The following is a 140,161-nucleotide window of genomic DNA, read 5'->3' on the forward strand; positions in this document are numbered from 1 at the left end:
ACCGGTTCTCGAACCTTTTCAGGTCATCTTCAGATGTTGTCCCGGAAGTTACATACCTATTTCTAGCAAATACTTCTTGTCACAGAGCCAGCACCCAGCATTATGCTATGAACAGATATGTAACTTCTGGAAAACCATCTGAAGATGAACCTGAAAAGGTTCGAAAACCGGTTCATGGAATAATTAACTATTCAAAAAACCGACTGGTTACAGTGTTATGTATTTACATTTGTATCAAGCCTCACTATGTTTCACATTTCATTTAGATGTTGTTTATTTTGTGTTAACTCTATTTACACCATTGAACTAAAGGAACAGAACCTTACTATGAAATAAGGGTGACAGATGACACAAGTCACAGAAACACGCACGCGACTTGCCTAAATATGCTGAACACTTGGATAAAATTTTGGCATTTTATTTCTCTCTATAGAGGATTGAAACATTGTGAATGCTTGGGTAGCAGTAACAAAATCTACAAAGTCTATGAGGCAGAAAATGTTCAATACTCAACGATATTGTATTGTGGTTAGGAAAGCCAGTAATCTCTGAGATCAGCTTCGGTGTGAATGGGTTACTTAAATGTCTGCATGATCTTTTCACCGTTCGCTTATTGCACTTACATTCAGATGTTTATGTCAATAACCTGAGGGTCCACAGGAACAATTCTAACATCCAGAAAAATCACGTAACTTTTGCAGGCATGCAGCAGTACACACTGTGTATGACCCCTGGTTGAATGAGGTCAAGACATGGTGTGGTATTTTTGGTTAGCAAGACTGTTATGGTCCAGCATGTCATTCTCGAAGACCCAGTTAAAGTGTTATAATTTCTTCTGCTCCGTGTCACACTAACCTTTTTATTGAAGTATGACGCTCCCCATGCAGAAATTGTTGGGTAACGGTGACGTAGCGAGAAGAGGCACACTACTCTCTCATTTTAACAATACTGTCAGTCAGATTAACTTTCATATTTTAGAGTGTGATCTCAGTGTTCCCCAACCCAACATTTCCTGCATATGGTTAATGACTTTTTCTGCGTGAGGAAATTGTGGGTAGAATGTTCTTGTGACTGCATGTGTAAGCTGTAGAGAGTTTGTACCCAGGTGAGACCAGGAAGAGGAATTGTGGCAACAAATGCTGAGCACAGTGACCTAGCTGTGCAAGTCATTCTTGGAAACAGTGTTCATTGGTTCTTACCTGCAGAGGGCTTCTGGCCAAAGCTCTCTTCTCCTTCTGCTTAGGATCGGACACAAGGGCGGCAGTTTACAAAACATTTTACCTGGGCCAGGCGCCAGTCTGTCGTGGAAGACAGCTGGGTGGAGGATATCATTTCAAAGAAACTGCTGTAAACTGAGCTGTTGTGTAAATGACAGGAAGGCCATACAGCTCTGTACATTCTCATGTTAGAAGATGGGATGATACTAAAAGAGTAGCTGGTGTACACTGGAGGTAGCACTGCAATCCCTGTTCCCCTGACGCCAGGAAGTAGTCAGGTTCTTTTAGTGACCGGCAAATATGTATATTTCAGGGAACGACTGTCTGGGAAGCTTAACAGTTTTCTTTCAGAAACTGGATATGGTAGGTCTGGAAAAATTGGATCATTTCCTAAACGAGGGACGTTGTCCCATGTACGTAGATGTTTTATGCCAAAACGTGGCCATGGTTACCCTGAGAACGATGTCTCTATAGTCTACAATCTTCTTTCTACAGACAAGACAGATTTGGAGACGCTGATTGGCTTCTGTCAGGATATGAAAAGTAGAGGATTATTCCCCCAGTGCGGGAACCCCGGTCATGTGTCTAGATTGGCTACCAAGCCAACAGAACCGTCAAGGGAGGAGATTCATTCAGAAAAAGACAGTTCGATTGGTTTGTGCAATGTGGGGACGGTTTTCGTTTTCCTATTACGGCTCCCATACCGAGGCTTAGTGGAAAGTGTTGGTGATTCTTCGGGGTCTTCATCTTCTGGAACTCCCCTGCTGGAGATTAGGTCTTTCCTTAGTAGGTGAGATTTGTGGTCTGTATCTTGTGATGGACTAAGAGCCTGTGGTAGTTTCCAGCTGTACAGTGGAACATCATAGATTAAGGGTCGACCTGCGACAGCAATCGTACAAGTTGCGTACGGGCCGCTAGACGCCGTCGCGAGCGCCAAGAGTGCATTGCGATCGCAGGCGCGCGTGTTGCGTGCGGGCCGCGAGGTGCCGCCACGAGCGCAACCGTATATAAGTGCCGACGGAGTTCGGCCAGCTCTCATTTTGTTGGCATCTCATTTTTGCCTATTCTCTTATTTGCTTAGTTGCTTAGCTCTTATTCGTTTATGGCTCGTGTTATTGTGCTCTCTTTCAACCATTCTGATTGTTTTGATTTACTCCCAATTGAGAAGTGCTCATTTTGGCATTTCACTTTAGCGTATTTCTCATTTTGCTAATTATATGCTCGTTAGCTTTTTACAGTTGAATTGATTAACATAGTCTCATGTACTGTTTGTTCATTTCAGCCTGTTCGTATTTTGATGTTCTTTAAATACTGTAATAATTGTCGGAAGGCCGGCCGAGGTGGCCGTGCGGCTCTAGGCGCTACAGTCTGGAACCGCGTGACCGCTATGGTCGCAGGTTCGAATCCTGCTTCGGGCATGGATGTGTGTGATATCCTTAGGTTAGTTAGGTTTAAGTAGTTCTAAGTTCTAGTGGACTGATGACCTCAGATGTTAAGTCCCATAGTGCTCAGAGCCAATTATCGGAAGCATTTCTTCCCTTAAACTTGTGTAAAGTATTCTCGATGTAGGATTTGTTCTGTGATACAGGTGTAAGGTTTTGAATATAAGTTATATACGAAACTGTGCTTTAAAAGGAATTTATTTTTTCTGTTGTACTACCTCGTTGTTGTTGTTGTGGTCTTCACTCCTGAGACTGGTTTGATGCAGCTCTCCATGCTACTCTATCCTGTGCAAGCTTCTTCATCTCCCAGTACCTACTGCAACCTACATCCTTCTGAATCTGCTTAGTGTATTCATCTCTTGGTCTCCCTCTACGATTTTTACCCTCCATGCTGCCCTCCAATGCTAAATATGTGATCCCTTGATGCCTCAAAACATGTCCTACCAACCGATCCCTTCTTCTAGTCAAGTTGTGCCACAAACTTCTCTTCTCCTCAATCCTATTCAATACCTCCTCATTAGTTACGTGATCTACCCACCTTATCTTCAGCATTCTTCTGTAGCACCACATTTCGAAAGCTTCTATTCTCTTCTTGTCCAAACTGGTTATCGTCCATGTTTCACTTCCATACATGGCTACACTCCATAGAAATACTTTCAGAAACGACCTCCTGACATTTAAATCTATACTCGGTGTTAACAAATTTCTCTTCTTCAGAAACGCTTTCCTTGCCATTGACAGTCTACATTTTATATCCTCTCTACTTCGACCATCATCAGTTATTTTGCTCCCTAAATAGCAAAACTCCTTTACTACTTTAAGTGTCTCATTTCCTAATCTAATTCCCTCAGCATCACCCGATTTAATTTGACTACATTCCATTATCCTCGTTTTGCTTTTGTTGATGTTCATCTTATATCCTCCTTTCAAGACACTGTCCATTCCGTTCAACTGCTCTTCCAAGTCCTTTGCTGTCTCTGACAGAATTACAATGTCATCGGCGAACCTCAAAGTTTTTACTTCTGCTCCATGAATTTTAATACCTACTCCGAATTTTTCTTTTGTTTCCTTTACTGCTTGCTCAATATACAGATTGAATAACATCGGGGAGAGGCTACAACCCTGTCTCACTCCTTTCCCAACCACTACTTACCTTTCATGCCCCTCGACTCTTATAATTGCCATCTGGTTTCTGTACAAATTGTAAATAACCTTACGCTCCCTGTATTTTACCCCTGCCACCTTCAGAATTTGAAAGAGAGTACTCCAGTTAACGTTGTCAAAAGCTTTCTCTAAGTCTACAAATGCTAGAAACGTAGGTTTGCCTTTTCTTAATCTTTCTTCTAAGATAAGTCGTAAGGTTAGTATTGCCTCACGTGTTCCAACATTTCTACGGAATCCAAACTGATCTTCCCCGAGGTCCGCTTCTACCAGTTTTTCCATTCGTCTGTAAAGAATTCGCGTTAGTATTTTGTAGCTGTGACTTATTAAACTGATAGTTCGGTAATTTTCACATCTGTCGACACCTGCTTTCTTTGGGATTGGAATTATTATATTCTTCTTGAAGTCTGTGGGTATCTCGCCTGTCTCATACATCTTGCTCACCAAATGGTAGAGTTTTGTCATGACTGGTTCTCCCAAGGCCATCAGTAGTTCTAATGGAATTTTGTCTAATCCCGGGGCCTTGTTTCGACTCAGGTCTTTCAGTGCTCTGTTAAACTCTTCACGCAGTATCTTATCTCCCATTTCATCTTCATCTACATCCTCTTCCATTTCCATAATATTGTCCTCAAGTACATCGCCCTAGTATAAACCGTCTATATACTCCTTCCACCTTTCTGCCTTCCCTTCTTTGCTTAGAACTGGGTTGCCATCTGAGCTCTTGATATTCATACAAGTGGTTCTCTTCTCTCCAAAGGTCTCTTTAATTTTCCTGTAGGCAGTATCTATCTTACCCCCAGTGAGACAAGCCTCTACATCCTTACATTTGTCCTCTAGCCATCCCTGCTTAGCCATTTTGCACTTCCTGTCGATCTCATTTTTGAGACGTTTGTATTCCCTTTTGCCTGCTTCATTTACTGCATTTTTATATTTTCTCCTTTCATCAATTAAATTCAATATTTCTTCTGTTACCCAAGGATTTCTACTAGCCCTCGTCTTTTTACCTACTTGATCCTCTGCTGCCTTCACTACTTCATCCCTCAGAGCTACCCATTCTTCTTCTACTGTATTTCTTTCCCCCATTCCTGTCAATTGTTCCCTTATGCTCTCCCTGAAACTCTGTACAACCTCTGGTTCTTTCAGTTTATCCAGGTCCCATCTCCTTAAATTCCAACCTTTTTGCAGTTTCTTCAGTTTCAATCTGCAGTTCATAACCAATAGATTGTGGTCAGAATCCACATCTGCCCCTGGAAATGTCTTACAATTTAAAACCTGGTTCCTAAATCTCTGTCTTACCATTATATAATCTATCTGATACCTTTTAGTATCTCCAGGATTCTTCCAGGTATACAACCTTCTTTTATGATTCTTGAACCAAGTGTTAGCTATGATTAAGTTATGCTCTGTGCAAAATTCTACAAGGCGGCTTCCTCTTTCATTTCTTCCCCCCAATCTATATTCACCTACTATGTTTCCTTCTCTCCCTTTTCCAGTCACCCATGACTATTAAATTTTCGTCTCCCTTCACTACCTGAATAATTTCTTTTATCTCGTCATACATTTCATCAATTTCTTCATCATCTGCAGAGCTAGTTGGCATATAAACTTGTACTACTGTAGTAGGCATGGGCTTTGTGTCTATCTTGGCCACAATAATGCGTTCACTATGCTGTTTGTACGAGGCCTGTTCAGAAAGTAAGCTCCGATTGATTGCCAAATTGAAACCACAGTAAACGTCAGAAATGTTTTACTTGTAACAATTAGCTACACCTTTCAGCTACTTCTCTACATAGTCGCCGTTCTGACTTAGACTTTTTTCATAGCGTTGTGCCAACTTTTCAATAGCCTCATCATAGAAGGCAGCCGCCAGTGCTTTCCGCCAATTCTCCACGCTGGCCTACACCTCGTTGTCTGTGTCAAAATGTTGTCTTCAAAGACAGCGGTTCATGTGACCAGAGATGAAACTCAGGGGGAGACAATTGCGGACTGTATTGTGGGTAATCTCACATTTCCATTTGAAAACGATGCAGGAGCATCTTCATTGCCCCTGCAGAATGCGGCTGAGAATTGTCTTGAAGAAGAAACAGCACGACAGTTATGTAATGTTAGCTGCATAGCTTCAGGCGAAATTTCTCACCAGGCCCTCGTACTTGGCGGCAGACACTATTTTCTAGACATCTTTACGCACTCACTGCGAGCTCAGAAATGAGAAGAGCGACGTGATGCTAACTGGGGTTATACTAGAGACACTACCCAACACATCTGTGCAAAGCTTTATCGGATTTTCATAGTCGTTTCCATTTCGCGACCGATCGGAGCTTACTTTCTGAACGCCCCTCGTAGTAGCTAACCCGCACTACTATTTTTTTATTCATTATTAAACCTACTCCTGCATTACCCCTCTTTGATTTTGTATTTATAACCCTGTAATCACCTGACCAAAAGTCTTGTTCCTCCTGCCACCGCACTTCACTAATTCCCACTATATCTAACTTTAACCTATCCATTTCCCTTTTTAAATTTTCTAACCTACCTGCCCGATTAAGGTATCTGACATTCCACGCTCCGATCCGTAGAACGCCAGTTTTCTTTCTCCTGATAACGACGTCCTCTTGAGTAGTCCCCGCCCGGAGATCCAAATGGGGGACTATTTTACCTCCGGAATATTTTACCCAAGAGGACGCCATCATCATTTAATCATACAGTATAGCTGCATGTCCTCGGGAAAATTTACGATTGTAGTTTCCCCTTGCTTTCAGACGTTCGCAGTACCAGCACAGCAAGGCCGTTTCGGTTAATGTTACAAGGCCAGATCAGTCAATCATCCAGACTGTTGCCCCTGCAACTACTGAAAAGGCTGCTGCCCCTCTTCAGGAACCACGTGTTTGTCTGGCCTCTCAACAGATACCCCTCCGTTGTGGTTGCACCTACGGTACGGCCATCTGTATCGCTGAGGCACGCAAGCTTCCCCACCAACGGCAAGGTCCATGGTTCATGGGGGTGTGTACTACCTCAGACGACAATTTTGTGATATGGGGGAGAAATTTGAGGGGCGAACCCATGGAAATAGTCTTAAGTGATCCCCTTTAAAAATAAAACTTTGTGTGTCACTGAAGGACGTGACACTAGGCACCGAATATATATATATATATATATATATATATATATATATATATATATATATATATATATATATATATATATATGTCACAACAGACAGTGGATTTGCATATTATCTTGGACATATCGTGTGCCACGAGTTTGAACTTATTTGTCCTGCATCGGCCAACTGACATTTCACAATTGCAGCTTGCACCATCGTGCCTCTGAGTCAAAATCGTTTGGCCAGATCAGCGATTGGGTACACCTCACACTGAAATCTGTCGGGATTTCAGGGCTCTGATAGGGAAGTTTCCTATGTTCTGATAATCAGAACGCCAGACCGTGTAGATCGCATACTTTCGTGGACTCGTTAGAACATTACAGATGCCGCAGCCAGGGTTTCTCGCCCACAGCGCGCCGTTTTCTGCTGCTACCTGAATCAACGTGAAAGGTTAAAGTACTGCTTCACCAGTGTAGGGTTGTTATATGATATTCACAGTTCCCTGTTCTCAGGTAAACCGTAGAGTGTAGTACAGTTGATACCATTTAAGTGGAGTTAGGCCTCACAGTGGATTCATATAAACAGAGTCAGATTTCGTTTTAAAAGGAATTAATTCATGGGAGAGTTTGTACAACTTCCACTCCAATATATACTTTGCCTATCGAACACTATTCCTTATCTGATTTTTGTTTTTCATTTTTGTGTAGGATTTATCAGCTAGTTGTAGTTACTAATGGCTTAATAAAACTTGTCATTATTTTGTAAACTTCAATATGCCACTGTTCTCATTCCCACTCCCTCTACTATTCACTGTTTTCATTTTATTGTGGTGGTGCATGAGTAGCATCACTCAGACATACATTTATGATTTAAGTGCGCGATGGCCCGCAATTGCGAAGCACAGGTAGTCATACAGAAATTTGTTAAATTACGTTTCCAGCCGCATTTTCTTCCGGATCTTGATCTTTTTCTTGATTTTTTTTATAACTATGGCACAAATGTAGGTACTCAAAGGATATGTAATGTTTACAGCTAACAGCTAATTTTATTGCTATAGTAAATTTCGTTACAAGTATTTCATTGCTATAAATAACTTGTGTCATAAATTACCATGTAAGTAAATTCCTTTTTTGTGTCCGTACTGTTGGTCAGCTTTAACTTGTTACTTGATCAGGCATTCCTAAATAACATAAGCAATCTTGAAATTCCGGATTTATCTCACTGACTAACTTGAAATGTAGCTTGTAAGCGACTCTGCAATATTTAAGAGTCAGAATTCACAAATCTCACTAGCGTTTACTTGTCAGTGGGTAGATTTAGTACACAATTTGTGAGCTATTATAGGTATTTGTCACTATTACTATGAAATTAACATATGATTTTGCAGACATTAACTGTATCGAGTGAGTGATACATACACCAATCTTGGCCCAGAAATAATTTCCCACCACTCCTTATGTTTCACGATCTTTAGCGGTATAACACGTTCAGTCGCTTTTTCTTGTGCTATACTTCCAAACATACTATGGGGTGACAGAAGAATGTAACAACTTTATAATATCGTTCTCCACAGGACCAATGGTTTTTCTACAACCATGGTTTTGATCACTACGAATCCTATTTTCTTTGCACATTAAAACGAATAACACGTGCCTGTGTCTAATCAGGCAGGCAATTTGCTTTCAGTAATGTTTTTACACTAAGGATGCAAATTTCGAACGAAACCTATTATACAATGTAACTTTTAATCCGTCTTGATTGCAAAATGTTTATTCATATGACCGGTTTCTGTTCTTCTAGAACCATCTTCAGATCTGTAAAGATAATGATACTAATTTACTATTTCACGAATAGGAGCCTTTTTCATCTTATCTAATCAACATCAAATGTACCAGAACGTACCTCATATTTCGGTTACTGGAGTAACCCGTCCAAATACAGCAACTTTCACATGCTGCGTTACATAAAATTGGTTGGCAGAATGCATGTCATTTATATTAATTATAACACTTTTACCGACAGGTGGCGTCTGGTACATTTGTTACGCTATAAATGACGTGCACTCTGCCAACAAATTTTATGTGACGCAGCACGTGTAAGTTGCTGTATTTGGACGGGTTACTCCTGTAACCGAAATATCAGGTACGTTCTGGTACATTTGATGTTGATTAGATAAGATGAAAAAGGCTCACATTCGTGAAATAGTAAATTAGTATCATTCGCCCGGTTGGCCGTGCGGTCCATCGCACTGCTTTCCGGCAGGAAGGAGCGCCGGTCCCCGGCACGAATCCGCCCGGGGGATTTGTGTCGAGGTCCGGTGAGCCGGGCAGTCTGTGGATGGTTTTTAGGCCGTTTTCCATCTGCCTCGGCGAATGCGGGCTGGTTCCCCTCATTCCGCCTCAGCTACACTATGTCGGCGATTGCTGCGCAAACAAGTTCTCTATGACGCAAACATAGTGGTTACACTCGTCTGGTGTGAGACGTTCCCTGGGGGGGGGGGGGGAGGGGGGGCGGTCCACCGGGCGCAGAACCGCACAATAACCCTCGGTTCGGTGTGGGGCGGCGGAGGGGTGAAGTGGACTGCGGTAGTCGTCGTGGGGTTGCGGACCACTGCGGCTGCAGCGGGGACGGAGCCTCCCCGTCGTTTCTCGGTCCCCGATAACATAACCTAACATAACATCATTATCTTTACAGATCTGAAGATGGTTATAGAGGAACCGAAACTGCTCATACGAATAAACATTTTGCAATCAGGACGGATTAAAAGTTACATTGTAAATCACTGATTGCGTCTATCCTATCAGACATTATGTCTGTTTTTGCGAAAGTTATTTTGTTGTAATTACTCAATGCCACAATGGGATGTGAGAATTGCAACAAAGGAACTTTTAGAACGAAGACGCATCAAACCGCGCCAACGCGGCCAGACGGTAAACTACTGACAGGGATTTTCGGGACGTTCGCGTGGCAGCAGCTCATTGGGAACACGAGATGTCAACAGTCGTACGTAATTAATAAATATTTCATGCAGGACATACAAAAGTTAAACCATAAATACATCGTACATTGCGAAATGAATACTGCTTCGCGTGTATGTAGAAAAAGTGGTGTCAGCTTCAGACGCTGAACAATTTGAGGTGAGTCGCAGCGATGACGTCCTTGCAGTCGACGTCGGGGCTGTGCCTGGCGAGCGCCAGGACGAGGCCGATGAGGAGCCCCACGACGAGCAGACCCAGCGCCGCCACCACCAGCACCAGCCTGCGCTCCAGTTTGGTGCGCGGCCGGCACATGCAGTACTGCTCCTGTACCACCGTCCTGCAACACACCACTCCACTCAGCACACCTGCTCTGCTTCCACTATCACGTAATAAACTCTAAATACACTATTGGCCATTAAAATTGCTACACCACGAATATGACGTGCTACAGACGCGAAATTTAACCGACAGGAAGAAGATGCTGTGATATGCAAATGATTAGCCTTTCAGAGCATTCACACAAGCCTGACGCCGGTGGTGACACCTACAACGTGCTGACACGAGCCAACTTTCCAGCCGATTTCTCATACACAAACAGCAGTTCACCGGCGTTGCCTGGTGAAACGTTGTGATGCCTCGTCTAAGGAGGAGAAATGCGTAACACCACCTTTCCGGCTTTGATAAAGATCGGATTGTAGCCTATCGCGATTGCGGTTTATCGTATCGCGACATTGCTGCTCGCGTTGGTCGAGATCCAATGACTGTTAGCAGAATATGGAATCGGTGGGTTCAGGAGGGTAATACGAAACGCCATGCTGGACCCCAACGGCCTCGTATCACGAGCAGTCGAGATCACAGGCATCTTATCCGCATGGCTGTAGCGGATCGTGCAGCCACGTCAGGATCCCAGAGTCAACAGATGGGGACGTTTGCAAGATAACAACCATCTCCACGAACAGTTCGACGACGTTTGCAGCCGTATGGACTATCAGCTCGGAGACTATGGCTGCGGTTACCCTTGACGCTGCATCACAGACAGGACCGCCAGCGATGGTGTACTCAACGACGAACCTGGTGCACAAATGGCAAAACTTCATTTTTATCCGAAGAATCCAGATTCTGTTTACAGCATCATGATGGTCGTATCCGTGTTTGCCGACATGGAGGCGAACGCACATTGGAAGCGTGTATCCGTCATCGCCATACTGTCGTATCACCCGGCGTGGTAGTATGGGGTGTCATTGGTTACACGTCTCGGTCCACTCTTGTTCGCATTGACGGCACTTTGAACAGTGGACGTTACATTTCAGATGTGTTACGACCCCCGGCTCTACCCTCCATTCGTTCCCTGCGAAAGCCTACATTTCAGCAGGATATGCACGAGCGCATGTTGCAGGTCCTGTACGGGCCTTTCTGGATACATTTCATGTTCGACTGCTGCCCTCGCCAGCACATTCTCCAGATCTCTCACCAATTGAAAACGCGTGGTCAATGGTGGTCGAGCAACTCGCTCATCACAATACGCCAGTCACTACTCTTGATGAACTGTGGTATCGCGTTGAAGCTGAATGGCCAGCTGTACCCGTGCACGCCATCCGAGCTCTGTATGACACAATGCCCAGGCGTTCAAGGCCGTTATTACGGCCAGAGGCGGATGTTCTGGGTAGTGATTTCTCAGGATCTATGCACCCAAATTACGTGAAAATGTAATCTCATGTCAGTTCTAGTATACTATATTTGTCCAATGAATACCCGTTTATCATCTGCATTTCTTCTTGGTGAAGCAATTTTAATGGCCAATAGTGTAGTATTCTCATCCGGTAGCGACGAAGACGCAGGTGGCCCGACAACGGCGACCGTCTACTGTGTTGGCCGCCTACTGTGTTGTCGTCAGTCTGCCTCAGTGTGCGCCAGAGCAAACCGTTCAGCCGTCGCCACACGGACTGTGCTGTCGAACGTTAACGTTGAACGTCCAAGTTCAACGAGTTGCTGAACGCTCAATAACGATGCGACTTGTGCATACCGTACGTGGGCCCCAACGTGGTATTCGCGATCGCAACGCACTCCAGCGGCAGTTGACGGATGTATCTAAACTACTGGCCATTAAAATTGCTACACCAAGAAGAAATGCAGATGATAAACGGGTATTCATTGGACAAATATATTATACTAGAACTGACATGTGCTTGCATTTTCTCACAGTTTGGGTGCATAGATCCGGAGAAATCAGTACCCAGAACAACCACCTCTGGCCGTAATAACGGCCTTCATACGCCTGGGCATTGAGTGAAACAGAGCTCGGATGGCGAGTACAGGTACAGCTGCTCATGCAGCTTCAACACGATACCATAGTTCTTCAAGACTAGTGACTGGCGTATTGTGACGAGCCAGTTGCTCGGCCACCATTGACCAGACGTTTTCAGTTGGTGAGAGATCTGGAGAATGTGCTGGCCAGGGCAGCAGTCGAACATGAAATGTATCCAGAAAGGCCCGTACAGGACCTGCGACATGCGGTCGTGCATTATCCTGCTGAAACTTAGGGTTACGCGGGGATCGAATGGAGGGTAGAGCCATGGGTCGTAAAACATCTGAAATGTAACGTCCACCGTTCAAAGTGCCGTCAATGCGAACAAGAGGTGACCGAGACGCGTAACCAATGGCACCCCATACAATCACGCCGGATGATACGCCAGTATGGCGATGACGAATACACGCTTCCAATGTGCGTTTACCGCGATGTCGCCAAACACGGATGTGACCATCATGATGCTGTAAACAGAACCTGGATTTATCCGAAAATATGACGTCTTGCTATTGGTGCACCCAGGTTCGTCTTTGAGTACACCATCGCAGGCCCTCCTGTCTGTGGTGCAGCGACAAGGGTAACCGCAGCCATGGTCTCCGAGCTGATAGTCCATGCTGCAGAAAACGTCGTCGAACTGTTCGTGCCGATGGTTGTTGTCTTGCAAACGTCCCCATCTGTTGACTCAGGGATCGAGACATGTCTGCGCGATCTGTTACAGCTATGCGAATAAGATGCCTGTCATCTCGACTGCTAGTGATACGAGGCCGTTGGGATCCAGCACGGCGTTCCATATTACCCTCCTGAACCCACCGATTCCATATTCTGCTAAAAGTCATTGGATCTCGACTAAGGCAAGCAGCACTGTCGCGATATGATAAACCGCAATCGCGATAGGCTACAATCTGACCTTTATCAAAGTCGAAAACGTGATGGTACGCATTTCTCCTCCTTACACGAGGCATCGCAACAACGTTTCACCAGGCAACGCCAGTCATCTGCTGTTTGTGTATGAGAAATCGGTTGGAAACTTTCCTCACGTCAGCACGTTGCAGGTGTCGGCACCGGCGCCAACCTTGTGTGAATGCTCTGAAATGCTAATCATTTTTCATATAACAGCATCTTCTTCCTGTCGGTTAACTTTCGCGTCTGTAGCACGTCATCTTCGTGGTGTAGCAATTTTAATGGTCAGTTGTATAGTTCGTAAATCGCACTGTTTGCTCAACGGGCGCGTGTAAAATTCCCACGTTAGCTCTATTAAAACGCACATTTCCTCCATCGTCCACGAAAATTCATGTACCATGTCCAATCAATAAAGACACAAGGTTATTAAAGTTCTATTACAAATAGTGCGGGACAAATTTGGAATACTTCTCCGCATAAAATAAACATTCTTTCATCATTCCCACATTTTAGTAAAACCCCAAGGTCAGTCTTACTTGATCACAGTTTCTACGCAGTAGCAGAATCTTTGCAACATGTGAATTACGAAGCGTAAAAGAAAAAGGAGCAAAATATCTTTACCCAAGTAGCGCAAGCTGTCATGTAGATTCACCCGATCGAACAAAGTCACCCCTCAAAAAAAGGTGAACTTATATTTACATAACATCAAATATTATAGTATATACTTATATTAAACTAATAATAAAGTATCAGAACCTAATAAAAACGCGAACGCTTGGTAAAGAAGATTTGGAAGTGTCCACACGCCAACCACTGCCCCAACAATAACGCTACCCATTACGCTAATGGAACAACATACACGTCTTTTCTTATCATATTATCTTACTCCTTGCTGAAAACCTTACTCTTAGATATATTACTAATTGAAATTTAATTATAACAAATTGTACCAAGAACAATGAGTTTTCGGTGGATCTTCAGTGTGTCGCTGCCCTCAAATAGTCTACTCTGATAATACGCAAGTTACAGTAATTCTTTTGCCATGAATATGATGTTTCTCATTATTTTATTGGAACGAATCACATAGTAAACAATGGGTTTTCCAGTGATTATCAATTTGCTGATGCTCAGAAACGGCATATATACATATAGACTTGAAATGAATGCCAATACGGCGCCTCACAACTCTGTACTGAAGGGAGTTGGCGGCGTGTGACGTAGGTGGCTTTATGGAATCTCATTGGTCAACGCACAGACGCACGCGCAGGATAACTGACATGCCATATATTGCTCTGCACGTTCGGAAAGAATCCCGAACGTGCTATTCCACGCTATGACGTCAGACATTCGCCACGATCAACGCTCAACGTTCGGATGCACGGTCCGGGTGCCGACGGCTTTACGCTACATCGTGTTGTTCGGAAGGCGCCGTACAATACCAGTTTTGAGACCTTGCTGTGCGTGTGGATTTTGTGTCGCATGTCTCCTCGGACGGTCAGAACTTTACTGTTGAGGGGCTTTCTTGTGTTTATGGAAGAAGTGTCTCCTAACGTCTCCTGTGGACGCACGTATCTCTTGGCGGGGCATTACAGCTGTTTTCACTTACAAATTCCGGGCTGATAGGCCATGTTCGATGCATAAAACTGTCTCCTGACGTTTCGTGTCCGACAGCGAGAGATATCCTCCGAGATAAAGCGGCGACCTACAAAGAGAACTCTAGGAAGCGCTGATTATACAGGGTGGTCCATTGATCGTGACCGGGCCAAATATCTCACGAAATAAGCGTCAAACGAATAAACTACAAGGAACGAAACTTGTACAGCTTGAAGGGGGAAACCAGATGGCGCTATGGTGGGCCCGCTAGATGGCGATGCCATAGGTTAAACGGATATCAACTCCGTTTTTTTTAAATAGGAACCCCCATTTTTTATTACATATTCGTGTAGTACGTAAAGAAATATGAATTTTTTAGTTGGACCACTTTTTTCGCTTTGTGATAGATGGCGCTGTAATAGTCACCAACATATTGCTCACAATTTTAGATGAACAGTTGGTAACAGGTCCGTTTCTCAAAATTAAAATACAGAACGTGGGTATTTTGAACATTTTATTTCGGTTGTTCCAATGTGATACATGTAACTTTGTGAACTTATCATTTCTGAGAACACATGCTGTTACAGCGTGATTACCTGTAAATACCACATTGATGCAATAATTGCTTAAATTGATGTTCAAATGGTTCAAATGGTTCAAATGGCTCTGAGCACTATGGGACTCAACTTCTGAGGTCATTAGTCCCCTAGAACGTAGAACTAGTTAAACCTAACTAACCTAAGGACATCACACACATCCATGCCCGAGACAGGATTCGAACCTGCGACCGTAGCGGTCTCGCGGTTCCAGACTGCAGCGCCTAGAACCGCACGGCCACTTCGGCCGGCCAAAATGATGTCCGTCAACCTCAATGCATTTGGCAATACACTGTATCACTTTTCAACATAGTCTCCCCCACGCTCAGTGCAAGTCCTCCAGCTCTTACAAAGTGAATAAATTCCTTTAGAAAAAAAAATTCTTTTGGTAGTCCGCGCAAGTACTCATGCACCACGTGGCGTACTTCTTCATCAGAACGGAACTTCTTTCCTCTCATTGAGTCTTTGAGTGGTCCAAACATATGGAAATCACTTGGGGCAAGGTCTGGTGAGTATGGTGGATGAGGAAGACACTCAAAATGCAGGTCTTTGATTGTTGCAACTGTTGTACGGGCAGTGTGGGGCCTTGCATTGTCATGTTGCAAAAGGACACCTGCTGACAGCAATCCACGTCGCTTTGATTTGATTGCAGGCCGCAGATGATTTTTTAGGAGATATGTGTATGATGCAGTGGTGACAGTAGTCATTCTAGACATGTAATGACGCCTTTTTCGTCCCAAAAGAGTGTCAGCATAACATTCCCTGCTGATAGTTCTGTTCGAAACTTCTTTGGTTTTGGTGATGAGGAATGACGTCATTCCTTTCTCGCTCTCTTCGTTTCCGGTTGGTGGAAGTGAACCCAGGTTTCGTCCCCAGTAACGATTCCTGAAAAGGAAGCCATCACCTTCTCGTTGAAAGCGCCGAAGAAGTTCTTCACAAGCATCAACACGTCGTTCTCTCATTTCAGGAGTCAGCTGCCGTGGCACCCATCTTGCAGACACTTTGTGAAACTGGAGCACATCATGCACAGTGTGGTGTGCTGACCCATGACTAATCTGTAAGAATGCTGCAGTGTCATTCAGTGTCACTCAGCGGTTTTCCTTCACTATGGCTTCAACTGCTGCAATGTTCTGTAGCGTCACAACTCGTTGTGCCTGACCTGGACGAGGAGCATCTTCCACTGAAGTCACACCATTTGCGAACTTCCTACTCCATTCGTAGACTTGCTGCTGTGACAAATATGTACCACCATACTGAACCTTCATCCATCGATGAATTTCAATAGGTTTCACACCTCCACTACGCAAAAACCGAATAACAGAACGCTGTTCTTCCCTGGTGCAAGTCGCAAGTGGGGCGGCCATCTTTATACTGATACTGCGACGTTATGTGTGCATCTGCACTATGCTGCCACCTACAGGCTATTCTGCACGCTGTTTGTAGCGCGCTTACCAACTTACAGGATAACGGCGTGAAATTTCCATTTGTTATTACAAATTAAAGGTTTTCATTTGATTCACCCTCGTATTATTCAGATGATGTCTCCCAGTCTTGTTTATCTTCATCTGCATTTTGAGCTTAAGGGACCTGTATAATCAGTTCTTTGCTTGAGAGCAGTAAACATAATGTTCCTTTTAAGAAATCTCTGCCTCGTGATGGCTGGGTGTTGTGTGCTGTCCTTAGGTTAGTTACGTTTAAGTAGTTCTAAGTTCTAGGGGACTGATGACCATAGATGTTAAGTCCCATAGTGCTCAGAGCCATTTGAACCTTTTAAGAAAGGTTCGCTGGTTTTCTTTGGCTTCGGTCTCATACCTATTATTTATGGATGAGGTATCAGTAGTAGCCTGTTTATTATGTCCAGATTGCATTCTTCTCATGAGAATTTCCTGGCAAACGTTTGTCTGAACAGACGAAAGTGCTTATTGCAAGCCTCGCTTGCTTCTTCCGATAAACTGCATATGAGTAAGAGGGCATGTTCATTGACAGTTGACTCATCTACTAAAATCTTTTGTACAATGGGAGACATAGGAGGTCATGTATATAAAGCTATGTATAGTCTTGCTGTTTAAACAATATAAGCAGAAAATTAATTACATATAGCCTACAGCTTACCACCCAGAATCTAATGGCGCACTGGAAAGAAGTCATACTACACTAGTTGAATATTTTACGTATTTTGTCGCAGACGATCTAAGTTCTTGCGAAAAGTGGGTACAATATGAGTACGCAATTTTTGTGTTTAGTAACACATCATACAGCTGAACGGGGTTCACATTATTCGAACTAGTCTATGCTAGAACAGTAAACGAACCAGGAATATTGCAACAAGAGTCAACACAGGTAACTTACGATAATGAATCATATGTGAAAAGACTAAGAGCAAGAGACCACAGAGAATAGTAAGAGAGTTCATAGTAAAGATTAAAAAAGACGTTAAGGAACAATATGATGAGACACGGAGCCATATGAAGCAGAACACATAGAAACCCCGAAAGTAGTAATAAAGAAACAAAAGTACCTGTCAACAGATTAACACAGTAGTTTCAATTTCAGGTATGGCACATGTAGAGAGAATGTTCCTAATACTAGCAATCACAGCGCTACATACAAGTTCCGAAGCAGAACAAACGACAACGGCAAAAGTAGGACTCTCTTATGATAATTTAAGAGAAGTTGAGACTTAAAATACCGCTTGGAGATTTGTACCGTATTTAAAATTAGATGCTATACCTGAACATTGTCAGAAGGCTAAAAGACAAGAAACGTTAGCAGTCCAGAGATGTCGGAATACACTGAAAGAACTGGCTAAATGGTTCAAATGGCTCTGAGCACTATGGGACTTAACATCTATGGTCATCAGTCTCCTAGAACTTTGAACTACTTAAACCTAACTAACCTAAGGACAGCTCACAACACCCAGTCATCACGAGGCAGAGAAAATCCCTGATCCCGCCGGGAATCGAACCCGGAACCCGGGCGCGGGAAGCGAGAACGCTACCGCACGACCACGAGCTGCGGACTGAAAGAACTGCATGCGCAATTAATAGAGTGTTGCCTGTTTCAGAAAGAAAGGGAAAGAAAATTAGCATTTAAGAACTCGGCGATTGCAAAGTCATTAGAGACGAAGCACAAGCTCTTCGAAGGAACCATCCCGGTATTTGCCTGATAAAATCTGGATGTCAGCGTTGCACTGGAAACGTAACGATCGATTACTTTCAATCGAGAATGTTGGCATTACCACAGACGACCTCATAGCCGACGCTACGCGTAGGACAGTGGCGCCCTCTGCACTGGCTATACAGGGTGGTCGATTGATACTGACCGGGCCAAATATCTCACCGTTTTACACGCAAAAATGAGAACATGGATTTTCTTGAATTACAGCACCAACTACCAAGAATCAAAACAAATGTTTAAGACAAAATGTACGTAGTTTTTTATGTAGAATCTGATTCTGCAAAAAAAAAAAAAATGGGGGTTCCCATTTGAAATTTTAGAGTTGCCTCCCGCCCCACCTCCAGAGGGCTGGGGTGGCGGGCTGATTTCAGCACCAGCAGATGTCCCCCTCGAAAATAATCGACTTTGGATTCTACACATTTTTGCGTGTGAAGCTTATTTATCGAGATATTCTGGTTTGTCACGTATATATATATATATATATATATATATATATATATATATGTGTGTGTGTGTGTGTGTGTGTGTGTGTGTGCTGAGATACACTTGCTTAATGTCGTGTGCGACCACCGCGAGCACGTGAAAGTGCCGGCTGCAACACAACGTGGCATGGACTCGACTAATGTCTCAAGTAGTCCTGGAGGGAATTGACACCATGTATCCTGCAGAGCTGTCCATAAATCCATAGGAGCACGAAGGGGCGGAGGTCTCTTCTTAACAGCACGTTGCAAGGCACCCCAGATATGCTCTATAACGTTCATCTCTGACAGCCGCGATGGCCGAGGGGTTCTAGGCGCTTCAGTCCGGAACCACGAGGCTGCTACGGTCGCAGGTTCGAATCCTGCATGGATGTGTGTGATGTCCTTAGGTTAGTTAGGTTTGCTTAGCTCTAAGTCTAGGGGACTGATGATCTCAGATGTTAAGACCCATAGTGCTTAGAGCCATTTGAACCATTTTTGAACGTTCCTCTCTGGGGAGTTTGGTGGCTAGCGAAAGTGTTTAAAACTCAGAAGAGTGTTCCTGGAGCCACTCTGCAGCAATTATGGACGTATGAGGTGTCGCATTGTCCTGCTGGAACTGCCTACGTCCGTCGGAATGCACAATCGACATGAATGGATGCAGGTGATCAGAGAGGATGTTTACGAACGTGTCATCTGTCAGAGTCGTATCTAGAAGTATAAGGGGTCCTCTATCACTCCAACTGCACACGCCCCACACCATTACATGTTGACATGTAGGGTCCATAGATTCATGAGGCAGTCTCCATACCCGTACACGTCTATCCGCTCGATAGAATTTGAAACCAGACTCATCCGACCAGGCAACATCAACAGTCGAATGTCGGTGTTGACGGGCCCAGGCGAGGTGTAAAGCTTTGTGTCATCAAGGGTACACGAGCGGGCCTTGGGTTCCGAAAGCCCATATCGATGATGTTTCGATGAATGGTTCACACACTGACACCTGTTGATGAATCTGCAACAGTTTGTGGAAGGGTTGCACTTGTGTCACGCTGAACGATTCTCTTCAGTCGTCGTTGGTCTCGTTCATGCAGTATCTTTTTCCAGCCGCAGCGATGTCGGAGACTTGATATTTTTCCGGATTCCTGATAGTCACGGTACTCTGGTGAAATGCTCGTACGGGAAAATCCCCACATCATCGCTACCTCGGAGATGCTGTGTCCTATCACTTGTGCGCCGACTGTAACATCACGTTCAAACTCACTTATATCTTGATATCCCGCCATTATAGCAGCACTAAGCGATCTAACTTGTGCGCCAGAGACTTGCTGCCTTATATAGGCGTTGCTGACCGCAGCGAGCGCCGTATTCTATCTGTTTACATACCTCTCTACTTGAGTGCGTATGGATATATCAGTTTTCTTTGGTGCTTTCGTGTGTGTGTGTGTGTGTGTGTGTGTGTGTGTGTGAAAGCAGCAGTGGTTTGTTTCTTTTTTTTTTCTCCTGCAATGACTCTAGAAAAAACTAACAGTTTTGGTTCAAAAATGGCTCTGAGCACTATGGGAGTTAACATCTGAGGTCATCAGTCCCCTAGAACTTAGAACTACTTAAACCTAACTAACCTAAGGACATCACACACATCCATGCCCGAGGCTGGATTCGAACCTGCGACCTGTTGGTCATGCGGTTCCAGCCTGTAGCGCCTAGAACCGCTCGGCCACCCCGGCCGGCTAACAGTTTTGCGTTGCTAAATGAGAGCGAGCTATGTTTGCTTGGCGAAACGAGTCTAGCTAAGGTATGTTATAGGACGTTGTGATAGAATGGCGATAACGAATATGTTTCAGTTGTCTAGTTTCCATTCTGTTTATTAATCGCATGTAACTTGCAATCGGCTTTAGCAAGTGTGTATTTCATTTACCAGACCGTCTGAGTCTTACATATCTTCCAATATACGTTGAAGAACTGATCATTTTATGGGTGTGCCAAATAAAGCACACGTTCTGGTTTGAATGACCCAGTTACATTGATGGAAAGAAAAATTGTAAAGCCAAAAAATTATTAATCTAGAGTAATGAAATTTCGGTAAAACACTCGTCTAGGTAACATAAAGCTAACATAAACATTGCGAGACCTCAGGTTAATGTAAGCGCGAGATAAGCCATCGCAAATGTGAAATTCTGGTGCATTAATACTCGGTGTAACCACGAGGCACTCGAATGCATTAATTCACGCTTGCAAACGTGCATTCAGATGACGTATGACAGTTTGTGGAATGCACTTCCATGCCAGTTGCACTTGCTTGGTTGGTTGGTTGATTTGGGGGAAGACAATATGTCGACACTGTGGAGAGCATGTTGCGTTACAACAGCGGTATGTGGGTGAGTGTTATCCTGCTGGAAAACATCCGCTGAGATGCTGTTCATGAATGGCAACATAACAGATCGAAGCACTTGATTGACATACAGATTTCCAGTCAAGATGTGTGGGATAACTACGAGAGTACTCTCACTGGCTTACGAAATCACAAACCAGTATTTCTAGCACACAGAGATGTCGGTTGCAGGCCCTCAACTGGCCACATTCTAACCAACACGCGGTCATTACTGACACGGAGACAGAACCAGCTTTCATCAGAAATCACAACGGACCTTCAACTGGCCTCCAATGAGCTCACGGTTGACACCACGGAAGTGGCAAACGGAAGTAGTTTGAGGTCAGGGCTGGTGAGGAAGGCTACCATGGAGCTGTCCTTGAAGTAACCGATTTATAAGAGTTCGTTGTGTCACTGCTGTGCCAACTGCTGCTAGGATTGCTGCGGCAGATAGATGCAGTACGATGTGCCAAAGCCATACGCCGAACATGATGGTCTTTGCTTTCGGGAGTGCCAAGTGGCGGCCCGGAGTTCGATTTTCTTGTGACTATATTTCCTCGTGACCACCGCTGCCAGCAATCGTCTACAGTGGCTACAGTCCTGCCAAGTCTTTCTCCAGTACTGCAGGATGAACATCAAGCTTCTCGTAGCGCTATTACATGGCTCAGTGTGATGTTCGTAATGGCGTCTCTGTCGTCTTACAGGCATTCTTGACTACATCAACTCACCACGCCAAATCTCAAAGACTCTAACGCTCACGACCTCTACTGCGTGTATTGAAACCAAACCTAATTTGCATCCTCATAGTGGCGCACCTAACAACCCGCCAGGGTAGCCGAGAGCGGTAACGCGCTACTTCCTGGACTCGGGTAGGCGCGCCGGCCCCGGATCGAATCCGCCTGGAGGACTAACGACGAGGACCGGTGTGCCAGCCAGCCTGGATGTGGTTTTTAGGCGGTTTTCCACATGCTGCTAGATGAATACCGGGTTGGTACCCACGTTCCGTCTCAGTTACACAACTCACAGACATCTGCTACACGTTCGCACTATTCCATGGATTACACTAACCGCAGACAATTAGGGTACACACATTCCATCCTGGGGGGTACGGGGTGGCGACAGGAAGGGCATCCGGCCACCCCTCAAAATTAACACGCCAAATCCGGTTAACCATAGCAGCAGACCCCGCCAGTCGGGATAAATGCTTGGAAAGAGAGAGTGGCGCATCTAGCATCACTCTTATGCTACTGGCACAAAATTTGAAGAGATATCATCTTTCATATCTAGAAGTTCTTCTTCGAACTTTGTGTCACACAGCTCCTTCTTGACGTTCCGATTTTTTTGCGTCAGTGTATAGTGACCGTTGTACTAATTATCGGTGTGTTACTCGAGAAAGGGCAATCTTTATGTGGGACTTTATCAACACCCAGTGCTCTCGTTTAAAATACAAGCAAAAGTCTTCACTATGCAGACACAGTACATTATCAAGAACCAGTTACAAGAGTTGTGGGTTACATTGCCTCAGAAGAGGCTCTACAACACCTGTCCCAGGGAATCAGTGAACGCATCCAGGCCAGAGAGAGGGCAGCTCCTAATGATAACTGAGATCATACTGCCAAGCTCTTTTTAAATTTGATTCGATATTGTAATTACCGAAATAGCATGACATACCATCCCACCCCGCGAAGTTTCATTTCGTTTCCACCTCCATTTCTGGGTTCTTCAGTTTCTTTGTCGGTCAGAGTAAATTCCGCATGTCACTATACAGTGTATAGCAGACGAAATTTCGTACGAATATTAGCGATTGTCAGTCCTACTCCACTATTGCATTGAGCGAGGTCATGCCCTGAACTTTCTCAGCTTTCTTGGCCACCAGTTCTCTATAATTTACCCAATTTATGTTCTTGGACATTTGTGTTGCATTTCCGCAAGACTTGTATCAACTTGTTACGACCTTAGCGACGTGCTTCGTAATTCGTTCCATGTTTGTTGTAATGCCTATTAGAAAAGTGCAAAATGCTGAAGATATAATTTAGAAATTGTAAATCTGTGGTAAGGTCTTATGGAACCGAACTGCTGAGGTCATCGGTCCCTAAGCTTACACCCTACTTAATCTAACTTAAACTAACTTACGCTATGGACAACACACACACCCATGCCCGAGGGAGGACTCGAACCTCCAACGTGTGGAGCCGCACAGACCGTGACAAGGCGCCCCAGACTGCATGGCTACCCCGCGCGGTCGATATAATTTAGACTTGGGCGCATTACAACCTTCTATTTAGTTTTCATAACAGATGCATACCGTTTCCCAAGAACCGCTCCAACCAATCTAAGTCTTTCCTAGTACGGATGTCATATCGCTTTATAATATTCTTCTCCGTATGTGAGAGGCTAACAATCTGTATACCTAATCGGATATTTGGGGTTCTTTCTCTTTGTTACGAGCGCTATCTTGTAATTATCGACACTTACAGAGAGCTTCCTCTCCTTACGCCAAGTGTAAATATTGCCTTCGTCCTTCTACATTTCATAGACTTGGTCACGGAAAATTTATCGATATTTAAATGCTAACTTTACTCATGTCCGTACTCAAAATCGTCGTAGAGATTTTTCTCCATTTAACCACATATGGAGGAATATGATTCGAATGCCGGTCATGAAAGTAATCATAATTTCTAAAACGTTTTCTAATGTAATGTTGTTAGTCACCAGAACACATTGAACTGATTATCCCAATTATCCTCCGAAAGCTCTCTTTAGTGTCACAGGGACACATGGAACAGTGCATTCAATGAGATGGGTACTTTAATAATTTCAAATACTTCTATCCATTCTAACCAATACCCACCGTCAACATCTAGCTTCAGAAGACTTCTGGTGTATCGTTCAGTAACACGAGATTAATCATATGACGAAACCCCTATCACGTAAACAACCGATGAGCTCAGTTACAGCCCTTACAATTATCATAACACAGGCACAAAGCTATGGTTTTGAAAAATACGTCTCTATAGTAACCAACATATGTGTTCCGTTCCACATGACAAGGAACGTGCTTTAGTACCAATGGTATTCAAGATTTTTCTTTTTTTTCTGTTTGAGACGATAAAACAACAATGGAAATAAGCATTTTAATAGCATACTTAACTGCAATTGTGGCTTACAGTTGTAAGGAAGCTACGATGTCTCCAGTCATGTTGATTACTTTTTCCGCTTTTATGCTAGCATTCTTTCAGCAAAAAACACTACTGGCCATTAAAATTGCTACACCAAGAAGAAATGCAGCTGATAAACGGGTATTCATTGGACAAATATATTCTACTAGAACTGACATGTGATTACATTTTCACGCAATTTGGGTGCATATATCCTGAGAAATCAGTACCCAGAACAACCACCTCTGGCCGTAATAACGGCCTTGATAAGCCTGGGCATTGAGTCAAACAGAGCTTGGATGGCGTGTACAGGTACAGCTGCCCATGCAGCTTCAACACGATACCACAGTTCATCAAGAGTAGTGACTGGCGTATTGTGACGAGCCAGTTGCTCGGCCACCATTGACCAGGCGTTTTCAGTTGGTGAGAAATCTGGAGAACGTCCTGGCGAGGGCAGCAGTCGAACATGAAATGTATCCAGAAAGGCCCGTACAGGACCTGCAACATGCGGTCGTGCGTTATCCTGATGAAATGTAGGGTTTCGCAGGGATCGAATGAAGGGTAGAGCCACGGGTCGTAACACATCTGAAATGTAACGTCCACTGTTCAAAGTGCCGTCAATGAGAACAAGAGGTGACCGAGACGTGTAACCAATGGCATCCCATACCATCACGCTGGGTGATACGCCAGTATGGCGATGACGAATACACGCTTCCAATGTGCGTTCACCGCGATGTCGCCGAACACGGATGCGACCATCATGACGCTGTAAACATAACCTGGATTCATACGAAAAAATGACGTTTTGACATTCGTGCACCCAGGTTCGTCGTCGAGTACACCATCGCAGGCGCTCCTGCCTGTGACGCAGCGTCAAGGGTAACTGGACCCATGGTCTCCGAGCTGATAGTCCATGCTGCTGCGAACGTCGTCGAACTGTTCGTGCAGATGGTTGTTGTCTTGCAAACGTCCGCATCTGTTGACTCAGGGATCGAGACGTGGCTGCACGATCCGTTACAGCCATGGGGATAAGATGCCTGTCATCTGGACTGCTAGTGATACAAGGCCGTTGGGATCCAGCACGGCGTTCCGTATTGCCCTCCTGAACCCACCGATTCTATATTGTGCTAACAGTCATTGGATCTCGACCAACGCGAGCAGCAATGTCGCCACACTATAAACCGCCGTCGCCATAGTCTACAATCCGACCTTTATCAAAGTCGGAAACGTGATGGTACGTATTTCTGCTCCTTACACGAGGCATCACAACAACGTCTCACCAGGCAATGCCGGTCAACTGCTGTTTGTGTATGAGAAATCGGTTGGAAACTTTCCTCATGTCAGCACGTTGTAGGTGTCACCACTGGCGCCATCCTTGTGTGAATGCGCTGAAAAGCTAATCATTTACATATAACAGCATCTTCTTCCTGTCGGTTAAATTTCGCGTCTCTAGCACGTCATCTTCGTCGTGTAGCAATTTTAATGATCAGTAGTGTAGTATAAAACCTATGTGAGTTAATTAAATAACAATGACTAAAATGAACCACGTCCCACAGTATCTTAGAAACAGCCTGTCCCAAGCTAGACATTTGTCATGGAAACTTAAAGGCATGAAAGAGAAGAGCTGTGAACGTTGCCTTGATCGATAGCATACGCTAAGGGGAGTCCCCCAAATTGAGTCCCGTCACTATTTCTGTTTGCGAAAGTCGGTTCGAGCAGCTGCAATGTCATCTTCATTTGCTTCTATTTCTCGTGGTTAAAACTCTCAATAAATTTTTTTCTAAGCAGTGCTTCTCTTACAGGTCAGTTTCTTCATTCAGTACCTCGTTCGTGAATTGTGTGTATATCTGTAATTCATTCACATTGTTCATGGTATATATTTTAGATATTTTCTGTAAAAAATTTTACACTGTTTTCAATGCGTTGTGCTTTGTCATTTTCATTTTTAAGATGTAGGTACAGAGTACGATGATAATGGAATGCAGTCGAATTAAGTAGGGTGATGCTGAGGGAATTAGATAGGGAAATGAGACACTTAAAGTAGTAAAGGTATTTTGCTGTTTGGGGAGCAAAATAACTGATGATGGTCGAAGTAGAGCGGATATAAAATGTAGACTGGCAATGGCAAGGAAATCGTTTCTGAAGAAGAGAAATTTGTTAACATCGAGTATAGATTTAAGTGTCAGGAAGTCGTTTCTGAAAGTATTTGTATGGAGTGTAGCCATGTATGAAAGTGAAACATGGACGATAACCAGTTTGGACAAGAAGAGAATAGAAGCTTTCGAAATGTGGTGCTACAGAAGAATGCTGAAGATAAGGTGGGTAGATCACGTAACTAATGAGGAGGTATTGAATAGGATTGGGGAGAAGTTTGTGGCACAGCTTGACTAGAAGAAGGGATCGGTTGGTAGGACATGTTTTGAGGCATCAAGGGATCACAAATTTAGCATTGGAGGGCAGCGTGGAGGGTAAAAATCGTAGAGGGAGACCAAGAGATGAATACACTAAACAGATTCAGAAGAATGTAGGCTGCAGAAGGTACTGGGAGATGAAGAAGCTTGCACAGGATAGAGTAGCATGGAGAGCTGCATCAAACCAGTCACAGGACTGAAGACCACAACAACAACAACAGGTACAGAGTTGACTGATTGCTTTCGCGTGATCTCGTATGTTCATTGAATCTAATGTTGATGTTTGTGCGATGTAGAATTTAATGATAAATTTTTGGACACACGCTGATGCGGTTGCAATGGGCAACTGTTTAGCAATAATAATTGCAAACATATTCATAAATACACTATGTGATCAAAAGTATCCGGACACCCCTAAAACATACGGTTTTCATATAAGGTGCATTGTGCTGCCATCTACTACAAGGTACTCCATATCAAAGACCTCAGTTGTCATCAGACATCGTGAGAGAGCAGAATGGGGCGGTCTGCGGAACTCACGGACTTCGAACGTGGGCAGGTGATTGGGTGTCACTTGTGTCATTCGTCTGTTCGCGAGATTTCCACACTCGTAAACATCCCTAGGTCCACTGCTTCCGATGTGATAGTGAGGTGGAGACGTGAAGGGACACGTGCAGCACAAAAGCGTACAGGCCGACCTCGTCTATTGACTGACAGAGACCGCCGACAGTTGAAGAGGGTCGTAACGTGTAATAGGCAGACATCTATCCAGAACGTCACACAGGAATTCCAAACTGCATCAGGATCCACTGCAAGGTATAGTACCCATAATTTACAACCAAGAAAAGTATGTGCAAAAAAATTATTTGGGCCACAAAATGAATAAAATGAACAAACTTTTAGGTAACACAAACGTAAAATTAGCATTCCACCCGACCAATTACTTGAAAATATTAATACGATCAGGAAAAGCCAAAATCTCAGAATTTCGGAACCCAGGACTCTCCAAAAGTCTTGTGAAAACTTAAAGAAATTCTAAATCAGACAGACAAGAAGAAACATCAACATTAGATTTAAAGAATATGCGAGATCGTGAGAAAGCAATTGTTCAACTTAAGACCAACACTTTAAAAATGGAAATGACAAAGCAGAACACATTGAAAACACTTTACAAATTTTACACAGAATATCTAAATGACGTTCCATGAACATTTTGGAAGAGTTAGAGATATACACACATACGAGAAATTTCACGAACGGCCTGGTCAGTGAACAAACTGACCTGCAACTCAAGCCATACTTAGAAAATTTTATTGAAATTGCCTGCCACGAGAAAGGTTAAAGAGATGAAATCACAAATTACAAATATATAAAAATTTTAACCAAATAATAGCTATGCTAAAAACACTCCATGCCTGGTACTCAAAGATAAAAAAATCTGTAAGCATCTAAGATTGTAGTTGTCAAACAATTACCACAAAAAATTTCGTGTTATAAAAATTACGTGATTCTAACAATATTATTTCGTAACAGACAACTCACAGTTGGCCCCTGGGTGCCATGTGATCGTCAACTCTACGTCGACATAAGTAAAAATTTAAATTATAAAAATGACATTATTGATCATAAATTAGCCGAAAATAAGGTTTACTGTTCACAATATCCACAGGTGCACTTCAAAATGGCATTGTAATCCGAAACAGGCAAGCATGTTTTGCAGAAATCTCGAAATGCAAGTAAATTGCCTCATTACAAAATGTCATATTTCGACTTAGCTCGTGCTGTAGGCCCTACTGACAAGCAACTTTCGTTTATAACAAAACGTTGTTGTCATTAGGAAATAGCCTCAAATGGGAGCCGAAGGAGAAGTCTATAAACGCCATAGATACACGCCTGTTACAAAGTAAATACTATCAGAAATCTAATTCATAAACTAAAAGGTGACATTCGTTAAATAATGACGTCAAAATGCATCCGCAGGCAGGCGAGTTCGGCCATCAATACACGATAAACTAAGACTACTGGCACTGAAGTAGTTCATTGAGTGTTGAAGACTCATAAACGCACTTCTTAATATTTTTTTTAATGATAGCCGATTGCAGTATTACTTCTGATCTCCTACGCCGTAGACAGTGAGAGAATATTAATTTTTTGTGAAATATTCAACGCCAAAAACGAGTGTAACAATGTGCGTCGATGCTAATTTTAGTTTAGAAAGTTGTCAAAGATGTCCCGAAGAACATTACCTACCACGATGTAGATCCTACTGAAGAGTGTTGATAGGTGCTGTTACTGCTAGGACAACTGAAGAAACAATTACCCAAGGAACGTTTGAACTGAACTTAGCGTTTATACAAGAAAATTACATTATATGCACTTCTACCAGGTCTCTGTGATGTGCTGCCATGTGACGTACTTTAAGAGGATTACTTACAATCTGAAGATAGAGAACGATGAATTACCAAGATAGCTTGTAAAGCCTGTTCAGTACCTCGCTGTGAGGAAGTACAGCGCTTGCGCCTAGTGCTGTGAAAAGTAGCAAGTCACCTTACGGTTGAGTTTACTCGCCCAATCCAGGAGCATTTTATTCAATCCGATATGAACATGCCGATGGCATGCATTCAACTGCTAAATGCAGCTGTAAATGTGGTTATAAGTCTGCACAATTTGGTTGAATTCTAGAAGTAACGTCGAGAAATGTTATCCTCTGGTAGAAATGCTACTGTCACAACAATTACGAGTGTGTTTTTCAAGTAAGTACCGTTTTGAAATCAAAAAAAGACGTGCTAAGATATCTCAATAATTTTTACATGAAAGCATGTACCTTAATCTACGCGCTGACGTCATTACAGTCTGATTCTTCCACGTTTACGTTGTGTACTGAGTGTTTAAGATGCCCCCGATAATCATGAGTCCCGCCGACTGTGAAGTACGAGCTGTTATAAGATTTCTTAGTGCTAAAGCCCTAGAAGCGGTCGATATTCATCGTGAGATCTGTGCAGTTTACGGAGAAAACATTATGAGTGATGGAATGGTAAGAAAGTGGGTGAGAGCATTTAAAGGTGGCCGCACAAATGTGCATGATGAACAACGGAGTTGGCGTCCTACGGTCGTTAATGAAAGTTTGGTGCAGGAAGTAGACAATCATGTGAGAGAAAACAGACGCTTTACGATTTCCTCCTTGCGGGACGACTTTCCTACTGTTTCTCGTAGTGTTTTGTATGGCATTGTGACCGAGCACTTGAATTACCGAAAATTGTGCGCACGTTGGGTAACGAAAATGTTGACGGATGTACACAAAACCAAACGTTTAGCCAGTGCATTGACTGTATCACAACGCCGGTGATGATTTCTTAAGCCACATTGTTACGGGCGATGAAACATGGGTGGCCTACGTCACACCAAAATCAAAGGAACAGTCCATGGAAGTTGAGCAAGGGCATCGTTTTGCTGCAAGACAATGCCCGTCCGCAAGTGGTGAATCAGACCAAAGATCTCATCACATCTTTTCGATGGGAAACTCTAGATCATCCTCCGAACAGCCCCGATCTTGCGCCCAGTGACTACCATCTGTTCCTGCACTTGAAGAAACACCTGGGCGGTCAGCGTCTTCAAGACGATGACGAAGTCAAAACAGTGGTGAGACAGTGGTTAACAAGTCAGGCGGCGGACTTCTATGAGGAGGGTATTCAAAAACTGCTACAACGTTATGAAAAGTGCCTCAATATTGACGGAAATTATGTAGAAAAGTAGATTAAGGTACAGGCTTTCATGTAAAAATAAAATTATTGAGATATCTTAGCACGTCTTTTTTTTTAATTTACTTACTTAAAAAACACGCCTCGTATATCACTGTAGCAGTCTGGAACCGCGAGACCGCTACGGTCGCAGGTTCGAATCCTGCCTCGGGCATGGATGTGTGTGATGTCCTTAGGTTAGTTAGGTTTAACTAGTTCTAAGTTCCTGGGGACTAATGACCTCAGCAGTTGAGTCCCATAGTGCTCAGAGCCATTTGAACCATTTTATATCACTGTAATAGAGTTCCAAAATTTCATCTAGCTTCAATATCCTTTGCGAAATAAGACCATGATCCCGATAGCTAAGGATATTATACCGTTTGACAGATCCTACAGTAAAATTTGCCGGAAATTTTTACTATAGTTTTGAGAACCGGCCTGAAAATATAGGATATAAAGTTATCAGCAATGGAGCCTAATTTAAAGGTAGAAGTCATTTGCTTTAAATTTAATATATAACGTTCTTCGCTAGAGCATGTGGCAATGATTTGTAAAACACGCCATTCCGTTGAATACTCATATCAAAATCCAAATAGAAACATACTTCCTATGTCATTTATTACGCATTACTAGAAAACTTACAAAAAATGTCTTAGCTTTCTGTGAAGTTACTTTGTGAGGAAATCATTCATAAAGATATATAAAAAATATTTCTTAATAAACGTGCTATTAGACTCGAGTAGATGGAAATATGGTGTACGTAAAATAGGCTCTAAAAGGAAATTACGTCCCAAAAAACTTAGAACTACTGAAAATTAAATGTAGTTGCTATTAAAATCTTTACAAGATCGCGTATTTGATTGTCATTCTTAAAGTAAGGTAACACCTGCAAGAATAGTGAGGGAATGAAAGAGCATAATAAGAGGAATGAGTCAGATGTTACATATTTTGGTTGTAGATTTGGTATTAACATTCCAATGACATGGTATGCTACCGTTACGTGATGCTGAAGATGCAGACGAGACCCCGTGCATCTGCAATTTCTTCAGGCTAACCAAATCTGACCGGAATGAAATCCGGATCTAAATCTCCCGGTTACGAACACATCATTTTATCTTTTTGTAAACACTTTCTGTGTTCTGTTGGAAAAAATAAGAATGCGTTAAGCATTCAATGAACACGATACATTACAGAAAGTATGTCCACCAAGATTATATTTCCTATAAATATAATTTTTGTGTCTTATCGAGAGGTATTTGATACTTACGAAACTTGAGAGATATTCCCTGCACTACCCATCTGCATAGACCCGAATGTGGACGGGGTAGACGTCAAAGTATGTATGTTAAGGGTACGGGGTGCATCTTCGATGCGATCATTGGTCCTTTTCATGGTGACTCCCTCTGAAATAAAATTAAAGTTCTTAATTTCTTTCTACCAGAAGTCATACATAATACAATTATTTGCATTACACTTACTCTACACATATTTAAACTATATAACGCTTACTGCTGTAAAGCAAGAAAAACGCAGATGAATTTATGTACCTCCACCTCCATTATCTTTAATTGAACTCGCCACTGTTTTACAGGAAGAATGGTATACGGAGCACTCGAAAACCATGCAGGACGTGTATTTATCCATTCAAAGATGACTGGAGGTTGTTTTGAATGCCAACGGTCTTCCTAAATCTTGTTATGTAGCGTAATGTACTGTGTTTGTGGTGTTTCCATATTTCTGTCCAACCCCTGTAGAAATATGCTGACTTTTTCCTTATTGTAAACTAGGCCAAAACGCCTCAGAGGAAGCCAGAATGTTAATACATATCCTGCTACCACTCGTGAAAAGAGTGAGCAACGTATTTTCGAGTTCAACTATTGATGTTGTGTAGACATGTCCACCTACCGAGTTACAGCAACTACGCGAAATCTTCTGCAACAAAGGCTACTTGAAGGCACAGATATGACTCGTTCTCCAACCAAGCAAGAAGAAGAAAGAAAACTATACAGAAGAAGAAACTAATCGCCTGCCGTTCCTTCCGTACGCAGATAGCCCACAGCCAAGATTGCCAAGATAATGGGGAAGCATAGCATAAAAACCATTTTCCGGTCAACAGTTGTAACTAAGAACATTATAAGGTCAATCAGAGACCACTAGTGCAACGGACACCTGGCGCTTGTAGCATCAGTGGCGAGTATGGCAGGTAGTACACGCAGCACTGTTCAGAGATTGTGAGGACTATTCGCCTCGCCCGAACTTACAAGTCTCGGATGGCAGAGCACAGCATCAACGAAGGACATATGTTTGTTTTCGAACAAAGGTACTGCGCTACATCACCGGTGTGGTGTCACCGCCAGACACCACACTTGCTAGGTGGTAGCCTTTTAAATCGGCCGCGGTCCGCTAGTATACGACGGACCCGCGTGTCGCCACTGTCAGTAATTGCAGACCGAGCGCCGCCACACGGCAGGTCTAGAGAGACTTACTAGCACTCGCCCTAGTTGTACAGCCGACGTTGCTAGGAAAGGTTCACTGAGAATTACGCTCTCATTAGCCGAGACGATAGTTGGCATAGCCTTCAGCTTAGTCAATTGCTACGACCTAGCAAGGCGCCATTTATCCTTTGCTATGTATCTAATGAAGCATGTACAGTAACAAGACCAATGTTCACCAATTGTGGATTAAAGTTAAGTATTCCAGCAGCTACGTACTTTTCTTTATAGCATTCATTAAGTATCCTGTTTCAGACCTCACGCCATCCTGCGTGAGCTTATAGCGTGCATTTCGGCTTCCTCAAACAACACGGTGTTGGCACTTCTGCCGACACATGAACCGGTTTCTGGGATTCAGTCATAAAAGAACATGACGACCTTGTAAGTCGGGACAACGGTTTCCATCTGGGATGTGACGTCAGCAAAAACACCTCAGGAACGCTTTGATATGGAAGCTGTTGGGGGAGGAGGTGTAATGGGTGTAATGCCCCAACCCGCCTTGGAGCCCCCACCATAGTCACGTGTCTCTTCCGGAAAAACGTGACTAGCGCACACGTTGGGCCCTAAATAGGCGAGTCTGCGGTCCAACGGTTATAAACAAACGAGGTGGACATGAACCCGACTTTTCCCGGAAGATCACAAGTTGCGACAACACTACTCGGCTGAAAATCCGGGAAGATTTCATCAGTAACACTATCTCCTTACAAAGAACCGTGATTTCTGTGTAAGATACCCACTGCGCAGTCTTTTCCTATATACACGTTGTTTCAAGAATGACCGGTATGTTTGAAACGGCAATAAAAACTAAACGAGCAGCGATAGAAATACACCGTTTGTTGCAATATGCTTTGGACAACAGTACATTTTCAGGCAGACAAACTTTCGAAATTACAGTAGTTACAATTTTCAACAACAGATGGCGCTGCAAGTGATGTGAAAGATATAGAAGACAACGCAGTCTGTGGGTGCGCCATTCTGTACGTCGTCTTTCTGCTGTAAGCGTCTGCTGTTCACAACGTGCAAGTGTGCTGTAGACAACATGGTTTATTCCTTAGAACAGAGGATTTTTCTGGTGTTGGAATTCCACCGCCTAGAACACACTGTTGTTGCAACAAGACGAAGTTTTCAACGGAGGTTTAATGTAACCAAAGGACCGAAAAGCGATACAATAAAGGATCTGTTTGCAAAATTTCAACGGACTGGGAACGTGACCGATGAACGTGCTGGAAAGGTAGGGCGACCGCGTACGGCAACCACAGAGGGCAACGCGCAGCTAGTGCAGCAGGTGACCCAACAGCGGCCTCGGGTTTCCGTTCGCCGTGTTGCAGCTGCGGTCCAAATGACGCCAACGTCCACGTATCGTCTCATGCGCCAGAGTTTACACCTCTATCCATACAAAATTCAAACGCGGCAACCCCTCAGCGCCGCTACCATTGCTGCACGAGAGACATTCGCTAACGATATAGTGCACAGGATTGATGACGGCGATATGCATGTGGGCAGCATTTGGTTTACAGACGAAGCTTATTTTTACCTGGACGGCTTCGTCAATAAACAGAACTGGCGCATATGGGGAACCGAAAAGCCACATGTTGCAGTCCCATCGTCCCTGCATCCTCAAAAAGTACTGGTCTGGGCCGCCATGTCTTCCAATGGAATCATTGGCCCATTTTTCAGATCCGAAACGATTACTGCATCGCGCTATCTGGACATTCTTCGTGAATTTGTGGCGGTACAAACTGCCTTAGACGACACTGCGAACACCTCGTGGTTTATGCAAGATGGTGCCCGGCCACATCGCACGGCCGACGTCTTTAATTTCCTGAATGAATATTTCGATGATCGTGTGATTGCTTTGGGCTATCCGAAACATACAGGAGGCGGCGTGGATTGGCCTTCCTATTCGCCAGACATCAACCCCTGTGACTTCTTTCTGTGGGGACACTTGAAAGACCAGGTGTACCGCCAGAATCTAGAAATAATTGAACAGCTGAAGCAGTACATCTCATCTGCATGTGAAGCCATTCCGCCAGACACGTTGTCAAAGGTTTCGGGTAATTTCATTCAGAGACTACGCCATATTATTGCTATGCATGGTGGATATGTGGAAAATATCGTACTATAGAGTTTCCCAGACCGCAGCGCCATCTGTTGTTGACAACTGTAACTACTGTAATCTCGAAAGTTTGTCTGCCTGAAAATGTACTGTTGTCCCAAGCATATTGCAACAAACGGTGTATTTCTATCGCTGCTCGTTTAGTTTTTATTGCCGTTTCAAATATACCGGACATTTTTGAAACACCCTGTAAATGGCTTTACATCTACCTATTCGTGCTGTTACGCTGGGGTGATTATCATGTGCATATCTAAGTATGCAGTACACATTATGCGAACTTGACTTGATATTTTGTTGCATGCTGCCTTCATGGTGTTGCAGCTTTAATGCCAGTAAGCGTACATGGTGTGGGAGATATGGAAAGCAGTCGCTAGACCTACATCAGATACGTTTTTGAATCCGACGTACTGAACCTGTTCCACGGAATTTCATTTTTCACTAAACCAGTGCTGAGCCACTATTCCGAGAAATGATTAAACATTTTTCAAGGTACGTCATGCACAACTGCTGCCTAGATTCGGTCGTTTCTCTTGTTTGTTGTTTGTTCGGATGTCAGGATTAGCCAAAAGCTAGAGAGTTTGTGGTTGAAGAAGTGGACTCTTATTTGGAAATGCTAGGTGCAGATCCCAGTCCGAGTAATGTTTATTGTAGATTGCTGGCCTTAGTACACTTTTCTCCATCCTAGAATGTGCTTTGTCCCGAATAAGTTCGACGTCGATGGTATGGCCGACCGTTACATCAGTAGTGACCTGTAAACATTTAAGGGTTTCACAAAAGCATCAAGACGAGAATACCAATAAAGACGGCTTTCACTGCTGAACACATCTTCTCATACCCGTTGTCAACTGGTCACGAATGTTTAGATTTGACCACTTATTTGTGATGATACGCACGATCAAAGCTTCATGTCAGGAAATGGCGTGGTTCTGTTCGAACTCTATACTTGAATGACAAGTGATAAGGACGGAAGATCGCAGTTAATCGTCCCGTCGACGCTGAGGTCATTTGAGACGGAGCAGAAACGACGACAGGGCAAATGTGGGGAAAGATTTATGTCCCGTCGTTTTCAAGGGGTAAGACAAAACCCCGCATTTTCTTTTAACAATTTAGGGAATCGAAGGAAATATCTGGAAGGTCAGAAGTGTTTCTTAACCGTCATTCTCCCGAATGGGATTTCAGTGTCTTATCATTGCGACACGTTGCTCAGCGAAAATATTGTATGTGTACCCAGTATGCCGCTTTGAGAAGCATGTTACAACCAGCGGCGCTTATTTTGAGCTATGGAATTATCTTCTTAACGATTTCCTTCTATTGGACACATAATAATTAATTTCTGTAGATCTACGTAAAAATTGATAATAATTACAAATATAGTATTTGATACGTACAATGAAAATATGCAAATTATTTCAACTGAATCCTACTTCTAGCTAAACTCTACGGTTATTGGTCACATCAAAAAATTCTAGATGTATCTGTTAGAACTAGAAGAAACGTAAGTATTATGAGGGAGATTGAACTATTAAACAGTAGTCAATGTCCCACTCGGAATATTACAGAGTCTCTGAAACGCTAGAGTATTTGTCAGATATCTGAAACAAGTGAACACCGCTACAAAATACAACTATTTCCTCCGGTTCTGGCCAGTTGTTATAATTAACTGATCTGTACATAGAGACGACTTATGTGTATCGTGATCACCACTGACTTTCAATCAATATTCGAAGACGTAATGGCTACAAAAATGCTCCAGTTACCCTATTGTGACAGACGCTTGGATTTTTCGCGATATCAAGAGACAAACCAGTAATTCCTTATCTAAGGCTTGTCAGCACTGCCCCGTTATGTGAATAATCCACTCTAATCTCGGTGCGTTGCGAGTTATTGAAACTCGTTACTTATGTAAAACTAGAATATTGTGGATTATGTGTCAAAATGTATAAATAACATGTACTCTCATAATAATGAGGTAAACAGGCGACATTCTTCCCACCAGTTATGTACTACCAAAGCAATTTCATAAACTATTTTATACGTGAACGGATCACCTCAGACTTGAAAGTTACAGATATACGGGACATAAAAACCATTGGCTAAGGTATGAGAAAACTACCAAAATAATAATTCTACTGTCGAATAAAGTTTCACCAGGACATGAATATTAGTGTCAGTACGTGGCAAAAGAAAGACGATATACCCCTCATTTTTCATTGTATGTTGAATTACAAGTCCTTTCTGGATTACAGTGACACGAAAGGAACAGAAGAAATATTCTAAACCGCTCTTTTCATTTTCAGCTGTCAAAGAGAAGCTGTAACTCTTGAATAATATTGTAACTTCGTTTCAACAAAGACGAAGTATTACCTCAACCATTATATATCTACTTACAAATACACTACTGGCCATTAAAATTACTACACCAAGAAGAAATGCAGATGATAAACGGGTATTCATTGGACAAATACACTACTGGCCATTAAAATTGCTACACCAAGAAGAAATGCAGATGATAAACGGGCATTCATTGGACAAATATATTATACTAGAACTGACATGTGATTACATTTTCGCCCGCATCTCGTGGTCGTGCGGTAGCGTTCTCGCTTCCCACGCCCGGGTTCCCGGGTTCGATTCCCGGCGGGGTCAGGGATTTTCTCTGCCTCGTGATGGCTGGGTGTTGTGTGCTGTCCTTAGGTTAGTTAGGTTTAAGTAGTTCTAAGTTCTAGGGCACTGATGACCATAGTTGTTAAGTCCCATAGTGCTCAGAGCCATTTGATTACATTTTCACGCAATTTGGGTGCATACATCCTGAGAAATCAGTACCCAGAACAACCACCTCAGGCCGTAATAACGGCCTTGATACGTCTGGACCTTGAGTCAAACGGAGCTTGGATGGGTTTACAGGTACAGCTGCCCATTCAGTTTCAACACGATACCACAGTTCATCAAGAGTAGTCATTGGCGTATTGTGACGAGCCAGTTGCTCGGCCACCACTGACAAGACGTTTTCAATTGGTCAGAGATCTGGAGAATGTGCTGGCCAGGGCAGCTGTCGAACATGAAAAGTATCCAGGAAGGCCCGTACACGACCTGCAACATGAGCTCGTGCATTATCCTGCTGAAATGTAGGATCTCGCAGGGATCGAATGAAGGGTAGAGCCACGGGTCGTAACACATCTGAAATGTAACGTCCACTGTTCAAAGTGTCGTCAATGCGAACAAGAGGGGACCGACACGTGTAACCAATGGCACCCCATACCATCACGCCGGGTTATACTTCAGTATGGCGATGACGAATACACGCTTCCAATGTGTGTTCACCGCGATGTCACCGAACACGGATGCGACCATCGTGATGCTGTAAACAGAACCTAGATTTATCCGAAAAAAATGACGTTTTGCCATTCGTGCACCCAGGTTCGTCGTTGAGTACACCATCGCAGGCGCTCCTGTCTGTGACTAAGCGTCAAGGGTAACCGCAGCCATGGTCTCCGAGCTGATACTCCATGCTGCTGTAAACGTCGTCGAACTGTTCGTGCAGATGGTTGTTGTCTTGCAAACGTCCCCATTTGTTGACTCAGGGATCGTGACGTGGCTGCACGATCCGTTACAGCCATGCGGATAAGATGCCTGTCATCTCGACTGCTAGTGATACGAGGCCGTTGGTATCGAGCACGGCGTTCCGTATTACCCTACTGCAGCCACCGATTCCATATTCTGCTAACAGTCATTGGATCTTGACCAACGCGAGTAGCGATACGATAAACCGCAATAGCGATATGCTACAATCGGACCTTTATCAAAGTTGGAAACGTGATGGTACGCATTGCTCCTCCTCCGAGCGGTTCTAGTCGCCACAGTCTGGAACCGCGCGACCGCTACGGTCGCATGTTCGAATCCTGTCTCGGGCATGGATGTATGTGATGTCCTTAGGTTAGTTAGGTTTAAGTAGTTCTAACTTCTAGGGGACTGATGACCTCATAAGTTAAGTTCCATAGTGCTCAGAGCCATTTGAACAATTTTTTTTCTCCTCCTTACACGAGGCATCACGACACCGTTTTACCAGGCAACGCCGGTCAACTGCTGTTTCTGCATGAGAAATCGGTTGGAACCTTTCCTCATGTCAGCGCATTGTAGGTGTCGCCACTGGCGCCAACCTTGTGTGAATGCTCTGAAAAGCCAATCATTTGCATATCACAGCATCTTCTTCCTGTCGGTTAAATTTCGCGTCTGTAGCACGTCATCTTCGTGGTGTAGCAATTTTAATGGCCAGTAGTGTACATCATCTGTCATATGCTTCCACTGGATTAGGAGAAAGCCACATAGCGCATCCAGAAGCTACGAAGCTGTTTGTCACGTTTTTAAAAACCGGTCAAATAATTGCATTTAACAACTATTCGTTTGTTATACTGGTTAACTTACATGAAAGGCTATGTGGAACTCGATTATAAAGATTTCGACACTATTTAGACTCTATAATCAACTTGATCAATTTATGAATTGCTTGGGTAAATAAGGAGATATCATTATACCGCAATTTGTAACTGGTTGTTTGCCTCTGCACGAACAAACGTTAACAGAGTCGTAATACAAATCCTACGAGGAACTGACGAGAGATCATACACCGGACCTGTAGGATTCATGGAGAGGCGCTTCCTAGCACGGTTGTCTGATGGAGCTTTCTGCACTGCTGTGGCTGCGGGCCTATCGTGATGTGACCGTGGTCTGCTTGCAGGGAATGCTCTACTATGAAAGCTGTATCAGACTCCTATATGTTAGGGCTGACTTGAGTTTCGTGTCTCCTGCAAGTCAATGCGGTACTGTTCTAATGATTTGACTATAACATATGGACCTAACGACTGTGGACGGCGCTAAAATCATAATCAACATGTTTGCTCCTGGAAGGCAGTACCATAAGAAATGCGCTGCATATGTTGGATGCCCTATGTGCAACGTAATACACTCACAGTTTTCGTGAGGTTCTGTCAGCTCTGTGCATATGTTACTCTAGCACTTTTCTTGATAGTTACTGTTTGTGTGTGTGTGTGTGTGTGTATGTGTGTGTGTGTGTGTGTGTCCGTATAAGAGAGAGAGATTGTGGTGCTCCATTGTTACGTATCCCACCACACACACACACACACACACACACACACACACACACACACGCATATGGTAAAACAAATGTTGCTGTGATGCGGGGCTTTGCAGCGGCAAGGGTAGGTGGTGTACTGATCTCGACATGCAGTATTTGTTTAGATAAATAAACGTTCCTGCCCTTTTCTAGCCTACAACGTACAGAGCTATGCACGTAGGTCACGTGCCTCCTCGTAGTTCAGTCGGTGTCTGACATCGTTGTGTTATTACACTTTGTGTAAAACCATATTACACCATCAACTTGTAGCGAATGGATGTATATGTGATGGGTTTTCCTATCTCTTTGTGTATCACACAAGCGGCTCGTAGTGATATTGCGTGCTTATGGAAATATCGTCTCAGTTATGTGACTGGATTTGTGATTTCCTGTCAGAGAGGTCACACAGTTCGTAGCAATTGACGATAAGTCATCGAGTACAAGAGAAGTGATTTCTGGCGTTCCCCAAGGTAGTGTTATAGGCCCTTTGCTGATCCTTATCTATATAAACGATTTTGGAGACAATCTGAGCAAACGTCTTCGGTTGTTTGCAGATGATATCTGAATGGTGCGAAAAGTGGCAGTTGACTCTAAATAACGAAAAGTGTGAAGTCATCTACATGAGTGATAAAAGGAACTCGTTAAACTTCGGTTACAAGATAAATCAGTGTAATCTAAAAGCCGTAAATTCAACTAAATACCTAGGTATTACAATTACAAACAACTTAAAATGGAAGGAACACATTGAAAATGTTATGTCAGTGTTCATGACATTATATCTCCTAAAATAAGTGTCGTACAATGAAGCAATATTTCTGGAATGTTGAGACGTATATGTGACTACTCTCAACGAAATGTGTCACGAGTTCAGTTATTAGTAAAGAAGTAATAAATTAAAACGTCATACTTCATGTGGCACTTTCACTGAATGAACAACGAAACTGTAATAAGTTTTAAACTTTTTTCCTTTCATCATTTTGTGGGGGTCTTCAACGAGAAAAAGCTTCGTAAAAGTTTGAAGCTATGTGTAAAGTTTGTTGCAAGAATCTAAATGCCCTCATTCTCAATTACTGGATGTTTCATGGTTTCTATAAGGTTTTTGGCATTAATATTCACATCTATCAACATCTTTTGAAAATCACATTTCCTTTCGCTAGAAGTTTCGTTACTAGTTCTCTTAGTTGTACTGGTTCGTGTCATGATTTTATGTTTTGAAATAAATATCATCTGAAACAATTTCCATTTCTCTCATGATTCTGGTGTTCTTGATTTCTTGAAAATTATGTCTGGAGATGGCGATATCATCATTTTCAGACTCTTTCAAATCGGGGTTTGGTTATATCCAGGCTTTCTAGGTAGTTTTTTGAATTGTGTTTTCATGATATTAAGATCCAATGAGTTGCATATATCTTCCAATCTTGAGCAATTTGTGTTAGACATTGTGAGCTGGATAGTTTCGAATTACTTTTCGGAACGATTTCTTCTTACCTAGTTTGCCATTTAAGTCCCCCGTCGTGATTATTATGCTCTTTTTGTGAGTTTTTCACAGTCTGTTTTCCACATTTTCCTAGAAGTTTTCTACTTTGTCTCTGTTCTCCTTGTTTCCTTCATTTGTTGATGCATGGCAGTTGAGTATTGAGAAAAATTTATTATTTCATTTAATCACTGAAACAGACTCGTTCAATAAAGGACTGAAAATCAAAACCATTTCTGATTATATTTTTGTGAATTTCTATGGTCGTTACTAGAATTCTGAGGTTTGAGTTGGAAAGTCTAACTGCACGTTTATCTTTCAAAATTCGATAGTTTGCCTTATCCATTGTTAGGTTATCAGCATAACGGGTTTCTTGGATGGCTGCTATCAAGGTGGAAGTTGAAGTTCAATAAGTTTACAGTTTGGTTTGGTTTTCCGTATTTGCAGAGTGTGTTAATATTTGTGGGTGCAAATTTATATTTCCTCTTAAACTTTAGTTTGAAATTACAAAGGTTTTCAGGGTCCCCAAACGTTCCTTTTGTGATGGTGCAGACACTCAAGAATCCGAACGTCTGCTTGCACTCCTTTCACGACTGGATTGGCAACCTGGAGTAATACAGTTTCTTTTTCATCACACACCATGATTATCGAGTTTTTGCAATGTGGATAGACATTTGTCTAGCAACGTTATAACTTAGATTCTTAGACCTAGTGTGTTCTTTTCCCGTAGGTTGTCTACACTATGTTTGTCCGTCCTCTTCTGAAGTATTACTGCGCTGTGTGCAATCCGCATCAGATGGGACTGACGGAGAACATTGTAAAAGTTCAGAGAAAAACAGTTCGTTTTGTATTATGGCGAAACATGTGAGAGAATGCCACAGATACTATAAGCGAAATGGGGTGGCAGTCATTAAGGGGAGCCGGAGGTGCCTATGCTGCCCATGTTAAAATCACTAAGTTTGAGGAACATTTATGAATAAACTACCAAATAGAAAAATTTGAATTTTTTTTTACATATAGATTGGTTTGTTATTGCAGTTATGACAGAGGGATTTTGGAGTATCTTTTCTAGTTTCCTTCCAATTATTTTTTTGTTAATGACCCAAATTTTTTTACAAATAATTGCTTTATAATTAAACTGAAATGAAACTACTGAACATATTGCCAAATGGCTGTGTTACAATGTAAGTTTGACCACTAGGAGTGCTGTATAAAAAAATTTCATCTCTCTAGCCTGAGTGGATTTTGAGAAAATGTTCCTTATATTCGAAAACTTCCCCCATGAACCATAGACCTTGCCGTTGGTGGGGAGGCTTGCGTGCCTCAGCGATACAGATGGCCGTACCGTAGGTGCAACCACAAAGGAGGGGTATCTGTTGAGAGGCCAGACAAACATGTGGCTCCTGAAGAGGGGCAGCAGCCTTTTCAGTAGTCGCAGGGGCAACAGTCTGGATGATTGACTGATCTGGCCTTGTAACATTAACCAAAACGGCCTTGCTGTGCTGGTACTGCGAACGGCTGAAAGCAAGGGGAAACTACAGCCGTAATTTTTCCCGAGGACATGCAGCTTTACTGTATGATTAAATGATGATGGCGTCCTCTTGGGTAAAATATTCCGGAGGTAAAATAGTTCCCCATTCGGAGCTCCGGGCGGGGACTACTCAAGAGGACGTCGTTATCAGAAGAAAGAAAACTGGCATTCTACGGATCGGAGCGTGGAATGTCAGATCCCTTAATCGGGCAGGTAGGTTAGAAAATTTAAAAAGGGAAATGGATAGGTTAAAGTTAGATATAGTGGGAATTAGTGAAGTTCGGTGGCAGGAGGAACAAGACTTTTGGTCAGGTGATTACAGGGTTATAAATACAAAATCAAATAGGGGTAATGCAGGAGTAGGTTTAATAATGAATAAAAAAATAGGAGTGCGGGTTAGCTACTACAAACAGCATAGTGAACGCATTATTGTGGCCAAGATAGACACAAAGCCCATGCCTACTACAGTAGTACAAGTTTATATGCCAACTAGCGCTGCAGATGATGAAGAAATTGATGAAATGTATGACGAGATAAAAGCAATTATTCAGGTAGTGAAGGGAGACGAAAATTTAATAGTCATGGGTGACTGGAATTCGTCAGTAGGAAAAGGGAGAGAAGGAAACATAGTAGGTGAATATGGATTGGGGGGAAGAAATGAAAGAGGAAGCCGCCTTGTAGAATTTTGCACAGAGCATAACTTAATCATAGCTAACACTTGGTTCAAGAATCATAAAAGAAGGTTGTATACCTGGAACAATCCTGGAGATACTAATAGGTATCAGATAGATTATATAATGGTAAGACAGAGATTTAGGAACCAGGTTTTAAATTGTAAGACATTTCCAGGGGCAGATGTGGATTCTGACCACAATCTATTGGTTATGAATTGCAGATTGAAACTGAAGAAACTGCAAAAAGGTGGGAATTTAAGGAGATGGGAACTGGATAAACTGAAAGAACCAGAGGTTGTAGAGAGTTTCAGGGAGAGCATAAGGGAACAATTGACAGGAATGGGGGAAAGAAATACAGTAGAAGAAGAATGGGTAGCTCTGAGGGATGAAGTGGTGAAGGCAGCAGAGGAACAAGTAGGTAAAAAGACGAGGGCTAATAGAAATCCTTGGGTAACAGAAGAAATATTAAATTTAATTGATGAAAGGAGAAAATATAAAAATGCAGTAAATGAAGCAGGCAAAAGGGAATACAAACGTCTCAAAAATGGCTAAGCAGGGATGGCTAGAGGACAAATGTAAGGATGTAGAGGCTTTTCTCACTAGGGGTAAGATAGATACTGCCTACAGGAAAATTAAAGAGACCTTTGGAGAGAAGAGAACCACTTGTATGAATATCAAGAGCTCAGATGGCTACCCAGTTCTAAGCAAAGAAGGGAAGGCAGAAAGGTGGAAGGAGTATATTGAGGGTTTATACAAGGGCGATGTACTTGAGGACAATATTATGGAAATGGAAGAGAGAATGGAGAGAGAAATGACAGAGCACTGAAAGACCTGAGTCGAAACAAGGCCCCGGGAGTAGACAACATTCCATTAGAACTACTGATGGCCTTGGGAGAGCCAGTCATGACAAAACTCTACCATCTGGTGAGCAAGATGTATGAGACAGGCGAAATACCCACAGACTTCAAGAAGAATATAATAATTCCAATCCCAAAGAAAGCAGGTGTTGACAGATGTGAAAATTACCGAACTATCAGTTTAATAAGTCACAGCTGCAAAATACTAACGCGAATTCTTTACAGACGAATGGAAAAACTGGTAGAAGCGGACCTCGGGGAAGATCAGTTTGGATTCCGTAGAAATGTTGGAACACGTGAGGCAATACTAACCTTACGACTTATCTTAGAAGAAAGATTAAGAAAAGGCAAACCTACGTTTCCAGCATTTGTAGACTTAGAGAAAGCTTTTGACAACGTTAACTGGAATACTCTCTTTCAAATTCTGAAGGTGGCAGGGGTAAAATATAGGGAGCGAAAGGCTATTTACAATTTGTACAGAAACCAGATGGCAGTTATAAGAGTCGAGGGGCATGAAAGGGAAGCAGTGGTTGGGAAAGGAGTGAGACAGGGTTGTAGCCTCTCCCCGATGTTATTCAATCTGTATATTGAGCAAGCAGTAAAGGAAACAAAAGAAAAATTCGGAGTAGGTATTAAAATTCATGGAGAAGAAGTAAAAACTTTGAGGTTCGCCGATGACATTGTAATTCTGTCAGAGACAGCAAAGGGCTTGGAAGAGCAGTTGAACGGAATGGACAGTGTCTTGAAAGGAGGATATAAGATGAACATCAACAAAAGCAAAACGAGGATAATGGAATGTAGTCAAATTAAATCGGGTGATGCTGAGGGGATTAGATTAGGAAATGAGACACTTAAAGTAGTACAGGAGTTTTGCTATTTAGGGAGTAAAATAACTGATGATGGTCGAAGTAGAGAGGATATAAAATGTAGACTGGCAATGGCAAAGAGAGCGTTTCTGAAGAAGAGAAATTTGTTAACATCGAGTATAGATTTAAGTGTCAGGAAGTCGTTTCTGAAAGTATTTGTATGGAGTGTAGCCATGTATGGAAGTGAAACATGGACGATAACCAATTTGGACAAGAAGAGAATAGAAGCTTTCGAAATGTGGTGCTACAGAAAAATGCTGAAAATAAGGTGGGTAGATCACGTAACTAATGAGGAGGTATTGAATAGGATTGGGGAGAAGAGAAGTTTGTGGCACAACTTGACTAGAAGAAGGGATCGGTTGGTAGGACATGTTTTGAGGCATCAAGGGATCACAAATTTAGCATTGAAGGGCAGCTTGGAGGGTAAAAATCGTAGAGGGAGACCAAGAGATGAATACAGTAAGCAGATTCAGAAGGATGTAGGTTGCAGTAGGTACTGGGAGATGAAGAAGCTTGCACAGGATAGAGTAGCATGGAGAGCTGCATCAAACCAGTCTCAGGACTGAAGACCACAACAACAACATATTCGAAAAATTCTAATTTACGGGAAATGGCTATCAAAGTTTCTCAGTACATTCCTGCACTATAGGATGGATTATCAGGGTCTTCTTCTTCATCCTCCAAAAGCTTCCTCTTCTGTCTTCTTTTCTGGCCTGTTGTTCTATCATACTACATATGCCTTTCTCTTCTTTCTGCTCCTCTTATCCTTTCTCTATCAATATTTCTTAGTGCTCGTACAGTGTTCACCCCAGCTGTAAATCCTGATGCCTTCAGAACTTCACACTTCACACTGTTCCCTTGGTCGTAGGTTGCTATTGCATCATAAATGCCAAATTGAGGTGTTTTTATGCTTACAAACACCCCTTTAGGAATCACTTTCCAAATCAAATTGTTTACGCCCTCATTAGGATTCTGCGTCTTTCCGTGTAGACATTTGTGTAAAAATTCTGGCTATGCTAAGTCATTAAAAATTGGTTTTATTGTTCCCTCCTGATTCTTGTACATACTGCATATTACCCGCTTTACACAAGAAGTATAATACTACCAACAACAGGCGCAACACTGAACTAATTCGAAACGGTAAACAGCAAAGAGACGATGTTCCGCGCTCTTATTCATTGTAGTATCGCAACTTGGTATTAGTGTTAATTTTCTTTTCCCTACGTTCTTCCTCTACTTATATACACGGTTACTAAAACGTGGCATTTAACCAGAACAAAAGTGTACGACAATATTAAATGGAGCAAGATGTTCGAAATTCTGAGGAAAATAGGAGTAAGCTGTAAGGAAATACGGGTAATATTTGTCACAGAAAACAATGCAGCCAACCCTTGCACACTCGCTGTATGCGTAACATAAGGTGCTGAATGCGTAACAGGCCGAGAAAATCCCAAGCAGTTCGCCAGGAAGTCACGAGAGGGTGTTAGATGCATTCAGCGGCCGCCCATTTCCTCTGCAGGCGTGCGGGAAAATGGTAATAACTCCACTTCTAGGGCGAGTAGACCAATAGTTCAAAGTTTACATTAAAGAGGAATGTTCCAATTAATTTTCGGTAGCAAAAAAAATCGTAATTTTTTGGATTTGACCACCTCCGGCTCCCCTTAAGACAACGGCGTTTTCGTGGCGGCAGGATCTCCTCATGAAATTTCAGTTACCAACTTTCTCCCCCGAATGCGAAAATATTTTGCTGGCACCCATTTACATAGGTAGAAACGATCATTGAAATAAAACAAGGGAAATCAGAGCTCGCACGAAAAGGTTTAAGTGTTCGTTTTTCCCACATACTGTTCGAGAGTGCAACGATAGAGATATACCTTGATGGTTGTTTGACTAACCCTCTGTCACACACTTGTTAACGAATTGCAGAGTAGTCATGTAGATGTAGACGCAAACAATATGGCAGATTCCATAAGTGAATAGGACCCATTTCACGTTAAAATTAAAAAAGAAGCAGTCAGTTCATATCATGTTAAAATAAAAACCAAAGCAGTAGATTATGAATTTGAAACTGAAGAAATGAATCAGTGTATTGTTGTTGAACAGTTGTTAGATACTTCTAAAATCACGGAAATATTAAATAATATCTGTGTTAATACGAATACTATGAACAGTAATATATGTATTCTGCAACGTGGTCTTACTAGCAAGGCTGAAGAAACTATACTACTGGCCATTAAAATTGCTACACCACGAAGATGACGTGCCACAGACGCTAAATTTAACCGACAGGCAGAAGATGCTGTGATATGCAAATGATTAGCCTTTCAGAGCATTCACATAAGGTTGGCGGCGTGGCGACACCTACAGCGTGCCGACATGAGGAAAGTTACCAACCGATTTCTCATACACAAACAGCAGTTGACCGGCATTGCCTGATGAAACGTTGTTGTGATGCCTCGTGCAAGGAGAAGAAATCCGTACCATCACGTTTCCGACTTTGATAAAGATCGGATTTAGCCTATCGCGATTGTGGTTTATGGTATCGCGACATTGCTACTCGCATTGGTCGAGATCCAATGACTGTTAGCAGAATATGGAATCGGTGGGTTCAGGAGGGTAATACGGAACGCCGTGCTCGATACCAACGGCCTCGTATCACTAGCAGTCGACTTGACAGGCATCTTATCCGCATGGCGGTAACGGATCGTGCAGCCACGTCTCGATCCCTGAGTCAACAGATGGGGACGTTTGCAAGACAACAACCATCTGCACGAACAGTTCGACGGAATTTTCAGCAGCATGGACTATCAGCTCGGAGACCATGGCTGCGGTTACCCTTGACGCTGCATCACAGACAGGAGCGCCTGCGATGGTGTACTCAACAACGAACCTGGGTGCACGAATGGCAAAACGTCATTTTTTCGGATGAATCCAGGTTCTGTTTATAGCATCATGATGGTTGCTTCCGTGTTTCGCGACATCGCGGTGAACGCACATTGGAAGCGTGTATTCGTCATCGCCATACTGGCGTATCACCCGGCGTGATGGTATGGGGTGCCAATGGTTACACGTCTCGGTCACGTCTTGTTCGCATTGACGGCACTTTGAACAGTGGACGTTACATTTCAGATGTGTTACAACCAGTGGCTCTACCCTTCATTTGATCCCTGCGAAACCCTACATTTCAGCAGGATTATGCACGACCGCATGTTGCAGGTCTTGTACGGGCCTTTATGGATACAGAAAATGTTCGACTGCTGCCCTGGCCAGCACATTCTGCAGATCTCTCACCAATCGAAAACGTCTGGTGGCCGAGCAACTGGCTCGTCACAATATGCCAGTCACTACTCTTGATGAACTGTGGTATAGTGTTGAAGCTGCATTGGGCAGCAATACCTGTACACACCATCGAAGCTGTGTTCGACTCAATGCCCAGGCGTATCAAGGCCGTTATTACGGCCAAAGGTGGTTGTTCTGGGTACTGATTTCTCAGGATCTATGCACCTAAATTGCATGAAAATGTAATCACATGTCAGTTCTAGTATAATATATTTGTCCAATGAATACCAGTTTATCATCTGCATTTCTTGTTGGTGTAGCAATTTTAATGGCCAGTAGTGTAGTAAGATAGAAATTAATATTTGTAAAACGCAACATAATAATAGCAAGATTGAATATAATATTAGTAAACAGTAGACGAATCGTAGTAATATGAAGAAAGAGAAGATTACTGAATTAGATAAGAGTCTTACAGTTTAGATGATGCATTCCGCAAGCACGAGCTCTCCAGCCATACCCGCACCTAGCCCTCCCGAGTTTTGCTGAGCGGGAAGGAGGAAGAGAAAAATAAAGGTTGCAGCCAGACGCCACTAGAACAAACCATTCGCCATCTCAGGCGTCAAGCAGTTTGCTGACAATACTACCTGCATTAAATTAGATTTTCATTCTGCATTAGGAATACTGTGGCGTATCGTCCTTGTCTAAAAGAGAAAAAGTAGAGAAGCCAGATCTTTCTATGCTGAATGGGGTCTTACTTTCGTATCGTTTAAAGGCCCTGCAAAGTGCTTAGTGTTGCATCACACGATCGTGCGCTGGAAAATCAGTTACTGGAAAGCCATTACGACGTCAGCCAGAAAGATGGTACGACGCACTTGTTTTCTGACAAGCCACAGTAAGTGCTGGCTGAACTGTAGGCGGCCATTAGGACAGAAACTCAGTTGATGGTAAGTATAGTAGTGATAAAATCTTCTGTGGTCGACATCAGCAATTATTTGAATTCATTAAGCGTGTTAATGCAAGGTGTCAACCATTTAGTAACAGATATGGCGGACAAGACTAACGCTGTCAAACAAACAGAAACCATATGGAAAAATAAACTTCAAGTTCATGATAGAACATTTCCCGTATCTCAAGACAATCATCTGTAGAATAGACATGACTGACTTTCTTTTAGTAATCGAAACATTTCATCACGAGTTCTCAAAGAGACTCCAGGACAATGAACGAATGAAGACGGATTTCGATTTATTTGTCAGACTGTTCCCGCTTTTCGCTGATAACGTATCTCTTTACTATCAACTTGAAGCGATAGACATACAGTGTGTTACCCAGCTAAACGACTGTTTGTTCAGTCCATGAACTTAAAAAACTTTGATAAATGTTATCGCAAAAGCAATATCCTCGACTGCACACACAAGCTTCTAAAGTTATTTCAGTTTATGACCTTCTGGAAGTCCCGTTTTAAAACATTCGTGCGCACCGGTTGTTTGTCACTCACTCCGCCCCACTGCAGCCGCCTATTGTTCGAGTTGCAGAGCACTGTATACCGGAGTAATAACCAGAGCGCGATGTTGAAGGAGAGAGAAGAGGGGGGAGATAGACACATTTGTCCAATGTGTTTTGAAATCTTGGAGAATACGTGCTGTTTAACCCAGCTGTATAGTCCGCACCTAAGATCTCCGCCGGTGGGCTGTGATCATGCGGGGGAGGGGGGGGGGAGCCGTTAAGAAGTCTGTTTTTATGTTTTTCTTGAATAAGTCGAAAACTATTGCTTCCAGCGAAAATATTTCTCAGTACAAAATTAAATTACATTAAATTTCCTACAAAAAAGGTACTATCCATTTTTTCTCTTCAACTATTGGTTTCTGCCATACATGGGATGGAAAAATCGCAGGCTGGAGGGAAGATAGGTCGTGGGAATTTGGTCATGCATTACCCTACATCATAGGTCTGCAAAGTGAAGAAGGAGCTGTTGATTTCCCACTCTATCTACCCCACCACGACACAACAAACAATTAAAGGGGTGTTTCACAAAGATACACCGACCCACCACAGCGTGCCTTACGAATCACTGGCGACGCAGTGTGCAGATATGCCAGGGGAAGTTTATTTTCCAGAAAGCGCGTTAACATTACATGGTATACAGATATACACTACTCGCCATTAAAATTGCTACACCACGAAGATGACGTGCTACAGACGCGAAATTTAACCGACAGGAAGAAGATGCTGTGATAAACAAATTATTACCTTTTCAGAGCATTCACATAAGGTTGGCGCCGGTAGCGACACCTACAACGTGCTGACATGAGGAAAGTTTCCAACCGACTTCTCATACACAAACAGCAGTTGACCGGCGTTGCCTGGTGAAACGTTGTTGTGATGCCTCGTGTAAGGAGCAGAAATGCGTACCATCACGTTTACGACTTTGATAAAGGTCGGATTGTAGCCTATCGCGATTGCGGTTATTAGTATCGCCACATTGCTGCTCGCTTTGCTCGAGGACCAATGAGTGTTAACAGAATATGGAATCGGTGGGTTCAGGAGCGTAATACGGAACGCCGTGCTGGATCCCAACGACCTCGTGTGCAACCACGTCTCGATCCCTGAGTCAACACATGGGGACGTTTGCAAGACAACAACCATCACGAACAGTTCGAAGATGTTTGCAGCAGCATGGACTATCAGCTCGGAGACCATGGCTGCGGTTACTCTTGACGCTGTATCACAGACAGGAGCACCTGCGATGGTGTACTCAACGACGAACCTGGGTGCACGAATGGCAAAATGTCATTTTTTCGGATAAATCCAGGTTCTGTTTACAGCATCATGATGGTCGCATTCGTGTTTGGTGACATCGCGGTGAACGCACATTGGAAGCGTGTATTCGTCATCGCCATACTGGCCTATCACCCGGCGCGATGGTATGGGATGCCATTGGTTACACGTCTCGGTCACCTCTTGTTCGCATTGACGGCACTTTGAACAGTGGACGTTACATTTCAGATGTGTTACGACCCGTGGCTCTACCCTTCGATCGATCCCTGCGAAACCCTACATTTCAGCAGGATAATGCACGACCGCATGTTGCAGGTCCTGTACGGGCCTTTCTGGATACAGAAAATGTTCGACTGCTGCCCTGGCCAGCACATTCTCCAGATCTCTGACCAACTGAAAACGTCTGGTCAATGGTGGCCGAGCAACTGGCTCGTCACAATACACCTGTCACTACTCTTGATGAACTGCGGTATCGTGTTGAAGCTGCATGGGCAGCTGTACCTGTACACGCCATTCAAGCTCTGTTTGACTCAATGCCCAGGGGTATCAAGGCCGTTATTACGGTCAGAGGTGGCTGTTCTGGCTATTGATTCCTCAGGGAAATTGCATGAAAATGTAATCACATGTCAGTTCTAGTATAATATATTTGTCCAATGAATACCTGTTTATCGTCTGCATTTCTTCTTGGTGTTGCAATTTTAATGGCCAGTAGTGTAAGTTACTAACAACGCAAGAAACGCATATTGACTCAATCTATGTAAATCTCTGTACATTGTATTGTATTGTATTGTATGGAACTGGGGACCCAGAAACGACGGAGAGGCTTCGTCCCCGCCGTAGCCTGCAGTCGTACACAACCCCACAACAGGCTACAGCAGTCCACTCACCCCACCGCCGCCCCACACCGAACCCAGGGTCGTTGTGCGGTTCGGCTCCCAGTGGACCCCCCCCCCCCCCCCCAGGAACGTCTCACACCAGACAGGTGTTATCGCAATGGTTGCGTAGTAGAGTACGTGGATAAAGTGTTTTCGCAGCAATCGCCGACATAGTGTAACTGAGGCGGAAGAAGGGGAACCAGCCCGCATTCGCCGAGGCAGATGGAAAACCGCCTTAAAAACCATCCACAGGCTGGCCGGCACACCGGATCTCGACACTAATCCGCCGGGATCCGGCACGCTTTCCTCGTTAGACCGCACGGCTAACCGGGGGACTAATCTCTGTACACTGTTGTACACCGCTAGAGGCGAAATTGATTCGTAGTCAGCCTGAAAGGCAGCTGTTGTGTTCTTCCGGGAAACACTGCCTTCCTTTCCTTCGCGAAGAATGAGAGCTATGTGTTTATCTCTTAAGTGAAGATGACTGTAACGGTGTCTGTATAATGTAGTGTCGTTTCCGTGTTGGAGCTTATAAGAGACACTTGGGACAGACCCTTCAGTGTGGTAGACAACTGACTGCTCCAGCTTTGCACGCAACATCTCACTTAACATCTTCAAATAAGTTCTCTATTACGAAGGTCACTCCAAAAGAAATGCACACTATTTTTGTAAAAATACAGTTTTCATTCTGCATCTGTGAAAGTTTCACAGTGTAGAGATACGTCCTTCCCACTTATTTTCAAACTTAGTTCAACCTGTTCCCGTGAGTGGCGCCGTCACAGCATATCTTCAAGATGGCTGCTACGGTTGACGTTCTTCAGAAGCAACGTGCTGTCGTAGAATTCCTGTGCTGTGAAAACGAAACAGTGGGAAACATCCACAAGAAGTTCAAAAAGGTGTGTGGAGATGCTGCTGTCGATCGCAGTACAGTTAGTCGGTGGGCGAGCAGGTTACGTGATGAAAGCGGGCACGGCAATATTGAGGATTGTCCTCGCAGTGGAAGGCCTCGTACTGCACACGCTCCAGACAACGTGCAGAGAGGTAACGAATTGGTGACTGCTGACAGACGCATATGTGACGACACCGAAGAAACTTCAAGCTCGACTGAGTCGTGTTCGACCAGATCGGCAAAAGCAGGATGTTTTACTGTTGCACGACAATGCACGGCCATATGCCGGTCAAAAAACCATGGAAGTGATCAGAAAACTCGGATGGACAACACTGAAACACCCGCCTTACAGTCCTGACCTGGCTCCATGTGACTATCATCTATTTGGAAAACTGGAAGACTCTGTTCATGGAACAAGGTTGAAGATGATGACTCCCTTGTGCATGCTGCCAAACAGTGGCTCCAACAGGTGGGTCCAGAATTTTACCGTGCGGGCATACAGGCGCTGGTTCCAAGATGGCGTAATGCAGTTGAGAGGGATGGAAATTATGCGGAGAAATGAAAATATTGTTCCTATAGGATGTATCTACACACTATAAAACTTTCAAACATGTAGAATAAAAGATAGATTTAAAAAAAAATAGTGTGCTTTGCTTTGGAGTGACCCTCGTAATAAAGTGAAAGTAGCACCACTATATAAACACGAGCTCAGTTACTTTGTTATTTTATCTACTCACATAAGCGAGCTGGACACGCAGTGCTGTAGGAAGTCACTTCCCTTGGAAGAACACTATAGCTGCCGTCCAGGATGACTAAAATTCAATTTCCCCTCTAGCAGCGTAGACCAGTGTGCAGAGATTTACGTAGATTCTGTCCATATGCATTTCTTGCATTACTATTATTGGTAACTCATACCCGTATTCCATGTAGTATTCATGTACTTTGTGGGGAATAAACGCTTCCGGGAATGTCTGTGCACTGCGTCACCGGTCATTCATAAAGCGCGCTGTGGAGGGAGGGTAAATCTTTGTGAAACACCCTGTAGTTGCTTCTTATGGCGCAGTGGGGTAGTCAGAGTGTATAATCACACGCTCGCTCTTCAGTCAGCAGACTTACGAAGGAGAGAAATGCATGACCACAATCTGGCGCCCTACCTTCCCTCGCGCTTATACTCTCCACCCTATTACAACCACATATCAAAATTTATCTCCTACTAAGGATTTAATGCGCCTGGACGTGGAACACATATGTGCTTCACCCATTTCATTTAACAGTAAATAATAATTTGATACTAGTAAAACACTATTTTTAATAACCTGTGATGATTTCATCCTCCGCCAGGCGGCAACAGTTAATCCTAGAGTAAAAGTGAATAAAACCTTTTTTTAGGAAATTCAAAACCTTTTTTTAGGAAATTTAATTTCACTTCATTTTGTACTACGAAACGTTTTCGCTGGAAGCCGCGGTTTTTCAAGAATAACATGAAAAGAGACCTTTAAAGCTCTCCTGCCCCACCCCCACTCTCACAGCATACCGCTGAGGATTTTTAGTACGTTGTTCATTACCCCCCCTCCTTCCACTGCACAAAAATTTGCAACTACACTATATTTCCCTTAATTTTCCATCGTTCTCGGAACTAATGTTACACAAAATATGTCAGTCTCACACATATATACGTTCAACGTTACTTTAACAGTATTCTTGTATCGACATTCTGCACCTGTATACTCGTATATGCATTAAAATCAAACCGAATAAATCCAAGTCAGTGAAGAATTGTTAAGAAATGAAGTTAATGATTTTCAGTGTACAATTTAAGCATGCTAATGACGTAGAAGAATAGTTCATCTCCTGCAAATTAACTACACTTCAACACTGCCAGCTTTAAAATCCAAAGAAAATAAGAGCAACGGTAATCATTCAAGAGCTACTTCTTTAATGTCACACTCATTCATTTCGTTTATTTACACTGCATTCGTAAATCACCACATAAAAACATTCAAAACACTAAGGTCTGTGGCTTCCGCTACAGGTTAGAATCCGTTCACTTTAACACAATGACTAGTTCTGATGCCGAAAGATTATTTCACAAAGGTTTTACTCACTCCACTCTGTACCACTTTGCGCTTTGGCAAAATGGTTCAAATGGCTCTGAGCACTATGGGACTTAACATCTATGGTCATCAGTCCCCTAGAACTTAGAACTACTTAAACCTAACTAACCTAAGGACAGCACACAACACCCAGCCATCACGAGGCAGAGAAAATCCCTGACCCCGCCGGGAATCGAACCCGGGAACCCGGGCGTGGGAAGCGAGAACGCTACCGCACGACCACGAGATGCGGGCTTGCGCTTTGGCACTAAACTGTTGCAGTGGGGTGGGCGAGTGGCAACGGGTTCGCTCGTCTGTTTAAAAGCTATGCTTTCCGAAGGCCGTAAGTGCATACTATCGGAATTATAACCCAAATTTTTGAGAATTGCTGGGGCTGATATCTTTTTTTCGTTAAAATATGATGTCGAACTGGTGATGTTTCCTTGTCAGACAAATCATTGCAGTCACCAGAACAAACAACTAGAAAAGCAGTTGAAAAAGATCTAGATCCTAAGATCAAGAATATCTCCCGTCTGAAGTTTTGCGAACAGTGACATACCATCATGTGGAGTAAACGTTACACGTGACTAATACGAGGATGAGTCAAGTGAAAATCTTAAATTTTTTTAAAAATATTATTTATTGCGCAGAAGTGGTACAAAGATGTATCACTTTTCAACATAATCTCCCCCACGCTCAATGCAAGTCCAACAGCGCTTAAAAAGTGCATAAATTCCTTTAGAAAAAACTTCTTTTCGTAGTCCGTGCAGCCACTCATGCACCGCGTGGCGTACCTCTTCATCAGAACGGAACTTCTTTTCTCCCATTGCGTCTTTGAGTGGTCCAAATGTGGTGTCACCGCCGGACACCACACTTGCTAGGTGGTAGCTTAAATCGGCCGCGGTCCATTAGTACATGTCGGACCCGCGTGTCGCCACTGTGTGATCGCAGACCGAGTGCCACCACACGGCAGCTCTCGAGAGACGTACTAGCACTCAACCCAGTTGTACGACGACGTTGCTAGCGACTACACTGACGAAGCCTTTCTCTCATTTGCCGAGAGACAGAATAGCCTTCAGCTAAGTTAATGGCTACGACCTAGCAAGGCGCCATTTGTACCATTGCATGTATCTCAAGATAGTCTCACTTCTATCATCAAGAATGCTGTATACCAAAGGACGATATAAAAGTTAAGTGTTCTAGTAGCTACGTTCTTTTCTTTATCACATTCATTACGAATCCTGTTCCAGACTTCGCGCCAGTCGGCGTGTGTGTACGTGTGCCCTTTCGGCTACCCGTCACTGTGGACTGGCTGCCTTGTCAGTCCACTACACCAAACATATGGAAATCACTTGGGGCAAGGTCTGGTGAGTATGGTGGATGAGGAAGTCACTCAAAATGCAGGTCTGTGATTGTTGCAACTGTTGTACGGGCTGTGTGGGGCCTTACATTGTCATGTTGCAAAAGGACACCTGCTGACAGCAATACAAGTCGTTTTGATTCGATTGCAGGCCGCAGATGATTTTTTTATGAGATCTGTCTATGATGAACTGCAGATAGTGGTCCCTCTAGGCATGTAATGCTCCAAAATGTCGCCTTTTTTGTCCCAAAAGAGTGTCAGCATAAAATTCCCTGCTGATAGTTCTGTTCGAAAGTTCTTTGGTTTTGGTGATGAGGAATGGCGCTATTCACTGCTCGCTCTCTTCGTTTCCGGTTGGTGGAAGTGAACCCAGGTTTCGTCCCCAGTAACGATTCTTGAAAAGGAAGCCATCACCTTCTCGTTCAAAGCGCCGAAGAATTTCTTCACAAGCATCAACACGTCGTTCTCTCATTTCAGGAGTCAGCTGCCGTGGCACCCATCTTGCAGACACTTTGTGAAACTGGAGCACATCGTGCACAATGTGGTGTGCTGACCCATGACTAATCTGTAAACATGCTGCAATGTCATTCAGTGTCACTCGGCGGTTTTCCTTCACTGTGTCTTCAACTGCTGCAGTGTTCTGTGGAATCATAACTCGTTGTGCCTGACCTGGACGAGGAGCATCTTCCGATGAAGTCACACCATTTGCATACTTCCTACTCCATTCGTAGACTTGCTGCTGTGACAAACATGCATCACCGTACTGAACCTTCATTCGTCGATGAATTTCAAAAGGTTTCACACCTTCACTACGCAAAAACCGAATGACAGAACGCTGTTCTTCCCTGGTACAAGTCGCAAGTGGGGCGGCCATCTTTATACTGATACTGCGACGGTATGTGTGCGTCTGCACTATGCTGCCACCTACAGGCTATTCTGCACGCTGTTTGTAGCACGCTTACCAACTTACAGGATAACGCCGCGAAATTTCGATTTGTTATTACAAATTTAAGGTTTTTATTTGACTCACCCTCGTATAAGGAGTGAACAAAAAGTTTCCGTTGGAAGGCCTTACTGTCCAGTACCGGTATAAAAAACAGACAAAACCCCCGTGAGCAATAATGTTACCGATATATCAATTTGAAGATACGGGTTTGGTAAAACACCATGTTCTGCTGCATAAAGTAGTCGGTAACTGCTTGCTGCATATCCTCGTCCCACATGAATCATCGACTCTTCATGGCTCTTTCTAAGGGAATGAAGGCGTGATAACAACACGGGGAGAGATCAGTACTGTAGGACGGATGTTCGAGTGTCTCCCATCCGTCTGTAACAGATGAGACTGATCTCTCAGATCGACTGGTGTCTTTTGCCGAACCCCGACCAGCACGAAACTTTGCGCACCATTCCACAACACTGTTTTCCGAAAGACCTTCATCATTCTCCTATAGATGTCAACCGGTGTTTGTCCAGTGGCAGCCAAAAACAGTATTAGGACGTTGGTCCTGTCTGAAAGCATTATATAATAACGTTGTCATAGTTTACATTCCTGCATTAACTGCGGAAGTGTCAGAACACACGAAAGGCACACTAATCCTTTGCCTGTATAGCTTGGTTGATGTAACAAAAGTCACTGGATAGCTATACGCACAAATACAGATGGCGGTAGTAACACGTACACAATGTACACTACTGGCCATTAAAATTGCTACACCAAGAAGAAATGCAGATAATAAACGGGTATTCATTGGACAAATACACTCCTGGAAATTGAAATAAGAACACCGTGAATTCATTGTCCCAGGAAGGGGAAACTTTATTGACACATTCCTGGGGTCAGATACATCACATGATCACACTGACAGAACCACAGGCACATAGACACAGGCAACAGAGCATGCACAATGTCGGCACTAGTACAGTGTATATCCACCTTTCGCAGCAATGCAGGCTGCTATTCTCCCATGGAGACGATCGTAGAGATGCTGGATGTAGTCCTGTGGAACGGCTTGCCATGCCATTTCCACCTGGCGCCTCAGTTCTACCAGCGTTCGTGCTGGACGTGCAGACCGCGTGAGACGACGCTTCATCCAGTCCCAAACATGCTCAATGGGGGACAGATCCGGAGATCTTGCTGGCCAGGGTAGTTGACTTACACCTTCTAGAGCACGTTGGGTGGCACGGGATACATGCGGACGTGCATTGTCCTGTTGGAACAGCAAGTTCCCTTGCCGGTCTAGGAATGGTAGAACGATGGGTTCGATGACGGTTTGGATGTACCGTGCACTATTCAGTGTCCCCTCGACGATCACCAGTGGTGTACGGCCAGTGTAGGAGATCGCTCCCCACACCATGATGCCGGGTGTTGGCCCTGTGTGCCTCGGTCGTATGCAGTCCTGATTGTGGCGCTCACCTGCACGGCGCCAAACACGCATACGACCATCATTGGCACCAAGGCAGAAGCGACTCTCATCGCTGAAGACGACACGTCTCCATTCGTCCCTCCATTCACGCCTGTCGCGACACCACTGGAGGCGGGCTGCACGATGTTGGGGCGTGAGCGGAAGACGGCCTAACGGTGTGCGCGACCGTAGCCCAGCTTCATGGAGACGGTTGCGAATGGTCCTCGCCGATACCCCAGGAGCAACAGTGTCCCTAATTTGCTGGGAAGTGGCGGTGCGGTCCCCTACGGCACTGCGTAGGATCCTACGGTCTTGGCGTGCATCCGTGCGTCGCTGCGGTCCGGTCCCAGGTCGACGGGCACGTGCACCTTCCGCCGACCACTGGCGACAACATCGATGTACTGTGGAGACCTCACGCCCCACGTGTTGAGCAATTCGGCGGTATGTCCACCCGACCTCCCGCATGCCCACTATACGCCCTCGCTCAAAGTCCGTCAACTGCACATGCGGTTCACGTCCACGCTGTCGCGGCATGCTACCAGTGTTAAAGACTGCGATGGAGCTCCGTATGCCACGGCAAACTGGCTGACACTGACGGCGGCGGTGCACAAATGCTGCGCAGCTAGCGCCATTCGACGGCCAACACCGCGGTTCCTGGTGTGTCCGCTGTGCCGTGCGTGTGATCATTGCTTGTACAGCCCTCTCGCAGTGTCCGGAGCAAGTATGGTGGGTCTGACACACCGGTGTCAATGTGTTCTTTTTTCCATTTCCAGGAGTGTATATTATACTATAACTGACATGTGATTACATTTTCACGCAATTTGGGTGCATAGATCCTGAGAAATCAATACACAGAACAACCACCTCCGGCCGTAATAACGGCCTTGATACGCCTGGGCAGTGAGTCAAACAGAACTTGGATGTCGTGTACATGTACAGCTGCCCATGCAGCTTCAACACGATACCACAGTTCATCAAGAGTAGTGACTGGCGTATTGTGATGAGCCAGTTGCTCCACCGCAATTGAACAGACGTTTTCAATTGGTGAGGGATCTGGAGAGTGTGCTGGCCAGGGCAGCAGTCGAACATTTTCTGTATCCAGAAAGGCCCGTACAGGACCTCCAACATGTGGTCGTGCATTATCCTGCTGAAATGTAGGGTTTCGTAGGGATCGAATGAAGGGTAGAACCACGGGTCCTAACACATCTGAAATGTAACTTCCACTGTTCAAAGTGTCGTCAATGCGAACAAGAGGTGACCGACACGTGTAACCAATGGCACCCCATACCATCACGCCGGGTGATACGCGAGTATGGCGATGAGAAATAGACGCTTCCAATGTGCGTTCACCGATATGTCGCCAAACACGAATGCGACCATTATGATGCTGTAAACAGAACCTGGATTCATCCGAAAAAATAGAGTTTTCCCATTCTTGCACCCTGCTTCGTCGTTGAGTACACCATCTCAGGCCCTCCTGTCTGCGATGCTGTGTGAAGGGTAACCGCAGCCATGGTCTCCGAGCTGATAGTCCGTGCTGCTGGAAACGTCGTCGAACTGTTCGTGCAGATGGTTGTTGTCTTGCAAACGTCCCCATCTGTTGACTCAGGGATCGAGACGTGGCTGCACGATCCGTTACAGCCATGCGGATCAGATGCCTGTCATCTCGACTGCTAGTGATACGAGGCCGTTGGGATCCAGCACGGCGTTCCGTATTACCCTCCTGAACCCACTGATTCCATATTGTGCTAACAGTCATTGGATCTCGGCAAACGCATAATTCGCTATACGATAAACCGCAATCGCGATAGGCTACAATCCGACCTTTATCAAAGTCGGAAACGTGATGGTACGCATTTCTACTTCTTACACGAGGCATCACAACAACGTGTCAACAGGCAACGCCGGTCAACTGCTGTTTGTGTATGAGAAATCGGTTGGAAACTTTCCTCATGTCAGCACGTTGTAGGTGTCGCCACCGGTGCCAACCTTGTGTGAATGCTCTGAAAAGCTAATCATTTGCATATCACAGCATCTTCTTCCTGTCGGTTAAAATTCCCGTCTGTAGCACGTCATCTTCGTGGTGCAGCAATTTTAATGGCCAGTAGTGTATAAAAGGATAGTGACCTGGTGGAGCTGTCACTTGTACTCAAGTGATACATGTGAAATGATTTCCGACACGAGTATGGAAACACGTCGTGAATTAACAGATTGAACAGAAAGGTAGTTGGAACTAGATGCATGGAAAATTTCACTTCGGAAATGGTTAGAGAATTCAATATTCCGAGATGCACAGTGTCAAGAGCGTGCCGAGATTACGAAATTTCAGGCATTACCTCTCACCACGGACAACGCAGTGGGATAAGACCTTCAGTTAACGCTCGAGAACAGTGGCTTTGCGTAGAGTTGTCAATGCTAGCAGACAAGCAACACTATGTGAAATAACCACAGAAATCGACGTGGGACGAACGACGAACGTATCCGTTAGGATAATGTGGTGAAATTTGGCGTTAATTGGCTACAGCAGTGGAATATCGACATTAATGCCTCTGCTGACAGTACGGCATCGCCTGCAGCGCCTCCCATGGGCTCGTGACCCTATCGGTTATACCCGAGACGACCGGAAACTATGGCCTGGCCCGATGAGACCCGATTTCGTTTGGTAACAGCTGATGGTAGACCATATAAGCGTCAGCCACTGTGGCCGAACGGTTCTAGGTGGTTCAGTCCGGAACCGCGCTGCTGCTACGGTCGCAGGTTCGAATCCTGCCGCGGGCATGGAAGTTAGGTTTAAGTAGTTCTAAGTCTAGGGGACTGATGACCTCAGTGTTAAGTCCCATAGTGCTTGGAGTCATTTGAACCATTTGAACTACATAATCCATAGACCCAAGTGTCAATAAGGTACTGTGCAAACTGTGCAAGTTGGTGGTGGCTCTATACTGGTGTGGGTTGTGTTTTGATGGAATGGAGTGGTTTTCTGGTCCAACTAAACCATTCATTGACTGGAAATGGTTACGTTTGGCTACTTGGCTACTTTTCATTTATTCGTGGACTTATTGTTGCCAGACAACGATGGAAATTTTTTGGATGACAATACGCAATCTCACCGGACAACACTTGTTCGCGATTGGTTTGAAAAACATTCTGGACAATTTGAACGAATGATCTGGTCACCCAAATCGCTAGCCATGAATCCCATGGAGCCTTTATGGGAGAAAACCGAGAGATCAGTTCGTGCACAAAATCCTGAACCGGCACAGTTGAGCTATTATGGATTGCTGTAGAGGCAGTATGACTCAGTATTTCTGCAGGGGGCTTCGAAAAACTTGGTGAGTCCATGCCACGTGGTGTTGCATCACTACGCCGGGCAAAAGGAGGGCCCACACGATATTAAGAGGTATCCCATAACTTCTGTCACCTGGGTGTATACCAGCATCGGAGTCGAGCTGCTTTGCATACACGCTGCAGCGACACCCTCAAACGAAAACCATTTCATCGCTCCTTATACACACATCAAAATAAGTTTTGCATCACCTAGGTTCCGAGAGTTCTGGAAATCGGAATAGAGATCAACATAAACATCATTTCCGCCCTTTTTATTGCTCATGAAAACCATACATTGCATGTTGTACCACCATACAGCGAGACCTTCAGAGGTGGTGGTCCACAATGCTGTATACACCGGGACGTCTAATACCCGGTAGCACGTCCTCTTGCATTGATGCATGCCTGTATTCGTCGTGGCATACTATCCACAACTTCATCAAAGCACTGTTGGTCCAGATTTCCCCACTCCTCGACGGCGATTCGGCGTAGATCCCTCAGAGTGGTTGTTGGTTCACGTCGTCCGTAAACAGCCCTTTTCAATCAATCCCAGCCATGTTCGATAGGGTTCATGTCTGGAGAACATGCTGGTCACTCTAGTCGAGCGATGTCGTTATCCTGAAGTAAGTCATTCACACGATGTGCACGATGGGGGCGCAAATTGTCGTCCATGAAGAGGAATGCCTCGCCAATACACTGCCGATATGGTTGCATTATCGGTCGTAGGATGGTATTCACGTATCGTACAGCCGTTACGGCGACTTCCATGATCACCAGCGGCGTACGTCGGCCCGACATAATGTCACCTCAAAACAGCAGGGAACCTCCACCTTGCTGCACTAGCTGGACAGTGTGTCTAAGACGTTCAGCCTGACTGGGTTGCCACCAAACATGTCGCCGACGATTGTCTTAATGGTTCAAATGGCTCTCAGCACTATGGGGCTTAACATCTGAGGTCATCAGTTCCCTAGAACTTAGAACTACTTAAACCTAACTAACCTAAGAACATCACACACATCCATGCCCGAGGCAGGATTCGAACCTGCGACCGTAGCAGTCGCGCGGTTCCGGACTGAAGCGCCTAGAACCACTCGGCCACCGCGGCCGACGACGATTGTCTGGTGGAAGGCATATGCGACACTCATCGGTGAAGAGAACGTGATGCCAATACTGAGCGGGCCATTCGGCATGTTGTTGGGCCCATCTGTACCGCGCTGCATGGTGTCGTGGTTACAAAGATGGGCCTCGCCATGGATGTCGGGAGTGAAGTTGCGCACCATGCAGCCTATTGCGCACAGTTTCAGTGGTAACACGACGTTCTGTGGCTGCACGAAAAGTAATATTCAACACGGTGGAGTTGCTGTCAGGGTTCCTCCGAGCCATAATCCGTAGGGAGCGGGGACATCGACTGCAGTATTAGCCCTTTGGCGGCCTGAGCGAGGCATGTCATCGGGAGTTCCTGTCTGTCTGTGTCTTCTCCTTGTCCAAACAACAACACTTTGGTTCACTCCGAGACGCCTGGACACTTCCCTTGTTGAGAGTCCTTCCTGGCACAAAGTAACAATGCGGACGCGATCGAGTCGCTACATTGGCCGTCTAAGAATGGTTGAACTACAGACAACACGAGCCGTGTACCTTTTTCCTGGTGGAATGACGAACTGATCGGCTGTCGGACCTTCTCCGTCTAATAGGCGCTGCTCATGCATGGTTCTTTACATCTTTCAGCGGGTTTAGTGACATCTCTGAACAGTGAAATGGACTGTGTTTGTGATACTATATCCACATTCAACGTCTATCTTCAGGAGTTCTGGGAACAAGGTGGTGCAAAACATTTTTTGATGTGTGTATATATCGTGTTCATAACGCCGCATGCATTTTGTTGTTATGTGAAGCTGCTGAGACTTTACTGTCTGTGGGCAGATATGGATCAGAGATGTCACACGTTAATATTAGCAGTGATCAAATTTGTCGACAGTTCACATACCGCGCTATAAAGCTCGTATATACGATCGTCGGATGGATAATGAACACATGAAGTGTATGTTGGACCCCACTGAATAGTGAAGCAGGCGACTGTGCTATGCTAGAGCTGACTTCGGAGCAACAATGCTTCGCACTGCCATAGTTGGTAAACCACCAGAATGAAGAACTGGAACATTTGGTTTGCACAATCATGGTAGTAAATGCGATATTTTACTCCTGATACACACTCAATAACCTATAAAGATGACTGCATGTCCCCTGATAAACACCTCGCGACAGCTAGAAACGTTCACTTTTTCGATGGAAGTATGCGATTAGCCGTGACAGCATCTTTTAAGAGCAATACAATGATATTATCCACTATGGTGGATATCATCTATTTACGGTTAGACGTTGAAATTCGACTAGGAATAGGGTTGTTCATATCCTCGTAGTGCAATTTTCATAGCTGTGGCTGTATTGAGAATTAAATTACAGACCTATCCTCTGTAGCTGATAACATAAGCTAGTAGACGACTTAAGGTTGCGGATAGAAACACGTCCCCGTTTGAGACGCTACATATCAGGTGTAAGTAGTCGGCCTGCCATCCAGCTCATATTCATCCATAAGATCAAAAATAGTCGCTCATGCAAACAGGATCATCAGCAGACACACATTTACAGTTCTTAGTTATAAGGTAACCAATAGGTTTTCGTAGGGATGTGAAGCACAAATGTTACTATTAGAATCCTCATTGTAAAATAAGTTTCGTGCTGATCCTTTCATTTTATATATTACTTTCCTTCAAAATGTGTGTTGAACGCTAGAAACTTGAGGGTTAAGTATGCCGTTCCATTTTCCGATATGGGATAGGATCATGGTTAAGTAGTAAGTCCACAGTAATGGTAACAGTGGCACGGCAAACAACGTGTATTTCTAAAAATGGTTCAAATGGCTCTGAGCACTATGGGACTTAACATCTTAGGTGATCAGTCCCCTAGAACTTAGAACTAGTTAAACCTAACTAACCTAAGGACATCACACACATCCATGCCCGAGGCAGGATTCGAACCTGCGACCGTAGCAGCCGCGCGGTTCCGGACTGCGCGCCTAGAACCGCGAGACCACCGCGGCCGGCCGTGTATTTCTGTTGCGCTCTAGGATCATTGCTCATCAGACTGTCGACGGAATGATCTGAATATCACACGAGTCCAGCAGAAAACCATCTGCACTAAACGAGGCAGTATTCACTACCAAGCTGCAAATACAAAACACGCATACGGCAATTTCCACCTATAACAAAATACATAGATGAAAGCGGCACGTGTTCTCCACTCAGTTTTAGTTACTAGACGTGTGAAACCTCATGAGATACACTGAATAGAGTGCGCAGGCAGCTCACACACCTCTCGAAGAAATAAATCTATTATAAGACGGATGTAAAGAGTGTTCTGAACATTTATCACAAAATGAAGCAAAGTAATATGAATAATATCTTAAGATAAAACAATACGTTTATTTTACTTCGAAATTAATCTCCACTGAGCACCTGTAGCAGTGGTTAGCCCATTGGAGTCGCATTCGTGAGGACGACGGTTCAAACCTGCGTTCGGCCATCCATATTTAGGTTTTCCATGATTTCTATAAATCGCTCCAGACCAATTCCGGGATGGTTACTTTGAAATGTCACGGCAAATTTCCTCCCCATCCTTAACACAGTGCGAGCTTGTGCTCCGTCTCTAATGACCTCAATGTCGACGGGACGTTAAACCCAATCTTCTTTCCATCCTTCCATTGAAAATGGTACACCTTCTACCTTATATGCAAGCCTGATGAAATTTAAGCATAGGATTATTTCCCAACTATCGAAGCATCTCAACTCTCTTTCTTTCTTTTGCTTGTGCCTTTTCCCCGCAGTGACGCAAGGTCGGCATGGTTAATGGTATTTGGTAAGGTTAATGTAAGGGGTGGCCGGATGCCCTTCCTGCCGCCACCCCGTACCCTCCGGCATGGAATTAGTTTACCCCAACTGTCTGCGTCTAGTGTAATCCATGGAATAGTGTGAATGTATCCAGATGTCTGCGAGCTGTGTAACTGAGGTGGTACGTGGGGACCAGCCCGGTATTAACCTAGTGGGATGTGGAAAACCGCCTAAAAACCACATCCAGGCTGGCCGGTACACCGGCCTCCGTCGTTAATCCGCCGGGCAGATTCGATCCAGGGCCGGCGCTCCTACCCGAGTCCAGGAAGCGGCGCATTATCGCTCTCGGCTGACCTGGCGGGTTTTATCGAAGCATCTACACTGATGAGCCAAAATATTTTTTTTATGACAGCCTGTTTAATAACGTCGTAGCGGGTCGTGGGTGGCCGCCTCTGGGTGTTGGGAGCCTTCTCCCCATGGATCAGCATGGACTCGACACCCGATTGCTACTTGGGGCGTCTTGGAATTTTTTTATGGCTTGGTAGACAGGAGTGGTGTTGTAGGCAGCTGTAGAGAAACGAACTGTGAACAAAAATAGTTATGTACTAATTGATTCGACTTGAACAGTCATCTGAGTGCGCCCTCGTCTCTGGCACAGTTTAGTGTCTGCTCATAATATCCACACATGTAGCGGCAGTGTGCGTTATACACACACTACCAGGAAGGCGGCGCGCAGAGCTGGCTTAGCTGGCACGCATGGAGCTGAAGCACCCGGGGCGGCAAAGCACAGGTTGCAGTGGACAAGATGGGCGCACAGATGACAAAATGGTAGATATCGAAATAGACGACGAATAGAGAAACAAAATCGCTTAAAAGAGGAAAGGCCGCTGGATCTGATGGGATACCAGTTCTATTTTACACAGAGTACGCGAAGGAACTTGCCCCCCTTCTTGCAGCGGTGTACCGTACGTCTCTAGAAGAGCGTAGCGTTCCAAAGGATCGGAAAAGGGCACAGGTCATCCCCGTTTTCAAGAAGGGACGTCGACAGATGTGCAGAACTATAGACCTATATCTCTAACGTCTATCAGTTGTAGAAATTTGGAACACGTATTATGTTCGAGTATAATGACTTTTCTGGAGACTAGAAATCTACTCTGTAGGAATCAGCATGGGTTTCGAAAAAGACGGTCGTGTGAAACCCAGCTCGCGCTATTCGTCCACGAGACTCAGAGGGCCATAGACACGGGTTCACAGGTAGATGCCGTGTTTCTTGACTTCCGCAAGGCGTTCGATACAGTTCCCCACAGTCGTTTAATGAACAAAGTAAGAGCATATGGACTATCAGACCAATTGTGTGTTTGGATTGAAGAGTTCCTAAATAACAGAACGCAGCATGTCATTCTCAATGGAGAGAAGTCTTCAGAAGTAAGAGTGATTTCAGGTGTGCCACAGGGGAGTGTCATGGGACCGTTGCTGTTCACAATATGCATAAATGACCTCGTGGATGACATCGGAAGTTCACTGAGGCTTTTTGCAGATGATGCTGTGGTGTATAGAGAGGTTGTAACAATGGAAAATTGTACTGAAATCAGGAGGATCTGCAGCGAATTGACGCATGGTGCAGGGAATGCCAATTGAATCTCAATGTAGACAAGTGTAATGTGATGCGAATACATGGAAAGATAGATCCCTTATCATTTAGCTACAAAATAGCAGGTCAGCAACTGGAAGCAGTTAATTCCATAAATTATCTTGGAGTACACATTAGGAGTGATTTAAAATGGAATGATCATATAAAGTTGATCGTCAGTAAAGCAGATGCCAGACTGAGATTCGTTCGAAGAATCCTAAGGAAATGCAATCCGAAAACAAAGGAAATAGGTTACAGTACGCTTGTTCGCCCACTGGTTGAATACTGCTCAGCGGTGTGGGGTCCGCACCAGATAGGGTTGATAGAAGAGATAGAGAAGATCCAACGGAGATCAGTGCGCTTCGTTACAGGATCATTTAGTAATCGCGAAAGCGTTACGGAGATGATAGATAAACTCCAGTGGAAGGCACTGCAGGAGAGATGCTCAGTAACTCGGTACGGGCTTTTCTTGAAGTTTCGAGAACATACCTTCACCGAGGAGTCAAGCAGTATATTGCTTCTTCGTACGTACATCTCGCGAAGAGACCATGAGGATAAAATCAGAGAGATTAGAGCCCACACAGAAGCATACCGACAATCCTTCTTTCCACGAACAATACGAGACTGGAATAGAAGGGAGAACCGATAGAGGTACTCAGGGTACCCTCCGCCACACACCGTCAGGTGGCTTGCGGAGTATGGATGTAGATGTAGACAGCGAGGTCGAGCCTAGTTCTGAGCAGCAGTTGGCGGCTGGTCCCCTTCAACGGCAGAGTGCTGGCTGAGAGGGCTCGGGCAATCACGCAGTGGTCCGTGTAACGCGGTCCGGCGAAGGCTGCCGTGGCGGAGACATACACTACTGGCCATTAAAATTGCTACATCAAGAAGAAATGCAGATGATAAACGGGTATTCATTGGACAAATATATTATACTAGAACTGACATGTGATTACATTTTCACGCAATTTGGGTGCATAGACCCTGAGAAATCAGTACCCAGAACAACCACCTCTGGCCGTAATAACGGCATTGATACGCCCGGGCATTGAGTCAAACAGAGCTTGGATGGCGTGTATAGGTACAGCTGCCCATGCAGCTTCAACACGATACCATTGCTCATCAAGAGTAGTGACTGGCGTATTGTGACGAGCCAGATGCTCGGCCACCATTGATCAGACGTTTACAATTGGTGAGAGATCTGGAGAATGTGCTGGCAAGGGCAGCAGTCGAACATTTTCTATGTCCAGAAAGGCCCGTACAGGACCTGCAACATGCGATCGTGCATTATCCTGCTGAAATGTAGGGTTTCGCAAGGATCGAATGAAGAGTAGAGCCACGGGTTGTAACACATCTGAAATGTAGCGTCCACTGTTGAAGAGGTGACCGAGACGTGTAACCAGTGGCACCCCATACCATCACGCCGGGTAATACGCCAGTATGGCGATGACGAATACACGCTTCAAATGTGCGTTCAGCGCGATGTCGCCAAACACGGATGCGACCATCATGATGCTGTAATCAGAACCTGGATTCATCCGAAAAAATGACACTTTGCCATTCGTTGAGTACACCATCGCAGGTGCTCCTGTTTGTGATGCAGCGTCAACTGCCATGGTCTCCGAGCTGATAGTCCATGCTGATGCAAACGTTGTCGAACTGTTCGTGCATATGGTTGTTGTCTTGCAAACGTCCCCATGTGTTGACTCAGGGATCGAGACGTGGCTGCACGATCCGTTACCGCCATGCGGATAAGATGCCTGTCATTTCGACTGCTAGCGATACGAGGCCGTTGGGACCCAGCACGGCGATCCGTATTACCCTACTGAACCCACCAATTCCATACTCTGCTACAGTCTTTGGCTCTCGACGAACGCGAGCAGCAATGTCGCGATACGATAAACCGCAATCGCGATAGGCTACAATCTGACCTTTATCAGTCGGAAACGTGATGGTACGCATTTCTCCTCCTTAAACTAGGCATCACAACAACGTTTCACCAGGCAACGCCGGTCAACTGCTGTTTGTGTATGTACCGATTGGTTGGAAACTTTCCTCATGTCAGCACGTTGTAGGTGTCGCCACCGGCGCCAACCTTGTATGAATGCTCTGAAAAGCTAATCATTTGCATATCACAGCATCTTCCTCCTGTCGGTTAAATTTCGCGTCTGTAGCACGTCACCTTCGTGGTGTAGCAATTTTAATGGCCAGTAGTGTAGTTTCTCTAGGAAGTGAATTTCATCACCTAGCAGTCGAACCGTATTACCGGTATGTAACTGTTTCACCATTTAATATTAGGATCTTCATAAATTTCGAAAAACATCCCAGGTGATCGACATTGCACGCAAGGTGGCTGAGAACGACACGAAAGCTACGTTAATGACTTGTTTCCTCAGTTACATATGCACGACCATTACCAAAATCCGTGATAATGCCCGTAGGTGTGCAGTTTTCTGGGATAAAGTGTATCTTGTATATCGAGGACAGATTTTAATAACAGTGTTTTTAATGAGAGTAGTAGTTTTGAACTTGCTGGTTTCTGTCAAAAATAGGGGCTTTCAAGAAGCCGAGGTCAAGAAACCTATACCGGAGATTGTCTAGTGATCGCTGGAGAGCCTCGTTTAAGCATTTTGAGCAGCTTCAAACATGGAGACTCTAGAAACTGTTGTTGTGCTGCCTACTCCCCCCCCCCCCCCTTCCTCACTGAGAGGGTAGCCGTCTTCACTGCTTCGGCCAGCCACCTGTAAGAACAGCGGATGGCCTTTGAAGATTATAAACAGCTGTCATGGAGACTGACTGGAGCAACTGAATTCCTCTGGCTGCATTCCGTGAGTCAGATAACTGTCAACAGCCTACTACCCACCTCTAAGTAGGACTGTATTTCGTGAGATTGTCGTGAAGGTTTTAGCGTTATCTGTATTGAACTACAGACGAGTATTGTGTCCCTGGATGTTGAAACATTTACAGTCTCAGAGACGATAACAGCTACGTCAAGGAATTACGAACCTCAACAGATCCGGACTTAACAGGGAAAGGATGATAAAAATTACGCGGAAAGACTGGGCACCTGTCAAGATATCAGTGGCGCGTACTAAGCTATTCGGAGAAGAAGACTTAATAAAATCTTAAGGAAATGAACACTAAGATCCACCAGTACGACAAAAATTCCAAGAATTTTCCCAAATCTACCACGTCGTTTAAGTGTGGCAGTAAAATCTGATTGCAGTGACTGCAAGAAAGATACCAGTGAAAACATTACTGCAGAAACAGGGAAGGCTCAGTGAGAGATCTGAAGAGTGGCTTGCAGGAGATGCAGTTCAGATATTTACACACGTGTGTGAAAATGTATTTAAGATAGTTAGAACTAGCAAGTGGCACCGTACCTTAACAAACGATTCACCATTTTTGTGCAAATTGGAGTTGGAAGGTATTTATGACATAAACGTGCATAATATTGATAGTAATCTGTATGTTAAATTGTGTACCGCGGATAATATGTGGTGCATAAGGCGTCCACAGTTCAAAGGAAGTCAGTAGTCACAGGTGAAAAATATTCAAAGATATGAAATCACTGAATGACCCATTTTAAGACGTGAGTAGTGTTCTGTTACAGAACAAGAAAAACTATGTTTCATATTTCGAACAAAAATTTGCTGAACATAGGAGGTAACACCAGTGTCAGTTTCTTATGGTAAATACACTACTGGCCATTAAAATTGCTACATCAAGAAGAAATGCAGATGATAAACGGGTATTCATTGGACAAATATATTATACTAGAACTGACATGTGATTACATTTTCACGCAATTTGTGTGCATAGGTCCTGAGAAATCAGTAACCAGAACAACCACCTCTGGCCGTAATAACGGCCTTGATACCCCTGGGCATTGAGTCAAACAGAGCGTGGATGGCGTGTACAGGTATAGCTGCCCATGCAGGTTCAACACGATACCACAGTTCATCAAGAGTAGTGACTGGCGTATTGTTACGAGCCTGTTGCTCGGCCGCCATTGACCAGACGTTTTCAATTGGTGAGAGATCTGGAGAATGTGCTGGCCAGGGCAGCAGTCGAACACTTTCTGTATCCAGCAAGGCCCGTACAGGACCTGCAACATGCTGTCTGCATTATCCTGCTGAAATATAGGGTTTCGCAGGGATCGAATGAAGGGTAGAGCCACGGGTCGTAACACGTCTGAAATGTAACATCCACTGTTCAGAGTGCCGTAAATGCGAACAAGAGGTGACCGAGACGTGTAACCAATGGCACCCCATACCATATCGCCGGGTGATACGCCAGTATGACGATGACGAATACACGCTTCCAATGTGCGTTCACCGCGATGTTGCCAACTACGGAAGCGACCATCAACATGCTGTAAACAGAACCTGGATTCATCCGAAAAAATGACTTTTTGCCATACGTGCGCCCATGTTCGTCGTTGTGTACACCATCGCAGGCACTCCTGTTTCTGATGTAGCGTCAAGGGTAACCGCAGCCATGGTCTCCGAGCTGATAGTCCATGCTGCTGCAAATGTCGTCGAACTGTTCGTGCAGATGGTTGTTGTCTTGCTAACGTCCCCATCTGTTGACCCAAGGATCCAGATGTGGCTGCACGATCCGTTACAGCCATGCGGATAAGATGCCTGTCATCTCGACTGCTAGTGATAGGAGGCCACTGTGATCCAGCACGGTGTTCCGTATTACACTTCTGAACCCACCAATTCCATATTCTGCTAACAGTCATTGGATCTCGTACAACGCGAGCAGCAATGTAGCGATACGATAAACCGCAATTTCGATAGGCTATAATTCGACCTTTATCAAAGTCGGAAACGTGATGGTACGCATTTCTCCTCCTTACACTAGGCATCACAACAACGTTTCACCAGGCAATGCCGGTCAACTGCTGTTTGTGTATGAGAAATCGATTGGAAACTTTCCTCATGTCAGCACGTTGTAGGTGTCGCCACCGGCGCCAACCTTGTGTGAATATTCTGAAAAGCTAATCATTTGCATATCACAGCATCGTCTTCCTCTGGGTTAAATTTCGCGTTTGTAGCGCGTCATGTTCGTGGTGTAGCAATTTTAATGGCCATTAGTGTATTTTTATCATGCGGTATGAAAAAAATGTACTCTGAATATTTGGCTCTGAGCACTATGGGACTTAACATCTATGGTCATCAGTCCCCTAGAACTTAGAACTACTTAAAGCTAACTAACCTAAGGACAGCACACAACACCCAGTCATCACGAGGCAGAGAAAATCCCTGACCCCGCCGGGAATCGAACCCGGGAACCCGTCTGAATATTTGGGTAATTTTTTTTAGATACATATATGTTTTCAAAATGAATCAAATGGCTCTGAGCACTATGGGACTTAACTTCTGAGGTCATCAGTCCCCTAGAACTTAGACCTACTTAAACCTAACTAACCTAAGGACATCACACACATCCATGCCCGAGGCAGGATTCGAACCTGCGACCCTAGCGGTCGCGCGGTTCCAGACTGAAGCTCCTAGAACCGCTCGGTATATGTTTTCAACAGGCTAGTCTAGTATGTAGTGACTTTTCAGTCTGCCACAATCAATATCGATTCAAATACGCACGAAGTCGTGATGAAAAGTAATACCTCTTCATTTTTATATGAAAACTTTTAATGCTTTTTAAATAAAACAAAAGTTATTAACATTGCACAACTTTATTCTTCGTATCTGCGTATTTATTTCTCAACATAGTACACCTAGCGGTGAACATATTTCTCCCAACGAGAGACCAGTTTGTGATATCACTGTCGAATGCTTGACGTTGTTGACGAAACCGTAACCTTACCTTCTGTTGCACAGCTTCATCACTACCGAAGTGAAGCCTTCGAGCGTCTCTTTAAGTTTAGGAAACAGATGAAAGTCGGAAGGTGCTAAGCCGGAACTACAGGGAAGATGACCGATGACAGTGAAGCCGAGGAGTCGGACTGTTGCAAATCTCGCAGCACCTGTATGTGGTCTTGCATTGTCATGTTGATGGAGAGGGTGCTTCATGTGTGGAATAAATCTCCGAATTTGAAACTCGATTAAGGCACGCTGTGTCTCATGCACCGACATACTTACGTTACAAACCACGCTGTTACATCCCACAGTTCGTACCTCTTGAGCGTGCGGGCGTGTTTGTTTGTGTGTGTGTGTGTGTGTGTGTGTGTGTGTGTGTGTGTGTGTGTGTGTGTGTGCTGCTGCCAAAGCTGTATGGATTCTGCTGTCAAAGCTTACTGCCGCTGTCCTTGCCTCCACCTGCCACAGCTCGAGGAACAGCCTGAATGTATATTTGGTCTATAGAGTAGATCGCGCTCCTACTCATACTGTAATTGCTACAGTCAAATGTAAAAGTAGAATGTGTTTTTTTTATTTCAAATAAGCTTTAAATAGCACTGAAAGACCTGAGTCGAAACAAGGCCCCGGGAGTAGACAACATTCCATTAGAACTACTGATGGCCTTGGGAGAGCCAGTCATGACAAAACTCTACCATCTGGTGAGCAAGATGTATGAGACAGGCGAAATACCCACAGACTTCAAGAAGAATATAGTAATTCCAATCCCAAAGAAAGCAGGGGTTGACAGATGTGAAAATTACCGAACTATCAGTTTAATAAGTCACAGCTGCAAAATACTAACGCGAATTCTTTACAGACGAATGGAAAAACTGGTAGAAGCGGGCCTCGGGGAAGATCAGTTTGGATTCCGTAAAAATGTTGGAACACGTGAGGCAATACTAACCCTACGACTTATCTTAGAAGAAAGATTAAGAAAAGGCAAACCTACGTTTCTAGCATTTGTAGACTTAGAGAAAGCTTTTGACAACGTTAACTGGAATACTCTCTTTCAAATACTGAAGGTGGCAGGGGTAAAATGCAGGGAGCGAAAGGCTATTTACAATTTGTACAGAAACCAGATGGCAGTTATAAGAGTCGAGGGGCATGAAAGGGAAGCAGTGGTTGGGAAAGGAGTGAGACAGGGTTGTAGCCTCTCCCCGATGTTATTAAATCTGTATATTGAGCAAGCAGTAAAGGAAACAAAAGAAAAATTCGGAGTAGGTATTAAAATTCATGGAGAAGAAGTAAAAACTTTGAGGTTCGCCGATGACATTGTAATTCTGTCAGAGACAGCAAAGGACTTGGAAGAGCAGTTGAACGGAATGGACAGTGTCTTGAAAGGAGGATATAAGATGAACATCAACAAAAGCAAAACGAGGATAATGGAATGTAGTCAAATTAAATCGGGTGATGCTGAGGGGATTAGATTAGGAAATGAGACACTTAAAGTAGTTAAGGAGTTTTGCTATTTGGGGAGCAAAATAACTGATGATGGTCGAAGTAGAGAGGATATAAAATGTAGACTGGCAATGGCAAGGAAATCGTTTCTGAAGAAGAGAAATTTGTTAACATCGAGTATAGATTTAAGTGTCAGGAAGTCGTTTCTGAAAGTATTTGTATGGAGTGTAGCCATGTATGGAAGTGAAACATGGACGATAACCAGTTTGGACAAGAAGAGAATAGAAGCTTTCGAAATGTGGTGCTACAGAAGAATGCTGAAGATAAGGTGGGTAGATCACGTAACTAATGAGGAGGTATTGAATAGGATTGGGGAGAAGTTTGTGGCACAGCTTGACTAGAAGAAGGGATCGGTTGGTAGGACATGTTTTGAGGCATCAAGGGATCACAAATTTAGCATTGGAGGGCAGCGTGGAGGGTAAAAATCGTAGAGGGAGACCAAGAGATGAATACACTAAGCAGATTCAGAAGGATGTAGGTTGCAGTAGGTACTGGGATATGAAGAAGCTTGCACAGGATAGAGTAGCATGGAGAGCTGCATCAAACCAGTCTCAGGACTGAAGACCACAACAACAACAACAACAAGGTTTAAATTTTTGTATTTAGAGATTATGCTCCTTGAAAGAGGTAAGTACCACTGAAAATAACAACAGCCCGAGTGAACTGCAAAATTCCATTTTAATATCTTGGCAATTTCTTTTTTAATTTAAACATCAGGTTCCCAGGGTGTGTTTAGCTAACGTCTGAAAATTAGTTACACGCAAAACTAAAATGTCCATTAGAATAAATAAGCCATACAGAATACAAGTTGTCGACATGCAGTTCTTAATGGTAACTGAAGACAGGCCCACTCTTCCTATGCTAAAATGTGGCCTATTCAGCATACAGAAATTTAACAAATAATGTAAAGGGAAATTACTGTGAGTTCAACAGCGTTAACAGAAACCAAAGGCGTGGTCGAGAGAGCTGGAGCTGATAATCTAAATACAGTAGATAAGCTATTCACGTAGTACGAGATTAGATACACCTGGTATTGCAACAAGCAAGATTTGAGACTAGCTACAAACAGACAATTTACCAAAGGAGGGAATCAGAACATTTTGAAAATTCGTCGGTAATCGACACATATCCATATTCTGTAACTCCGAAACTGGAATTGCTAGGATGAATTAAATGCGAACAATTTTTCTTAAGATGATTCGATATACAGTACTTGACGATCAACGTAATGAAATATAGATGACATGGGATTTACACCTTATGCAAGACACTGTTTTGTTTCTTTATGTTCACCCATACATGTTTCAGCACTTTTTGTGCTACATTGACTAGGTTTTTACATTCTTTTCTTTCTGTAAAACTATTATCACATGTTAACATAATGTATGAGTAGTGAACTTTTGGCAAAAGCTACACTGACGGAAAAAAATCTCAACACCAAGGAGTTGTGCGACGGAGCCCGCCTCTCACTTAAACTAGCCTGTGTGAAGCATGCAGCCGACCACACGTCACGCTACGTAGAGTGGGGGAGGAGAGCAACTACCAGCACGTTTTCACGGAGTGAGCGTCAACGACCACGGTGTGCAACTGACGGATCCAAATCGATTGAAGGAACAGGATATGGATACCTCTGCACCACAACGATAACTTGAGGTGTATACAGTCTTTCCCTCAAGAAAGAAGCTATATGGCCGTGGTAGTAGCAACGAGAAATGCACTCGGGAAAGAAGTCTGGGAAATCGCACAGGTCACACCAATATTCAAAAAAGGTAGTAGGAGTAATCCACTAAATTACAGGCCCATATCGTTAACGTCGATATGTAGTAGAATTTTAGAACACATATTGTGATCGAACATTATGAATTACCTCGAAGAAAATTGTCTATTGACACACAGTCAACATGGGTTTAGAAAATATCGTTCTTGTGAAACACAACTAGCTCTTTATTCACATAAAGTTTTGAGTGCTATAGACGAAGGATTTCAGATCGATTCCGTATTTCTGGATTTCCGGAAGTCTTTTGACACTGTACCACACAAGTGGTTCGTAGTGAAATTGCGTTCAAATGGAATATCGTCCCAGTTATGTGACTGGATCCGTGATATCCAGTCAGAGAGGTCACAGTTCGTAGTAACTGACGGAAAGTCATCGAGTAAAACAGAATTGATTTCTGGAGTTCCCCAAGGTAGTGTTGTAGGCCCTTTGCGGTACCTTATCTATAAAAACGATTCGGGAGACAATCTGAGTAGCCGTCTTCGGTTGTTTGCAGATGACGCTGTCGTTTATCGACTAATAAAGTCATCAGAAGATCAAAACGAACTACAAAACGATTTAGAAAAAATATCTGAATGGTGCGAAAAGTGGCAGTTGACCCTGAATAACGAAAAGTTCCTTTTAAGAAACTCGTTAAACTTCGGTTACACGGTAAACCAGTCTAATCTAAAAGCCGTAAATTCAACTAAATACCTATGTATTACAATTACGAACAACTTTTATTGGGAGGAACACATAGAAAATGTTGTGGGGAAGGCTAACCAAAGACTGCGTTTTATTGGCAGGACAATTAGAAAATGTAACAGACCTATTAAGGAGAGTGCCTACACTACGCTTGTCCGTCCTCTTTTAGAATACTGCTGAGCGGTATGGGATCCTTACCAGTTAGGACTGACGGAGTGCATCGAAGAAGTTCAAAGAATGGCAGCACGTTTTTATTATCGTGAAATATGGGAGAGGGTGTAACAGAATTGGTACAGGATTTGGGCTGGAAATCGTTAAAAGAAAGGCGTTTTTCATTGCGACGGAGTCTTCTCACGAAATCCCAATCACTAACCTTCTCCTCCGAATGCGAAAATATATTGCTGACAGCGACCTACATAGGAAGGAACGATCACCACGATAAAATAAGAGAAATCAGAGCTCGTACGGAAAGATATAGGTGTTCATTCTTTCCGCGCGCTATACGAGATTGGAATAATTGAGAATTGTGAAGGTGGTTCGATGAACCCCTTGCCAGGCACTTAAATGTGATTTGCAGAGTATCCATGTAGATGTAGATGTAGATGAAAGTTGGTATGCGCGTTTCTACAGCTGAAAGATGGCGTCTGTTCAGTTTTCGCGCCAGTCACCTAAGATTGTCGCTAGTGGTGACACCATGAGGATGCAAATCAGGGTTGGTTTACATAGAGGCTGTAACGGTCGCTAACGTTAGTTACCTTTGAAGTTGGACGTGGTGAGCTGATGTTAATCAAAAATGTGTTTAAGTCTACAAAGACGCCATTATCAGCACCTCACTGGCTTTTGAAGAGGGAAGAGCATCGTGTTCGGCGTATGACTCTGGCGCATCCTAATGTATCTGCAATAGCAATTTGAGCAGAAGTTCGCCGGCCGGAGTGGCCGAGCGGTTAAAGGCGCAACAGTCTGGAACCGCACTGCTGCTACGGTCGCAGGTTCGAATCCTGCCTCGGACATGGATGTGTGTGATGTCCTTAGGTTAGTTAGGTTTAAGTAGTTCTAAGTTCTAGGGGACTGATGACCATAGCAGTTAAGTCCCATAGTGCTCAGAGCCATTTGAACCACTTTTGAGCAGAAGTTGGTACCACAGGGACGCAATGAATTGTAACAAATCTGTTACTTCAAGGGTAGCTCCAAGCTAGATGCCGTGTAGCGTGCATTCCACTGATCCCAAACCACCCCCATTTGCGACTTCAGTGGTGTCAAGCGAGAGGTCACAGAAAGATCCGTACCTAAAAACTTGAAAATTGCTCAAGTCGCACCAATACCCAAAAAGGGAAGTAGGAGTAATCGGCTAAATTACAGGCCTATATCACTAACGTCGATTTGCAGTAGAGTTTTGGAACATATACTGTATTCGAACATTATGAAGTACATCGAAGAAAACTATTTATTGACACATAGTCAGCACGGTTTCAGAAAATATCGTTCTTGTGAAACACAACTAGCTCTTTATACTCATGAAGTAATAAGTGCTATCGACGGGGGATATCAAATTGATTCCATATTTTTATATTTCCAGAAGGCTCTCGACACCGTTCCTCACATGCGTCTTCTAACAAAACTGCGTGCCTACGGAGTATCGCCTCAGTTGTGCGACTGGATTCGTGATTTCCTGTCAGAAAGGTCACACTTCGTAGTAATAGACGGAAAGTCTAACACAAGAAAGACAAGTAATATCCGGCGTTCCCCAAGGGAGTGTTATAAGCCCTCTGTTGTTGCTGATCTATATTAACGACATAGGAGACAATCTGAGTAGCAGTCTTAGATTGTTTGCTGATGATGTCATTTATCGTCTTGTAAAGTCACCAGATGATCAAAACTACTTGCAAAATGATTTAGATAAGATATCTGTATGGTACGAAAAGTGGCAATTGACCCTGAATAAAGAAAAAGTGTGAACTTATTCACACGAGTATTAAAAGAAATCAGCTAAATTTTGATTAAGCGATGAGTCACACAGATCTGAGGGCTGTAAATTCAACTAAATACTTGGGGATTACAATTAGAAATAACGTAAATTGGAACGATCACATAGATAATATTGTGGGTAGAGCAAACCAAAGACTGCGATTCATGTGCAGAACCCTTGAAGGTGCAACAGATCTACCAAAGAGACTACTTACACTGCGCTTGTCCGCCCTATTCTGGAGTATTGATGTAAGGCGTGGGATCGCATCAGGTGGGACTGACGGATGACATCGAAAAACTACAAAGGAGGACAACTCGTTTTGTATTATCGCGAAATAGGGGAGATAGTGTCGCAGACATGATACGTGATTTGGAGTGGCAATCATTAAATCAAAGGCGATTTTCGTTGCGACGGGATCTTCTCATGAAATTTCAATCACCAGTTTTCTCCTCCGATTGCGAAAACATTCTGTTGGGGCTCGCACAGAATAATTTAAGTGCTCTTCTTACCCGCGTGCCGTTCGGGAGTGGAACGGTAGAGAAACAGCATGAAAAGGTGGTTCATTGAACCCTCTGCCAGACACTTTATTGTGAATAGCAGAGTAATCACGTAGATGTAGATGTCATCGGAGGGTAGGGTGGAGATCTGTAATGAAAGATGGTTCTTCCACGGTGCCAGTAATGGCGGTGTACTGGTTGGTCGGGAGCCACTTGAAGGTCTGCAACCAACCTGTCTGCGTGATAGTCAAATTGGACGTTCACTTGAGTCATGGTCTGGGGTGCGATTTCGTATGACAGCAGGAGGAATCTCGCGGTTATCCCACGCTCCTCACTACAAATTTGTACACCAGTCTGGTGATTCGACGTGTTGTTCTAGCATTCAGGAACAGCATTGCAGGTGGCGTTTACCAATTGCATAACGCTCACCCACACACCACTCTTGTACCCACCATGCCCTACAGAATGTTGGCATGCTATCCTGGGGTACTCTATCACCAGATCTATCTCCAGTCTAGCGCATATGGGACGTCATCGGGCGACAACTCCAGCGTCATCCACAACCACCATTAACCGTCCCTGTATTGACCGAACAAATCCTTCAGGCATAGAACTGATTTAAACATTCTTAAAACTAGTAACAGCCTATACCAAAAATTAACAATGGAAGAAAATCATCACACCCAAAAATCAATATCCCAAGGAACCATTTGAATACACATCACTGTGCAATAAAACACTCTTTGCCACAACTGAAGAATTACATAAACCACCTACAAACCAAAAGTGAACATGGCCTCCCTTTGAAATTAAATTTTCCTCCATCTACCCCATACCAGTCACTCAACCTGCCTATCTCTAACTCCCTCAGTCCCTCTCTCTCTGACTCTCTCCCTCTCCCCCCCCTCTCTCTCTCTCTCTCTCTCTCTCTCTCTCTCTGACACACACACACACACACACACACACACACACACAAACATGAACTAGACATTAAAAACGTGAACAACGCCTCAAATCCACACATTAAATTCCAAACAAACACGACACGAAACAAATGAACACAAAGAGCCGTAACAACACGTAATGGCGCAGAAACTTTGTTCTTACAACATCTCAGGTTAACAACAACATCCTAAGAAATAGGTATGTTGCTTCGGCACAAAGGATGGAAAAAACACCACATCAAAAACTAGGTAACTACTAAATAACTTTATATATAGTTCAAATGGTTTTGAGCACTATGGGACTTCTTTTTTTACTATCCGAACTCTTGTAAGAGCTATACGAACTTTTTTCTCAAGATATTTACATTTGTTGGAGAAGCCATTAATGTCAAATATTTTACATTAGTCTGCATACAATATAGAGTTGAGACATACATATATCACTGAGCTAACGCATTATATGTTGTTCATTAACGACAGTCAGAAGCTTTTAATTTTACAGTACATTTAGATATAAAATTGATGCATACATTTGTTTTCATACCTCAAATGAAGCTGTTGGTTGTTTATGGCCCTACCTTGAACCTACTACACAATCTTACACAATCTACAGTTTGTAATCTGCAAACAACAATTTTTTTTTTTGCTTATTGTTCATTTCCGACAGAAAATAACTATATATAAGACGGCCGGAGTGGCCGAGCGGTTCAAGGCGCTACAATCTGGAACCGCGTGACCGCTACGGTCACAGGTTCGAATCCTGCCTAGGGCATGGATGTGTGTGATGTCTTTAGGTTAGTTAGGTTTAAGTAGTTCTAAGTTCTAGGGGACTGATGACCTCAGATGTTAAGTCCCATAGTGCTCAGAGCCATTTGAACCATTTTGAAAGCCAGAGTTTTATATGTAACAACAGATGTTTGTGGAAGAAAACAAAAGTGCATTGTTTCCGGCAGTCGTTTCTCCCGCGAATCATACGCGACTGGAACTGGAAAGGGAGCCGCGCGGGATTAGCCGTGCGGTCTTAGGCGCTGCAGTCATGGACTGTGCAGCTGGTCCCGGCGGAGGTTCGAGTCCTCCCTCGGGCATGGGTGTGTGTGTGGGTCCTTAGGATAATTTAGGTTACGTAGTGTGTAAGCTTAGGGACAGATGATTTTAGCAGTTAAGTCGCATAAGATTTCACACACACACAGGAAAGGGAAGTAATGACAGTGGCACGTAAAGTGCCCTCCGCCACACACCGTTGGCTGGCTTGCGTAGTGTAAATGTAGATGCAGATGTAGAAAGCTGTTATCAGATAGCACTGCTGTCTATAAGGAAGTAGAAACGACAGAAAACTGGAGCGATTTGCAAGAAGACCTGCAGAGGATGGATGAATGTTGATGGGACTAACCATTGACTTTGAACATAAATAAATGTAACATTGTGCAAACGTAAGCGAGGAATTCCAGTACTGTAGAAATAAACTAATGATGACAATTTGCTGAAAACAGTATTTATCATAATATATCTAAAAGTAACCATCCGGAACGAACGTAAGTTGAATGACCACGTGAAACAAATACTAGGAAAAGTAGGTGCCAGACTGAGATCCGCAGGAGGAAATGTAACTCACCACGAAAGAAGTGGCTTATAGGACAGTAGTTCTACCGATTCTTTAGTGTTGCTCAACAGACTAGGACGCTTACTAACTAGGATAAATAGAAGAGAGAGAGAAGATCCAACGAAGAGCGGCGCGTTTCGTAACGATGTCGTTTAACTGTCGCGAAAGCGATACAGAGATGCTCGACAACCTCCGATGGCAGTCTCTACGAAAGAGGTGTTGTGCATCACAGAGAGGTTTGCTATTGTAATTCCGAGTTATGGAAGAGTTCGGAGAAAATATTATTTTCTCCCACATACGCCTCTCGAAATGCAAAAAACGGGAGCTACAGAGATTTACCGACAATCATTCTTCCCATACGCGAATGGAACAGGGAAGGGGGGGGGGGGGTCAGTTAGTGGGACCAGAAGTACCCTCGGTCACACACCGTCAGGTGGCTTGCGCAGAATTGATAAAGGGCAAAGTATCAAAGATTTTCAGTTTTGTACTTCACGAAAAGATACCGACATTACACTGATTGTACACTACTGGCCATTAAAATTGCTACACCAAGAAGAAATGGAGATGATAAACGGGTATTCCTTGGACAAATATATTATACTAGAAATGGCATGTGATTACATTTTCACGCAATTTGGGTGCATAGATCCTGAGAAATCAGTACCCAGAACAGCCACTTCTCGCCGTACTAGCAGTCTTTATACACCTGGGCATTGAGTCAAACAGAACTTGGATGGCGTGTACAGGTACAACTGCCCATGCAGCTTCAACACGATACCACAGTTCATCAAGAGTAGTGACTGGCCTATTGTGACGAGCCAGTTGCTCGGCCACCATTGACCAGACGTTTACAATTGGTGAGAGACCTGGAGAATGTGCTGGCAAGGGCAGTAGTCGAACATTTTCTGTATCCAGAAAGGCCCGTACAGGACCTGCAACATGCGGTCGTGCATTATCCTGCTGAAACTTAAGGTTTCGCAGGGACCGAATGAAGGGTACAGCCACGGGTCGTAAAACATCTGAAATATAACGTCCACTGTTAAAAAGTGCCGTCAATGCGAACAAGAGGTGACCGAGACGTATAACCAATGGCACTCCATACCATCACGCCCGGTGATACGCCAGTACGGCGATGACGAACACACGCTTCCAATGTGCGTTCACCGCGATGTCGCCAAACACAGATGCGACCATCATGATGCTGTAAACAGAACCTGGATTCATATGAAAAAATGACGTTTTGCCATTCGTGCACCCACGTTCGTCGTTGAGTACACCATCGCAGGCGCTCCTGTCTGTGATGCAGCGTCAAGGGTAACCGCAGCCGCGGTCTCCGTGCTGATAGTCCATGCTGCTGCAAACTTCGTCGAACTGTTCGTGCAGATGGTTGTTGTCTTGCAAACGTCCACATCTGTTGACTCGGGGATCGAGACGTGGCTGCACGATCTGTTACAGCCATACGTATAAGATGCCTGTCATCTCGACTGCTAGTGATACGAGGCCGTTGGGATCCAGCATGGTGTTCCGTATTCCACTCCTGAACACACGGATTCCATATTCTGTCATTGGATCTCGACCAGCGCGAGCAGCAATGTCGCGATACGATAACCCGCAATCGCGGTAGGCTACAATCCGACCTTTATCAAAGTCGGAAACGTGATGGTATTCATTTCTCGTCCTTACACGAGGAATCACAACAACGTTTCACCAGGCATCGCCGGACAACTGGTACTTGTGTATGAGAAATCGGTTGGATACTGTCCTCATGTCAACACGTTGTAGGTGTCGCCACCGGCTTCAACCTTGTGTGAATGCTCTGAAAAGCCAATCATTTGCATATCACGAGTTCTTCTTCCTGTCGGTTAAATTTCGCGTCTGTAGCACGTCATCGTGTTGGTGCAGCAATCCAGTAGTCTAACTCTGTACTTCTGTAGCACTTGACAGCAGTATGCATTAGACAGCCGTAACTATTGCACAACCCCAGTACCATTTTCAGCGTTAACGTTATTAAACTTTTATGTGATCGCTCTAAGCTTGTGGTTATAGCTTGATACCAGTGCCTACCAATTTTAATTGTATATTACAGCACTGTGGATGGTCACTAAGTGACCAAAAATCGATTTTGCTGACAATAAAACAACAAAATACGGCCAATGCCGAGTTTCCTTCCAATTCTATCCACTATTTGGTCATGGTACACACAACACGCCATGGAGTCGCCAGTCAATAGTTGTAAATTGTCGTAGCTGTGTTGGAAATGTACCAGAGCTCCAAGCGTTTATAGAAAGCACTGATCCTCTAATCGTTATAGGCACTGAAAGCTGGCTAAAGCCGGAGATAAGCTCAGTCGAAATTTTTGCAAAGAACCTAACGGTGTTCCGAAAGGATTGGCAAAACACGGTTGGCGGTGGCGTGTTTGTTACTGTTAGAAGTAGTTTAACTTGTCGCGAAATTGAAGTAGATACTTGCTGTGAGATAGTATGGGCAGAGGTCATTGTTGGCAACCGGAATAAAATAATAATAGGACCCATTTACCGACCTTCCAATTCAGATGATACAGTTGCTGAAAGGTTCAAAGAAAACTTGAGTTTGATTTCAAACACGTACCCCACTCATACAATAATAGTCGGTGGTGACTTTAATTTACCCTCGATATGTTGGTGAAAATACGTGTTTAATCCTGGAGGTACGCATAATATATCATCCGAAATTGTGCTAAACGCAACCTCTGAAAATTATTTCGAGCAGTTAGTTTATGAGTCCACGCAAATAGTAAACGGTTGTGAAAACACACTTGACCTCTTAGCAACAAATAATCCTGTGTTAATAACGAGCATCAAAACCGATACAGGGATTAGTAAACACAGGGCTGTCGTAGCGAAATTGAATATTGTAGTCCCCAAATTCTCGAAAAATAAGCGAAAAGTATACCTATTCAAAAAAGCAGATAAAAATTCACTTGACGCCTTCCTGAGAGACCATACCCACTCATTCAAAATTAGTAATGTAAGTGTAGACCAGATGTGGCTTGAATTCAAAGAAATAGTATATGCAGGAATTGAGAGATTTATACCAAATAAAGTAACAAAAGACGGAGCTGATCCTCCTTGGTACACTAAACGGGTTAGAACACTATTGCAGAAACAACGAAACAAACATGCCTAATTTAAACACATGCAAATTCGCCAAGATTGGCGATCTCTTACAGAAATGTTCAAATGTGTGTGAAATCTTACGGGACTTAACTGCTAAGATCATCAGTCCCTAAGCTTACACGCTACTTAACCTAAATTATCCTAAGGACAAACACACACACCCATGCCCGAGGGAAGACTCGAACCTCCGCCAGGACCAGCCGCACAGTCCATGACTGCAGCGCCTCAGACCGCTCGGCTAATCCTGCGCGGCTCAGTTTGTGGGAAAAGTCCTACACTGGCAACACTTTCGAAGCCGTGGATGGCTACAGATGGAGCATGCCTCAATATTTATGCTGGGGATCTCCAACGACCTACCGAGCGAGGTGGCGCAGTGGTTAGCACACTGGACTCGTATTCGGGAGGACGACGGTTCAATCCCGTCTCCGGCCATCCTGATTTAGGTTTTCCGTGATTTCCCTAAATCGTTTCAGGCAAATGCCTGGATGGTTCCTTTGAAAGGGCACGGCCGATTTCCTTCCCAATCCTTCCCTAACCCGAGCTTGCGCTCCGTCTCTAATGACCTCGTTGTCGACGGGACGTTAAACACTAACTACCACTAACTACCACCATCCAACGACCTGTAGAGTCCAGTCCATGACAGAAGATCTTTTACAGAAGCTGGAAATTTAGGACGGACTTCAATGCGACATCCTTGTAATGGTTTCCACAATGAAACTTTGTCTCGAAACCCGACAGAAAAAGCCAAGAGATTCTGATCATATGTGAAATATGTTAGCGACAAGAAACGATCAATGCCTTTTCTGGGCGATAGCAATGGAGATACTATCGAAGACAGTGCTGCCAAAGCAGAGTTACTAAACACAGCCTTCCGAAATGCTTTCTCAAAAGACGACAAAGTAAATATTCCAGAATTCGAATCGAGAACAGCTGCCAACATGAGTAACGTAGAAGTAAATAACCTCGGAGTAGTGAAGAAACTTAAATCACATAATAAAAGCAAGTCTTCTGGTCCAGACTGCATACCAATTAGGATCCTTTCGGAGTATGCTTATGCATTAAATCCATACTTAACAACCATATACAACAGTTCGCTCGTCGAAAGATCCGTAATGTTGCACAGATCTGGAAAGTTGCATAGGTCACAACAATATTCAAGAAAGGTAGTAGGAGTAGTCCAATAAATTACAGACCTATATCGTTAACGTCGATATGCAGCAGGATTTTGGAACATATATTGTGTTCAAACACTATGAATTACCTCGAAGAAAACTGCCTATTGACAACTGTCAACATAGGTTTAGAAAACATCGTTCCTGTGAATCTCAACTAGCTCTTTATTCATATGAAGTGTTGAGTGCTATTGAGATGGGATTTCAGATCGATTCCGTATTTGTGGATTTCCGGAAGACTTTTGACACTGTACTACACAACAGGCTTGCAGTGAAATTGCGTGCTTACGGAATATCGTCTCAGCTATGTGACTGGATTTGCGATCTCCTATCAGAGAGGTCACAGTTCGCAGTAATTGACGGAAAGTCATCGAGTAAAGCAGAAGAAATTTCTGGCGTTCCCCAAGGTAGTATTATAGTCCCTTTGCTGTTCCTTATCTATAAAAACGATATGGGAGACAATCTGAGCAGCCGTCTTAGGTTGTTTGCAGATGACCCTGTCGTTTATCGACTAATAAAGTCATCAGAAGATCAAAACAAGTTGCAAAATGATCTAGAAAAGATATCTGAATGGTGCGAAAATTGGCAGTTGACCCTAAATAACGAAAACTGTGAGGTCATCCATATGAGTGCCAAAAGGAATTCGTTAAGCTTCGGTTACACGATAAATCAGTGAAATCTAAGTGCCGTAAATTCAACTAAACACCTAGATGTTACAATTACGAACAACTTAAATTGGAAGGAACACATAGAAAATGTTGTGGGGAAGGCTAACCAAAGACCGCGTTTTATTGGCAGGACACTAGGAAAATGTGACAGACTTACTAAGGAGACTGCCTAGACTACGCTTGTTTTAGAATACTGCTGCGCAGTGTGGGATCCTTACCAGATAGGACTGACGGAGTACATAGAAAAAATTCAAAGAAGAGCAGCAAGTTTTGAATTATCGCGAAATATGGGTGAGAGTGTCACAGAAATGATACAGGATTTAGGCTGGACATCATTAAAAGAAAGGCGTTTATCGTTGCGACGGAATCTTCTCACAAAATTCCAATCACAAACTATCTCCTTCGAATGCGAAAATATTTTGTTGACATCGACCTACATAGGGAGAAACGATCACCACAATAAAATAAGGGAAATCAGAGCTCGTTCGGAAAGATATAGATATTCGTTCTCTCCGCGCGCTATACGAGATTGGAATAATGGAGTATTGCGAAGGTGGTTCGAGATGTAGATGTAGATGTAGCTGTAGATGTAGATATCAGTAAATGATCTGAATGGATTAATTTTCCGATTACCAATTAATTAATCTTCGTAAGCTTCTAAATCGTGGAACTCATTCGGCTGTTTGAAGATATTGAACCCGCCATTGCATAACGTTATTCTATAATACCCGACCTTAAGCTAGGGCCCTATCAAATAAAATTTTGTGGTTATTAAGCAGTAAATACTGCTTTTAGAACTGTTTTAGAGTAAAAAGACTACAATGTAGCAATGATGATTTATTATTTAATTTTATTGTACAATTTAATGAATGATAAGTTTAGAAAATTAAAAATTGAATTCATTTTGATATACAACACAATTTATTGCATCGTTATGAATAACTACACTCTTTTTAACAAAAGAAAAAAAGTTGTTATTCAAGTCCATTCAAAATCAATATTTTAATTTTAAGAATAATATGTTGTAACTATAAGCAAACATGCTTCTAAGGCAAACGCAAAGTATCAAAAGGTATGTAACAACCAAGTAAATTTTATTTATACTTAGTTCTGATACAATAGTTTCACAAACAATTAGTCTTAAAATGAGCCGCGCGGTATTAGCCGAGCGGTCTTAGGCGCTGCAGTCATGGACTGTGCGGCTAATCCCGGCGGATGTTCGAGTCCTCCCTCGAGCATGGGTGTGTGTGTTTGTCCTTACGATAATTTAGGTTAAGTAGTGTGTAAGCTTAGGGACTGATGACCTTAGCAGTTAAGTCCCATAAGATTTCACACACATTTGAACATTTTTTCTTAAAATGAAAGTTTCAAATAATCTTACAGGCTAATTGGTTCGCACCTATACTTCATATTAATGAAGTTACTTATAATCTGACAATAGCTCACGGTGGTTGCTTGAGATTTTTATGTCACGACTCAGTAAGCTATTTTTCAGACGCTGTAGGCCTGAGAACGTCTTTTACGTTTCCTCCAATATACTCGCAAGAAATAAAATTACCTGAAAATAGTGTTCCCCAGCTAGAAGAGGTTAAGAATCTGCGTCTTCAAATGGTTCAAATGGCTCTGAGCACTATGCGACTTAGCTTCTGAGGTCATCAGTCGCCTAGAACTTAGAACTAATTAAACCTAACTAACCTAAGGACAGCACACACATCCATGCCCGAGGCAGGATTCGAACCTGCGACCGTTGCGGTCACGCGCTTCCAGACTGAAGCGCCTAGAACCGCTCGGCCACACCGGCCGGTATTCTTTTAAAAGTGTTAGCGGCTTTGGCACACGTTCGACTGGGCTCCACTGGCAATTTGCCGTGTTGCAGCGCGGGATTTGAGGGGTTGAGAGGTGGCATGAGCCCCCTCTCATATTTCTATCTTACGATTCTCCTCTCTAGTTGCATGCGGTGGAGGGTTGCTTTTCCTTAACACGCGTACTTCCCACGCAGCGTCTCTCGTCACCCGGGTGGGCCGGTGACAGGCGGGCTCTGTGGAACGGGAGAGAGTTAAGCCGACGTGTGTGAGGCAGTCGAGTGAATGCTTTTCAGACGCCGACATTGTCAAGAGACACGCCCGCTGGGGTGTGAAGTAGCGGCTGGGCTAGAGGTTCCGTTACTTCAGAGAAACTTTGCGAAAACACTTTCTGGCGGGCTACCAGCGAGGCGTGGGAATGACTTGTGTACCCACGCAGTTGCGGCGGGAAAATTCCTGCACTTTCTGCAAAATCAGCACAGAAATTGGCGCCAAGTATCTCCATTGGTGGAAAGGTAGTGCTCCGGCAATGGAGTGGAATTTCCGCCGGTTTTCGAGTTGCTGATTGGAACGTAACCACGGCCACTGTCGTGGGGGCGGGAATGTTCGGTGTTCGGCCTGTACGGGTGCTCTGGGTAGTCGGCAGTCGCCTTTCGGTCGAGGACGTCGGAGCAATCAGCCCTCGCCTGCGGTACGCCAGATCGTGTTCTGGGAGATAAGAAGACTGTTGGTAATGTACGTCCGCAGCACCGGCAGATAGGGATTTTCCTAGGTGATAATCAGAGCTCAGCAGAGCGCGCCTGTTCATCCTTTTCTAACTTTGTTCAGTTTCGAGTAGCAGCAATTACTATTGGGTTAGCTGTGTGTCTCTCTTGAGATTTGAGTGGAAAGGAATTGGCTCCACATACCACTTCGTCTTAAACCTCACGATCTAAGTTAGGGACAACTTCACCTTTACTGTGTTTGTATGAATCTCCAATTTTAGCCAATTTGATGTTTTATATTTCCTGTGTCTCTTTTACTATTCTGCGTTTAATCTTAATAAATCATATTGTTATTTTGGACAGAACTTTCTTTCTGTTAATCAATAGAGCAACCCTATCATTCCTCACTATGCTAATGAAACCTTTGTTTATTTAACTTATTTATCAAATTAAATTATTGCAGGTGCCAAACTCTCTTCTACTCCACTAGCAGGGTTGATTAGAGTCAGTTCGCGTATTTGTTTTATCCTTGTGCAACAGCAAAAGTCGGAGTTAGAATAGGGGGGGCTTAGAGCATGATTTACACATGTGGATTCTAGTAGAATTTAGTGATAAATACACTACTAGCCCCGGCACCTCGCATAATATGGCGACCCTTGGCCTCGGATCTTTCCTGTGAATCTCTGATAAACAAACAGGATTCTTAGTAGGAACATTCAATTTTTTTTCTCTCTATTTTTTTTAATGATTAATACCCAAGTTTTTTTTGGTAGTTCCGCGTTTAGTTTTAAGTAGCGGCGCATGACTACAGTATTTGTTTTCAGTGTATATATTTTTTGTTCATTGTTTTTTTTGTGTTTCGCTGATGTGGTGTCTGTACCGCATCGCACTTTGTCGGATTTGTGTGCGGTTTCTGTACCACATCAAATTGTGTTTGTGATTACAGCGTTGGAACAGCGTTGTTGAAATTTTATGTTTATGTGTAAAAAAATATATGGAGTAGATTAATTTTATTGTGCATTTTAGATGAATTTGTTTTTATGAATGATAACGAGAAGTAAGGCACGACTATTATCGGGCGAAGCTAAAACAAAAGAGGATAGCATAATGGATAAGGGGCAGTTTACTGACGGGAATAGGTTCGGAGATGAGATGGGCACATTTTTAGCAGGACAGGACGCCAGGGGCATTGATGAGGAAGGTGATTTGGACGCGATCTCAGAGCAGCGTTGCGGCCGTGATTATGATAGTGAAGTAGAGGATGAAACAGAGACAGGCACACAGGTCGAGACGGTAGCAGAAGTTTATAGTCAAACGAACGAGTGCAGACAGAGGCCAGCTCGGTCACGTCAGAGCTCTAGCGCCCAGGTGTCCAGAGTTACATCGCCCATGTTTGAAGAGGATCAAGAAGATGACGTAAACCCAATACTGAGCTTCCTACGATCAATGAAAGAAGAAGCTGACGAACAGCGTAAGAAGGAGAAGGAAGAAGAGGAGAAACAACGTAAGAAGGAGAAGGAAGAAGCTGACGAACAGCGTAAGAGGGACACTGAGGCAATAATCTCGCATATAGGGGCAATTCGTGGGGAATTATTAACAATAAAGAAAGAATGTGGAGAAGCAAAACAAATGTCAATGGTAGCACAAAAAGTAGCAGGCCTAGCCAAAACTGCAGCAACAGGGGCAATGAAAATCGCAAGAGTAACTCTTAAACTCGCAGGGCGCTTGCGACGTGCGACACAAGTCCACTCGAAATCCCTAGCGGCCTTAAAGACTCAAGGTAATATTGCGGTTACGAACATCACGAAACGAATGAAAGAAGTAGAGAGTCGGATAGCAAAACTAGAGCGAAATGGGCACACGAGCACTGCGCGTTCGGATACCAATGATGGAGCACACAGGATTGTGTCTCCGAGGAAAAGCCCGCCGTGCTCTAGCCCAGTGACAGCGTGCGGAACAAACAATGCACACGCAGAAACAGCGAGTAATAGCTCCAATAATTGCAGCCCACTTAGAAGAGTGAATGCTGAATGCCACTTCCACTGTGATACAGACGTAACACATCACAGTTATCAGCAAGATAGATCAGGACACTCCGCAGACGTGCAAGTATCGGAAACGTCTGACAACACCAGTGCGAGGATCGGACAGAATTTTGATCACAATCACTTCCTGTCGATACTCAAATTCCAGAAGTTCAAAGATAATGGAGGGTCGATGCATCCGAAGAGCTGGGTGATGCAATTTACTAATTCATTACCGTCGTCATGGCCAACCCAGGCCAAATTAGAATTCATGTGTGGACACATCGAAGGCCAAGCCGCGGAAAAGATGCGGGGCGTGGCAGCGACGTGTCGGACTTATCAGGAATTTGTTGGTGCATTCCTGCGGACCTACTGGTCAAAGGAAACGCAAGACAGGATTAAAGAGGAAATAATATTTTGTCCTGAACTGGAAGTGTCCGGGCATAAGAGCGCAACCAAATTTTTTGATGATTTACTCAAGAAGAATCAGTTTTTAGATAGTCCATACAGCAACGGAGAAATTATTAAATTTTGCTTTTCGAAATTGCCAGTTAGGTATCAACAGACACTTGTCGGGAAGTGTGGATCTGACATAGATGCATTCAAGAGTCTACTGCGCGAACTCGAAGTAGTCTTCGATAAACAAGACGCAAAGGACAGGAAGAAGGCGCAAAATAACAAATACCACGGGCCAGCAAGGGAAGACGACAACAGATCGCATAATCGCACTGGTCAGTTAGGAAACCAGGGTTACCGAGATCAAGGTTACGCTATTCAAGGTTATGGAAACCAGAGACACGGAAACCAGAACGTCAGGGAACAGGGTCAATCCAGACAAGCAATCTGGGACAGGAGGAATGACGAACGGCAAAGCGACCGTAATTGGAGGGAGCGAAATCAAGGACAACAGGAGAACCAGGAGATTGAAATTAGACCTCCAAATCCTAATGCACGTCAGAGGAGGGGGAGTCTAAGAAGGGATTGACGCTAGTCCATAGGACTCCACCACTTCTCTCACATAAAGGAGTTCGTAGAATAGTAGTAGTGTAAGAAATGTACATAGTAGAATAGGCAAAGATATGAACCTTTTTTCGGGGAACAATAATCGTTACATTAATAGATTAAGATTGCTAAAGTATTAACACGCTGCGTTGTCTTGCATAAGAATTTACTGGTGCTATCCTCTTTTTGTTTATGTTTGCGATCTCCAATGTCGATGGAGTAGGAGACACTACCTTTTCATGAGCAATGTTTTTGTCCTTTCCTATCTGGTGTCCATGTTAAGGGATAAGGATGAGTGATGAGACGTCGCACAAACGGGCGCATACAAGAACGTGCTCTTAGAAGCGTTCTGAGAGGTCGTGATACGCTCCATAGCGGCCACAACCAGTTCGTGAGACGTTCATACCAATGCTTGCAGGCACGCGTCAGTGCACTGCACGATTGTGGTATATTGCGCGATTTCGAGGGTGAATATGGGCAGTATAGTTTTTGCAGAGCTGCGCCGGTATCGTTGTCTTGCAAGTCGGGGTGAACCTGTGAGCATTTGACTCTAATGGTGCCCTAGACGAGAGAAATGAGGGCATAAAAGCCTACCATGCTAATGTGCTGGTTGGGGATTTAGCGTGCTGCTCGTTTTTGTCACAGATGAATCACCAAGGAATTGTACTTGGATATTCGTGACATACTGTGTAGCTGGCGTGTGTTGGGTGTCTGAATCCTCCACAGGAACCAGTCCTGGCTTGGTCATATTACATTGCTTCTGGAAAGGTGTACTTCGATCGCGAAAACCGCTTCACATAGAGAAGGAAGTTGCAACTATAAATTTATTGTCGTGTATAGCCATGGCTAACCCAGTCTCTGGAGTTTCAGTGAGGCGTAATGAAAACTCGGAGGTCATGTCGTACGGCGCGCACATCACTGTCGTCAATAGCGGCGAGCAGCAAGACATCTCAGCGTAACAGGAACTATGTAAGGGTATTGTATAAGGTAAATAAATAAATAAATAAATAAATAAATAAATAAATAAATAAATAAAATAAAATAAATAAATAAATAAATAAAAGGGAAAGTACGATACTAGGATAAGTTAAACTGTAGGATTTAACAATAACTAGATTAATATTGTGGGGGTTTTCTACCACAAGTGTGGCGCGCGCCTGTTGAGTTGCTATTTTTCAGGTCACCAAACCACAGACCCGAGATGGAGGGACGACGGGCGAGCGAAAGTAGCGTAGTTGCATGTTCTTTATAGCACAGTAAAACTTAGACCTGCATAACAACATAATTTAATTAAAAGACGTAGAATGTAGATCGTTGGGATATGGTAGTTAATTCTTGAAGCATGTCTACTGTCGATCTATATAATTAATAGTAATATTAGTGCGGGCCCGCACATTTAGTTGTTCATCCATTACAAAGCATCAGTTATCACACACCATGTACATACTGAGATCGGTCTCTACACATATATCAAAATAAATTATTTCCATGTCTAGATTAGATGTTATAATGATTGCCATAGATTAACAACTATAAAAGTAAAATAAGAGTGTCTGAAATGACAGACCATCAATGTTTCATTATGTAAATTTATTATAACATAGAAGGTCATGGGAAAAAGTTAGGCATAAGACTTTTGTAAGAATTGTACAGATGACGAGGAACGTGGCAATGCAGAGGCCAGCCAGCGCAAAAACAAGAGGTCTTCCGCTACCTGCTAGAGGGCGAGCGTCCCGTCCTACACGCTGACAGTCACCCGGCTGCCTACCTGAGGGATTACACGGGACCCTCGCCCCGCCACAAGCGAAAGTGGGGCTGGCCGTTGACCCTGACACGCGACAGCCTGCTAGCTCTCCGGACGCGGCAGCCGCTTGGAGGGATTCCCTGCGGCAGACCACGTTGTCGTGAGTACACGAAGAACATCACATATCGTGTCAGAACCTGCGCCTCATGTGCCTCAGGACAGAAAGGGACGCTCTATACTCACCTGTTTGGGTTTTTACAACTCACTAGAATTGGCCGATCTGCATACACAAAGCAGTATCGTGCCACACTAACAAATGTATGGTCTCATGTCTTACTTCTCCTCTCTATTAGAGAGCAGTTTTTAACAATAGTCGCTCCTAGTTCGATCCTGTATGGATGACCTCACACACTTGTGGAGTCACTCCACGTGCCATCATCCCTCGTCGAACTGCAATATTGGGAAACATAAAGTTCTGTCCAGCGAGAGAAGAGACCTAGACTAGTGATGTATCCCAACGAGTAGACCTCAGAGACAATTAATCGACGTGAGGAGAGCCTATCACTGTGTCTTCCTACCATACGGCCGTGATCATATGCGTGGGTCTGACTACAATCTCAACAGCGTACTGCAGACACTCCAGAACTCCCTATTGCTGTTGCCACAACGTAGCAACTACAACCGACGTTTAGCCTTATGTGATGTCAGTACAGTGGAATCAGTGAAGTGCCACGGATATTTCTAACAATGTGATTTAGTGCCTCATTCTCAGCACAGTCGTGAACTTTGTGCAATGTGCACGCACAATTTGATGCCCCATGAACCTTGTTTTTTTTGTTTTTCTTAAATTTCTTTCTCTTATGTTGTTTCTGTAATGTATGTTATACCTTGTATGCGTTTGTGTTTTACACTGTAATTCTTATTACAGATTACTGTATTGTTCTCCACATCATGTTTTTTTTGTATTTTGTGTTTATTGTTGTGTGTATGCTAACAGTGTGCCTGAAGTCCCCATAAACTGAAGCAGATACCACCACTGTCATTGTGAATGGACCATCAGTTCAGGGAACATTTTGTAAAGGTTATTCTTGCTGCAGGGAGACAGAATGAATCGGAGGTTGTAACTAGAGTCTGAAAACTCACAAAGAGATTGTTAACTTAAATATCATCATGTGTGAGTGAGGTCAGGTTAGTTTAATGATTAAAATTGTTGTAACATCTTGGGCATTTAATTGCGGAGCACTCCAACTCTGATTGTAAAGAATAAACTGCTCCATATTTGGCTCAGATGCCCGGGCCATGTTTAGAGCGTGAATGTCTGCGTGAATCGGTGTTTGGAAGGGGCTCCCTGGGTATGGATGTGTGATGTGAGTGTTAGTGTTCCATATTAAGAAGGTGAAGTTGGCTACATCATAAATAATCCTCCCTCTATGAGTTGCATTTTTCAGTTGCAATGATCTTTTTTATAGAGTGCGGTATGTGGAGTCACTTTGTAAGATTGTTCTTGGGCGATTGACTCACTACCTTGCTCCTAAGTGAGCCAACCGCTCACCAATTACAATCTAAAATGGCGTAGGGGCAATGAGAGGTGGCATGAGCCCCCTCTCATATTTCTATCTTACGATTCTCCTCTCTAGTTGCATGCGGTGGAGGTTCCGTTGTTCCTTCACACGCGTACTTCCCACGCAGCGTCTCTCGTCACCCGGGTGGGCCGGTGACAGGCGGGCTCTGTGGAACGGGAGAGAGTTAAGCCGACGTGTGTGAGGCAGTCGAGTGAATGCTTTTCAGACGCCGACATTGTCAAGAGACACGCCCGCTGGGGTGTGAAGTAGCGGCTGGGCTAGAGGTTCCGTTACTTCAGAGAAACTTTGCGAAAACACTTTCTGGCGGGCTACCAGCGAGGCGTGGGAATGACTTGTGTACCCACGCAGTTGCGGCGGGAAAATTCCTGCACTTTCTGCAAAATCAGCACAGAAATTGGCGCCAAGTATCTCCATTGGTGGAAAGGTAGTGCTCCGGCAATGGAGTGGAATTTCCGCCGGTTTTCGAGTTGCTGATTGGAACGTAACCACGGCCACTGTCGTGGGGGCGGGAATGTTCGGTGTTCGGCCTGTACGGGTGCTCTGGGTAGTCGGCAGTCGCCTTTCGGTCGAGGACGTCGGAGCAATCAGCCCTCGCCTGCGGTACGCCAGATCGTGTTCTGGGAGATAAGAAGACTGTTGGTAATGTACGTCCGCAGCACCGGCAGATAGGGATTTTCCTAGGTGATAATCAGAGCTCAGCAGAGCGCGCCTGTTCATCCTTTTCTAACTTTGTTCAGTTTCGAGTAGCAGCAATTACTATTGGGTTAGCTGTGTGTCTCTCTTGAGATTTGAGTGGAAAGGAATTGGCTCCACATACCACTTCGTCTTAAACCTCACGATCTAAGTTAGGGACAACTTCACCTTTACTGTGTTTGTATGAATCTCCAATTTTAGCCAATTTGATGTTTTATATTTCCTGTGTCTCTTTTACTATTCTGCGTTTAATCTTAATAAATCATATTGTTATTTTGGACAGAACTTTCTTTCTGTTAATCAATAGAGCAACCCTATCATTCCTCACTATGCTAATGAAACCTTTGTTTATTTAACTTATTTATCAAATTAAATTATTGCAGGTGCCAAACTCTCTTCTACTCCACTAGCAGGGTTGATTAGAGTCAGTTCGCGTATTTGTTTTATCCTTGTGCAACAGCAAAAGTCGGAGTTAGAATAGGGGGGGCTTAGAGCATGATTTACACATGTGGATTCTAGTAGAATTTAGTGATAAATACACTACTAGCCCCGGCACCTCGCAGGGTGAATGTTAAAATAATTCGTATCAGTTGTCAACTGAAAACTTCAGCTAAATAAGCATATACGAAATAATTGCTTCCAAGCCTTTTAGGACTAGAGGGACCGCAGTATGGCATTTAAAGAATTTTTTTATTTTAAATTTTGGTGATTTTTGTCTCTATACTGCATCCTAGATAGCCTGGATGGAAATGTGTCTCTGACAAGAAGGACTTATCAAAGTACAGTATGTGTCAATAATAAACTCAATATGTTTGTTGATGCATCTGGGTTGGGTTGGGATTAGGTTTAGTTTTAGGTTTAGGTTAGTCAGAAATCCTGCACAGAAATGTGCTTCTGGCTTGAAGGAGATTTGGCAGCATATGTTAAGGACAAACTCAAAATATTTGTTAATTACGTCGGATAGGCAACACAACTTAAGCACCCAGCTATAGAAGGCTGTTTTCTGACTTACTTGTAAAAACGGTGATGTTGACTTTTCTTTTCACGTTATTATAACATGCATTTGCCATCAATATGTCTGTGAATGTTATGCTGTTGCGATGATGTGACGTGAGGATGCAGACTTCCAACAGGGGATAACTGTTTTGTGTACATAGTTTGTTCGTGCATGACTACGCTAGAAAATCTCCTATGGGTAAATATATCTATTGTGTCTACCTCCAGACAGTACAGGCCTACAGAGCTTTTAGAGAAAATTCACATAGCTTATAGTAAACAAAATACTAGCTGGAAAATTATACTTACTGGCGGAGAAAGATACTTTAAAGGGAATTGTTATCTCCCATGAAAATAATAAGCAACACTGCTAAGAAAGTAATTGCTGAACTTAATATACATCTACCAGAACACAGGTGCAACGAACGCATAGATTCACAATCACCAAACCATTTGTGGAATAGGTACCGTACGTCTAATGGAGATGATTCATTGGTGAAATGAGTATAAAATCTGAATCGTCGATCAATGAGAACCTCTACTGTGCTCTCGTGTTGTATTGATCTCTAACTCAGGACGTGTTTACATGAGGAAAACTCCACGAGAAGAATACAGTTCAGATCATTTTCTTAGAACTACCAAACATGGTGAAGATTTTTTAAATGATTAGTTGTTCATAGCTATATTTTAACTGAACACTACGAGAACAATGTAAAAATTATGTTTTTATGATCAATGAAATTATCTCAAATGAATACATTTATTCAGTGTTGGGGGCTTTGTGCTTGGAGGGATTACATCTTGCAAGATGAAAATCACTCACCTGGCAAAAATTACTCGCCTCTTTCCGGGGATGCACAGCAGCCACATCTAAATATTGTTAAGCTATTGTCTTTTGTTTGGGAAACATAATTATCGGTCCATTACTGCTCCAGAGAGCTGAAGTAGTTTCTTTGCGAGTAATGGTACAGAGTCTCATCGACGCGGCTCGTGATTGAACTGAACTGTTGCCCAGGAGGATCTAGGTGGTTTTGATTATTAGATTGTAACTTTGTATGCATGGTCTTACTTACACATGAGCGTGGATAAAGGTGGGTACCACAGCTGTTGCATGTCACAAGCACATTTCTAGATGTGATGTTTGAAATCTTGGTCTAACGGTTCTTAAGCGGGGTTCCGATTATTTCTGTGGATAACTCTACCTACATATTTTTAGGTTTTTTAGGCAGGGACAGTGACTCAACATTCCCATCCCATTGTTTCGACTCAGGTATCTAAAAAAGGTAAAGTCCTTTAAATCGTAGGTGGTGCCAAATAGGTGCAGCAGATGCGGAAACAGTATGGGACAGAACGCTTTGCGTCCACTCGCAGTAACCCCAAAACATCTTCGAGTCCATATTAAAAACAAAACGGTAACGAAACGAATACTTTGGGACTCGTTAGAAAACTCAAGTACGTACGGATAAACAGATGGCACTATGCTGCAATAGACAACTTGCATTTAGGAATGATAAAACAAAGACACAGTCTACCACATTCTGTCCAATGTGCAACTGTTGAATGGAAAACTTTGTCCCACAACACTCCGTCGAAAGTACCGTAATCTTCGATACACGATGCTGCGACACAGTAAACACTTAATACACTGCTGGCCACCGTAAATGCAACACCAAGAAAGACAAGAGGTAGCACAACAAAATTTATTTTGTAGATAACATGTTGACCAAGTATCAAATGATTACGTTTACAGACGTCTGTGACATGTGGTTCCTGCCAGAATCAGTAGCCAGAGTAGCCGCCATTGTTGGAGATCCCCGCTGCCACACGTCTCGGCATTGAGTCAAAGAGACGTTGGATGTGTTCCTGGGGTACAGCAGCCCAAGCAGCTTCCACACGTTGCCAAAGATCATCTGGTGTGGCAGCTGGGAATGTAATTTGGGTCACTCGATGAGCAACCATGGACCACATGTTTTCTATCGTCGAAAGATCCGGAGAGCGAGCCGGCCAGGGAAGCACTTCAATCTGGTTATTGACGAAGAACCTTTGGACAATGCGTGCCACGTGTGGTCGCGCATTATCCTGTTGAAATATGGCTGTGGCCGAGCCCTGAACGTAAGGAAGGACAACTGGCTCCAGCACCTCGGATATGTAGCGCCGGCTATTTAAAGTACCAGCAATGCGTACTAGAGGCGTGCGAGAGTAATATCCAATACCGCCCCATAACATAATACCCGGTGCAAGACCAGTGTGGCGGTGCATAATGCAGCTGTCCAGCATCCTCTCTCCACGGTGTCTCCACACTCGAATCCGACCATCGTGGTGCTGCAGACAGAAGCGTGCGTAGTCAGTAAAGACAACGTCATTCCATTCTGCCGTCCACATCCGTCTGTCATCACACCATTGGCGACGGAGACGTCTGTGGTTCTGCGTCAATGGTAGACGAAGCAATGGACGTCTTGCGGACAGACCACTCTGCTGTAACCGGCGTCGAATGGTACGCGCAGACACTGGATGATGCGTCACAGACGCAATGTGCTGTGCTATGGTTCGGGAAGTCACTGAGCGATCCGTCACTGCCATGCGCACAATTTGCCTATCAGCTCGTGCAGTGGTGCACCGAGGTGAATGCGATCGACCACGTCGGTCCGTCGTACCCTCCTGCATCCAACGGTCACATATCCGCATTACAGTTGTTTGGTTTCGTCCAACACGACTAGCGATTTCTCTGTATGATAATCCACAATCTCGGTAAGCCACTATCCTTCCTTTGTCGAACTCGGATACTTGATGAAACGATGTTCACTGTTTTCTACGAGGCATAACTGATCGTCTTGTGAAACAACCACAAGGTAAACACACGTGCCGAACGTACAATCGTCGAAATCGACAAGCCTTAAATGGCGCTATGAGGTGGCGCCACAGGCGCGCGTGATGTGCGTCTGCGCTGAAATTCTAATCAGTTGCATATCTCATCGCTGCAAACCCATGGTGTAAATTTCACTTGATTCGGATGCTTCCTTCAGGGTGTTGCATTTACGGTGGCCAGCAGTGTACTTCCTGCACTTTTAACAAATCTGATACCACACCACACAGCAAAACTGGAGAATAAGGGGGACAACTATAGTGTAAGCAGTCTCTTTCGTAAGCCTGTTGCATTTTCTAAGCGTTCTACCAATGAATTGTAGTTTTTGGTTAGCTTTCCCCACCACATTATCAATCTTCCTGTTTTTCTTCAGTTGTTATTGTTATTTACGCCTGCATGGATTGCTTATGAGCCCTTCTGTTTCTAGGCACAATCAATAACAATGAACCACAGCTGCGGTGATCGAGCAGATTGACTCATCCCAGACAATGAGCTTACAGGGGTGGACCTCTGCACGTCTATCATAGACGTGCAGATATATAAATAATTCATTTCTCTCCTACAATAATTTTACACTTTAGTACGATGTTTAGGGGCAGTTTTGCAATTTCTAGTCGCAGCGATGGAGGAGGATGTGGATCTAGATGTACTGCTAAGAATCAACACGCCAACAGACGATAATGTGAGATCCATATTTATGTCCAGACACATTTCTACATAAGTACCAGAAATTACCGCATGTGGTCCTTGGCCGGCCGGAGTGGCCGAGCGGTTCTAGGCGCTACAGTCTGGAATCGCGCGACCGCTACGGTCGCAGGTTCGAATCCTGCCTCGGGCATGGATGTGTGTGATGTCCTTAGGTTAGTTAGGTTTACGTAGACCTACGTTCTAGAGGACTGATGACCTAAGCAGTTAAGTCCCATAGTGCTCAGAGCCATTTGAACCATTTGTAGTCCTTGTTTTCAAAATCATTACACGCACAAGAGACTTATCAGTATCGTTTTTTCTTCTTCCTAGAACGAATTCTGGGTCTGCCTAGAGACAGGTTTGTGGCAATAATAGTGCACCTTAACCCCTTCGGCGATGCGTTCACCAGGACCGTCAACGCCACACCTGGGTCGGTCAGTGTCAGACACAAGTCTTTCAGTACTGAGCATGGACTCATGAACGACACGCTCCCCGCATGCTGCCCCATAGAAACTGTTCTGGTGGAACCACAAGCGCCCGAACGAAGATGCGGGACACAAGACCAGAGAAGGCGGTTAGGATACGTCGACCAGTGGTGCACGGAACTAGGCCGCACTGCGCCAGGAGCGCCTCCTGCAAGAAGTGAATACACTACTGCTCATTAAAATTGCTACACGACGAAGATGACGTGCTACAGACGCGAAATTTAACCAACAGGAAGAAGATGTTGCGGTATGCAAATGATTAGCTTTTCAGAGCATTCACACAAGGTTGACGCCGGTGGCGACACCTACAACGTACTGACATGAGGAAAGTTTCCAACCGATTTCTCATACACAAACAGCAGTTGACCGGCGTTGCCTGGTGAAACGTTGTTGTGACGCCTCGTGTAAGGAGGAGAAATGCGTACCATCACGTTTCCAACTTTGATAAAGGGCGGATTGTAGCCTATCACGATTGCGGTTTATCGTATCGTGACATTGCTGCTCGCGTTGGTCAATATCCAATAACTGTTAGCAGAATATGAAATCGGTGGGTTCAGGAGGGTAATACGGAACGCCGTACTGGATCCCAACGGCCTCGTATCACTAGCAGTCGCGATGATAGGCATCTTATCCGCATGGCGGTAACGGATCGTGCAGCCACGTATCGATCCCTGAGTCAACATATGGGGACGTTTGCAAGACAACAATCATCTTAACGAACAGTTCGACGAAGTTTGCAGCAGCATGGACTATCTGCTCGGAGACCATGGCTGCGGTTACCCTTGACGCTGCATCACAGACAGGAGCACCTGCGATGGTGTACTCAACGACGAACCTGGGTGCACGAATGGCAAAACGTCATTTTTTCGGATCAATTCAGGTTCTGTTTACAGCATCATGGTGGTAGCATCCATGTTTGACGACATCGCGGTGAACGTACATTGGAAGCCTGTATTCGTCATCGTCATATTGGCGTATCACCTGGCGTGATTTTATGGGGTGCCATTGGTTACACGTCTCGGTCACCTCTTGTTCGCATTGACGGCACTTTGACGCCACTTCAGATGTGTTACGTCCCGTGGCTCTACCCTTCATTCGATTCCTGCGAAACCCTACATTTCAGCAGGATAATGCACGACCGCTTGTTGCAGGTCCTGTACGGGCCTTTTTGGATAAGGGAAATGTTCGACTGCTGCCCTGGCTAGCACATTCTCCAGATCTCTCACCAATTGAAATCGTCTGGTCAATGGTGGCCGAGCAACTGGCTCGTCACAATACGCCAGTCAGTACTCTTGATGAACTGTGGTATCGTTTTGAAGCTGCATGGGCAGCTGTACCTGTGTACGCCATCCAAGCTCTGTTTGACTGAATGCCCGGGCGTATCAAGGCTGTTATTTCGGCCAGAGGTGGTTGTTCTTGGTACTGATTTCTCCGGATCTATGCGCCCAAATTGAATGTTAGTGTAATCACATGTCAGTTCTAGTGTAATATATTTGTCCAATGAATACCCGTTTATCATCTGCATTTCTTCTTGGTGTAGCAATTTTAATGGCGAGTAGTGTAGATCTTTTCGCGGGGGCTTTGATTCCCTTTATTTCATTATGATTATCGTTTTTCCCTATGTAGTCTGCATCAACAAACTATTTTTGTATTCGGAGGAGAAAGATGGTGATTGAAACTTGGAGGGAAGGTTTCTCCGCAACGAAGAACACCTTTGTTTTAATGATGTCCACCGCAAATCCTGTATCATGCCTGACGCTTTCTTCCTTATTTCTCGATAATACAAAATATGCTGCTCTTCTTTGAACTTTCTCGATGTACTCCGATAATCCTATCTGTTAAGGATCCCACACCGCGCAGCAGTACTCCAAAAGATGACGGACAAGCATAATGTAGGTGCTCTCTTTAGTAGATCTGTTGCGTCCTCTAACTAGTGTTCTGCCAATAAAACGCAGTCTTTGTTTCGCCTTTCCCACAATATTTTCTACGTATTCTTCCCAATTTCATTTATTCGTAAATTCAATTCCTAGATATTTAGCTTAATTTACAGTCTTTAGATTTGACTAATTATTCGTGTAACCGAAGTTTAACGGATTCCTTTTAGCAGTCATGTGGATGACCACACGCTTTTCATTATTTAGGATCAATTTCCAATTTTCACACCATATAGGTATCTTTTTGAAGTCTTTTTGCAATTTGTTTTGACCTTCTGATGACATTACTAGATGATAACCGACAGCATCATCTGTAAACAACCTAAGTCGGCTGCTCTGATTGTCTCCTAAACTCTTTAGATAGATAACAAACAGCAAAGATCCTATAACACTACGTTGGGAAACGCCAGAAATCACTTCTGTTTTACTCGATGACTTTCCGTCAATTACTAGGAATTGTGAACTCTCTGAAAGGAAATTACGAATCCAGTTACATAACTGAGACAATATTCCATATGCACGCAGTTTGACTAAAAGCCGCTTGTAAGTTACAGTATCAAAATCCATCCGGAAATCTAGAAACACGGAATCAATTTGAAATAACTTGTCAACAGCAGTCAAAAATTCGTGCGAGTAAAGATTGTTGCGTTTCACAAGAACGATGTTTTCCGAATCCATATTGACTGTGTGTCAATAGACCGTTCTCTTCGAAGTAATTCATAATATTTGAACACAATATATGTTCCTAAATCCTGCCGCACATCGACCTTAATGATATGGGTCTGTAATGTAGTGTATTACTCCTACTACCTTTCTTGAATATTGATGTGACCTGTGCAAATTTCCAGTCTTTGGGTACGTATCTATCGTCGAGTGAGCAATTGTATATGGTTTTAAAGTATGGAGCTATTGCATCAGCATACTCTGAGAGAAACCTAATTGGTATACGGTCTGGGCCGGAAGACTTGTTTCTATTAAGTGATTTAAGTTGCTTCACTAGTCCGAGGAAATTTTTTCTTCTAAGTTACTCATGTTAGAAGCTGTTCTTGATTCGAATTGATTCTGTGGTGAAGAAATTTCGGAAGGCTGTGCGCAGTAGCTCTGCTTTAGCAGCACTGTCATCAACAGTGCATGACACAGACATATTCACTTCAGAAACGTGCTGAGACAATGCACCAAGAGAACATACACCTCAAGACAGCTGCACATCCAGAAGATGCAAAGTTTCAGCTCATAATGAGCAAGAGGTCTTCTTCCCATACGAATATCTGGATTCAATGGAGAGACTCAACAAAACGACACTGCATGACATAGCCACATTCGCCAAAAAGTATACAGGCAGTGCCTTTACGAATGCAAAGTATCTTGGCAGGAGTTCAGTATCTCTAATTGAGGGGAGTATGCAAAGCTATATGTGGACAAGGATGTACGCATGCTTACAGATATTTTCTAGATAATGTATGCATGACCATATACAAGCTCGATCCTGCATCTACTGTACTGTGCCATGGGATGCAGTGTCGAAAACGACACGTTTCAACATCGAAAAACTGACTGTTGTCGACATATTGTTCTTTTTCGAACGTGGAATTTTCTGGGAAGTTCTACAGTGTGTCCATAGGCACGCCGTGGCAAATAACTTGCGATTTGGTGAGCATTTCTAGGCATCTGATGAAGTGAGTCACACAAAGTACCAGGATGTTAATAACTTATATGGGCTTGCCATGCAACAATCTCTGCCTTTTGGAGGGTTCCGGTGCCTGCCCAATAGGGAATTCGTTAGGATTACAAAATTGTTAAGGCTTTCGTGGCCACTTGTTGACAAACTGCCTATTCTCTTCTGTCTCAGGTTCTTCGGCCGACGTTCATTTAATGCTTTTTCTGACGTTTCGCCAGCACGAGTGGCTGGCATTGTCAAAGCTTCACCCTCCATTGCCAGTTCACCACCGGCAATGGAGGGTGAAGCTTTGACAATGCCAGCCACTCGTGCTGGCGAAACGTCAGAAAAATCATTAGATGAACGTCGGCCGAAGAACCCGAGACAGAAGCCAATAGGCAGTTTGTCGTTAGGATTAGATAAATTCACCGATATGGCAGCGAAATCTGGTGCAGCATCTGTCCTGGAGGCAGACCTAGCCTATCCTAATAGTTTGCATGACATACACAATGATACACTGTTCCAGAGGTCTAGTTACAGACAAAAGTTCCATCCCCAACCTGGTGATGACACTTTGGGGTAAACAGATGTGCATTACGTACTATAGAAATCTCCAGCAGTGTCTCAATTTGGGAATGAAAGTGATTAGAGTCATCCGCACTATCTCATTCATGCAGTGATGCTGGCTGAAGGTATATTGATGTTAATATCAAGCAGAGGGCACTCACAACGTGCGAATATGAAAACGACTTTTTAAATTAATTATTAACGCTATTTTCGGGAAAAAGCACTGGAATATCTGTGAAACTACTGCAAGATTAAAATAGCATATTGGCTGGATGGGCGTTATGGCCTACATGATTATATCGCCACGCCATATTTTAAATGGGCCACTATCTTCAATCAAGGATTAGTCGTTCTGGAGACGGCTAAGATTTTGGAACGTTCACAAAACCTGTCTGTATAGATATGTGTATACTAGACCTTTCCAGGTTTCACATGTACCATTTTCATTATGTTATTTGCGAAAACTCATTTTGCATATCCAAAGTTTTAACCAATCGAGTAAGTACTCAGTTCTTTGGTAGAACGAAACTGGTAATCATACACTGGAATGTAAGCTCTAAGATCAACTACAGTCCTTTTACCCTTTTATTCTGAAACACTAAAATTCACTCTGAGTCTCAGTTTCGGGCATATACAGTTCCAAATCCGAAGATGAAGTTTTGTCTGTATGCGTAAAACTATTCACAGATATACCAAGCAGAGTGAGGAATCAGATGCAGCAAAAAGACCAGTAAGAAATAATAAATGTTTAACGGCAAGCTCCAATAGAAATTATGGTCAGTTTCTCGCTAATTTTTAGGCAAAATAGAACTTAAGCGATTTCGGTGGTCTACGGGTATGAAACTACAGGGGACAGTAATGCAATACGTTACGCTTTGCCTTATTACAATTAGAATTTAATTTGAGAAAATGACTACAGTATTTGTGTTCTGGTATGACATTGTTTCTAATTTACCCACGAGACACTACTATTGCTGAAAACAATTTTGAATATAGAGGAAAGGTGCCTATTATGGGAGAGTTCCCTAATGTGGAACAGTTAGGTCTGACAAAAGTAAGTGCCCGAGTCAGTTGGAACTTAGTTCACACAGCGGCGGGAGTATACGGTATGACAGTAAGAACTTTACAGAGCTGGACATTGTACACAATCCCTGATTGTAGAGGCTCTTAAATTTCAAGTTTTTTAATGTATGTGCTTGTAGGGCTTTAATATCTGAAGTTGAGTAGCTGTTGCAACAATATTGGTATGATTACATTCTTCACAGAACATAGTCGTTGGGTCACTGCAAACCGAGCAGTGTAACTACACTCCTGGAAATTGAAATAAGAACACCGTGAATTCATTGTCCCAGGAAGGGGAAACTTTATTGACACATTCCTCGGGTCAGATACATCACATGATCACACTGACAGAACCACAGGCACATAGACACAGGCAACAGAGCATGCACAATGTCGGCACTAGTACAGTGTATATCCACCTTTCGCAGCAATGCAGGCTGCTATTCTCCCATGGAGACCATCGTAGAGATGCTGGATGTAGTCCTGTGGAACGGCTTGCCATGCCATTTCCACCTGGCGCCTCAGTTGGACCAGCGTTCGTGCTGGACGTGCAGACCGCGTGAGACGACGCTTCATCCAGTCCCAAACATGCTCAATGGGGGACAGATCCGGAGATCTTGCTGGCCAGGGTAGTTGACTTACACCTTCTAGAGCACGTTGGGTGGCACGGGATACATGCGGACGTGCATTGTCCTGTTGGAACAGCAAGTTCCCTTGCCGGTCTAGGAATGGTAGAACGATGGGTTCGATGACGGTTTGGATGTACCGTGCACTATTCAGTGTCCCCTCGACGATCAAAAGTGGTGTACGGCCAGTGTAGGAGATCGCTCCCCACACCATGATGCCGGGTGTTGGCCCTGTGTGCCTCGGTCGTATGCAGTCCTGATCGTGGCGCACACCTGCACGGCGCCAAACACGCATACGACCATCATTGGCACCAAGGCAGAAGCGACTCTCATCGCTGAAGACGACACGTCTCCATTCGTCCCTCCATTCACGCCTGTCGCGACACCACTGGAGGCGGGCTGCACGATGTTGGGGCGTGAGCGGAAGACGGCCTAACGGTGTGCGGGACCGTAGCCCAGCTTCATGGAGACGGTTGCGAATGGTCCTCGCCGATACCCCAGGAGCAACAGTGTCCCTAATTTGCTGGGAAGTGGCGGTGCGGTCCCCTACGGCACTGCGTAGGATCCTACGGTCTTGGCGTGCATCCGTGCGTCGCTGCGGTCCGGTCCCAGGTCGACGGGCACGTGCACCTTCCGCCGACCACTGGCGACAACATCGATGTACTGTGGAGACCTCACGCCCCACGTGTTGAGCAATTCGGCGGTACGTCCACCCGGCCTCCCGCATGCCCACTATACGCCCTCGCTCAAAGTCCGTCAACTGCACATACGGTTCACGTCCACGCTGTCGCGGCATGCTACCAGTGTTACAGACTGCGATGGAGCTCCGTATGCCACGGCAAACTGGCTGACACTGACGGCGGCGGTGCACAAATGCTGCGCAGCTAGCGCCATTCGACGGCCAACACCGCGGTTCCTGGTGTGTCCGCTGTGCCGTGCGTGTGATCATTGCTTGTACAGCCCTCTCGCAGTGTCCGGAGCAGGTATGGTGGGTCTGACACACCGGTGTCAATGTGTTCTTTTTTCCATTTCCAGGAGTGTATGTGGCTATGTTTAGAGCGCAACAGGTTTGTTCTTCATATACGATAGTTTGAGTAGCCTAATAGGTGCAGTATCTCATATTAGGAGACGCTATCTCGTAATAGGATAACTTCACCTTGTTACCTTAGTAGCTGGATTCATACTCAAATTTTTGATAAGCGGTTCGACAATATAGTGAACTTTGTGAAGCCATCTGGTGGTGATCCTGTTTTGCTAATATTTGATGGGCATCATATAACATTTCTTTAACAGACAAAGCAAGAGAAAACCATGTCCACATCATCTGTTTATAGCTCCATTCCATGCATAAAATGCAATCTCCTCTGTGGAATTAATGACACCGTTTAAAACGCACCATCCCCAAGAAATAGAAATCTGGTAGGAAAATAACCCACGTCAAGTAGTACCTTCATTTTCATTACCAGGAACGGTCAACTTCAAAGCAGGAAAAATGCATTATGATACGAGCGGCCTGTAAGAAAAGGGACTCTTCCAATGTAACAGGCATGTACGTAGAGACAACGACTTTGAAATACAACAGGAGTTTGACGTACAAGATGCAGATTTTGTGTGTCCTGACTGCACAACAGGAGTTTGACGTACAAGATGCAGATTTTGTGTGTCCTGACTGCACTTCGGTTGCACAATAAACGCAGAAAATGCTGGAGAGGCAATAAGAACGAGAGTATTATTGGTTTAGCGTTTGCCTGTTGTTGTATTGGTCGATACCAAGCGTTTTCTCTGATTGTCTCATATTAGGACGCCGTTTCCATTTCGATTTAAATGGGCTTCTTTGTGATTTTCTTCACATTGGCATGTATCACGTTTTAAGTGGAACGAATTCAATAAATAAAATACGAAGTGCAATGGATTCTCGTAGATTTCCCATTAACAAACATACTGCTACACTACTGGCCATTAAAATTGCTACACCAAGAAGAAATGCAGATGATCAACGGGTATTCATTGGACAAATATATTATACTAGAACTGACATGTGATTACATTTTCACTGAATTTGGGTGCATAGATCCTGAGAAATCAGTACCCAGAACAACCACCTCTGGCCGTAATAACGGCCTTGATACACAAGTTGGCTCTGAGCGCTATGGACTTACCATCTATGGTCATCAGTCCCCTAGAACTTAGAACTACTTAAACCTAACTAACCTAAGGACATCACACAACACCCAGTCATCACGAGGCAGAGAAAATCCCTGACCTCGCCGGGAATCGAACCCGGGAACCCGGGCGTGGGAAGCGAGAACGCTACCGCACGGCGATACACAAGTTGCTCGGCCACCATTGACCAGACGTTTTCAATTGGTGGGAGCTCTGGAGAATGTGCTGGCTAGGGCAGCAGTCGAACATTGTATCCAGAAAGGCCCGTACAGGACCTGCAACAATAGTGTAGGCTCGATTGCAGCACCTGACACCAATCACACAGGACCGAAATGACGCGTGCTCAAAAGCGAGTCGCGCAACTCACAGCAGTTTCAGTTTGCCTCAGGAATAGCTTTCAGTTGTCGCCGATGAAGGACGCCTTGCGAATCGGCAGAAGAGGCCAAGCCGGTTGCTTTCCTGCCATACTATACAGCAACGAGAAGCAACTTAGTACGTATGCTGCGTAGATGTGGATTGAGGCCTATGTTCTTGCCTGCCCCCAAAATATGAGATATTCTGCGACCCGTTAATGAAGCTCTTCATGTGTCCGGTGTGTGTATGTAGGTCAAAATATTGGCAGATCTTCGGAGTGTTGTACTGAACATAAAGACATATTAAACCGAGGGAGCTTGAAAAGTCTACCACAGTTGATTACTGCCTGGAAAATAGACGCAAAATACTGTTGGAAAGCCGGCCGCGGTGGCCGTGCGGTTCTGGGGCTGCAGTCCGGAACCGCGGGACTGCTACGGTCGCAGGATCGAATCCTGCCTTGGGCATGGGTGTGTGTGATGTCCTTAGGTTAGTTAGGTTTAAGTAGTTCTAAGTTCTAGGGGACTGATGACCTCAGATGTTCAATCCCATAGTGCTCAGAGCCATTTGAACCGTTTTGAACTGTTGGAAAAGACGAGTGTCTTATCTTATGCCTCAATATATAGGAATTCTGTTATAAAGAAGGCAGCCGATATTTGAATAAATATGAACAATTTTAACAGAGGCCAGGATACACATTTAGTAATGCAAGCTGATGGGTTTCGGATATCGAAAGAAAGCAAAGCCAGATGACTAGCGCCTGTAGGAAGGCGGGAGCGGCAGTTCAAAACGTGGAGGCGGCACTTCGCTGCCCTAACTACGAGTCGGGGACGAGCAACGAGTCTGTGGACTGCCATGTAAAAGATGCATATCGTGCTGGTTCCGAGAGAGGCTTTTCCTGCTTCTTTCCAAGGCCTCGGATGGATGGATAAATAGCTGGAACTATTCTGGAATTTGTATATATCATCGCCACCAAGAAATGACAGTCGAGCAATTCTGCCTGCAATTCCACCTACCAACATGCAGATGCCACCACATTGCGCAATCATTGCATTGGAATGCTATAATGATGTACAGTGAATGATCAGCTTAATGGATGTGCTAATGTGCTGAAATATAAGGTAATTTATATCTGAATTTATGTACCTACCTTGACTGTTCTCCTCATCATAACACCTCTCAGGGTCCTCTCCGTTTGAACTTAAGTGATTACCGAGTGTCCTTACTGAAAGTACATTAAAACCCAGTTTTCTAATTAATGCCCCCTTTGAACATAGTAAAGAGAAAGTTAAAGTTAATGTGGCAAGAGAGTGAGTTAAAGTTAATGATGATTGCTGAAATAATTTTCCTAGTAAAACTGCTTATTATTGTGTTGTTGCCAACTTTAAATTAAAATTTCTCAAGACTGAGGCTTATAGAGTTTTGCTTAGGAAATGATCACATTACTGCCTGTTGTTAATCGCAGAAAGTGAGTCAGTATCTTACATAAATGTTAATTTTATGTCTCACGGTAGTAAAAGTGGAAAACTGCATAGTAGGAAATTATATGTTCATGATTACTAAGTGTTTGTCTCTCTTGTGTATTATAAGTGCATATTAACAGTATAACAGGATCCACAGTTTGTCTAGTGTGCTAACGCGAGATAACAAATAACGGAAAGATCTTTATTTATGAAAATCATAATTATTTATTAGAAAAAGTGATAAGTAACCTGTCAGTGAATTTCAACTAACTCTCATTTTAAATAGTAAAGTATTTAACTGAGAGAGACTTAACCTAAACCTATGTCCAATTTATGATCCTAGAGGGAATGTTAATGGTAGTGTTATAAAGACCACTCAGTTTGTGTAAGCCCTGAAAGTGATAGTGTTTTTCTGTACCTGTTATAATTTTGCAAATAGTTTGTGCTGCTCCAACTGTTAGTTTCAATCTTACCGTAAACATATGAGTGTGTCAGAGTTCATTGCACTCGCGTGTGGCCAAGTATAGGTTGTGTTTAGCCATTAAAGTTACTAATAACTATTTTCTTGAACGAGAATGTTAATCATTCTCTTGCCTAGTTAGGCTGGCGACCGTTTTCGTTATCCGTTAAACAGTGCAGATAGGCAATATTTTGTTTGTCACTGTTTAATTATTTACGTAATTCTGACGTTCATTTCCGATAAGCCATCTCCGTTAGGAATAACACGGTCAACATAACAAAATTCCTCTCAGAGGGTAACACTGCTCTGTTGCTTTATACCATAATTGCTATAACAAAATAGTTTTATTTCACAACCTGTTTCCAGCTTTAAGGTTATGGTACAGTAGTAGCAGACAGCGGAAGTGTTATAAGCTGCGCAACTTGCCTTCTGAGTACGAGTCATTTCAGCTCTCTGTGACGTGCCAGATGTTGCAATCGTGCAATTGTATGCGGGGCGTGCCGCTGCGAAAGACTCCGAGGGCACGAAGTCGCTTACGCTAGTGGATTTCCCCATATCATCGCTCGAATGAGTCCTCATGCGTCTCTGCTTCTCACTTTCTTACCGCGTCAACTACCCACAACACCATCAGGCGGTACTCAATCTGTCGACAGGCAGCGGTCATGATGTTTTGGATCATCAGTGTATGTGCAGTGTGCTTCTTTCTCAAAACATGACTTATGTGATGCATCCAGCTTGAAACTCTCCTCATCAATGCCATTAAATGTTTGTTTGTTTGACTTTATGCCTGTGATTGAGATCCGAGTAACGTAGAAGTAAATATCCTCGGAGTAGTGAAGCAACTTAATAAAACCAAGTCTTCTGGTCTGACTGTATACCAGTTAGGTTCCTTTCCGAGTATGCTGATGCATTAGCTCCATACTTAACAATCATATACAACCGTTCGCTCGACGAAAGATCCGTACTCAAAGACTGGAAAGTTGCGCAGGTCACACCAATATTCAAGAAAGTTAGTAGGCGTAATCCACTAAATTACAGGCCCATACCGTTAACGTCTATATGCAGCAGGATTTTAGAGCATGTATTGTGTTCGAACATTATGAATTACCTCGACGGAAGCGGTCTATTGACACACAGTCAACATGGGTTTAGAAAACATCGTTCCTGTGAAACACAACTATCTCTTTATTCACGTGAAGTTCTGAGTGCTATTGACAAGCAATTTCAGATCGATTCCGTATTCCTTGATTTCCGGAAAGCTTTTGACACCGTACCACACAAGCGGCTCGTAGTGAAATTGCGTGTTTATGGAATATCGTCTCAGATATGTGACTGAATTTGCGATTTCCTGTCAGAGAGGTCACAGTTTGTAGTAACTGACGGAAAGTCATCGAATAAAACAGAAGTGATTTCAGGCGTTCCCCAAGGTAGTGTTAAAGGCCCTTTGCTGTTCCTTATCTGTATAAACGATTTGGGAGAAAATCTCAGTAGCCGTTTTCGGTTGTTTGCAGATGACGCTGTCGTTTATCGACTAATAAAGTCATCAGAAGATCACAATAAACTACAAAACGATTTAGAAAAAATATCTGAATGGTGCTAAAAGTGGCAGTTGACCCTAAATAACGAAAAGTGTGAGGTCATCTACATAAGTGCTAAAAGGAATTCGTTAAACTTCAGTTACAAGGTAAATCAGTGTAATCTAAAAGCCGTAAACTCAACTAAATACCTAGGTATTAGAATTATGAACAACTTAAATTGGAAAGAACACACACAAAATGTTGTGAGGAAGGCTAATCTAAGGCTGCGTTTTATTGGCAGGACACTTAGAAAATGTAACAGACCTACTAACGAGACAGCCTACACTACACTCGTCCGTCCTCTTTGAGAATACTGCTTCGCGGTGTGGGATCCTTATCAGATAGGACTGACGGAGTACATCGAAAAAATTCAAAGAAAAGCAGCACGTTTTGTATTATCGCGAAATATGGGAGAGAGTGTCACAGAAATGATACAGGATTTGATTTAGAAATCATTAAAAGAAAGGCGTATGTCGTTGCGACGGAATCTTCTCACGAAATTCCAGTCACCAACTTTATCCTCCGAGTGCGAAAATATTTTGTTTACACAGACCTACATAGGGAGGAACGACCACCACGATAAAATAAGGGAAATCAGAGCTCGTACGGAAAGATATAGGTGTTCATTCTTTCCGCGCGCTATACGAGATTGGAATAATAGAGAATTGTGAAGGTGGTTCGATGAACCCTCTGCCAGACACTTAAATGTGATTTGCAGAGTATCCATGTAGACGTAGATGTAGATCGTGACCATCAGTATGTCCTGGAAGGCAACACCGAGAGCAACCGTGCAAAAATGTTGCCATTTAGAGCGGTTTCATTCTGGATAAACTGGATTCTACAGCTTCTGGAGAGCTACAGAAGAGCGGCAGTAGTTAATTTTCTGCTGCGTTCAAATAACAGGTACATCACGAAGTGCGAGATAAATGGAGCGTTAACTGGAAACGTAAACCAGAGCTGAAGTATGCGATACAGCACTATTATTGTGGGCAAACCTTCTAATTTACGTACAGATTCATCACGAAATTCTAGCGGTATACAATCCTAATGCAATGCTGCGAACAAACAAAGCGAAACGTTGACAACGTTTTGACCAAGGCTGTATGGAACTAAGTGGTTTTGGTCGGAAAGGCGGGAGGAAGGTGTGATTTCCATCTTTTCGGCAAACTGAAAAAGATCTGTATGGAAAGAGATGGGGATGTTCACACAGCGGTTCTCGAATGGTTCCCTGACCGAGTAGCGGATTTGTATCGTCGAGGAACTGAACGAGTGGCAGGACGTTCAAAAATGGGTAAAATGGCTCTAAGCACTATGGGACTTAACATCTGAGGTCGTCAGTCCACTAGACGTAGAACTACTTAAACCTAACTAACCTAAGGACATCACACACATCCATGCCCGAGGCAGGATTCGAACCTGCGACTGTAGCAGCAGCGCGGTTCCGGACTGAAGCGTCTAGAATCGCTCGGCCGTTGTTTACATATACTTGGTGACTATGCTGAAAAATTTGCACTTTCAAGTGAACTGCAGCGCTCAATAATGTGTATTTTCAGCGCACGTGAGATGATCGAAAGGCGAAAATGTAGTGCGATTATCTTCATTGAAACAGTTTGAATTCATTGATCACGGCGGCCACTATGTGGCTCCATTTTCTGTACATTATCACACAGTGTCACCGTGAACGCTAACAGACCGATTCTACTTACTTTTAATTAGTAAACTTCTAAGAATAATTTTTTCAAAAAATATTTCCCCTACTTTTTTGTTCTATTTAAATCAAATTTCGGAAACTACTCCGCCTACAATAGTGGTACTGAATTTATTTTAACATCCCAAAAATATTTCTAATATAAGTATTTGTTTCTTAGGGAGCAATCTTGTATTTCTTCTATAAGCTTAATTCGTTCGTAATGTTCATAAATCGTAAGAGGTCTTATGATAAGCGAAAAACCTAATACGAGAAAATTATACTGGTGTAGCTCTGTAAATTATATCCACAAATATTTCCGTAATTGAGCCTATTCACAACGAGATTCTTGGAGAAAAAAATGTTCAAATGAGTGTGAAATCTTATGGGACTTGACTGCTAAGGTCATCAGTCCCTAAGCTTACACACTACATAACCTAAAATATACTAACGACAAATACACACACCCATGCCCGAGGGAGGACTCGAACCTCCGCCGGGACCAGCCGCACAGTCCACGACTGCAGCGCCCAAGACAGATCGGCTAACCCCGCGCGGCGATTCTTGGAGAAAATGACCGCAAAACATAGTCATTTGGCTGTAATTAAATTGCAGTACTTGGGATATAACAGTAGCAACTCTTTAAGTGGAGCCGTGTTCTAATATCTTTTCACAACGTACAGATTCCCTGTACTAATTTCGGCTTGTTAAGTGGAAGGAAATACTATAACCCACTGTTTAAAAAGATTCGTACGATTGTATTGTGTGACGTTGTTTGATGCCAGTCATGGCGGTGATGATAACGGAGAGGCTGCTTCACAGTAAGTTAAGATTCCTAAGCACAACAAAAGAAGAGAATATTGTCACACTTCCCGAGCAACTCACGATCCACTGGTAAGTTGGGTAAAACGAAGCAAAGGCATGAAATTACAATAAAACATGGATAAGAGTCAGTTAACATCTATTCCACTTTCCACACTAAAAACAGATGACAAACATTAGAGCTGATGATAGAAGCTTTACACGAAGGAAGTCAATTATACGTGATACGCTAGAATTTAAAATTAACTCACTATGATCTTCAATTACAGGACGACGATAATGTAATACTTTATGTCATGTCATAACGCAATAAGAGATATAGAAAAATTGTAGACTTTGTAACAGCGACGAGCATCGCTCGGAAAACTGAGATGAACGATTGCTTGCGTGTATTGGTATCTGAAGCGTGCATTTCATTTGAATTAATATAGTTCGGCAAGACAAGAGCGATGAAATATCGAGTGATGCCGCTATTAGCTTTGAAGCTAGAACCGCAAACACAAATACCTTGAAGCAGTCGGCGTGCTGAGGTATCGCCTGATGAGTTGACCGTTGACAACAGGGAGAACACGCGCCGACTCTCCTCTGACACCTGCCCACCGATAGCAGATAACACTCTTATCAGAATCGCTCTCCTGTTTCCACGACACGTAATCTATGAGTGCAGTCCTTATCTTGGTCCAGCAAAAGACGGGCAGGAAATTGACGCACGCTGATACCACCGCTCACTAATGCCCTTCCTTCGCGCAGGTCACGTTCCGTGCTAATGCGGAACATTGCTTACAGAGAAAAGAAAGATTTTTCGTGACAACACAGAGCACCATAATCAGTATTCACTAATAAAAAGTATCTTCGTGTCATATCGTCGATATGCAGCAGGATTTTAGAATATATATTGTGGTCGAACATGGGTTTAGATAACATTGTTCCTGTGAAACACAACTAGCTCTTTATTCACATGAAGTGCTGAGTGCTATTGACATGGGATTTCAGATCGATTCCGTATTCCTGGATTTTCGGAAGGCTTTTGACACTGTACCACACAAGCGGCTAGTAGTAAAATTGCATGCTTACGGAATATCGTCTCAGTAATGTGACTGGATTTGTGATTTCCTGTCAGAGAGGTCACAGTTCGTAGTAATTGACGGAAAGTCATCGAGTAAAACAGAAGTGATTTCAGGCGTTCCCCAAGGTAGTGTTGTAGGCCCTTTGCTGTACCTTATCTATATAAACGATTCGGGAGACAATCTGAGCAGCCGTCTTCGGTTGTTTGCAGATGACGCTGTCGTTTATCGATTAATAAAGTCATCAGAAGATCAAAACAAACAGCAAAACGATTTAGAAAAAATATCTGCATGGTGTGAAAAGTGCCAGTTGACCCTAAACAACGAAAAGTGTGAGGTCATCCACATGAGTGCGAAAAGGAACTCGTTAAACTTCGGTTACACGATAAATCAGTCTAATCTAAAAGCCGTAAATTCAACTAAATACCTAGGTATTACAATTACGAACAACTTAAATTGGAAGGAAGACAAAGAAAATGTTGTGGAGAAGGCTAACAAAAGGCTGCGCTCTATTGGCTGGCCACTTAGAAAATGTAACAGACCTACTAAGGAGACTGCCTACACTACGCTTGTCCGTCCTCTTTTAGAATACTGCTGCTCGGTGTGGGATCCTTGCCAGATAGGACTGACGAAGTACATCGAAAAAGCTCAAAAAAGGGCAGCACGTTTTGTATTATCGCGAAATATGGGAGAGAGTGTCACAGAAATGATGCAGGATATGGGCTGGAAATCATTAAAAGAAATGCGTTTTTCGTTGCGATGGGATCTTCTCACGAAATTCCAATTACCAACTTTCTCCTCCGAATGCGAAAATATTTTGTTGACACCGACCTACATAGGGCGGAACGATCACCATGATAAAATAAGGGAAATCAGAGCTCGTACGGAAAGATATAGGTAATCATTCTTTCCGCGCGCTATACGAGGTTAGAATAATAGAATTGTGAAGGTGGTTCGATGAACAATGTGCCAGGTACTTAAATGTGATTTGCAGAGTATCCATGCAGATGTAGGTGTAGATTGTGACCATCAGTATGTCCTGTGCAAAAATGTTACCATTTAGAGCGGTATCATTCTGGATACACTGGATTCTACAGCTTCTGGAGAGCACTTGCCAGAGCATTCATTCAACGAACATAACCATCTTATATGCTTCGAGATGGCTTAAATTTTGAGTAATTGGAAAACAAAAAAGTACCCACACTACTTTTGCATAATATTTCAAACGCTGCACGACAAACGAAATGGAGCCCTAAAGATTTGTTTATAGCCTCAAAATAAATAAAAACAATTGTACATTTTTAGTTGTTGGCACGTACATGCCTGCAGTATGCGAAATCTCTGGGTGACAGTGGCGTAGTCTGCCGAAACAAATGTACCAGGTACTGCTGAAAAAGAGCATTGGGTGGCTAATCGTTCTCTGCATTACATTGGGAACAACAAACCATGCTGAGCTGATGGAAGCGCTCGGAAACATTGCATCATCATATCACACAGTGGTTAACTAGTCAAACAAGTCTAAATGCAGAAGAAAGAACTACCAGGTTGTGTATCCGTGACGATCTGGCGGTTGTAAGATAAGCGAGGACTGGGGCGTGAAGATGGCACGCCACCATTGGTGCTATAGTGGAAAAAATTAAAATTAGTCGTGGATCAATGTTCAACACATTTCGACATTTTGAACATGACAACGTCACCGCCCACTCAGCGGTAATTTTGTAGTTGTCACACACCAATCCAGATGATTTCTTTAGCTTCCCAATCACAATAGGCGAGTGCTGGGTGAATTACTTGTACTGTATTCCAGAGTCAAAGTACACTACTGGCCATTAAAATTACTGCACCAAGACGATGACGTGCTACAGACGCGAAATTTAACCGACAGGAAGAAGATGCTGTGATATGCAAATGATTAGCTTTGCAGAGCATTCACACAAGGTTGGCGCCGGTGGCGACACCTTCAGCGTGCTGACATGAGGAAAGTTGCCAATCGATTTCTCAAATACAAACAGCAGTTGACCGGCGTTGCCTGGTGAAACGTTGTTGTGATGCCTCGTGTAAGGAGGAGAAATGCGTACCATCACGTGTCCGACTTTGATAAATGGTCGGATTGTAACCTATCGCGATTGCGATTTATCGTATCGCGACATTGCTGCTCGCTTTGGTCGAGATCCAATGTTAGCAGAATATGGATGGCTCAAATGGTTCAAATGGCTCTGAGCACTATGCTACTTAACGTCTGAGGTCATCAGTCGCCTAGAACTTAGAACTAATTAAATCGAACTAACCTAAGGACATCACACACATCCATGCCCGTGGTAGGATTCGAACCTGCGACCGCAGCGGTCGCTCAGAATATGGAATCGGTGGGTCAGGAGGATAATACGGAACGCCGTACTGGATCCCAACGGCCTCGTATCACTAGCAGTCGAGATGACAGGTATCTTATCAGCATGGCTGTAACGGATCGTGCAGCCACGTCTTGATCCCTGAGTCAATAGATGGGGACGTTTGCAAGACAACAACCATCGGCACGAACAGTTCGACGACGTTTGCAGCAGCATGGACTATCAGCTCGGAGACCATGGCTGCGGTTACCCTTGACGCTGCATCACACACAGGAGCGCCTGCGATGGTGTACTCAACGACGAACGTGGGTGCACGAATGGCAAAAAGTCATTTTTTCGGATGAATCCAGGTTCTGTTTACAGCATCATGATGGTCGCATAATCGCGGTGAACGCACACTGGAAGCGTGTATTCGTCATCGCCATACTGACGTATCACCCGGCGTGATGGTATGGGGTGCCATTGGTTACACGTCTCGGTCACCTCTTGTTCGCAATGACGGTTCTTTGAACAGTGGGCAGTACATGTCAGATGTGTTACGGCCCGTGGCTCTTCCCGTCATTCGATCCCTGCGAAACCCTACATTTCAGCAGGATAATGCACGACCTCATGTTGCAGATCCTGTACGGGCCTTTCTGGATACAGAAAATGTTCGACTGCTACCCTGGCCAGCACATTCTCCAGATCTCGCACCAATTGGAAACGTCTGGTCAATGGTGGCCAAGCAACTGGCTCGTCACAATAAGCCAGTCAGTACTCTTGATGAACTGTGGTATCGTGTTGAAGCTGCATGGGCAGCTGTACCTGTACACGCCGTGCAAGCTCTGTTTGACTCAATGCCCAGGCGTATCAAGGCCGTTATTACGGCCAGAGATGGTTGTTCTGGGTACTGATTTCTCAGGATCTATGAACCCAAATTGCGTGAAAATGTAATCACATGTCAGTTCTAGTATAATATATTTGTCCAATGAATACCCGTTTATCATCTGCATTTATTCTTGGTGTAGCAATTTTAATGGCCAGTAGTGTACAAAGCGTGGTTTTTTAAAAATTTTCTGTTTTTGAAGTTTCAAATGGTAATTTTTAAACATTCATCCAAGCAAAGCATTTTTTATGTTTATTAATATGATGTAATTTGAGTGCAATCAAACGTTAGTGAGAGGATATGCGACAAACAAACACACACACACACAGAGAGAGAGAGAGAGAGAGAGAGAGAGAGCGAGAGGGAGGGAGAGAGACAAATGAAAATTTAGGTCTCCAAATCACGAACTAGTAGTTGATCCGAAACAGCCAACTGTATGCACCCAAGACTCGGCATTCTGCCAACGACTATAGTCCTATATTTGCATCCAACTTTTTCAGTGCACAATGCACACTCAAATTGAAGATCACAATATTATTCTCACGTTTAAATTGTCTACAGCATTTATCAAGGTAGATAACGACATCGACACTACTGGACTGAAACAGACAATTAGAGAGCTTCCTATGTCAAATATGGCCAAGGGGAGGTGACATGATATCATTCTCATCCAGTTGTGACAGTAACTGTATAACATCTGCATATGATTGTCTGCAATGCATATACCTTGTTTATCTGCATGCAGCCAAGTCCTTGCACACATGTATGCTCCAAAAGCTGAAATTACCTATGTAACTGCAATCATGCATGAAGGTCTTGAAATATGCTGCCTGTTATGGAAGTGTAAACAGGTATAATAGGTATATATCACAAGAAAATATTGATATTTATACACAAAATACTATCGAATGTCGCATTGTCATAATACATCTACTACCGACAGATTATAAATTCAGTTTCATAATATATCTACAACATGTATGCTATAATTTCCGTTTCTTAATATGTATACTACCATTAGTAGGTTTCAATCTCATTTTCATAACACAGCTACAATATGCCCGTTTTACACTAACGATTTTCTGCTCTAAGTCGACTACTCGATTTGAGTGAGCGTCGAGCGCCTGCGTATAAATCAGCAGCCAATCGTAACGCTAGTAGGTTAGTGACGTCAATGATCAACCTAGAGCTCTTACATGATAGGATGGATCGCCATGTTTTCTCCAGCTCTGAGGATTCCGCTATGTTCACCTTGTGGACGGTTAATTTATTCACACACCTTTATAAAATATTTCTCACTAAATATTTGATATTGGGCGTATGAAATGTACAGAACAGCAGTTACTGTATATAGAATGCCCTTTTCATATAACAGACAAACTGAAATGTAATATTATATAGTTATAGAAATATAGGCTCAGAACGTGCTTAGTAGTTCGTAAATATTAAAAGCAATGAGTTCGTCGGTGCCAATGTCTCTAAATATGGGTGTAATAGAGTAACAAACTGTGCCTAGTTATTAGTTGTCGCCCGTATATAGGCACTTGTAAAAGTGGTGTTTATACCTTTCCCACCTCTGTACAATGAAATTACCGCATTTCTTAAAGTACATGTTTATGATTAAAAATTGGTTTCATGTTACAGCGAAACGAATTTTTAATAAAAGTTTCATGTGTTTTTTAACCAGTATTCATTTGTACTTCACGATAGGTTTGTTTGTGGTAAAAACTTCGTTCTTTCTCGGTTATGTTACTTGTGCAGCTTCCTTCACAGTGACCAGTCCGACAACGTGTATGTATGTTTGTGATAACGACGTATAAATACATAATAAATATTCGTATCAACTTTGCTAACTGCGAAAATGTCTCAGGAATCAAAATAATTTGAGGCGAACTGCTTCATTATAAAACTTCCTGGCAGATTAAAACTGTGTGCCCGACCGAGACTTGAACTCGGGACCTTTGCCTTTCGCGGGCAAGTGCTCTACCAACTGAGCTACCGAAACACGACTCACGCCCGGTACTCACAGCTTTACTTCTGCCAGCTGTGAGTACCGGGCGTGAGTCGTGCTTCGGTAGCTCAGTTGGTAGAGCACTTGCCCGCGAAAGGCAAAGGTCCCGAGTTCGAGTCTCGGTCGGGCACACAGTTTTAATCTGCCAGGAAGTTTCATATCAGCGCACACTCCGCTGCAGAGTGAAAATCTCATTCTGCTTCATTATAGTTTTCGACTGGGGGAAGAAACACTATTGTATACAGTTGGTTTCATGTTTATAACTACTTTTATTAACGGACAGTTACAATCTTGGTTCCCGGTCGTCTCTCCCGCAATTTATGGCCGTGGGCCCATCTTCGGCTTTATTCAGGGTCACTTGGAAATCTAAACATGCGAAAACCGATTTTGTAATGATTAGTGCAGTTCACAGCTGAGCGACCACCCATATTTATGACAAATTCTTTAATACATTCAGTTATAAATCTCCACTCGCGTGGTGCCTCATGCATAAACAAGTATAAATATCCTGCACTTTGGGGAAAACATGTCGGACAGTTCAGCTTGGGTTGTAGGGGTCCTGGATCAACCGACTATGTCGAGTGCGGAGTTCTAAAATTCCGAATACGCTGAATCGCTTACGCAGAAGCCATAGCTGCGCCATATTTGTTTACAGTCGTGGACCTCCTTCAGAAGACACGCCTCAATTTTTCACGGAACATTCATTGTAAGTATTCATCGTCAATTGTTGATAAATGTACTGAACTTCATGGTATTGTCAGAATATATTTATAAATATTTGTATTCTATAAGTTTGTGGTATTTTCTAGAAATGGAATGGACAAAGAACTCTATGTCTGCCCTGATTTTTGCTTATTACGAGGAAAACATACTGATTGATTTGGAACATCCACTGTATTGTAATAGGGAAAATTTGCAACGTCTGTAATATTCTTTGTGGTCCTTATACACTGAAGAGCCAAAGATACTGGTACCTGCTTAATATCGTGTAGGGCCCCCGCGAGCACGCAGAAGTGCCGCAACACGACGTAGCATGGACTCGACTAATGTCTGAAGAAGAGCTGGAGGGAACTGACGCCATGAGTCCTGCAGGGCTAACCATAAATCCGTGAGAGTACGACGGGGTGCAGATCTCTTCAGAACAGCGCGTTCCAAGGCATCCGGGATGTGCTCAATATTGTTCACGTCTGGGAAGTTAGGTGGCCAGCGGAAGTGTTTAAGCTCAGAAGAGTGTACCTGGAGACACTCTTTAGCAATTCTGGACGCATGAAGTGTTGCATTGTCACGCTGGAATGCCCAAGTCCGTCGGAATGGACATGAATGGATGCAGGTGATTAGACAGGATCTGTCAGAATCGTATCTAGACGTATCAAGGGTCCCATATCACACCAACGGCACACGCCCCACACCATTACAGAGCCTGCACCGGCTTGAAAAGTCCCCTGCTGACATGCAGGGTCCATGGATTCATGAGGTTGTCTCCATACCCGTACACGTCTGTCCGCTCTACACAATTTGAAACGAGACTCGCCCGACCAGACAACATGTTTCCAGTCATCAACAGTCCAATATCGGCGTTCACGGGCCCATGCGAGGCGTAAAGCTTTATGTCGTGCAGTCGTCAAGGGTACACGAGTGGGCCTTCGGTTCCGAAAGCCCATATCAATGATGTTTCGTTGAATTGTTCGCATGCTGACACTTGTTGACGGCCCAGCATTGAAATCTGCAGCAATCTGCGGAAGGGTTGCACTTCTGTCACGTTGAACGATTCTCTATTGAGTCTCAATGTAGACAAGTGTAATGTGCTGCGAATACATAGAAAGAAAGATCCCTAATCATTTAGCTACAATATAGCAGATCAGCAACAGGAAGCAGTTAATTCCAAAAATTATCTGGGAGTACGCATTAGGAGTGATTTAAAATCGAATAATCACATAAAGTTGATCGTCGGTAAAGCAGATGCCAGACTGAGATTCGTTGGAAGAATCCTAAGGAAATGCAATCCGAAAACAAAGCAAGTAGGGTACAGTACGCTTGTTCGCCCGCTGCTTGAATACTGCTCACCAGCGTGCGATACGTACCAGATAGGTTTGATAGAAGAGAGAGAGAAGATCCAACGGAGAGCAGCGCGCTTCGTTAGAGGTTCAAGTGGTTCAAGTGGCTCTGAGCACTATGGGACTTAACATCTCAGGTCATCAGTCCCCTAGAACTTAGAACTACTTAAACGACCTAACCTAAGGACATCACACACACCCATGCCCGAGGCAGGATTCGAACCTGCGACCGTAGCGGTCGCGCGGTTCTTCGTTAGAGGATCATTTAGTAATCGCGAAAGCGTTACGGAGATAATACATAAACTGCAGTGGAAGACTCTGAAGGAGAGATGCTCAGTAGCTCAGTACGGGCTTTTGTTGAAGTTTCGAGAACATACCTTCACCGAGGAGTCAAGCAGTACATTGCTCCCTCCTACGTATACCTCGCGAAGAGACCAGGAGGATAAAATTAGAGAGATTAGAGCCCACACAGAGGCATACCGACAATCCTTCCTTCCACGAACTATACGAGACTGGAATAGAAGGGAGAACCGGTAGAGGTACCCAAGGTACCCTCCGCCACACACCGTCAGGTGGCTTGCCGAGTATGGATGTAGATGTAGATCTTTTTGCGGCCTCATCTCTACCTCGGAGATGCTGTGTCCCATCGCTCGTGTGCCGACTATAACACCAGGTCCAAATTCAGTTCAATCTTGGTAACGCATATTGTAACAGCACTAACCGATCTAACAACTGCTCCAGACACTTGTTGTCTTATATAGGCGCTGGCGACCGCAGCACCGTATTCTGCCTATTTTACGTATCTCTGTATTTGAATACGCATGCCTGTATCAGTTTCTTTGGCGCTTCAGTGAATCTTTATATTACGTATTAATGCAAGTAGATATGTACACGTTTAGAGAAATATGTTGAAACACCCTGCATTTTCTACAATGCAAGGAAGGGTAGTTTGGATCGTGTATCGATAAAGGTGGCCCAAGTATTGCAACGCGTTACTGCCGATGACTGCAAGTCAAAGTTTTCAACTTTGCGGCCTCAGTAAACAAAACTAAACGAAACAAAATATGCCAGAGTGAGAGAAGTGGGTCTTCCGGCACCGTATACAGACTAAGAGGCTGGTGATTTGATCTGTTAAATCTTCTGAAAGTTTTCATAACACCACTTGAAGGACGAAGTAACATTCCGAACAGTTGTAATTTCATTCTGATATTCAATAGTTTGGATGACTGTTCTCTATTGACAAAGTTCACATTTGTTAATGATTTTAGTTCTGTACTGAGACGAACAAAAAGAACCTACTGAATATTTAATAGAATGCTGAGCATTGTTTTTGAGGTAAGCTATTTAATGTAGGAAGAAGAGCACGCTCAAATTGTTTCTTTTATCACCGAAGTAAGAATTAGTTAAAAATTTTCGGCAGTAATCTAATATATTGCTTGGAGTACTAACTTCCAAGATGTTCAATGAATGTAGCATGGGTGGCTATATTTATTTTATCACTGAAGCAAGCAGAAGTTAAAACTTTTAAATCGAATATGTTGCTGTGAGTAGTAATTTCAATAGTGTCCAGTAAATGTAGCATAGGTGGCAGTTCTAGAAAACTAGTTCCATTTAATATATTTATTTGTCCGTTGCATGTGTAACTTCAGTGACTGTTACAGATATGTCATGCCAGAATCATTGAAATTGTACACTACTTTTTGCATAAATAGTTACTTAAAACGCTTCAAGAATGAAACATGTGTTTTACATCTAACTTTAGTATTAACACTCAGCTTGAACATTTAAATTAACCACACATGGACAGAAAACTGACACGGTGCAATACTTTACAAGTTCATATATTTACGGCCTGAGTAGAGGCAGTGACACTAAATGTGAATGCATTTGTTTTCTAAAAGTGCTTTATAGCGCATGTGGATTTCATGTTCTCTGGGACTTCGTTAAAAGCTTCAATCCCATGTGTATTGTGCTCTGGTAGTTTACGTTCAGCCTGGTATTATTTTTACGAAGATCGGTTTCTGTTCCAGTTAAATGTATGTAAAAGAGTTGAAATGTTTGTCCAATAGAAATGCTCGGCAGAGAAGGTACTGCAATCAAAAAAGTTTTGCATCACCTCGGTTCAGAGAGTTCCGGAACCTGTAACGAAAATTGGAATAGAGATCAATGTAAATATTATTTCGGCCCCTTTTTATTGCACGTGAAAACCACACATTACATGCTATACCACCACACAGCATGACTATCAGAGGTGGTGGTCCAGATTGCTGTACACACTGGTACCTCTAATACCCAGTAGCACGTCCTCTTGAATTGATGCATGCCTGTATTCGTCGTGGCATGCTATCCACAAGTTCATCAAGGCACTGTTAGTCCAGATTGTCCCACTCCTCAATGACGATTCGCCGTAGATCCCTCAGAGTGCTTGGTGGGTCACGTCGTCCATAAACAGCCATTTTCAATCAATCCCAGGCATGTTCGATAGGGTTCATGTCTGGAGAACATGCTGGCCACTCTAGTCGAGCAATGTCATTACCCTGAAGGAAGTCATTCACAAGACGTGCACGATGGGGGCGCGAATTGTCGTCCATGAAGATAAATGTCTTGCCAAAATGCTGCCGATTTGGTTGCACTATTGGTCGGAGGTTGGCGTACGTCGGCCCCACATAATGCCACCCCAACTCAGCAGGGAACCTCCACCTTGCTGCACTCACTGTACAGTGTGTCTAAGGAGTTCAGACTGACCGCGTTGCCTCCAAACACGTCTCCGACGATTGTCTCGTTGAAGGCATATGCGACACTCATCTGTGAAGGGAACGTGATGCCAATCCTGAGCGGTCCATTCGGCATGTTGTTGCGCCCATCTGTACCGCGCTGCATGGTGTCGTGGTTGCAAAGATGGACCTCGGCTTGGACGTCGGGAGTGAAGTTGCGCATCATGCAGCCTATTACGCAGAGTTTGAGTCGTAACACGACGTCCTGTGGTTGCATGAAAAGCATTATTCAACATGGTGGCGTTGCTGTCAGGGTTCCTCCGAGCCATAATCCGTAGGTAGCGGTCATCCACTGCAGTAGTAGCCCTTGGGCGAGGCATGTCATCGACAGTTCCTTTCTCTCTGCATCTCCTCCATGTCCGAACAACATCGCTTTGGTTCACTCCGAGACGCCTGGATACTTCCCTTGCTGGGAGCCCTTCCTGGCACAAAGTAACAATGCGGTTGCGATCGAACCGCGGTACTGACCGTCTAGACATGGTTAAACTACAGACAACACGAGCCATGTATTTCCTTCCTGGTGGAATGACTGGAACTCATCGGCTGTCGGAACCCCTCCTTCTAATACGCGCTGCTCATGCATGGTTGTTTACATCTTTGGGCGTGTTTAGTGACATCTCTGAACAGTCAAAGGGACTGTGTCTGTGATACAATATCCACAGTCAACGTCTGTCTTCAGGAGTTCTCGGAACCGGGGTGATGCAAAACTTTTTTTGATGTGTTTGTATTAAGTGCTGTGGAAACACATTTAATCTCCTTATTTTACTTCACTTCATTCTGGAGGCTTTCTTCCATATTAAAAGTACATGATACTGGAGAGTTTCCTCAGAATATTAGATTTTAATTTAGGTGGGGTTGAATGGAACATAGCAAGTGCTCATAATTGTTTTAACTGTGGTGCAAGATTTCTGAGTTCTGAAGACATGACAGCCACTACTTAACTTTCCAGTATTCTACATGATCTTTATTTTTGTTGTAGAGCTCTTTATTTAATCATTATTTGTCATTTTTAATACACTAGAAGAAATGAAGGTAGACAGTAAGGCAAGAAAACTAATTCAGGAAACATTAACAAATACAAAGTCAAAAGTGAAGTTCATGGGCGAGATCTCAGAATCTTTCGAAATCAAGACAGGAGTGAGACAGGGAGATGGCCTGTCACCCATTTTATTTAACGCTGGTTTAGAGAAAATAATCAGGACGTTGGACAAAGGAGTCAATGGGGTAAAGATGGGGAGAGAGGAAAATAGAACCGTCAACATAAAATGTCTGGCCTTTGCCGACGATATAGCCATCATTACAAATGACAGAAAAGAAGCCAGAGAAGCCCTAGAGATATTGCATGAAATCGCAGCCAGAACAGGACTACAAATATCATATGAAAAAAACCAGTACGTGGACACAAAATCTACAGACAGAAGCCCATTGATAACAAAGTACGGAAAGATAACACAAGTAGAAAGTTTCAAATACCTGGGAGAGATTATACAGAAAACAGGACTGAATTCAACAGCCAACGAAGAAAGGGTTACAAAACTACAAAAAGCATGCAGACTTTCATGGAACCATTACAATAAAAGAAATATTTCTGTCAATGCCAAGTTAAGGCATTACGAAACAGTAGTCTTACCTGAGGCCTTGTATGCCTCAGAAACAACAGTAATCAGAGGAAGAACTAAAATCAAGGAAATGGAAAAGCAAGAGAGGAAAATTCTGAGAAAGATCTATGGGCCAGTTCAGAGACAGGGGATCCGGATAAAGAGACCAACAAAGGAATTGTACAAACAGGCAGAGACAATTACAGACAATATCAGAAAAAGAAGGGCAAAATTCTATGGGCACATTCATAGGATGAATGAAAATAGGTTGACCAAGAAGATTTTTAACATAGTGGTGACCAATAAGGTGAAAACTAACTGGGTAAAGGAAACCATGGAAGACCTCAAAAATCTAAACATCTCCACAGAAGAAATATCAAACAGAGGAAAATACAGAGAAAAAATCAACAAACAGAAATTCGAAGAAACACCAAAAGAGAAGAAATCAGGAAAGAAGTGGACAGAAGAGAGGAAGAAGAAACGCAGTGAATTTATGAAAGGTTTTTGGGAAGAGAAAAGAAAGAGACAGAAAAAAGTGCCATGAATTTGAAATGTACCAATTTATGTACCATATTGTTATTGTGAATATTGATTGTGCTTTAACGCTCTCCTTAATGCGGAATTAACGATAATAATAATAAATAATATTGGTCATACCTTCAATAATTCTAATTTATTTATTTAGAACCTATGTTAATGTATGATTCATAGTAAGCATGTCCAAACGCCCTGTGTTACTTACAAGTTTTGTGGAGAACTCTCTTATTCAGGTTGGAGGTTCTTATCCCTACTACTATCTATGTATAACTGCTAGCTTTGTTTTTCCTGTTACAAATTTTCAAAAGTAATGACATACAAACTCTATGAAAAAATAAAACTTTTCTTGGTAAGAAGCTTTATAGGCTACTGTTTATCGTTTCCTACCAAGTTATCCATTAGGAGCTAATATTGTCTTCATTGAGGAATCAGAGCCAGAACTCTGTGATGTTGAAATGAGCCAAGGTTCAAAATTTTATTTAAGTATAGTGAACGAAAAGTCATTTATCATACAATATTATGGTACTTCAAGGCTGATATTAATTAAATTCTAACCTTTCTGTGAAGATTTTTCCTATGGAGTAACAGAAGTGGCCAGACAATATATCTTTAGTTTATGAACGTGCCTAAAGTGAATGAGAGAAGATCCCCAATAGTTCGAGTGGGCTTATCCTGGCTGCTCCGCATGTCTACCTAAATCAGTCTCATATTAAAAATTTTTACACATCCCTATAGTGGGGCAGCTGTCTCCCCTAGTCTACAAGAAAGAAATTATCTTCACATTGGAAGGTCACATTCTGTCCCAACACACAAAATGATGTGACACTTTAGTATCAGTCTAAAGAAACGCAAGGCATAGTAGATACTGACAATCATCAATTTTACCCACAACCACTAGCTGTGAATTCTCAAAAATATTTTGCTGTTTACCACAAAACTAATCAGTTGCTATCCTTTCTCCTTCCCAGCCCAGATCCTGGATGTACTCTAGATTTAATTCACTCATCAATTCAACTACATTATTGCTCAGAAATCTGACATTGTCTGTTAGGTCTGTTGAAGTCTTTTGAGAGTTTATTTTTTTTCTGCTGGCATTGTACTCGTACTTAGCATTATTTTTAAGAATAGAGAAATATTAGTGACAAAGAGTTAATCTTTTAGTGCAACCTCTCCCCCTTTGTACCCCCCCCCCCCACAATTTCTCTTGTTTCTACATCTACATCCATACTCCGCAAGCCACCTGACGGTGTGTGGCGGAGGGTACCCTGAGTACCTCTATTGGTTCTCCCTTCTATTCCAGTCTCGTATTGTTCGTGGAAAGAAGGATTGTCTGTATGCTTCTGTGTGGGCTCTAATCTCTGATTTTATCCTCATGGTCTCTTCGCGAGATATACGTAGGAGGGAGCAATATACTGCTGGACTCTTCGGTGAAGGTATGTTCTCGAAACTTTAACAAAAGCCCGTACCGAGCTACTGAGCGTCTCTCCCGCAGAGTCTTCCACTGCAGTTTATCTATCATCTCCGTAACGCTTTCGCGATTACTAAATGATCCTGTAACGAAGCGCGCTGCTCTCCGTTGGATCTTCTCTATCTCTTCTATCAAGCCTATCTGGTACGGATCCCACACCGCTGAGCAGTATTCAAGCAGTGGGCGAACAAGCGTACTGTAACCTACTTCCTTTGTTTTCGGATTGCATTTCCTTAGGATTCTTCCAATGAATCTCAGTCTGGCATCTGCTTTACCGACGATCAACTTTATATGATCATTCCATTTTAAATCACTCCTAATGCGTACTCCCAGATAATTTATGGAATTAACTGCTTCCAGTTGCTGAGCTGCTATTTTGTAGCTAAATGATAAGGGATCTATCTTTCTATGTATTCGCAGCACATTACACTTGTCTACATTGAGATTCAATTGCCATTCCCTGCACCATGCGTCAATTCGCTGCAGATCCTCCTGCATTTCAGTACAATTTTCCATTGTTACAACCTCTCGATACACCACAGGATCATCTGCAAAAAGCCTCAGTGAACTTCCGATGTCATCCACCAAGTCATTTATGTATACTGTGAATAGCAACGGCCCTATGACACTCCCCTGCGGCACACCTGAAATCACTCTTACTTCGGAAGACTTCTCTCCATTGAGAATGACATGCTGCGTTCTGTTATCTAGAAACTCCCCAATCCAATCACACAATCGGTCTGATAGTCCATATGCTCTTACTTTGTTCACAAAACGACTGTAGGGAACTGTATCGAACGCCTTGCGGAAGTCAAGAAACACGGCATCTACCTGGGAACCCGTGTCTATGGCCCTCTGAGTCTCGTGGACGAATAACGCGAGCTGGGTTTCACACGACCGTCTTTTTCGAAACCCATGCTGATTCCTACAGAGTAGATTTCTAGTCTCCAGGAAAGTCATTATACTCGAACATAATACGTGTTGCAAAATTCTACAACTGATCGACGTTTGAGATATAGGTCTATAGTTCTGCACATCTGTTCGACGTCCCTTCTTGAAAACGGGGATGACCTGTGCCCTTTTCCAATCCTTTGGAACGCTACGCTCTTCTAGAGACCTACGGTACACCGCTGCAAGAAGGGGGGCAAGTTTCTTCGCGTACTCTGTGTAAAATAGAACTCGTATCCCATCAGGTTCAGCGGCCTTTCCTCTTTTGAGCGATTTTAATAGTTTCTCTATCCCTCTGTCGTCTATTTCGATATCTACCATTTTGTCATCTGTGCGACAATCTAGAGAAGGAGTCTTCCTCTGTTAAACAGCTTTGGAAAAAGACATTTAGTATTTCGGCCTTTAGTCTGTCATCCTCTGTTTCAGTACCATTTTGGTCCCAGAGTGTCTGGACATTTTGTTTTTAACCACCTACCGCTTTGACATAAGACCAGAATTTCTTAGGATTTTCTGCGAAGTCAGTACATAAAACTTTACTTTCGAATTCATTCAACGCCTCTCGCATAGCCCTCCTCACACTACATTTCGCTTCGCGTAATTTTTGTTTGTCTGCAAGGCTTTGGCTATGTTTACGTTTGCTGTGAAGTTCCCTTTGCTTCCGCAGCAGTTTTCTAACTCGGTTGTTGTACCACGGTGGCTCTTTTCCATCTCTTACGATCTTGCTTGGCACATACTCATCTAACGCATATTGTACGATGGTTTTGAACTTTGTCCACTGATCCTCAACACTACCTGTACTTGAGACAAAACTTTTTTGTTGAACCGTCAGGTACTCTGTAATCTGCTTTTTATAACTTTTGCTAAACAGAAAAATCTTCCTACCTTTTTCAATATTACTATTTACGGCTGAAATCATCGATGCCCTAACCGCTTTATGATCGCTGATTCCCTGTTCTGCGTTAACTGTTTCAAATAGTTCGGGTCTGTTTGTCAAAAAATGGTTCAAATGGCTCTGAGCACTATGGAACTCAACTGCTGAGGTCATTAGTCCCCTAGAACTTAGAACTAGTTAAACCTAAGTAACCTAAGGACATCACAAACATCCATGCCCGAGGCAGGAGTCGAACCTGCGACCGTAGCGGTCTTGCGGTTCCAGACTGCAGCGCCGTTAACCGCACGGCCACACCGGCCGGCGTCTGTTTGTCACCAGAAGGTCTAGTATGTTATCGCCACGAGTCGGTTCTCTGTTTAACTGCTCAAGGTAGTTTTCAGATAAAGCACTTAAAAAAATTTCACTGGATTCTTTGTCCCTGCCACCCGTTATGAACGTTTGAGTCTCCCAGTCTATATCCGGCAAATTAAAATCTCCACCCAGAACTATAACATGGTGGGGAAATCTACTCGAAATATTTTCCAAATTATCCTTCAGGTACTCAGCCACAACAGCTGCTGAGCCAGGGGGCCTATAAAGACATCCAATTACCATGTCTGAGCCTGCTTTAACCGTGACCTTCACCCAAATCATTTCACATTTCGGATCTCCGTCAATTTCCTTCGATACTATTGCACTTCTTATCGCTATAAACACGCCTCCCCCTTCACTGTCCAGCCTGTCTCTGCGGTATACATTCCAATCTAAGTTTAAGATTTCATTACTGTTTACGTTTGGTTTCAGCCAACTTTCTGTCCCTAGTACTATATGGGCGTTGTGACCCTTTATTAATGACAGCAGTTCTGGGACCTTTCTATAGACGCTCCTGCAGTTTACTATTAGCACATTAATATTGTTATTCCCTGTTGCATTTTGCCTACTCCTACCTTGCCGCGTCTCAGGGGGCGTCTTGTCGGGCCTAGGGAGGGAATTCTCTAACCTAAAAAACCCCCATGTGCACTCCACACGTACTTCGCTACCCTTGTAGCCGCTTCCGGCGTGTAGTGCACGCCTGACCTATTCAGGGGGACCTTACATTTCTCCGCCCGATAGCGGAGGTCGAGAAATTTGCACCCCAGATCTCCGCAGAATCGTCTGAGCCTCTGGTTTAAGCCTTCCACTCGGCTCCAAACCAGAGGACCGCGATCGGTTCTGGGAACGATACTACAAATAGTTAGCTCTGATTCCACCCCGCGAGCGAGGCTTTCCGCCTTCACCAATTCCGCCAACCGCCTGTACGAACTAAGGATGACCTCTGAACCCAGACGGCAGGAGCCATTGGTGCCGACATGAGCAATAATTTGCAGTCGGGTGCACCCAGTGCTCTCTATCGCCGCCGGTAGCGCCTCCTCCACATCTCGGATGAGACCCCCGGCAAGCAGACAGAGTGAACACTGGCCTTCTTCCCCGACCTTTTCGCTATTTCCCTAAGGGGCTCAATCACCCGCCTAACGTTGGAGCTCCCAATAACTAATAAACCCCTGCCCCCGTGTGCCTGCTCGGACCTAGCTGAAGGAGCAGCCACAGGCAGGGCGGGCGATGCCACACGGCCAGCCTCCACATTGACCCTCCGCCTCGCGCGCCGCGAACGCCACTGAACCCGCCACTCCCCTTGGGGAGAGGGTGGCCCAACCGCGCCCGGTACCCGAGAAGATATCTCGACAGCAGGGACAGTGGGTGAAGCATGTAACACCTGGGGTGTACCTTGCGACGCACCAGAGTCCCCACTGCCGCTACACTCCGAGGCAGCAGCCTGTAGACGGCTGACCGCGGCCATCAACACGTTCAGCTGTTCGCGAACAGTGGCCAGCTCCTCCTGCGTCCGTACACAGCAGTCACACATCCTATCCATCCTAAGGAATCAATTTACTGAAGAGAGTTAATCAACTTTTAACTAGACTGCTAATTCACTAAAGGCGGCTGACTATTGACTAAACTGTGATTGCTAGCCACTTCTTGTAGAAAACAAAGAAAATAGCACTACCTGTCTCTGGACTGTATTGAAAACAAACACTAGCACTACTGGCACTATGGTTGACTAAAGGGACTCTCTCTGACTGTATTCAAAACAAACACGATATCTATGGAATGTGTTGGCATACTGGTGTGCAGCATAGTGTGACGTCTGGGTTGGATTACATTGTGGCCAATTTCATTTCGAGTTCGTGGGGCTAACGTCTGTGAACGCAAACAAAATTTGTGGTAAGAGATTGTTGACAGTGTAACCCTGTGCCTACATTAACTATACATATAATTAATGTAGGCACTAATTATACTAATTATATATATATATATATATATATATATATATATATATATATATATATATATATATACTGGCACTATGGCAGACTAAAGGGACTCTCTCTGACTGTATTCAAAACAAACACGAAATCTATGGATTGTGTTGGCATACTGGTGTGCAGCATAGTGTGACGTCTGGGTTAGATTACATTGTGGCCAATTTAATTTCGAGTTCGTGGGGCTGACGTTTGTGAATGCAAACAAAATGTGTGGTAAGAGATTGATTGACAGTGTAGCCCTGTGCCTACATTAACTATACATATAGTTAATGTAGGCACTTTAGGACCATAATCAACAAGTAAAAAGACTCAAGGACCTCAACATTATCTTGAAAAGCAGTCACATACATGGGCATGTATGTATTCAATGTACCTGCTAGGTAGTAAATACCTTGGGTAGTGTGATGAGGTTTAAGTGAATAAAACAAACTGTCTGGCTATGTCTTTTACCCTACAGGATGGTATCTACACAGTGTGACCTGTTCTTTCTTGCAACGACTTGTCACAGTTCTCTGTTTTTGGAGTGGGAGGGGGGTGCATGGCGATGAGAGGAGAGTGTTCTGGTATATTATGGTGAAAGAGTGTGGGGGTGCCTCTCTCAGCTGCAAAGACTTCTTAGGATCTGAAAGGGAATCCATAATGTCTTCTCAAGTGTTAGCAGTTTTGGATGACTCAATGCCACCAACATGAATATCAGTATCACTTAGCTTTGCAGTGGTTTGAAAATTAAAAATGTGGAACTACTCCTGGATCTTTTTCTATGAAAGGAAGATACTTAATACCATATACCGGATAGTTCTGTGATGTTACAATCTTTCGGGGATGATGAAGAAGGGTAAATGCATCCATTTGGAGTAAGGAACGCTTGTCCAGAAACGACACTCAAAAGTTACAGATGGAAATTATTCTAAATCCGACAGTGGTCCCCTTCTACTGCGAGACCTTTGCTTACCATGTATTAGGAGAACGTAGTATGGACCAAAACAAGAAACAATTTTCTAGTAAACATGGGCTCTAAACTCCACACCTTAAGAGGTATGATCACTTCGTCGGTAGAAAAGTGTTTCACAGGAGAAAATGTGAACAAGTTTAAGGCGTGCACTTTGAAGCCCATGTTTCCTGGACTTTTTTGCTTGGTTTGGTCCATATTACGTCCTCAGTAAATATGGAAAGCAAAGAGCTTCCAGTAGAAGAGATATAATGTCAGAGGTATGAGAACGATTGTCGCTTATGACTTTGAGCTCTGGTGTTTCTGGACCAGGGTCCCTTACCTCGAGTTGATACATTCACCCTCCTACAGCCTCTATGAAAGTTGATAACATCATTACAGAATCACCGTGTACTTCCTATATTTCATTGTTTGAGTTAACTCTACAGATTGTGGTGTAGTGAATGTTATGTACCAAGACTTTTCAATATTATGAATGCTCTATTCCAATACCAGATAGAAATAAGTTAAAAAATGTGCAGTTCTACTACCTGTAGCTAATAACACATTCAGAATGTTCAACTGTATTCAGATTTTGTTGAGGTTCTCTATATACATACACTCCTGGAAATTGAAATAAGAACACCGTGAATTCATTGTCCCAGGAAGGGGAAACTTTATTGACACATTCCTGGGGTCAGATACATCACATGATCACACTGACAGAACCACAGGCACATAGACACAGGCAACAGAGCATGCACAATGTCGGCACTAGTACAGTGTATATCCACCTTTCGCAGCAATGCAGGCTGCTATTCTCCCATGGAGACGATCGTAGAGATGCTGGATGTAGTCCTGTGGAACGGCTTGCCATGCCATTTCCACCTGGCGTCTCAGTTGGACCAGCGTTCGTGCTGGACGTGCAGACCGCGTAGGACGACGCTTCATCCAGTCCCAAACATGCTCAATGGGAGGCAGATCCGGAGATCTTGCTGGCCAGGGTAGTTGACTTACACCTTCTAGAGCACGTTGGGTGGCACGGGATACATGCGGACGTGCATTGTCCTGTTGGAACAGCAAGTTCCCTTGCCGGTCTAGGAATGGTAGAACGATGGGTTCGATGACGGTTTGGATGTACCGTGCACTATTCAGTGTCCCCTCGACGATCACCAGTGGTGTACGGCCAGTGTAGGAGATCGCTCCCCACACCATGATGCCGGGTGTTGGCCCTGTGTGCCTCGGTCGTATGCAGTCCTGATTGTGGCGCTCACCTGCACGGCGCCAAACACGCATACGACCATCATTGGCACCAAGGCAGAAGCGACTCTCATCGCTGGAGACGACACGTCTCCATTCGTCCCTCCATTCACGCCTGTCGCGACACCACTGGAGGCGGGCTGCACGATGTTGGGGCGTGAGCGGAAGACGGCCTAACGGTGTGCGGGACCGTAGCCCAGCTTCATGGAGACGGTTGCGAATGGTCCTCGCCGATACCCCAGGAGCAACAGTGTCCCTAATTTGCTGGGAAGTGGCGGTGCGGTCCCCTACGGCACTGCGTAGGATCCTACGGTCTTGGCGTGCATCCGTGCGTCGCTGCGGTCCGGTCCCAGGTCGACGGGCACGTGCACCTTCCGCCGACCACTGGCGACAACATCGATGTACTGTGGAGACCTCACGCCCCACGTGTTGAGCAATTCGGCGGTACGTCCACCCGGCCTCCCACATGCCCACTATACGCCCTCGCTCAAAGTCCGTCAACTGCACATACGGTTCACGTCCACGCTGTCGCGGCATGCTACCAGTGTTAAAGACTGCGATGGAGCTCCGTATGCCACGGCAAACTGGCTGACACTGACGGCGGCGGTGCACAAATGCTGCGCAGCTAGCGCCATTCGACGGCCAACACCGCGGTTCCTGGTGTGTCCGCTGTGCCGTGCGTGTGATCATTGCTTGTACAGCCCTCTCGCAGTGTCCGGAGCAAGTATGGTGGGTCTGACACACCGGTGTCAATGTGTTCTTTTTTCCATTTCCAGGAGTGTAGTTTCAATTGGCTATCGTAAATGAAATGTACTTCGTTATATTGTGAACAATAGAAAACTAGCGCTGAACTTTGTCGAATAATTGTTCATGGCATGAAAATTTTATTTCAATGAATTATTGGGTAACATTTGAGATAAAAGTGGTTGTTGAGATGGGTAATGAAATATAATATTGTCAGCACTTACTGACCAAATGTTGCAATGTATTTCACTCACTACTTAGTTTTTAACAAAATTCCTTCAATTACCATCACTTGATACCCGTATAATTATTAGTCACTTACCACTGGACACTAAACACTGATATGCATTCCGCTCTTCACTGTTCTGAAATGATTTGATATGAGTCTTATCTGTAAATTTTGCATGAAAAGCTCATCGTTTGGTGAATTGGGCAGTATAATATGCATGTTACCTATTTACAGAAACAGGTTATTCGTGATGAGTTTTGCTTAGTGACACACCTTCATTAATGTGTAACCAGACCAGATAGCAACTTATGCCCCTCATTGTGAACAATAGAAAAGTAGTGCTGAACATTGTCGAATAATTGTTCATGGCATGAAAAGTTTATTTCAATGAATTATTGGGTAACATTTGAGATAAAAGTGGTTGTTGAGGTGGGTAATGAAATATAATATTGTCAGCACTTACTGACCAAATAACATAGTAATTGATTCCAATTGCTGTAATCAAACATTTAATGAAAACATTGCAGAAAAAAGGCTCTTCAGTATTTATATAGCCACTTCAGTTTATTAGCATCCTTGTATGTCATCAGTCTCACATAATTGAATGTCACATTATTAGATCTACATATATTAATTTTACAGTTCTATGTCGATAAAATATTATGTAGAACACTATGCCATATATGTAATAGTTGGTAGTTTGTCCACTCTGCAGTCATACTCATAGCAACCCAATGTTTAATTAAAGGTAAGGAAATTTTTCATGTACCTCACAAATCTGTTCCACGAATCCACAGGACTGAAGTCATGAACTTTTACGATGAGAGTAGTAATGTAGGTCAGATCCATTATGTTTTTAATTTTCATTGTCCAGTAAGTACTAATTGATGTACTAAAATATTTTTTCTCAGGTGGATAGCTTGCCATGCACATCATGAAATAGCTAAGACTCGGATATAACAACAGATGTAAATAAAAGACCCACTTGAGGTAACGTTCAAAACCTTTTACCCAAATAAGAGTATTCCACCCTAAAAATACGAAGATTAAATCTTAACTTCCCTACATTACTTTTATCGAATAAAGTAGCCCTTAATGAAATTAAA

At 43.7% G+C, this 140,161-nt stretch overlaps 1 protein-coding gene across 1 annotated transcript; it reads right to left on the bottom strand.

Moving 5' to 3' along the window:
• Positions 1-9,787: 9,787 nt before the first annotated feature.
• On the bottom strand, positions 9,788-112,199 carry LOC126249550 (uncharacterized). Its single transcript, XM_049951214.1, has 3 exons — positions 112,135-112,199; positions 31,875-32,010; positions 9,788-10,238 (listed from the first exon to the last, which is right to left on the bottom strand). The coding sequence occupies exons 2-3, from the start codon at positions 31,997-31,999 to the stop codon at positions 10,040-10,042; spliced, it is 324 nt and encodes a 107-aa protein (XP_049807171.1). The 5' UTR covers positions 32,000-32,010; positions 112,135-112,199; the 3' UTR covers positions 9,788-10,039.
• Between the last annotated feature and the right edge of the window lie 27,962 nt (positions 112,200-140,161).

The sequence above is a fragment of the Schistocerca nitens genome, chromosome 3 (genome assembly GCF_023898315.1).
Source record: "Schistocerca nitens isolate TAMUIC-IGC-003100 chromosome 3, iqSchNite1.1, whole genome shotgun sequence".
NCBI classification, from domain to species: domain Eukaryota; kingdom Metazoa; phylum Arthropoda; class Insecta; order Orthoptera; family Acrididae; genus Schistocerca; species Schistocerca nitens.

Excerpts from the sequence above, each read along its gene's own strand:
- LOC126249550 (XM_049951214.1), bottom strand. The coding sequence starts at position 31,999 with ATGAAAAGGACCAATGATCGCATCGAAGATGCACCCCGTACCCTTAAC. Across the intron at positions 10,239-31,874 it reads GGGAATATCTCTCAAGTTTC|GACGGTGGTACAGGAGCAGT; the intron begins GTAAGTATCAAA and ends GGTGTGTTGCAG.